We start from the raw sequence: 144179 nt of genomic DNA, 5'->3' as shown, positions 1-144179 counted from the left end.
TAATTTGTTCCTTTTTATTGCTGAGTAGTATTCAATTGTGTGAATGTGACACGTTTTCTCTATTTCTCAGTTGAAGGACACTTAGGTTGTTTCCAATTTTGGTAAATGATAAAAAGAAATAATTATGTGATGTGATAGAGGTGTTAGCTAATGCTATGGTGGGAATCATATTGCAGTACATAAGTGTATCAAGCCAGCACATTATACACCTTACACTTATACAATGTTGTATGTCAATTATACCTCAGTAAAAATGAATTTTTAAAAAATAAAGTACTTTTTTTCTTCAAAAATATCCTCTTGGTATTTTCATTAGGATTACAATAAACTGATTGCTCTTTTTAGGGGGAAATGACATTTCTTTGCTGTTGAAAATTCCCATTCAATAGTCTTTTCATTTATTTAAATTCTGTGTATATTTGTCCCTTAGAAGGAATTTAGAGTTTTTTCAATATTCATTAATTCAACAAATATTTAGTGAGAGCCAATTCTGTGCCTTCTAGTACTGGGTTTGGAGATTTAAATTCGGAAGTTGTAGATATCACTAAGAAAGAAACTTAGCATGTCCCAAGTTCATACACTAAGAAAGTGTATGTAGAAAAGAGATGCAAAGAATGTGATCCGTAGTATAAGACACAAGTAACCAGAAAAGAAGCTGAAAAAGATCGCCCAGTAAGGTAGAGAAAAACCAACAGACTATGATATGATGAAAGTCAAAAGAGAGGGGTGGGAGGGAGAGAGAGAGAGAGATCAGTCATGACAAATGGATAATAAACTATTGAACGTATGGCAATTGAATCATTAGTCCACATTAATCCACAGAGAAAGGTTGGCAGGCCCATCTTCATTTCTTAAATATTTGGTCATTTTGTTCAATGCCACTTAAAAAAAAAATCCATTCTTTCTCCATGATTCAATTAGCTGTCACTATTATGTCTTAAACTATCCTTGAGTCTATTTTTTTTTAAAGATTTTATTTATTTGAGAGAAAGAAAGAGCACAAGAGGGGGGACAGTCAGGGGGAGAAGCAGACTCCCTGCTGAGTGGGAAGCCTGATGCAGAGCTCAATCCTGGAACTTCAGGATCATGACCTGAGCCAAAGGCAGGCACTTAACTGACTGACCCACCCAGGCACCCCTCTTTGGGTCTATTTATGTGTTTTCTACCACAATGACCATCTATTTATCTACTAAAACTAGACTGTTATTAGTCATAAATATATACCTATGTTATAAGACCTAGTGAGAAAGATCCTGCTCATAGTTCTTATTTTTCTAAATTTTCTTGCTTGATTTCAATTCAAGAATGTATTCTTTTGGATAAACTTTAAATCAATCTTCATTAGAACATAGATTAATTTAGATGGATTTGGAAGTAGTTGACATTTCTTTTTATTATTATGTTCAATTAGCCAACATACAATACAGCATTAGTTTTTTTATATAGTGTTCAACGATTCATCACTTGGGTGTAACACCCAGTGCGCATCACCACACGTGCCCTCCTTAATACCCATCACCCGGTTACCCCATTCCCCCACCCCCCCTCCCTTCTGTAACCCTCAGTTTGGTTCCTGGAGTCCAGAGTCTCTCATGGTTTGTCTCCCTCTCTGATTTCTTCCCAGTTTTCCCTCCCTTCACCTGTGATCCTCTGTGCTATTCCTTATGTTCCACATGTAAGTGAAGCCATATGATAATTGTCTTTCTCTGCTTGACTTATTTCACTTAGCATAATCTCCTCCAGCTCCATTTCTACAGTGTCAATTTATCCCATATAAAGATATGATTTAGCCCTCTATCAATTCAAATTTTATTTTGTACTTATCAATAAAATTTTAGATCTTTAGTATGACCTGAACACTTTATATTAAGTCTAGCAGACATGGCAGGCATAAAATCCAGTTGTAAAATGAGCCAACAGGTAAATTAAAATGCTTAAGTTCAACCATTAGGCCAGAGAAGAGCCAGAACTCAAGCCTCCGGCCTCTTAGCCTGTCGTAAGTTCAACACCCTCAATATGACCTTACTGTGCTTTCCTGGTCCAGGACTGTGGAGAGATGTCGCCTGCTATACTACTTCTTTTGTGAGCCATACTCACTGGAGCCCAACACTGCTCCAGTCTCTAGGAAATAAAGGTAAAACCTAGTCCTTGCCCTGTAGCTTCATCAGTAGCCTAGTAATAAATACAGTTGCCGATTGGATACTTTTGGAAGTGGACTCAGAGGATTCATGACACTTGCCACAGGGGACACATCTTGCAAGTAAGATTTAAGAGCCTGAGCTCCCCGTGACAGCAGCATTCCCTCTGGGTTAGTCTCTTCCACCCACTCCCTTTCTCCCTTCTTCCTGTGCCAAGATCCCATGGGGGTCCTGGTTCCACTGGCAGAACTCAAGAACAGCAGTGGAACTGCGTGTTTCAGCAGAAAAGTTGGCCTACTCAGAAGACATCCGCCTAAGCATGAAAGGGCGGATGCCACTGGCAGACAGAGAGGACTTGTGATAAGCCCAGTCAGGTTATCGCTTGAGTCCACCCTGCAATGACCAGGGTGACATTTCAGGGCCTAAAGGCTCTGCAAGGAGGCAAACGCCAGAGGCAGCAATAGGCTATGTGGACATTTTTATCCATCCAGAGTGGTGAATCCTGGGGTTACATATATGTTATTTAATTTAATCCTCACACACAATCCCCATTTTACAGATGAGAGACTAGCCTGAGAAAGACGAAACCGCTCGCACCTGCTCCTGATTCGGCCTGACTCCAGTCCCCACGCTCCCAATGACCACACATGTCACCCCCTTTGCTGTGTCCCGGGACCTCCTGCGAGGCCCACAAGTTCTCCGCAGAGCACACAGACACGGGCACACTGAGCTAAGCTGCAGCTATTTTATTAACAACCAGCCTGACAGAGACTGAAGGAGGCGAGGACAGGTGTCGGGATTCCAGCTTCAGGTGTGAAGAACAGAGCAGGAGGACAGAGCGCAGATCGGGCATTGGGGCAAAGATTCATCTCCTCAAAGTGGCCACAGCACTCTTCTATGGGGCCACTGCTTCAGAGAGGCATTGCTTGCTGGTGGTGATGGTAGCCTGGGAGACAGTAAGACGACGAGAGACGGAAGACGTGAGCGCGAGGCTAGAAGCTTCCTCAGGGGCCCCAGGCACCAAAGCGACAGAGCGCAACTTCTGGCTTTAGCCACTGAGACGATCCAGATGGAAGTGGGGCTCTGAGCCAAAGAAGAGCCATCAAAGTGGGCAGTAAAACAGGCCGAAAACCAGAAGCCTCACAAGGCCAGGGAGTCCCTTCCTGAGAAGAGAGTCTGAGGGCAGGTGACAGGTTTCAACATTCCTACAACAGAGCTGACTGCGCTCCTACACTGGCAGGAGCCGCATTAAGGACTCTTTCTTTCCTGCCGAAGGTTGAAATTCTACTCCTGCAATGCTGGCTCTCCTAACATAGAAAAAAAAATCGCATGAGTCAACACATTTTCTGTGTCACACCAGTATTAGTCCCGTTTTCCAGCTGTGTGTAAACTGGCACGAAAGGGACATGTGCGGTAGAAGAGGCTGCTTGTGCATGCGGCTGCACGTTCTCTGTGCCTAAGACGGAGCGAAGTTTATGTGTGTGATTGTTTATGGCTCTTACCTGTCGTGGAGCCCCTGACTGCGCGGTCTGTTTGTATGTGCAATCTTACAATATGCTGCATGTGTGTCCTCAGGGTGGGGATGAGGGGAAAGGATAGAAATTACCATGACATCCAGATCCAAGACCTTGGCTTTGAGTCCCTTCTCATTGTAGCAATCCTGGATTTTTTCAAGGGCTTCTTTTTCCGGTTTAGTAGCATTGACTAGACCAAGGTTGAAGTCCAGCTGTGACTTACTTCCACCGGCCACGGAACCAAAGACGGTATAAAAAATGGGGCAAGATTTCACTGAAGACACAAACAGAAAACACCTCAAAAAAGAATCACCAGGGTCGGAGGCTCCTGTTTCCCCAGCACTGGAAAGTAATTCACATATCCAGGGTGTTCCGACTCACCTTCCACAGAGACCTGCCCATTCCCAGGATGGCTTACATCCCAGAGAGAGAAAACATTTTCTCTGAGACACTCTCAGCAGAAGGGAACAGCGTGAGGGGCCTCTGACTGCTGCCTCGAGACAGACCAGCCTGCCTGCTTCTGACCTTCCATTAAGCCCCACTACCCCCAACGAACTCTCCCCTACTGTGTACCCAACTAATGACCACCCCCCCATCTCCAAACCTCTCCCTCCAGTCCATGACTGGAAACCTCAGGGGCTTATGCAGGACTCCTGGGGAATGATCTCCCAGCTGCCCCCTAACTTTGTCCCTAGAAGCTATTTGGAGTTCACCATGGGGGATGAGGGAGTGAGCTAGAACAGGGCAAAGATCAAGAAGGCCATCTGTCCCTCTTTTCTACCCTTACCCATCTCGATGCCCAGCTCTTGGGTCACCAGCAAGGCCAGCACAAACAGTGTCCCCTTCATGGTGTTAACTACCAGAATGTTCTGCTCAGGGCAGTGTTTCTGCTGCTTTATAAACTACTACTCCCTGAGCCTCACCCACACCCCTCCTAGGAGCTCCAAAGGCCTGTGGGGAGGGACCTGGCACATGTGGCTCCCTCACTCCTTGGGCTGAAAGCCTCTTGGAGAGGATGTGGTTTTTCCTTTGCCAAAGACCGACTGGAGCTGACATTTCTAAGTGACTCCATCCTGAGCCAACAGCTCTGTTGTCCCAACTGTGACCCCTGTTTTCTGCTACTCCTTCCCCCAAGCTATCCTGGCTCCAAGTCAGTACTCTCCCAATCACAGAAAGGGTCAAGGACAAGTCTATACCACTGCAGGTTGACAAAAGATCATCCAGTCTTTCCTGCGCCTAAGTTTAAGTCCTGGAGATAAGTAGGGGGAGCCGGGCCCAATTGGAGCCTCTTGAACACCGTAACTGCTGCAAGTCTCTGGATCGAGCCCCAAGGGTGGGTGGACACCATTCTTGGGCTCTGAAGCACTCCCTACCAGGGAAATCTCAGGACTCCTGGGCACGTGGGCTTCCTCAAGAGCTCATAATGCTCCAGTGCAGGATCATGTCACCTGCTTCCTTCTCACCCTTAAAAGACCAAATTGCTGGACACCTTCTGGACTCCCAGTGGGTCCAGCCTTGGCCCTGGCTCGCCCCCTTCCATCAGTGAACCTGGTCCCCAGAGGAGCTTGGACTCAATAGCGCATCCAGAAACATCAGTGAGTAGTTGTGGAGTTGTACAGTTTGTCACCCGTGTCCAGTGTGAGCTGGAGCTCTGCAGACCAGAGTGCAAGGTCAACCAGAGATGGCACTCCATCTGCTTAAACTCCCTCAAGAGTTAAACTCAACCTTCGGGGCGCCTGGGTGGCACAGCGGTTAAGCGTCTGCCTTCGGCTCAGGGCGTGATCCCGGCGATCTGGGATCGAGCCCCACATCAGGCTCTTCTGCTATGAGCCTGCTTCTTCCTCTCCCACTCCCCCTGCTTGTGTTCCCTCTCTCGCTGGCTGTCTCTATCTCTGTCGGATAAATAAATAAAATCTTTTAAAAAAAAAGAGTTAAACTCAACCTTCTACTCTAGGAAAGTGGTTTATTGGCACAAACAAGATGAGATAGTCCATGAAAATTCTAGAAGGAAGCTTCCAGTGGCCAAATCTGTAAGAATTTAAGCAACAAAAGAAATGACATAGTATTAGATGACAACCCAAAGTATAAAATTATATCTGTGGGTCCATACTGATGTAAATAAATGATTTAATAAAAGTAAATGAAGAGAGAAGAGAGAGATATTCCTCACAGAAGCATTCCAGATAATACACACAGATATTCTCTCTTCAGGAAATGGAGCTTCTTGCCCTGTCCTCCTTGTGAGTGGGCTAGACTTAGTAACTCACTTCCAAAGAGTAAGGAAAGGGGAAAATCATGAAAAAACCTAGCAAACCCAACCAACCAGTGGTAAGACATATTGATGTCACGTATTGCCACGACATGATGTGACAACATGGTACTTCACCGCTTTGGTGTCTCCCCCAAAACCCAAGGTCTGAACCCCAGTCTAAATTATGAGAAACACAGCAGACAAAATCAGTGTGATGGACATTCTGTAATACCTGGCCAGTCTTCAAGACCATCAAGGCCATGACAAACAAGGAAAGACTGAGAAATTGTCACAGATCAGAAGACACTGGGGAGACATGACAACTAATGCTGACTTTAGGATGTGGATTGGATTCTAGAACACAAAGCAGACATCAGTGGACAAACTGGTGAAATCCAAACAAAGTTTGGAGTTTAGTTAGTAGTAGTATGCCAATGTCAGTTTCTTGGTCTTGACAAATCTTTGCAACTTTTCTGTAAGTCTAGAATTACCTCAAATAAAAATGTATTAAAAAACACACTTGCATTAGTAAAGAACTGCATATACTTCAAGACCTTGTCCAGAAGCCCCCCTGACCTCAGCAAATGTCCCCACATCCGGAGACATCGCAGATGGTTTTGTGGCACCCAATGGGGCTGGACGGACATCAGTGTCCTGTGTCACTCTAGCACCCCAAACTCTGGCTTCACCGTCTCACAGAGCTGGGGAGAACTTGAAGGAAGTGCCTAGTGAAGGACAGCAGACATACGGTCCTTGCCCAGGTGCCCCCACCACACTGAAATTCCATCCCAGTACAGAAAGGGCAAGCATGTCCAATCTGGGGCATAGGGTGCTCACGTTCCCAGCCTGGGTCATCTGTAGGGGCCTCGGCCTGGCATGAGATGACCTCACAGGCATGGCCTCTGGTCATCAAGACTGGAGTGACCCCACAGTAGCCACGTGACAGCTGGAGCTCAGGATTCAGTGCCTCTTCGCCAAGAGCAGTTACCGGATGTGAATCCTGTTTGGCGTGACACTCTGATTGGGTTCAAAAAACTTTGAACTCTGGGCTTCTGCAAACCTGTTCTGTCTCAGGTGACTCAGAGCAAAGGCCAGGCAGGTACCTCCAGCAAGCAAGCATAAGGGAAAATGTTCCTGGTTATCAACACCACAGAAAGAGGTTATTCCTTTCGTCCGTCTCACAAACGTTTGTGAAGCACCTGCTATGTGTCCTTGTCCGGGGGATGCGGTGGCACCCACAGCAGAGCCCTCATTCTCCCAGAGCGCATTACACAGCTAACAGGAAGTGGAAGACAACCAACGGATGGCAAGGACAGCCATGGAGGGAGATGAAGTGGGGGAGAGCTGCGGGTGCTGCAGGGCAGGGGGCTTTGTATAAGGGGTCAAGCCTGTGGGAAAGTCTCTCTTATCAGGTGACGTTTGAAGAGACCTGAGCAGTCAGGCCACGAATCATGTGGCTGGAGGAAGAACATTCCAGGTAGTGGGGGCAGCTCATGCCAAGGCCCTGCTTTGGGAGTATAATCGGGAACACAAAACACTCGACTACTAGCATGGTCAAGAAGCAGAAAGGAGACCAGGGAGGGAGGAGAGAATGGCAGGGAAAAATTCAGAGAGGCAGCAGGCCTTCGGTAGGGCACCGGGTGTACAAAGCACACAGGGATTGTAGGCCATAGAAGCAGCTTGGCTTTTCCTCAGATTGTATCTCTGGAGAGAGAACGGTGTGAACCATATAGAGAAACTCGAGAGAAGAGGCTGGTGGGGGAAAATGCAATTTCTGAGTCAGACTGAAGTATTGCCAGAGTACCCAGGTGACAGGACTTGGTCAGCATGGAAGGGAGGATTCAGGACTCCAGAAACAGACCCAAAGGACTGGCTCAAGGGAGGCCACTGAGCAGGTCAAGGACAGAGATGATGATGAAGGCAGGGCAGGAGCCACCAGAGAGGGGCCTTCCTTTGGCACTTACTAGCTGTGAGACCATTAGCTGAGCACTGGGTTTCCTGAAAAATCCCTCAGCTGAGACCAAACTGTCTTCAAGGCCACAGGTAACTATAGGCTGACATTGGCCATCATTCAGGAGGCCTGATTTGGAAGACTTTTGGCCCCTTTTTCCAGTCCACCTATGAAATTTCAGTTTTTAAGCTCTGGTGACAGCTAACACTTGGACAGAGCCCTCAAATGGGGAAGGGAGGCCAAGTTAGTGTCCTGTGTTGACTCACGGACTTAGGATCTTACCACACATATGTCTCCTCCCTCCATGGCCCCCGGGGCAATTCCAAGCTGCAGCCAGAGAGGCCTGGCAGTGCTTCCTGAAAAGGGATGTGTCAGACACAGGCCCCTCCTGCCCCACTGCAGGCTGGCAGCAGGCATAAAAGTGTTCCAGGCCGGGGAGGGAGCACCTGCCGCTCGCATCATGAAGCCAGCTGGTGCTCTCGTGCTTCTCTGGGCTGCCTTGCTCCTGATCTCGGGCGGAGGTGGGCACCTAGGGGGGTTCTCCGGGGGTTCTCCGGGGGTTCTGACAACTTCCTAGGGCAGTTCTGAGCCTGTCGGGAGGAGGAAAGGAGGAGTGTGTCCTGATGGAGGTTTTTCGAGGGAGTGTCAGCTTGTCTTTGTGTTCCAGATTGTAAAATCTGCTCAGCGGTGCATAAGGATGTCACCCTGTTCCTGACGGGCACCACTGAAGAATATGCCCAAGAAGTGGCACAATACCGAAACGAACCCGTAATACTAGAAAATGCCAAAAGCCTGAAGGAGTGCATTGATGGGAAAATGACAGAAGACGACAAGAAGAATGCTGTCAATGTGCTGGTGGGTCCAGCTCTATGTGTCCATGCTGCTGGCGCCTGTTTGGGGGTCTGTTCAGGGCAGGGCACATGGGGGCGGTGGAGCCCATTTTTCTTCTCCACCACGGCCCTTCTCCACCATGCCCCATGGGGAAGTAGAGAGAATGGTGTGGGAAAGACTCAGCCCAGCCCTGGAGCTGCTCAATACTGCCCAGCCACCAGCCTGGGAGTCTGCAGGCCCTCCTGTGTCCTTGGCATCACCTGGCCTCGGTGTCAGGCCCTCAGCTCTGGCCTCTCAGACTCCAGCCTCGCCAGCTGGTGAGCCTGGACATTTAAACTGTTAGCACTGGGTCCTTCCTATCTCCAAACATGGGTTCCTTTACCTTAACTCCTCAAGTTCCCTATTCCATCCTCCCTAAAACCCTCATTTGTCCTCATTCCCTGGGTCCCCAAGGAAAGCAAGGGAAGGGAGGGGAGAGGAGGAGAGAAGGCCCCTTCCAAAACCCCCCCTCCGGCCTTCTCAGGCCTGAGATGCCCCAAGTGGAAAATCACAGTGAATCCTCTCTCTCTGCTGTCCCAAGAGTGGGAACAAGCTACTGCTTCAAGCAGCAAGTGTCCAAGGGGCAGAAGGAGGAAGCAGACTGGGCCAGCTCATTCCTAGGGACTCCCAGGTGCCCACGGGGGCCTCTGCAGCCCTGCCAGGACCTTCTCAGCAGCCTCCTTCCATTCTACCCAAGAATGCCCCCCATCCCCACAGTGACGCCTCTTCTTCACTCTGCTCCACTGGAGGAAGCTTCTACGCCTACCTGGGATTCTCTTGTGGTCCAGGAGATTGGGAGAAATCCACTTTTGCCTGCTCAGATCCAGAAGCCATCCTCCAGACAAACCCGCAGGCTCCTCTCCAGGAGGTGTCCACAGACCGTTCAGTAGAGCTTGATGTCTCTCGTACCCCCTGAGGTCTCACCAGGTTTCCTTTCTCTTCGCAGAATAAAATATATGCAAGTCCTTTGTGTTGACGGAGCCATCTCTGCCAGGAGCCCCAGGGATGTCACTTGACTGATCACTAAGTAGTTTCTGCAGCCTGCCATGTCCAGGTGTCTGATTAGAGGATTCCAGCAATAAAAGCTTTGCAATTCAAGGACACTGCTTGCTCCTTTGGCTGGGTTTTGGGGGCGGAGGGGAGTCGCAGCAGGGACCTCCAGTGTGCCTTCCAACGGCGGCTAGATGTGAATGCCGCCAGATGGTTCTTCCTCCATTGAATTCCACAGGTGGGAGGAGGGGTGGTGATAATTAGAACAGCCAGAGTGTCTGAGCACTTCTGGGCACCAGGACCCACAGGGGGCACAGGCCACCTGGCCCAGAGTGACACCTGGCTCTCGGCCTATGGCCCACCGCTCTGACCCCCAGGGTCTGGCCCTGTGATGGCAAGGGGCATGTAGGGAGCATAAGCAGGTTGGGGGTCAGAGACTCTTCTTCTCACCCTCGCACAGGTGCCCCAGTATGTATATTCCACCGCTCCCCCGTTCTACATATTTAAAAGCTCTTGGGCGGGGCGCCTGGGTGGCACAGCGGTTAAAGCGTCTGCCTTCGGCTCAGGGCGTGATCCCGGCGTTACGGGATCGAGCCCCACATCAGGCTCCTCTGCTATGAGCCTGTTTCTTCCTCTCCCACACCCCCTGCTTGTGTTCTCTCTCTCGCTGGCTGTCTCTATCTCTGTCAAATAAATAAATAAAATCTTAAAAAAAAAATAAAAGCTCTTGGGTTTTCGTAAGGAGAGCAGGGCTCCGAGAGAGATGAGCTGGATGGGTTTCCAATGTCATGGATGAAGACTCACCCTCGTCTGCGGCGAGTGCAGGGAGTGAGGGGCGTCTCATCCAAAGGTGAGAAGGTGATGAGACATCTTCGGTCCTCAAACACCCTCACCTTCCTTCACTGCTCGCTGGCTTTCCCCACCACTCAGGAGCTTGCTGAACCACTCAGGCTCACCCTGAGAGTGTGAAGGCGTTTATGCCCACAGGGCAACCCTCAAACAATACGGACCCCAGCCTCCTTGACTTCTGGTGGGTCAGTTCCAGGTGAATTCCACCTGTCTTTGATAAGGTGCCCGGTGGTCTTGAGTCCCCGTTGCCCACCCCTGTGGCTTTTCTCACTTTCCTGTTTCACTCCCCTTAGTCCCTCACTTGAGCACCCTAAGGTCACCTCTCAAATAAACTGCCTGCCCCCAATTCCTTGTGTCTGGGTCTCCTGTGGTGGGTACACAAACTGACACAGTGACCCACATCCATCTTCCTGACCAAGAAGGAAAGGCAACCAAGTAGAAGAGAAGAAGGTGTTTGGTGAAGGCAGCAAGAGGAAAGGACTAGAAAAGCCTGAGGAGCACCTTCCATACTGAGGCTGTGAGGGGCTAGCCCATACCACATTCTTTCAAGAGAGACACAGAAGGCATAAGAATAAATCAGAAGGATATCTAACCCATTTTGGCCCAGTTGCCAAATAAATAAATTTGGAAAAAATTTTCCAAAAATAAAGCAAGGCCTGAGATTATTGGGGGAAGCCCCAGACTAAGAGAGACCCTGAAAGGAGGCCAGGAGGAATAAGGCAACACAGGCTGCAGGCTGATCATTAAAGTCCAGGGAGACTGTGTACAACTGTCCAATGTGGGTTCCAGTGCGCTCACTGCATAAGCACAGGCTTACAAAACACCCCACCTCTCAGAAAATGCCATGAAGTGGGAAAAAACAGTGAAAAATAAACTTCTGTTTCTCTTTTTCTTCTCAAAGTCCCATGAAAAAGATAGTAAAAGAATTTAAAAGTATAAGCCCACATGGACAAAAGGAACAGCACAGGGGTTATCACCAGGTGGTTAAATACAACATGTTTTCAGAGAATCTGGTGCCTGGGTGGCTCAGTCGGTTAAGCGTCTGACTCTTGATTTTGGCTCAGGTTGTGATCTTAGGGTCCTGAGATTGAGCCCATGTCAGGCTCCATGCGAAGCATAGAGCCTGCTTAAGATTCTCTCTTTCCCTCTCCCTCTTCCCCTCCCCCCTCCAAGTGCTCTCTTTCTCACAAAAATAAATAAATAAATAAATAAATAAATAAATAAATAAATAAATAACATGTTTTCCAAGAATAGAAAGCAGAGAAAGATGTGCTAACTCCAGGCAGACAAAGTCACATCTAATAAGTAAGGGAAAAACCAATTTTTTCTACAGAATTCCAAAGAGGTTTGGGCTTCCAAGGCACTGGGCAGTACAGTGGATAAGAGTAAATAAATCTGTAAAGCCAAAAAAAGGCAATGGATGGGAAATTTCTATGTGGAACCACTGAAATCTCTAATCTCACTTCCCTATCCCTTTTATCCCCAGAACACCTGCATCCAGGTACACAGCCGCCAAGAAGGAAACTGGAGAGGCAGTATGATGTAATGGCTAAGAGCATGTACCCTGGAGCCACACTTCGCAGGTTCAAAATTGTTTGCATTCAAAAAATCAATGATTCGAATAGCACCTCTGTAAGCTAGAACATCAAAAAGGAGAGTCTTCAAAATTTAAAAGGAGATATCATTCTAGAAAGGAAAAAAAATGGATCAATAAGTTGCTTTAGTGTGTATAACCATAGAAACAAGAGTTTTCTTTTTCTCTTGAAAAGTTTGGAGATAATTCAGTAATATGCAGACAATATATGTATGTAATAATAAAGGATGAGCAAGCCTAATCTAACAATGTACAAAAATATATGTTTTGGGGGGCGCCCGGGTGGCACAGTCGTTGACTGTCTGCCTTCGGCTCAGGGTGTGATCCCGGTGTTCTGGGATCAAGCCCCACATCAGGCTCCTCTGCTATGAGCCTGCTTCTTCCTCTCCCACTCCCCCTGCTTGTGTTCCCTCTCTCGCTGGCTGTCTCTGTCAAATAAATAAATAAAATCTTAAAAAAAAAAAAATATATATATATATATATATATATATATATATATGTTTTGGGGACACCTGGGTGGCTCAGTTGACTAAGCATCTGCCTTCGGCTCAGGTTATGATCCCAGGGTCCTGGGATCAAGTCCCGCATCAGGCTCCTTGCTCAGTGGAGAGCCTGCTTCTCCCTCTGCCCCTCCCCCTGCTTGTGCATTCTCTCTCTCTCTCTCTGACAAATAAATAAATAAATAAAATCTTTAAAATATATACTTTCCGTCTGCAAAAACACCTACAACTATCATAAACTTAATGGGGAAGGAGTCAATGTTTTCCTCCTAAAATCAAGAACAAGGCAATGATGACCACTTTCACTGTTTCTTTTAAACACTATACTGGAGGTTCTGACCAGTGAAATAAAGGAATAAAAAAGGAATACATACTGGAAAGGGAGAAGTAAAGTAATGGATGAATGGATAAAGAAAATGTGGTATGGGGGCGTCTGGGTGGCTCAGTCGGTTGAGCGCCGGACTCTTGGTTTCAGCTTGGGCCGTGATCTTATAGGTCACGGAATTGAGCACCACCTTGCACTAGCGCTCAGTGCAGTCTGCTTGGGATTCCCTCTGCTCCTACCCCTGCTTGTGCACTCTCTCACTCTCTCTCTCAAATAAATAAATCTTAAAAAAAAAGAAAAGAAAAGAAAATGTAGTCAACCTTTAAAAAGAAGGAAATCTTACTATATGCAACAACATGGATAAACCTTAAGGACATTATGTCAAATGAAATAAGCTAGTCGCAGAAAGACAAATACTGCATGATTCCCCTTATATGAGGTATCTAAAGTAGTTAAACCCATAGAGGCAGAAAGTAGAATTGTAGTTGCTAGGGGCTGAGGGGAGGAGGAAACTGGAAGATGTTGTTCATTGGGTATAAAATTTCAATTATGCAAGATGCAAAAGTTCTAGATGTTTACTACATAATATGGTGCTTATAGTTAACAATACTGTATTCCAAATTTTGTTAAGAATGTAGATTTCATGTGTTTCCCATGACAATAAAAAAAAGATAAAATGAACTTGTGGGACTTCATCAAGATAAAAAGCTTCTGCACAGCCAAGGAAACAGTCAAAAAAACAAAGAGGCAGCCCACAGAATGGGAGAATATATTTGCAAATGACACTACAGAAAAAAGACTGGTATCCAAGATCTACAAAGAACTTCTCAAACTCAATACACAAGAAACAAATAAACAAATCATAAAATGGGCAGAAGATATGAACAGACACTTTTCCAATGATGACAAACAAATGGCTAACAGACACATGAAAAAATGTTCAAAATCATTAGCCATCAGGGAAATTCAAATCAAAATCACATTGAGATACCACCTTACACCAGTTAGAAAGGCAAAAATGGACAAGGCAAGAAACAACAAATGTTGGAGAGGATGTGGAGAAAGGGGAACCCTCTTATACTGTTGGTGGGAATGCAAGTTGGTACAGCCACGTTGGAAAACAGTGTGGAGATTCCTCAAAAAGTTAAAAATAAAGCTACCCTATGATCCAGCAATTGCACCACTGGTTATTTACCCCAAAGATACAGACGTAGTGAAGAGAAGGGCCATATGCACCCCAATATTCATAGCAGCATTGTCCACAATAGCTAAATCATGAAAGGAGCCGAGATGCCCTTCAACAGATGACTGGATTAAGAAGATGTGGTCCATATATACAATGGAATATTACTCAGCTATCAAAAAGAACAATTTCTCAACATTTGCTGCAACATGGACGGCACTGGAGGAGATAATGCTAAGTGAAATAAGTCAAGCAGAGAAAGACAATTATCATATGGTTTCTCTCATCTATGGAACATAAGAACTAGGAAGATTGGTAGGAGAAGAAAGGGATAAAGAAAGAGGGTAATCAGAAGGGGGAATGAAGCATGAGAGACTATGGACTCTGAGAAACAAACTGAGGGCTTCAGAGGGGAGGAGGGTGGGGGAATGGGATAGGCTGGTGATGGGTATTAAGGAGGGCACATATTGCATGGTGCACTGGGTGTTATACGCAACTAATGAATCATCGAACTTTACATCAAACACCAGGGATGTACTGTATGGTGACTAACATAATATAATAAAAAATCATTAAAAAAAAAAAAGAAGGGGGAATGAAGCATGAGAGACTATGGACTCTGAGAAACAAACTGAGGGCTTCAGAGGGGAGGAGGGTGGGGGAATGGGATAGGCTGGTGATGGGTATTAAGGAGGGCACGTATTGCATGGTGCACTGGGTGTTATACACAAGTAATAAATCATGGAACTTTACATCAAAAACCAGGGATGTACTGTATGGTGACTAATATAATATAATAAAAAATATTTTTATAAAAAAAAACCATAATTCTGAAAAAGTAATTTTCCATCAACATGCAATTGGATTAAAAAATTGGGGCATATCAATATAATGAAATACTATTTGGCAAAATTTTGAATTATTATTGCACACAACATACCTAGATATAAAAGACCATATCCTGCATGATTCCATTTATATGGGGGAGATAATGGAAATGTTTAATATCTTGATTGTATATGTTTATCAGTATAAAAATCAAAATTCATCAAAATGTAAACTAAAATTGGGTACTTCTTATTGTAAATTAATTATATCTGAATAAATTGTTTTGAAGTAACTCAACAGTCCTATTACAAAAACAAAACAAAAAACAAAACAAAGAAGTGCCCACAGCTGCCCAAAATCATCCATAAAGAGGGAGAAATGCAAAGAGATGCAATTTTAACTGTTTAAAATACCTTGTTTTAAAAAGTCTTAAATATATGAAAATGTAAACACATTACTATGTCCCTTTCTACCAATTGGAAGTGTCCATGAAAATGAGGAGTTCTAAAGCTCATTCTTTGTTACGTTCATGGTTAAAATGCATCTGTTTGGGAGGCTAAAAAAAGAATGGGAAAAACTGGGGACAAAAAAATGAGGTAGGATGAGAATCAATATAAAAGTTTTAAAAGATGCCTCACAAACAATTAACTTATAGATAAAGAAATTACAAAATAGGTAGGCAGATTAATTTGCCTCAACTGAGGCATCTAGTAAAAGGTGGGTTGGTGATGTGAAAGTCATTTTCTCAATGCAGAAGTGAGGCATTTAATATATACGCTATTGTTCCAAATGGAGTTGTGTATGAGAGTATGTTCTGAAATAAAAATCAAAGTATTCTCTCCTTCATCCATTGTTGAGGAGAAATGTGAAGTAAGCTGAGATCACATATCATGAATGTATAGAGGAGGCATTCATTCCAATTTTCTGATTTTCTCTAACAATGCTCAACTGGAATGGTAGCATTCATCCAGAAATGAGGTTGTCCAGGCAAGCGTAGTGAGTGTATAAAGAATAGGTCCTCACGAGCTTATCGTTGCCAGAGGGTACTGGCTGATTAAGGTATAAATTATGTCATGAAGGAATGATCGAGTGTAAATATAGTGATGGGTTACTGAGAGAGCTGACTTTCAGCTGGTTCGTTCCAGCATACCTTTTAGTTCTCAAAATGTTGAAATATTTGCACCTTTTGACCAATGGTTGCTGTTCCAAGCCTTCCGAGAGTCTCCCCACCACCACCATCTCAGGCAGGCCAGCCCTACGGCTTCAGTATCTGCCAAGCCAACCGTTGACCCATCAACCAAACTTCAACAATGGGAACTCTAGGGGGTTTCAAGGACTAGGTGACAGGCTTACTGTAGATCTAATTTATTGCTGCTTGGGTACACCTGTATTGATGAGCACTGAGAAATGTACAGAATTGTTGGACCATTATATTGTACATCTGAAACTTTTTTAATACTTTCCAGTTATCTGCTGAAATTATCCATCTTGCCATTTAATTTCTGTAACTTATTAATCACATTTATTTTAAATTTCATGACTGATCATTTCAATGTTTGAATTTCCTGTGAATCTGCTTTATTTGTATTTTTTTCTCTTGATTTTTGAAGCCATTGTTGTTGTATTTTTGCATGCTTGCTTATTTTTTAATCATTTGCAAGACACTGTGAATGATAAATGACAAAGATACCTTCAGGCCACGGAGGATATTACATTCATCTAGAGAGGGAATGACTTCTACCCCTGGTGTGCTATTAGGGTAGGGTACAAACACTGTCATTCAATCTAGGTTTGAATTTGTGAAATAATTTTTAAAAAAATACCATACCAGGGAAGACCAAGAAGAAGATTCTGAGAGAGCACTGGAACAGTAGGCTAAATGCATAGCTAAGGCGCCAGCTCAGAGGTGATAGGTGATAAAAATGGAAGAATACGTGGATCTGGGAAACAATGATGGAAGCAGAAATGGTCCCATTTGCCATCACTCCTAGTTGGTTCACTTGGGGAATATTTGCTTCCTGTCCCCAGGCTGTAGGCTCTGCACGGTTAAGAGGTCCTAGTCTCCAAACGGAAAACACTTGTGCCAGGGGACACAGAAAGAGTCCAATTAAACTAAAGGCTATGGCTGAATTGCTTTTCAGCCTTCTGGCTAAGACCAAGGATAAAAGCTATGGATGCTGCCAGGATAATTGGGGTTCCTATGTCGAGGGACCACCAGCAAGAAGAGTCACCTCCTTCACAGGGATAATTGACTCTGATTATTTGGACCTACATTGGAGCTTGGCTTCTCTCTCCATCAATTCCTACATCCTTCACCCTAACTTGCACAGTGCTGATCCCAAGGGTATTCTTTCCTGAATAAACAACCTGGATACTCAATGCCTTCTCAGAGTCTGCTAGCTGGAAATCCAGACCGATAGCAGCTTCACTGATCTTGTGATTAACCCAACAAACATAAAAGATGGGAGTGGATTCTGTTAGAGTTAGGGAAACAATTTTTTCCACATTATGTGAACTGTACGCTTAGAAATAAATGGAAATTATAGTAGAAATTATTAAAAATTGTATGAAATTCCTTGGACTATATGATATCATATAGAACAATGGTTCTCCAAGTATATTACACAGTCCTTGAAGATCCCAAAGGCCCTTTCAGGGGGCCATAAGGTCAAAACTATTTGAATAATGGGACGCCTGGGTGGCACAGCGGTTAAGCGTCTGCCTTCGGCTCAGGGCGTGATCCCGGTGTTATGGGATCGAGCCCCACATCAGGCTCCTCTGCTATGAGCCTGCTTCTTCCTCTCCCACTCCCCCTGCTTGTGTTCCCTCTCTCACTGGCTGTCTCTATCTCTGTCAAATAAATAAATAAAATCTTTAAAAAAATGTTAAAAAAAACTATTTAAATAATAACACTAAGATAAACTTTACCTTTCTCAACTATACATTTGGCATAATAGTGATGATGGCTAAAACCATGGGTGCCATCACATGCATCAAGGTAGTGACACCAAACTGTACCAGTAGTCGTTATAGTTTTCACTGCCACTTACTCGCACCAAAAAAAAAAAAAAAGCTAGTTTAACTTGAGAATATGCCTGATAATTTTTACTGTTTAATGTACAAGTTATTAATTGTATTAAATCTTGACCCTTGAGTACAAGTCTGTGTGATGTTCTGTGTGATGAAATGGAATGTGTGCATTAAGGACTTCTGCAAACCTGCATAGGTTGGTTGTCTGCAGGAAAACCATTTCTGTGATTGTTGGAATTGTGAGTCGAACTAGCTACCTTGTTCATGGAACACCCTTGGCACTTGGCCAGGAGAGAAACAATGATATTTCATCCCTGGGTACTTAGCATACCTGTCACTTTGAGAAAAACATTTGCTAACATTTGTGGCCAGCGAAAATATTGAGCTATCAGGTAAAAATTAGAATTTTGAAAAACTTGTATCCACCTCCATGAATATGACAGCTGCCCAATACTTAAAGATTTTTTGATGACATAGGTGATTATATTAATTAATGTGATCCTTTTGACGCTATATAATAAAATGTGTTAACATTTGAAAAACCTGTATAATTCAAGGAATCAATATTTTCAAACGACCAATGCATGATCTATTCAAAGGGCAAGGTATACCAAAATATTTTAATGTAACAGAGTATGGAAAGTTCATTGATAATGATTTCAAAATCCACACAGCAACTAATTTTTAAGAATTTACTACTTGAAAAAAAAAATTACTGCTTGTTCAGTTTCAGTGCACCACCTAAGAACACCCAAAGTTATCTTTAAAAATACTACTAAAATGCTCCTCCCTATCATTTCCAAAGGAGGCCACATTTCTTCATATACTTGGATCAAAACAGCACATGACAACAGATTACAACAGAAACACGTAAGAGAACCCAGCTTTCTTCTGTTAAGCCAGGAATTAAAAAGACTTGAAAGCCAGGGATTAAAGAAACTTGAAAAATATAGGATGGGGGCAACTGGGTGGCTCAGATGGTTAAGCGTCTGCCTTCGGCTTGGGTCATGATCCTGGAGTCCCAGGATCGAGCCCCGCATTGGGTTCCCTGCTCAGTGGGGAGTCTGCCTCTCCTTCTGCCCTTCACCCCACTCGTGCTCTCTCACCCTGCCCGTGCTTGGGCTCTCTGGCTCTCACTCTCTCTAAAATAAATAAATAAAATCTTAAAAAAAAAAAAAGAGCAAATAAGGAGTGAATGATTTCTCCTGCTTGTTGACTATGACCTGAATTATGGCAACTGCTTCTTGCCTTCAGGCTCAACTCCCTACATCCGCTCACCAGAGCTGCTAGAGTGACTCTTCAACTCACATCTGAGCAACCCCTCGGGGATGCCTGATCACCCTTGCTCAGGATGAAATGCAGACTCTGAAGATCATTCAAGACCTACCCGCTTCTGGCCACTTTTTTCATCCATCGCCCAAACCGTCCACAGTGTTTGGAATATGACCAAGAGTTTCATGCCTCTAGGCCACAGCACATTTTGTCCCTTTCCTACAACTCCCTCCTTTACCTGACCTGCCTGGCAAAGCCCGGCCCATCCTGCCAGTTCATGCTTCTTCTCCATTCCCTCCAGCTTACTGTGGGGCATGTCTCTCTCCACATCTCCTCTGGATCATGAGAACCAGTTCTCCTCTGGTTCTCTGGGCCTGGCAAAACAGCAGGGAAAGCTGAGGGGGGTTTTAGTGATTTGGTTGCAACTGAGGCTCCCTCAGACCTCCCATGCCATCCAGCAGCCTCCTAGGAGCTCTGGGCTAAACCTTTGCCAGGATCCTTGCCAGCTCAGAGCTGGCCCCGTACCCTCTCAATGACCCACTCTGTGGCTTTACCCAGCACTCCCAACACCTCCCTCAAGGCTCACCCCCATCCTACACATCCTACTTAAGACTCAACCTCCTGGCCCCAACACCCACGTTACGGAGGTTATTTCCCCTCAAATGTTTGGGACTCCTAAGTGCTGACCTTGGCACTAGCATCTTTCTGGGATATGGCATCCTTCCTCCAGACTCATCCATTAAGCCCCCTGCCCAGGACAACCAGAAGTGACCACCCAGAATTCAAATCTCATCATGTTACCACCAACCCCTCAAAACCTCAGACTCAGAGATCTAGGCTATGGGGGGAAAAAACTGGCAAGAAGACCCCAAGAAGTGCTGATGTGCCTCCTCCAGTGAGCTGATTGGTTATTCACACATTGGTTCTGATTTAGAACACACATTGTATCCTGGAGGACATTATCCCAGCCCCGCAAGATGTCACTGCCAGCACACCTGAGCCTTCAAAAGGCCATGCAGTCGACTATCAAACCAACTGCTTCTGGTTGAGGGGGAACATAGCAAGACCAGTGACTTCAGTGAACATGAAACAGCTGGCATGCTTCATTTGCCGTAAAATGATGGTAAGCAAGGTATTTCCTAAGTCTAGAGATCATCTAATTTTTTACAGATTTGGTAGTCCCAGCAGTGGCCAGAGTGACAGGTGAGGCTGATATGATTCAGAGTGGTGCACGAGTGATGTTTGGTACCCACCCCTTTCTCTTTCCTCTTACTCTCCATCCCCACATCGTCTCATGGATATTCTTAAATTAAAACACCATCTTTACGGCATTAACTCTCAATTTTATAACTCCACTCCAGATCGGAGTTTCCAACTCATAGCTAACTGCCTACTTGAAATCACCTATTAGATGCTCTCAAATATCTGTCCAAAGTCTAAAATGTAATTCCAAATTCCCCCCAAAATACCCTCTATCCTCCTAACCATGGGAATTCTTCCCAATTGCAGTAAATGATACCCCCCGAACCCCTTTCCCTCACAATTTACAACAAATCCACCAGATCTGCTATCAAATCTATCTCTAAAACATACTGTGTCTGTATTGTCTTCTCTCAGTATATTCTACCATTACCTTGGTGGAGAAATCTCTCCCCAGATGAGGTCAAGGCCATACCCATCTGATAACCACAGGCCAGCATGGATGTGGGAATGAAAGCCAAGTGGTAAAAGGTGAGATGTGGAAGTGGAGACCGACAGACTAGCCTAGTCTTACAGGAATTTTTGCTGTGAAGGGGAACAGGGTCAGTGTAATTGCCTCCCATCCTCTGGGAGGGAGTAAGGGAGTCAGGGTCAACCTTTGGTCCTAAGGTTGCTAAAACTATCCCCGGAGTTCGCCCTCCGCCTCATCATCCCCCATGTACAAAGCCCTCAATCATACCATCTGCCCCAACCTGAGGGAGCCCTCCTCCCGAGGGTTAGTGTGAGTCCTCCACCCAAGGACCAGAGAACAGGTGAAGTAGATGTATAGGGGGTAAAGCTAAGCAAAGCAGGGGCACAGAGAAACTGTGAGCAGAGCAGTGGAGGGACGGTTTCTGAATTGGCAATTTCCATGCCTGTGTCTGGCTTCAGGGATAACAGTCCCAGTCTGAGACCCACACAACTGAGGAATCTAGCCAGCACTGAGAATCAGAGGGAGTCTGGCTGAGAGTGCTGGAAATCTTCATTGATTCTTGGCTCAACTCAAAGGTTACCACATCCCATAAAGTGGAGTTAAAGGCAGATAGTCTCAAGCAGGGTGACTTCTCTTGCTTCCAGCCACGACCACCATCAGGGACCTCAGAGCTGAAGGTACAAACCCTAACCCTGGCCCAGGAACTGTCACAGAAAAGTGTGTCATCAAACTATGTCATGCAAGTGAAGCAGCCTGTGTGGCAGTTAACTTCAGGCAAGTATGAAATGGTCCGTGAGGCAGTCATGTGACCAGGCCTGTGGCAGGTGTGTGATGGATGTGCATGACGTGGGCAGTTGTAGACAAGCGTGTGTACTGGGTGTGGGCTGATGGGACATACATGAGCACTTGGGCAGACAGTTGAGTGTTTGACAGGTACACAAACACCAGCCTCTGAGGTGTGTCAGGACCACAGTTCCCCCAGCCTTGGGAGGCCCAGAGGGGCCTCATGTCCTCAGGCAGCACCCCAGCCATCCTGCAGAATGACCCTCCTGCCACAGAGGACCCTCCAGCGGTCACTGCTCCCTCAGCTTCAGGAGGGCAGCCCAGCGGTGCTCTCTGGGCCAGAGAAGGAAGGCAGACAGAAGGGGAAAAGCAAAGATCCAGCTCCCTGGGCCTGTGCTCATGGGCCTGGCCCACCTGGCAGTCCTCCCTGAGCCCACATTGATCTGCTACAGTCTTCCTTGTGTTTCTGTCACAAAGATGAAATCTTCCCAGCCCGTGCTCTTCCCTCAGATCTGCCCTCAGACCTTGGCCTCTTATCCTTACAGTCTGTTTGCAGTGCATTTCCCCCTTTGCAAGTCACTCAGACCATGTCCTATCAAGAAGAGTCTCCTACCCCTATCCTGCAGCCCCCACACCATTCAGCCCCACACCAGACCTCTCCCTCAGACACTCACAGAGCACAGTCAGCCAGACATCCCATCACAACCCCACAATTACATTTGTGAGATCAACAGCCAAAACCAGAGACTGACAGTGAAGACTGGACTTGACCTTTCTCTGTGCCCTTCCCACTACAGCCAGGAGAAGAGCAAACACCCCTCCATCCCCACTATTGTTTGCTTTTTTTAAAGATTTTATTTATTTATTTGAGAGAGAGACAGAGACAGAGCACAAGCAGAAGTAGCAGGCACAGGGAGAAGCAGGCTCCCCGCTGAGCGGGGAGCCCAATGCAGGACTCGATCCAAAGACCCTGAGATCATGACCTGAGCCGAAGGCAGATGCTTAACCGACTGAGCCACCCAGGCATCCCCATCCCCACTATTGTTTATCAACATTCTGGAATTTGGACCAATGAAACAGAGCCAGAAAAAGAAAGTGAGGCATAGTAAGATCCTAATCCATAAAGCATTACTGATATACAATAGGTTTCATTACTGGAAAAATATGTAATTATGCCCAAAATAATCTAGAATTTGAAACCATTTCAAGTCAAAATTCTACCACATATTTATTCTCTTTTGTTATGTGATGAACTGATTCTAAAAGTTCTTTGAGAATAAACGTTTCAGGACATTCAAACCCTACACTAAAACTGAAGAAAGGGGCATAAATAGGAAAATCACAGGAAAGAGAGGCACATGGACATCACATAGAAAAGATGTTCATCCTCACAAATAATCAAAAAATGCAAAATAAGGGGCGCCTGGGTGGCTCGGTCGGTTAAGCATCTGACTTCGGCTCAGGTCATGATCTCGGGGTCTTGGGATCGACCCTGCGTCGGGTTCCCCGCTCAGTGGGGAGCCTGATTCTCCCTCTTCCTCTGCCCCTCCCCCGTTCATGCTCTCTCTCTCTCTCTCTCTCAAATAAAGAAATGAAATCTTTAAAAAATGCAAAACAAAACATTTTCACCAAAATAGAACAGGCTTTTTTTTAAACTGGCAATTCCCAGGGATAATAAGGTTGTTAGAAAGCAAGTATTTTAATGTCATTGACAGGAATGTCAGTGGGCACAAATTGATGGCATTCTATATCGGAAAACCCCTCAAACTATCATTTTCACTTTTGGGGCTTGCAGACACAACATCTTTTATCACCACATGACTTACAAGAGCAATGTCTTAAATATCCACTGGGGAGGGGGCACTTGGGTGGCTCACTTGGTTAAGTGTCTGCCTTGGGCTCAGGTCATGATCCCAGGGTCCTAGGAGCCCCCTCTCCTCAGGCTCCCTGCTCAGTGGAGAGCCTGCTTCTCCCTCTCCCTCTGCCCTTCCTCCTGCTCATGCTCTCTCATTCATTATCTCAAATAAATAAATAAAATCTTTAAAAATCTGCTAGGAAAAGAGATGACATTTTATAAGAAATAGATTATTTAAATTTTCCTAATCGGCTACAATGCATACACAGTGCTTTGCCGAAAGACAATTTTAAAGGGAAGCCATATTTACTTTTTTTCAAGTGGATGGTGAGGTTCTTACACAGAGAGTGTTTGGAAACCACCACCAGAGTGTTGGCTTGGCTGGAAGCATCTCCTGGGGCAGTTAATACTCCCTATCCAGTTCAGACCTTCAAGACCCCTGGGAACTGCAGGTCCTGGAATACACATTGAGGGGGGGCAATCGCAAGGTGAAGGCAGATATCTGCTTGCTGTTTCACAGGCCAAGCCCCCTCATCTCTCCAAAATGCCAGTCAATACCTCCTCAGAGTTAGCTATCCTGGCCTCATCTTCAGGGTCCTGGCCACACTGAGCCAACAGGATGACAGCCCAAAGCAGAAACATGTCCATGCAAAAGAACACATGACACCATATCAACACGCCACTAGTAATAAAACCAGTTACAGAGAGTGGGCTAGACATCTTCACTCATGTCTTCTCCCACCAGTGACCAAACTAAATGGGGGATAAAGAAATATTAAGACTGAGCACCTCACATACCAAAGAGAATTAGAAGGGGCTTGTTAGAGGATTTGAGATTTCAACAAAATGGTGGAGAAGGAGAATAGTGGGAAGAGACTGAAGGGGTGCTTCACAGGACTCAAAGATATAGTGCTCCAAAAAGGGGTAATCACAGGGACACAGCTGATTTGTTCCCACAGACTGCCACAGGGGCTGGCTGGGTGCGTTGTAAATGGGGGAATAGGTCCCCCCTGTCAGGTCTTCAAGGATTACTTCAATATGACTGTGGAAATTATACTCAAAGAGGCGACTGTGGAAATTATACTCAAAGAGGCATAGGAATTAAAAGATTTATTATAGTCACAGGGGACCAAATGGGAAAGCACCAACGGAACAGCTCCACCAAGCAAGTGATGAGTCAAGAGACACTGAGGACTCTTGGCAAGAGCCTTTGAATGGCTTTGAATGATTTCAAACTACTACAAATTACAGTAATAAAAACAATATGGTCCTGGCACAAAAGCAGAATACAGAGCTCAGAAATAAACCCATGTTCATGTGGTCATAACCTACAGAAAGGAGGCAAGAACATACAGTGTGGAAAAGACAGTTTCTTCAACAAATGGTGCTGGGAAAACTGGACGACTACATGTAATAGACTGAAACCAGACTGCTTTCTTACCCCATACACAAAAATAAACTAAAAATGGATTAAAGACTTAAATATAATACCTGAAACCATAAAATTCCTAGAAGAAATAATAGGCAGTAAGCTTTTTTTTTTTTTAAGATTTTATTTATTTGACAGAGAGAAACACAGCGAGAGAGGGAACATCAGCAGGGGGAGTTGGAGAGGGAGAAGCAGGCTTCCCACTGAGCAGGGAGCCTGATGCAGGGCTCGATCCCAGGACCCTGGGATCACAACCTGACCCGAAAGCAGATGCTTAATGATTGAGCCAGCCAGGCGCCCTGGCAGTAAGCTTTTTGACATCAGTCTTAGTAATATTTTGAGGGGAGTTGTCTCCTCAGGTAACAACAAAAGCAAAAATAAACAAATAGGACCGACTGAAATTTAAAAGTTTTTGCACAGTGAAGGAAACCACCACCAACAACAAAAAGGCAACCTAGTGAATGGGAAAAAATACTTGTAAACGATATATCCAATAAACGATTAACATCCAAAATACATAAATAACTCATACAGGTAAGATGGTGGCATAGTAGGAGGGTCCTAGGCTTGCCTCGTCCCTCAAACACAGCTAGATAACTATCAAATCATTCTGAATACTCAAGAAATCAATCTGAGGACAAACTACACAACTAGAGGGAGAGAAGAGATCACCTCGAGGAAGGTAGGAAGTACAGAGATGCAGTTTGGGGGAGAAATGGATCTGGGGTGCTGTGGAGGGGAGGGAGCCCTAGTTGCAGAGAAAGTCATAGAAAAGAGCACGCAAGGATACACACAAGGAGAACACTTCCCCAAAGTCATTGGCTTTGAAAAGGAGAGGGGTTGAATTTCCTCTGTTTTTGCAACCAGTGGGGCTCAAAAGCTAGAGTTTCAGAGGTCCCTGGGCTTGGCTGTGTTAGGCAACTGAGGACGCTGCCCTATTCCTGAGCAGAGGCAGGCAAGACCCTGGGGCAGACGGCACAAACTAAGGATTACCTAAGGGGCATGGGAAGAAACCGTACTTTTTGGAGAGCATCTGTGAGAGGTGGCATTGCCTCTCTGGTGACAGAAGACCTAGCAGGTGCCGTTTCCCTCCCCCATCCTTCAGCATTGGTGAAGAGACACCTGCTGATGGCAACTAACCAGGACACTGGTGGTTTAGCCTGCTTGCTAAATTTCACATCCCTGCATTTGGCATGACTGCCCTTCTGGGTCAAACCTGCATCAGTCCTGGTGCAGAGAGTCCCTTTCCCAGAGGACTAGTGTAGGTCCCTGCCACACCAGGTCCCAGACATTTAGAACTTTAAAAGGCAGCAGGCCTGGCTCATGTAGAGCCCAAGTCGTGCTGTGCTGCTCCAGGCAGGCAAGCAACCCAGAGCCAGACGGTGTGAATTCAGTGATCCGAAAAATGCCTGTGATGCATAAGGGGAAATTATTTGCTTTTCTGAAAGTGCTTCCCTGAGAGAGGCTGGCACAGACTCTTCTCTCCAGGGACAAAGGAGCGGGCTGGCACCATTTACTTCCTCCACCCCTTAGCATAGATCAACTTCAGTAAATAGCACAGCGCCAACACTGGCTGCCTAACCTGCTTTACCAAGCTCTTCACCCCCATGTTCTGCTAGGACTGGTTTCCTCTGGCAAGTGTGCCTGAGAACCAGAACAACAGGCCCCTTCCCCAGAAAAAGAGCATGAACTTCTAAAGGCACCACGTCTACTGACCATAGAGTGCTGAAAGCTTCAGTTCTAGTGGAAATAGCATCAGATCTCTTTTAGCAAGCTGTCCAGAGCACACATAGTTAAAACTTGCCATACTCCGGCCAAGGTCCAAACATTCCCCACTAGAGGCAAGAAGAAACTCTCTAGAGGACTGACCTGAGCCGTAACATCTGCTGGGTACATACCACACACACCAGAGACACTGCCTGAAGTGCCAGGCCCTGGAAAGTATATGACCTCTTCTTTGTAGAGCCATTACTGTCAGAAGCGGAAACTTAATAGGCTTTTCTAACACAGAGAACAAAACAGAGACCTAGACAAAATGCCAAGATGGAGGAATTCATCCCAAAAGAGAGAACAAGAAAAGGTCATGGCCAGGATCTAATTGAAACAGGTATAAGTAATATGCCTGATCCAGAATTTAAAGCAACAATCATAAGGAGCCTAGCTGGGCTTGAGAAAAGCATAGATGACATCGGGGAAACCCTTACCACAGAGATAAAAGCGTAAAACCAATGAGGCTGAAATGAAAAATACAATAACTGAAATTCAACACTGACTGAATATAATGACCATAAGGGTGGAAGAAGCAGAGGAACGAATAAGTGACATAGAAGAAAGAATTATGGAAAATAATGAAGCTGCACAAAAGAGAGGGGAAAAAAACACTTGGATCACAAAAGTAGACTTAGGGAAATCAGTAACTCCATCAAATGTAATAACATTTGTATCATAGGAGTCCTTGAAGAAGAGAGCGATAGAGGGGCAGAAGGTTTATTTGAGGAAATTATAGCTGAAAACTTGCCTAATCTGGGGAAGGAATCAGACATCCAAATCTAGGAGGCATAAAGAACTCCCATCAAAATAAACAAAAGCAGGCCAACACCAAAATATATTGTAGCTAAATTTGCAAAAAGAAGACAGAAAGAAAAAATCCTAAAAGCAGCAAGACAAAAGAAGTCCCTAATTTACAAGGGAAGACCAATAAGGTTAGCAGCACATGTCTCCACAGAAATTTGGCAAGCCAGGAGAATGGCATGGTATACTCAAAGTGCTAAATGGTAAAAATCTGTAGCCAAGAATACTCTCTCCAGTAACACTGTCATTTAGAATAGGAGAGATAGAGTTTCCCAGACAAACAAAAGCTAAAGGAGTTCATGACCACTAAACCAGCCCTGCAAGAAATATTAAAGAGGACTCTTTGAGTGAGAAAGAAAGACCAAAAGTGACAAAGATAGAAAAGAACAGAGAAAATCTCCAGAAACAACAAAACAAGTAATAAAATATCACTAAATACATATCTATCAATAATCACTCTGAATGTAAATGGAGTAAATATTCCAATCAAAAGACACAGTGTGTCAGAATGGATTAAAAAAAAAAGACTCATCTATATGCTGCCTTCAAGAGACTCATTTGAGACCTAAAAACACCTGCGTATTGAAAGTGAGTGGATGGAGAACCATTTACCATCCCAATGGATGTCAAAAGAAAGCCAGAGTAGCATACTTATATCAGATAAACTAGATTTTAAACCAAAGACTAACAAGAGATGAAGAAGGGCACTATCCAACATGAAGATCTAACAGTTGTAAATATTTATGGCCCAACTTGGGAGCAACCAATATATAAGTCAATTAATAACAAACATAAAGAAACTCATTGATAATAATACAATGATAGTAGCGGACTTTAAGACCCCCACTTACAGCAATGGACAGATCATCTAAGTAGAAAATCAACAAGGAAACAATGGCTTTGAATGACACACTGAACCAGATGGATTTAACAGATATATTCAGAGCATTTCATCCTAAAGCAGCAGAATACATATTATTTTCAAGTGCACATGGGACATTCTCCAGAATAGGTCACATAGTGGGTCACAAATCAGGCCTCAAGAAGTATAAAAAGACTGAGATCATATCATGCATATTTTCTAACCACAATGCTATGAAACTTGAAGTCAACCACAAGAAAAAATTTGGAAAGACCACAAATACATGGAGGCTAAAGGATATCCTACTAAAGAATAAATGGGTCAACCAGGAAATCAAAGAAGAAATTAAAAAGTATATGGAAACGAACAAAAATGAAAACAACATTCCAAAACCTTTGGGATGCAGCAAAAGCAGTCCTAAGAGGGAAATATATAGCAATACAGGCCTACCTCAAGAAGCAAGAAAAATCTCAAATAAACAACCCAACCTTACACCTAAAGGAGCTAGAAAAAGAACAACAAATGAAGCATAAAGCCAGCAGAAGAAAGGAAATAATAAATATTAGAACAGAAATAAATGATATGGAAACAAACAAACAAAACCCAGTAGAACAGATCAATGAAACCAGGAGCTGGTTCTCTGAAAAAAATGAATAAAATTGATAAACCCCTAGCCAGACTTACCAAAAAGAAAAGAGAAAGGACCCACATAGATAAAATCACAAATGAGAGAGGAAAAATGACAACCAATACCACAGATATACAATTATAAGATAATATAATGAAAAATTATATGCCAACAAATTGGACAACATAGAGGAAATAGATAAATTCCTAGAAACATATAAACTACCAAAACTGAAACAGGAAGAAAAAGAAAACTTCAGCAGACCAATAAAAAGAAAAGAAATTGAATCAGGAATCAAAAATCTCCCAACAAACAGAAGTCCCGGGCCAGATGGCTTCACAGGGTAACTTTACCAATCATTTAAAGAGTTAATACCTACAGCACCTGAGTGGCTCGGTTGGTTAAGCATCCAATTCTTGGTCTCAGCTCAGGTCTTGATTCCAGGGTCATGAGTTCAAGCCTCGCGTTGAGCCTACTTATAAATAAATGAATGAATGAATAAGAGTTAATACCCATTCTTCTCAAACTATTCCAAAAAATAGAAGTGGAAGGAAAACTTCCAAATTCATTTTATGAGGCCAGCATTACCCTGATTTCAAAATCAAAGACTCCACAAAAAAGGGTACAGCCCAATATCCCTGATGAACGTGGATGCAGAAATTCTCAACAGAATACTAGCAAATTGAATCCAACAATACATTAAAAGAATCATTCGCCATGATCAAGTGGGATTTATTCCCGGATTGCAAGGGTGGTTCAATTTTCACAAATCAATCAACATCATATACCACATTAATAAAAGAAAGGACAAGAACCATATGATCCTCTCAATAGATGCAGAAAAAACATTTGACAAAGTACAGTATCTATTCTTGATAAAAACCCTCAACTAAGTATGGTACTGGCACAAAAACAGACATATAGATCAATGGAACAGAAGAGAAAACTCAGAAATGGACCCACAACTACACGGTAAACTAACCTCTGACAAAGCAGGAAAGAATATCCAATGGAAGAAAGAGTCTCGTCAACAAATGGTGTTGGGAAAACTGGACAGCAACATGCGAAAGAATGAAACTAGACCACTTTCTTACATTATGCACAAAAATAAATTCAAAATGGATGAAAGACCTAAATGTGAGACTTGAAACCATCAAAATCTTAGAGGAGAACACAGGCAGCAGCCCCTTGGAATATTAGCCATCACAATTTCTTACTAGATCTGTCTGCTGAGGCAAGGGAAACAAAAGCAAAAATAAACTATTGGGACTTCATCAAGATAAAAAGCTTCTGCACAGCAAAGGAAACAATCAACAAAACTAGAAGGCAACCAACAGAATGGGAGAAGATATTTGCAAATGACAACTGCTTAGTATCCAAAAGCTATAAAGAACTTAAAAAACTCAACACCCAAAAAACAAATAATCCAGTTTAAAAATGGGCAAAAGACATGAATAGACATTTTTCTAAAGAAGTCATACAGATGGCTAACAGACATGAAAAGATGCTCAACATCAGTCAGCCTCAGGGAAATACAAATCAAAACTACAATGAGACATCACCTCACCCTGTCAGAATCGCTAATATTAACACCACAGGAAACAGATGTTGGCAAGGATGCAGAGAAAGGGGAGCCCTTTTAAATTCCAGTTAGTTAACATACCATGTGATATTGATGGGAATGCAAACTGGTGCAGCCACTCTGGGGAAAAAGTATAGAGGTTCCTCAAAAAGTTAAAACTAGAACTACCCAACAATCCAGCAATTATACTATTAGGTATTTACCCAAAGGGTATAGAAATACTAATTCGAAGGGATACATGCACCCCGATGTTTACAGCAGCATTATCCTTAACAGCCAAATTATGGAAAGAGTCTAAATGTACATCGACTAAGGAATGGATAAAGAATATGTGGTATATGGGGCACCTGGGTGGCTCAGATGGTTAAGCGTCTGCCTTCGGCTCAGGTCATGATCCCAGGGTCCTGGGATCGAGTCCCGCATCGGGCTCCCTGCTTAGCAGGGAGTCTGCTTCTCTGTCTCCCTCAGCCTCCCTCACCCTCCCCCACTTGTGCATGCTCTCTCTCTCTCAAGTAAATAAATAAAATCTTTAAAAAAAAAAAACCACAGTGAGACATCACCTCATATCTCTCAGAATGGCCAGTATCCAAAAGACAAAAAATAGTAACTGTTGGCAAGGATGTGGCGAAAAGGGACCCTCATGCACTGTTGGTGGCATGTAAATTGATGCAGCCACTACAGAAAGCAGTATGGAGGTTCCTCAAAAATTAAAAATAGAACTACCATACAATCCAGCAATTCCTCTTGTAGATATTTACCCAAAGAAAACAAAAACACTAATCCAAAAAAACATATGCATCTCTATGTTCACTGCAGCATTATTTATAATAGCCAAGTTATGGTACCAACTTAAATGTCCATCATTAGACGAATAAAGATGTGGTGTGTGTGTGTGTGTATAGAATATACAACAGAACATTAGTCATCCATTAAAAAAAAGGGAAATCTTGCCATTTGTGATAACATGAATGGACTTACAGGGTACTATGCTAAGTAAAATAAGTCAGAAAGAGAAAGACGCTGTAATGATTTCACTTATACATGGAATCTAAAAAACAAAACAAAAACCAAACAAATAGACTTACAGACACGGAGAAGAAACTGATGGTTACCAGAGGGCAGAGGGTTGGGAGGATGGATGAAATAGGTGAAGGGGGTTAAGAGGTACAATCTTACAGTTATAAAATAAATAAGACATGGGGATATAATGTACAGCATAGAGAATATAGTCAATAATACTGTAACAACTTTGTATGGTGACAGAGTAACTAGATTTATTGTGGTGGCCACTTTGTAATGTATATCAACACCAAATCACTACACCTGCAAGTAATACAATATTGTATGGCAATTATTCTTCAATTAAAAAACGGAGCACAATAAAAGGACAGATTTTCATGTGTGATCAAAATTAAGTTGTTATCAGTTTGAAACAGACTCTTATGTCATTAAGAAGTTTTTATGTAAGCCTCATGGGAACCACAAAGCAAAAACCTACCATAGTTACACAAATGAAAAAGAGAAAGGGATCAAAGCATACCACTGTGGAAAATCATCAATTCACACAGGAAGACTGCGAAAGAGGAAGAAAGGAAAGGAACAAAGAACTACAAAACAGACAAGAACAACTAGTAAGGAGCGCCTGGGTGGCTCAGTCGGTTAAGTGTCTGACTCTTGGTTTCGGCTCAGGTCATGGTCTCATGGGTCCTGAGAGGGAGCCCTGCAGCAGATTCCACACTCAGCCGGGAGTCTGCCTGAGATTCTCTCCCTCTGCCTCTCCACCCACTTGTGCGTGTGCACACACACAGCTCTCTCTCTCTAAAACAAAATAAATCTTTAAAAAAAAAACAATTAGATGGCATTAGTAAGTCCGTACTTACTCATAATTACTTCAAATGTAAGTAAATTAAATTCTCCAATCAAAAGGCATGGAGTGGCTGAATGCATTTTTTTTTTAAAGATACAACTAGAGGAGCGCCTGGGTGGCTCAGTAGGTTAAGCGTCTGCCTTTGGCTCAGGTCATGATCCTGAGGTCCTGGGATCGAGCCTCAAGTCGGGGCGGGGGGGGGTGCTGCTCAGCGGGGAGTCTGCTTCTCCCTCTGCCCCTGCCCCCGCTGGTGCACAAGCACGCACACACTCTCTCTCTCTCTAATAAATAAATAAAATCTTGTTTTATTTTTTAGAGATTTTATTTATTTGAGAGAGAGAGCGAGATTGAGAGAATGAAATGGTGGAAAAGGAGGGGCAGAGAGAGAAGCAGACTCCATGCGGAACAGGGAGCTCAACATGGGACTCGATCCCAGGACCCTGGGATGATGACCTGAGCTGAAGGCAGATGCTTAAACCAACGGAGCCACCCAGGCGCCCTAAATAAATAAAATCTTAAAAAAGAAAGATTCCAAACAATGTACCTTTACACCTAAAGGAACTAGAAAAAGAACTAAGTCCAAAGATAGCAGAAGGAGGGAAATAAAGATCGGAGCAGAAATAAATGAAATAGAAACCACAAATAAACAAATCAATGAAATTAAGAAGCTGGATTTTTGAAACAATAAACAAAACTGACAAACCTTTAGCTAGAGCAGGACCAGTCTCCTATGTTGGACTAGTGCACAGACCAGGTTGAAGCTGAGCCCAGCCAATCAGGATGATCACAGAAAGGTAGCTGGCCAGCTTGGCCACCATGCAGGGATTGTTGTTCTTCCTGCTTATCTTTCTTTATCGCTAGATGGCCATCAACAATCCTAAGAAGTAGGAATGAAGGTGGCTCTTTCTCCACTCCAGGGTTCCATAACACAATCTGAAACAAGATGGAGGGTGTAAGGGGTCTTCACACTTCACTTCATCCCTTCTACTCATAACAACATCCAAAGCACCTATACCTGGATTTTTCCAAACAACTTTTATTTCCACAAAGTCTTTCTTAATGCTACAGAAAAAAAAAGTTCCCACTGAGTAGGGCCCAGTATAGGGGCTGTTTTCTTTCCTACTCCCTCTCCCCCAAAATAAAAATAAAGATATATTTTAAACCTTTAGCTAGAGTAAAAAAGAAAAAAAAAAAAGAGAAAGACTCAAAATCAGAAATGAAAGAAACAAACCCCTAACATCATACTCAACCGTGAAAAGCTAAAAGCTTTTCACTAAAATGCCTACTCCTGTCACTTTTACTCAACATAGTATTTAAGGTCCCAGCCAGAGCAATCAGGCAAGAAAAGGAAATAATAGGCATCCAGATAAGAAAGAAGTAAAACTGTCACTATTTGCTGATGACATACTATATACAGAAAACCCTATACACTGCACCAAAACACAAAACCGATCAACAAACTCAGTAAAGTTGAAGGATACAAAAGAAATGTACCAAATCTGTTGTGTTTCTATATACTAAGAAACAATCAGAAAGAGAAATTAAGAAATCCATTTATAATTGTATCAAAAGGAAGAAAATTCCTAGGAATAAATTTAACCAAAGTAATGAAAGACCTGCACACTGAAAACTAAAAGAAATGGAAGAAAACACAAATAAATGGAAAGATACCCTGTGTTCATGGTTCAGAAGAACAGTGTTAAAATGTCTCTACTACCCAAAGCTGTCTGTATAAATTCAGTCCTGCTCTGGCGGCAGCAGCATGGCCTCAGGGGCTGCTCAGGCAAGAGGTCCTGGAGGAGGTTGGCTCAGCCTGGCATTGTGAGGAGCTGCTGTACCTCAGAGCCAAGTCCCCCCTTGGGTTTTATTTTCAGGGACCACAGGCTCCACGCGGTCCCCAGATGAACAACATAATGGCAGAGTTAGCCAAAGAACACCCCCAAGTGTGCTCTGTAAAGTTGAAAGCTAAAGCTGTTCCTATCTAAAAAACATGAAATTAGTTCCCACCTTCCGGTTTTTCCAGAATTCTCAGAAAACTGACCGATCAGATGATGTGCATACCCCAGAGTTGGCCAAAAAAGTTCAGGGACATGCATCTAGGTGGTTCCTTTTTTTTTTTTCTTTTAAGATTTTATTTGACAGAGAGTGTAAGCAGGGGGAGCAGCAGGCAGAGGGAGAATCAGACTCTACCCTGAGCAGGGAGCTCGATGCAGGGCTCGATCCCAGGACCCTGGGATCATGACTGAGCTGAAGTCAAAGGCTTAACCAACTGAGCCACCCAGGCACCCCTATGTGCTTCCTTTCCACCCAGTGGTAATGAGCATCCTAAAGATCTCAACCTAGGCCTGAAGAAATTCACACTTGCTGTCTCTTGCATGTTGTTATGAAAGGAACTGTCTAGGAACCATGCTGCGATTTCAGCAAGCAGATGGCAGAAATTCTTAACAAACATAATTTTTGGTCTAGCAGTTTTGATATCCTCTCGGATGAAGAAGTTCATCAGGACCTCAAAACTTATTCCAGTCGGCCCACCTGCCCCCAGCTCTGTTTCTGGAGAGCTCATAGGAGGACTTGATTGAATTAAGAAGCTAGAGACATCTGAAGAACCAGATACAATTTGCCCCAAAGCTCCCAAATTAGAGGAAAGGCTCAAAGTACTGACAAATAAAGCTTCTGTAATGCTCTTTATGAAAAGCAAGAGGAAGCAAAATGTGGATGCAGCTAACAAATTCTGGAGCTACTAAATACTACTGGCGTTGAATAGGAGATATTTGATAGATCGGAGGATGAAGAATTTCGACAACAGTTAAAAGCTCACTCGAATTGGCCCCCATACCCTCAGCTGTAGGTGAAAGGGGAGCTTGATGAACATCTGCATATTGTGAAGAAGCTGAAAGAAAATGGTGCTTTGCTGCCTAAACTGAAAGGAGAAAATTAATGAATGTTAAACTTGGCACCCAACTGTTGCAAAAAATATTTAATTACAGTGGAACAGTTCATAATGCACAGAGATATGCTCGCTTATAAAAGCTATCAAGCACAGAAGCAATAGCTCCTATAACAGAGCATATAACGACCCAAATTAGCCATCAACAGTATCATGGTTACATCACTTGTGCTGTGTTCATCAATGGAAGGTTACCCAGCAATCGCAATGAATGACTCCAGCCACACACGAACACGTCTTTAAATCTTTAAAATGTAACACTGAGCAGAAGTAAGCACAGAAGAAAACATACAGGGTGATTCGAGTAATAGAAGACAGTCCGGAAGCATTCAAAACTAAACAATAAATTGTTTGAGGACACCTGGGGGCAAAACGATATAGAAAAGTGCAGGGGTAATGAACACATGACTCGGCAGGATGGTTATGACTGACGGGGGAGCCACAGGGGGACGTGCCTGGAGCAGGGCCCATGCAGGATTCAGCTTGTAGTCTATTTCTCAAGCTAGGAAGTACGTCCTCTGGCATGTTCTTTTCTTTAAATTGTACATATATGTTTTCTAGCCTCAGTATACATGTTTCTCAATATAAAATGAAAAAAGAGAAAGAAAACCATGGCCCCAAGTTGAACTTTGAGAGCAGCACAGAACTAGGGAGACTGTCAAACATGCTTGAACATCGGGCGATCTTGAACATGCTTCTGAGCCACTCTTCTGGTGACAGTGGCAAGGAGACATGAACTACTGCAGACCAGCGAGTTTCTGTTTAAGAAGGAGAGAACATGGGACCACATTTCTTCTTGATGAAGACATAGGGAAGGGTCTTGCCCCAGGCCTGAGCAGGGTGGAGAAGGGAGACAATCAGGACCAGCCAGCCAAAGGGGGCTCAAAACAGCACCGAGGGGTGAAGGAGCCCCTGAGGCTCAAGAGGAAGGGTAGAGATGCAGAATGGCCATAAGACCCAGGGATGGACTTGCACAGAGGGCTGCTCAGAGGCCCCTGGCTCTGGAGATCCACCTCGCACATGGATATGGTCCTGGCGGCGAGGTGCAGGTCTGCAGCTGGCTCAGTGGTCCCTTCTGAGGAGGGAGCTGACCTGAGTCAGGGACGCTGATGTGACCTCAGAGCCAGACGAATGTGCTTGAAACTACAAAAACAGGAGCCTAGAGGTCTTCACGCATCCTGCCCTGTCTCCAGGTCTCTGGGTCGTGTGTCCTCTCCCCAGCCGCTGGTCCCAGGGATGCAGGGACAGGTCTCAAGGACACATTGCTGAAGTGACACAGACACCGTCCCACATAGAGACCCGTACAAACTGCAGACATGCCTTATCCTACGTTCGCTCGCCTAAGCGGTAACAGTAACTCATTTTTTTTTCAGGCTGCAGCAAACCTTTTATTACGAATAATCAAACCTCTCCACGATGTCTCAAACAGTAACAAACACCATTTCGTGTCTCCAAAAGAGCAGGCTGGGCAGGACTACACGGCTGGCCACAGCAGGTTGTACCTCCAGAAACAATCCTACGCAATTTTAAAATGAAGTGGCTCTTGTTTTTCTTCTCTGGTATTGTAAATATACGCTGTTTGATAACATCTGTATGGGATTCAAAACATTTATTTTTGCAAACAGGACATAAAGCTTCTGAGGCGAGCATCTAAGGAGAGAAAGGAAGTCTTGTTACGAAACTATGCCCAAGCCAGACTGCACTGAAAACCCGCCAGCATGAACTGGAGAACTTCAGGTCACTGTTCCTTGGGGTTAAACTGGAGTTTGATGGGATGGAAGCCACACTGACTCCTGGGTCTTTAATCTTGCCTTCCTGTGAGGAAGACGAAAGTGGGTCTTCTCTCCCTTTCTCAACCTCCCTCTTCGACCTGCTGCATGCCGCCCCAGAAAGCCACCATCACGTGGTCCAACTGGTTCCAGAACAGGACAGTCGCAGCTCCTGAGACTGGTCTGTCCGAGGCTCCAGATAGGAAGGCTTTCCCCAGGAAGCAAGGCGGTAGTCCTGAAACTTCAGACCCATCTGCCTGGCCAGGGTGTGGAGCAATGCCTTCCTGCCCGAAGTAGCATTAAGTTCGTTCCGTGCCCCTGGAGCACTGCACAGGGGACCCAGTCTGAAGGTCCTGATTGTACCAAATTGTCCTCTGTGCCAGATGTGAAAGTTTGCCCTGAAGAGGCTGGGCGTCCTCCGTTGGCCCGGCTGCACCCGGGCATGGTGCATTAAGTTTCTCCACCCCTCGGCTCATCGTCCAGTTGCGGCTATTGTCGTTTGTACGCGCTGTGCTCCCTCGGGCCCGGAGCTTCCCCCGGATCCAGTCTCTCAGGGCCGCCCGGGCACGCACCAGCTCTTCCACCAGGCTGGCTCCTTTAGCCCTGCCCACAGCTGCTCGGTCATGCTCGTCTGTGTGCTTGAAGATCTCCAACAGCGTCTGCAGTCCTGACACGCATCTTCTGTGACTTTAGCTGGTCTAAAAGGGAATCTGTGCATTCCTTACACAGTGGTGATCCGCATCTCTCTGGCCCAATGGGGGGGGGGTCAGAAAGGACCCGCGGTGACCTGTCTTTGGCTCACGTTCTCCATGGTGCCACCACTGGACGTCTCCGCAAACAGTGCAAAGCTGTTGGCACCCTGCGTACGCGTCATGGTGGCTGGGAGATGAGGACTCTGCGGGACATACCATCCTGGGGAGGTTCAGTACATGGCTTCTCCCCTTAGTTAGCCCCTTCCTCCGGGGCCTCTCCTGGTTTCACCTGGGCTGGAGCACGTCATGGAGCTGGGAGCACCTGGGTGGTGATGCGATCCATTTCGGGGCCTGGCTGCAGCACTGACAGCCAGAGCGGGTCTGCACGGCGCTGCTAGGCCCCTGCAACCCCTCCATCCTTTGAGACCTGGAGCCACCATCCTCCTCCAGTCTACCCCGGGGGAGCCGTGGCCTCTAGAACTGCAGCCACCCCGTCTTCAGCTACTTCCCCATCCGCCAGACAACAGGAACTCACTTTCACTGAGCATTTATTATGCACCTGTTAGTGTTCTCAGTGCTTTATATGCACTGACCCATTCACTTCGCCAACATCCACCAGCATGTTAGGAGCCAGATGCTGGACAAGGGGCTGGCCCCAGCTGTGGTAACTGCAGTCCCAGACCCTGTTGCTTTGGAGAGTGGGGTTTGGTGGGCAAGACAACCCTGGGAATGCCCATGGCGGGGGGTGGGGGGAGGATGTTCTTATAGACAGGGGCAGGGAGCTTCAGACGGGCCTCTGCATACTAAAAGAACTCTCCCTGGCCCAAGCCCCCTTCACCTGCAACACCTCTTCCCAATACACTTGAAAGAGCTGGCTATTCTTGATGCTTCCTCTTCCTTCCCTCCCCCCAGCTCAAGGGGCTCTGACCTACTTGTGCCTCACTGCTGCCCTGCAACAGCTTTATTCAGGTCACGGTGATCCCCACCTTCCCAGAGCCCCTGCTGCAGACCCTGCCCTTTTTCTGCAAGGCTTCTCTGATGTCACCTTAATCCACCCTCCCTACCCCGCCAGCCCACCTCACTAGCCACCCCTGCTCCATCCCCCTTGCCAAGAGTGAGATGTTGGGCCCCTTCCCTTTTCCGTCTCACCCTCCTTCCCTGTGATCTCAGCCATGATCTCCAACCCCCCTCGATCTCCAGCTCGGACTTCCTCCCTGAGCTCCAAACTTCAATACCCAACTGCTTGCTCCATGCGACAGACACAGTGGTGTCTGTCCTCTGCCTCCATATGGCAAAGCAGAGTACTCCATTTACAGTCCCCCACAGAACCTGTTCTGCCACGTCTCCCCCTCCAGGGAAGGGGTAACACATCCACCCACGCGCTCAGTCTAAAAGCCAGTGAATCGGGGCGCCTGGGTGGCGCAGTCGTTAAGCGTCTGCCTTCGGCTCAGGGCGTGATCCCGGCGTTCCAGGATCGAGTCCCACATCAGGCTCCTCCGCAGAAGTCTGCTTCTTCCTCTCCCACTCCCCCTGCTTGTGTTCTCTCTCACTGACTGTCTGTCTCTGTCAAATAAATAAATAAAATCTTAAAAAAAAAAAAAAAGCCAGTGAATTATTTTTTTCCCCAATCGGACCAAACATAAGTCTTTAAATCATTGTTTTTGGGGGCACCTGAGTGGCTCAAGTAGGTTGAGCGGCTGTCTTCGGCTCAGGTCATGATCCCAGGGTCCCGGGATCGGTCCTGGGATTCAGCCCCACGTAGGGCTCCCTGCTCACCGGGGAGGAGTCTGCTTCTCCCTCTCCCTCTGTCTTCTGGCTCGTGCTCTCACTCTCACTCTATTTCAAATAAATGAATAAATAAAGTCTTTTTTTTTTTTTTTTAAGAAAAGAGAGGGGCGCCTGGCTGGCTCAGTCAGGAGAGCATGCAACTCTTGATCTCTCAGGGTCGTGAGTTCGAGCCCCATGTTGGGTGTGGAGATTACTTAAAAATAAAATCTTTAAAAATAAATAAATAAATAAGAAGAGAGAGAAGGAAAAAAGAAGGGGACAGGGAGGAAGGGAGGAAAGGTGGGCCCCCCTCACAGTTAAATGCAAACTTACCCCCCCGACCTCTAACAGTGAGACCCTGCCACCCCCACCCAGGGGTCCTGTGGTCTTCCCCTAGGACCCTGGGGCCTCTCACCCACGAGTGGCTCCTGACCCCCATATGTTAAAAGGGGGGCCCCCTCTCTGCCTCCCAGTCCACATGGTACTGGCCTGGTCAGTCTGTCTCCTCACAGACACAGCCGTCTCTGCTCCCTGACAGCACCCCCACAAGACCTGTTCCCCACTTTGAAGGAAGGGCCGCTCCCCAGGGTCATGGTTAGGGTTAGGGTTAGGGTGGTGGGGGTGGCAGGAGAGAGCCAAGCTGAGCTGGGCAGGCCGAGACTCGAAGCCCCCATGTATCTGCAAGAACAGCGGAGTGTGGCTGAAATCCACCCCACGCAGAGGGCCCAGCGGAAGAGGCTTGGTGATCCTCATAGCGCCGCGGGCTCAGGTGGAAGAGTGTGTTTCCCAAACAAGCTGGGATTGAAGGAGGCTGAGTAAACACTGGGCCTGGTGAACTGCCCCTCCTGGGCTCGAGCCCCACCCTCAGGGTCTGCAAGGCTGGCAGAGGCCCAGACACTGTCACAAAGAAGTGAGCCAGCTGGGTCACACAGGTGCCTGGTGGCTTCAGGCTCGGAAGGTGCAGTCTGTGAGAGAGTTACACACCCCTGTGGGCAGGGCAGGTGTGTGTGGCACATGGGTGCACCTGCACAGCAGGTGTGGAGAGATGTGCATTGGCGTGGGACAACATGAGTGACAGGTGAGCATGTGACAGGCACACCAGCACCACTGCTGGCCACGTCCTTGCCAAGTATAGACGTTTCAGGACCACAGTCCCTCCAGCCCAGGGAGGCCCAGGGGGGCCCCATGTCCTCTGCAGGACAGGAAAAGGCTAACCTGTGACAAACGCCATGCCCAGGCTCCAGGAGGGCAGCCCAGCAGCGGGCTCATAGCCAGAGAACAAAGATGGAACGGGAGAAGGCACCCTGCCACTCCAGCTGTGTCCTTCTCAGGTTCTCCAGGTTCCCCCAGGACCCCACACCCTCCCTGGGCTCTGCCTCCAGGAACCAGGCAATCCTGCTACCCCAGGAGACACTGTCACATAGAATCTCTCCCTGGATGGCTCTGGAGGAGCCTACCCACCTCCATCCAGGCCACACCGGCCCCTCCCTTCTCTGAGTCCCCCACCTCAGCCAGAGCATGCACCCCTCTCCCAGCCAGGGACCCCCAACGCCCACTCAGGGTGCACAGAGACCCATTGCCCACACACCATGCAGGGCCAGGTCCTCCAGCGCGGCACTGGGTGGGAGGTCACCAGCAAACGTGGGTGACTCCCCCACTCCCGGATCTGCAGGCTGAGCTTCCTCCTACCTCACAGCTGCCACAGCCCTCACCCCTCCCAGGGAGCATCTGCTAACTAGAGGTGAGATGGGGGTTGGGGTGGGAGAAGCTGGTGGTGAGCAGAGCCCCACTCGTCACTGCTTCACCCGGTAGCACCACAGACTGGCCAACTGACCCCAAGTCATTATGTGGCCCACGTTGCTCTCCAGAATTCTGCTTCTGTGGGTTTCCATGCCCTGCCCCTCCCAGGTCCCGTGAGCACTGCCCCAACTGCCCACCCCTTCTAGCCCCTCCAGAGCAAGCCCACAGAAGGCACTCAAGTTCATCTGCAGCTCAGCATGCTCTCATCTTTGTTCCCTGGCCAAAGAGCAACAGGATGCACTGACCAGGAGGGGTCAGCACCATCCCCTGCTACCCAAGGACTGTGAAGGCACCCCAAGCCCATGACCCACTCCCAGAACCCTCCAAGAGCCCACCATTACATAGACAGACACACACACACACACACACACACACACACACACACATCCCGTAGCCTACAGTCAAATACAGGATTTAGGCCTCCACAGGGTCTCTGAGGCTGAGGACCTGTCCAAATCACCTGGGTCTGGGGGCACCCCACTTTACAGGGAAGGGTGGGGAAAGGGCACCAGCTCTTCTTGGCCTCATTCAATTAATTCAACCTCCCTCCCTTTCTCTCCCCCTCTTGCTCATTGTTTCTCAATATCCTTCTCAATCTCTCTCCCCACCATTCTCTCGCTCAATCTGTCATACAATGTCTCTCTCTCTCTCACACCATCTCTCCTGATCAATCTCTCATGCTCTCAAACTTTCACTTGCGTGCACACACACACACACACACACACACACACACACACAGCAGGGGACCCAGCACTCAAAGGTCTGTGCCTCTAGGCATGAGTACTGAACCGGGACCCCAGCACAAAGGCACACCTGGGAGTGTACTGCCTGAGACACCCCTGCACACACCTGATGTGCAGTGTGAAAAGTATCTGTGCAAACCCCTATTCTTGGGTCTTTACATCCCACCTGTGGCTCCTACATTGGGCAACTAAGGCTGCACTTGGACTTGCAATGGGGTAGTGGGGTCCTGAGTTGAGACCCTAAAGACCACGGCAGCATGGAGACAAGAGTGAACAGCCCAGACAGATCCCAGCCTGGAGAGCTCACCATCGAGCGAGGAGACAGTCATCAGTATGACACATCAAAGTACAGCAGTGATCAAAGGCACGGTTAGTGCCACCAGGTGCCAACATCCAGGAAGATATCCTAGGGGCAGGTGGGTTTGGCACCCAGTGTTGGAGGGTCATGGGAAATCTACCTGGCTCAGAGTCTGGCTCTCATACTGCTCCCTCAGTCTCATAAACCCTCAGGTCAGCATAACTCCTGAAAGCAGACTGGAAGATGATGATTTTGGAAAATGAGCTTGCAGACCAGGCCTCAAATTCTGGGTTTTCAGTGACGTGTAATACCTGGAAGCCTGATTTATTCCTGTAGCTGAGAGCTGAAGGATTTAACCAGGAAGGAAAGCATTGTGCAGGAAGTGGATCCAGGCAGAGGGAACAGCCTGTGCAAAGAGTCTGTGCTAAGAGGAACAGTGGCAGTCACCAGTAGTGATTGAGGCGATACAGAGCCTTGGAGCCCAGAGAAAGAGTCAAGTGTGGCCAGAGACGAGGCCACTGCCCCCCAGGGTCACACATTCCCTTGCCCCTGACTTTCAACAAACCATGGCCCATGAACTCGGAGTGGTGCTCTGCACCATGATGACTCAGTCCAGCTGGATAAGGGGCTGGAGCACCCTGTGGGAAACAATGGTGACCTCCATGGCTGGGAGGTCAGGGGCCACCTCCACAGCACACACAGGACAAGAAAAGAGAACGGCTGAATTTGCAGCAAGGAGAAACCAAGGGCAAAGCAGCTTTGACGTCAGATGCAAACAAGAGGGCAACTAGAAGAAAGCTTTGCAGTAACTGGCTAGAAAGCAACATAGCCCAGCTCAAGAGTAAGAGAACGCCAGAAACAGCCTCCTGTTCCTGAAATGTACTCTCTCTCGCCCCGTTGAGATCACCTCCTCTGAGAAGCCACCCTGATCTCGTCCAAGTCCCCTTCTCAGAAAACACACACTTCCCCCATGCCAGGACAACCTCTACGTTTAAATAAATCCTTGGTTAACACTAAACTACCCGTGCACTTGCTTCCTCGGTCCACCAGGGGGCCCCCCAGCTCCAGGCCTCAGCCCAGCTGGCCCCCAACGGCCACTGCTTCCTCTCCAATGAATCCCAAAAGGCAATCTGGGGCAACGTTCTGATTCCTACAGGCTTCCTTCCCCGGCTGTGATCCTACAAGCAACGAGACCACACCTAATAGGGGAGGGCAAGAGCAGTAGCCAGGAGGAGGTGGTTCACATTCTCACCTGAACCTCAGTGGTGGTTCAGGCAGAAATGTACGTAAGTCAAAATATCCCACTGATGGTTTATCATGATTAGGGGTCTCTTGCCACAGGGGCCAACCACAGCTGCATATCTAACATAAGCCATCGCTGAGAAGTCCCAGCTTCCCAATGCTTATGTGTCTTTCGGAGAAAGAAAATTAATCCACATTTCCCCAAACCACATTTATTAGGTCACTGCTCTTCAAACACAGACACAAACAAAACCCCACATTATTCCGAAGTCTGAAAAGCAAACACATATTTTGAGGTTTTAGAGGAATTTATACAAAAATAGTTAAAATACAACATTTTTACCACCTGAAAACTAGCCACATGATCTCCAAAGAGGACATTTGTGAGTTTCTCGTAATTTTTCTAAGAAATAACAACCGTGGGCCAAGTTTTTAGAAGAAAACTATATTCTCTTAAAGAAAATGAAAATATTCTCAAAGGAAAAACTTAATTTAAGTCAAATCATACGCTTTTGTCGTGGAGCCTAATACACAGAGCTTTCCTGCAACAGGTGTTCGCCCTGCCACACGAACAGGGCGCCCCCTTGTGGTTTCTCTTGATCGAGAGCCCTGTGGCTAGAATTTGCGTGAGAAGGTTCTTTTCCCAAGGCTGAAGGATGGAGAGTGGAGGGGGCTGAAGGGAGGGGCGGTACCCAAGCCAGGAGCCAGGGATGGGGAGACCTGGGCGGGACGGTGGCTGAAAACACCCATCACAATCCCGGGGACCCAATCTCACTGTGGCCAAAGGCAGGGCTCCCTTGCAGGCCCTCCACTTCCCAAGGGTATCATTCTTCACCCCCTCCTGTGACCCCACCCGCACAGGACACCCTTCCCACCCACCAAAGGCTCTTATGAGACACGCAAACCCGCGCGCCCTCTGCCAACCCCCGCCTGCTAGACCACCCCTGCCCCCCAGGAGCGGCCTGAGACGGGGCCCCTTCTGAATCGGGAAACTGGGGGCCAGTGGGAGGAAGGGGGAAGGTAGCCCTGCACCCCGCGCCCCTGCACGCAATCTGGGAGCCGGCCCGAGGCCGCGGGGCGCAGGGGCCCGGGAACGAAAGGCCGGCGTGGGGGTGGGAGGGACGGGGTCCGGGCAGGGCCCGGAAGGAAGGAGGCGGCCGGAGGAGGCACAGACGGTAAATAAATAGAAGCAGCTCCGCCGCGGGGCCGGCCCCTCGGACGGCAGCTCGGTGGCACTGGGGGAGGGGGCGGTGCGGAAGCACGGCAGCCGCGCTCCGGGACACGGAGCTCCGACACTGACCTAGTCACCCATCCCACACGGGCGCGCTCTCTCACACACGCTCGCGCACACACGCACGCACGCGCTGCCCCACTGGGGCCCCCCTTCCCCGCTCAGAGCTCGGTGACGTGCACGGCAGGTGAGGGAAGGGGGCCGGGCCTGAGGCGCCGCAGGTGGCAGCGGCGGCACAGCAGGTGGCCCTCCAGGGGGTAGCATCGGCGTCCGTCCTCCCCGCTCAGCTGCAGCCCGCAGTCCTAGGGAAGAACACAGCCCCGGTCCCCGAGTAAGCAAGGGGGCTCGGGAGGGCACCGGAGAGTAATGGGGTGGGGCGGATCTGTGGGCCCCCCCCCCCCCCCGTGCAGCTTGCAAAGGACTTTGGCTTTGATTGGGGGCGGGGGATCTGGAGCCCAGTATCGGTCACAGCCAACTGGAGATAACTCTTAGACTCCCAAAGGAAGCAGCCAGGAGGGGGTAGCAGGACACCAGCCTGGAATCTGCGGGGAGGGCTGGGCGGTCCACGGGGGGGGGGGGGGGGGCTCAACACAGAAATCTGATGGCTTTTAACAACGAACAACCGATTGGGGCACTGGGCTGGCTCAGTCGGTTGAGCCTCCCACTCTTGATTTTGGCTGAGGTCATGATCTCAGAGTGGTGAGATCGAGCCCCACATCCAGCATGGTGGAGTCTGCTTGTCCCTCTCCCTCTGCTCCTTTCCCTGCTCACTCTCTTTCTCTCTAAAATAAATAAAATCTTAAAAACAACAACAACCGGTTATGTCTCCCGGGGAGAGCAGATAACTAGAAAAGAGAAGCGGACCCACAGCTGAGCCGTAGAGGTTCCCACATGAAGCAGAAAGAAGAGGAAGACCTGAGCCAGAGGGATTTGAGGGGAAAACAAAAATTCGGAAAACCAAAAATGGATGGTCCTAAGGGGACAGTGAAGAGAGTCATGGACAGAGGGTCCACATGCAAAAAGCCACGGAGAGGTCAGGACAATGACCAGTGAGGACTGTCTCCCAGATCCCACCACACAGCGGTGACTGGGGGGGGGGGGAGTAGGTCAGACACCTGACCCCAGCACCTTAAGAGATGGAGGAGAAAAATCGGGAGACATCCAGTAAACAAGGAGTTGTGTTTTCTGTCCCGTACCTTACCACTTTCCCACTGCAGTATACCTTATAAGCGAATTGTCTCTGTTTAACAAGTTGTGTGATTCTTCTGGGACCTCAGTAAATGACTGGCAGGAAGCAGGAAGGGCAGCGTGGAGGGTGTGCTGTCAGGACTGGGGCAAGGCGAACTGCCCAGCTTCTTCCTTCCTCTGCCCCCAGCCCAAGGAGACCCCTTTGGTCACGCTCTGACCACATCCAGGGCTAACCTGCTTTCACACTTGCTCCTCAAAGGCCCTGAGACCAACACCTGCCCTGCTCCACACAAGTCATGTCCTGGGAATCTCCCTGTCCTGCCACCGGCCCCTGACCAGGCCCTGCTGTGAACCACCACGCATGAGAAGGAGCCGAGCAAGAGGGCCTGGAGACACCTGCTCCTAGCCAAGGGTCTCCCTGGGGACAGCAGCCCTGAGGCTCTGGCTGTGCACCACCTGAAGGCGCCCTTGTTGGTTGGTTATCAGCATCAACCTTCCCTGTGCTTAGCGGTCCCCAAGGGACATCACAGTCCTCAGGACAGCAGACAGGGTGCCCTGTTATCGTCAGAGGGGACACCGTGGCCCTTTTGTTGGCCACGCCTGCTCCTGCTCATCCTTCCCTGGTCCCCCAGCAGGACTCCAGTTCCCACTGGGCCACCTGCCCCAACCAAGGCCACCTGGTTCCAAGCAGACCCTTGACTGCTGCTGAAAATTTCTCATGGCCACTCCCTCCTGCTTTTCACTGGAGCCCTAAACCCAAAGTGCTTTTCTCGGTTTTTCTCCTACCTCCATTCACTCATTCTTGGCTTCCCCGCATGGCTGCTTTGCCTCCATGCACCCCCTAAACGATGGTGTTCCTTGGGCTATCCTGAGCCTCTGCTCCTGACTTCACGGCTCTCCCTGGAAGACTTCATTCATTCCCCCGGCTTCACCTACATGCTCATGATCGGCCTCAGGCTTCCAGCCGTGAACAAAGACTGAATCTCCCAGCCTACCTTTAACAATGAGAAAACAGGTAAATGTTATGAAACACTGATTCTCAGACCCTGGACGACAGACAAGGCAGGTCAGTGATGTCTGAGGGAAGGGAGATTCGTGAGGTGAGCCCTACAAGTGCCCCAAGTTACTACCTGGAGAGACTGTCCAGGCTGCCCAAAGAGGGCCCATTGGTCTCCCTGCATTGAGAATTTGGGGAGGCCAAGGCAATGAGAAACCACAGGGCAGAGTATCAGAGAGGAGAGAGCTATGAGTGCCCACAACTCCCGAATTCCTACACCTGCAGCCAGAGTCTTTGAACCAAAGCATGTCTAAGCTGCCCCAAGGACATCTCCATCAGGTGTCCCCAGTGTCCCAAATGAGAGCATCTCTCCCTTCTACCTCTCACCCCCGCTCTCTGCTGGGGTCCTAATGAACACCCCAAATTGCCATGTCCAGTCATGGCCCAAGGCCAGTCCCTTTTAACTGCCTGACCATCACACAGCTCAGTGTCCTACCCTGAACCCAGAACCACAACATTGACTCCACCAGCCTCCTCAGGGAATCCCAGCCCCACTCCCTCTTCCTCTATTCATTCTCTGCAGGGCAAAGAGCACCCTTTCCAAAACGCTCATGCCATCGTGTCATCCTTCTCGATCATTCCCACCTCGGGGTAAGTCCACACGCCTCAGCTCGTATAGCCTTATGTCTCCAGCTCCTGCCAACTTCTCGTGACTCAAAACGACACAGTCACCTTCACGCCTACGCACATTCTGCTTCCGCTGCCTGGAAACGCCTTTCTTAGGGCCTCCTTGGATAGAGCATTCATTTTGCAAATCTTAGCTTGGGTGTCACTTTCTCCAGAAAGCCTCCCCTGACTCTCCGAGGCCTCCTGCGGACTCTGACAAGTCACCTTGGTAGCAATACCGACCCTATACAGATCCTGCCCAAGCACTTATCGCTGCCGTAAGAGTGGGGGCTATTTTTATTCTCCGTACATCCCCAGCACCCCACACGCTATAAATCCTAAGTAAATGTGTGACTGTGAGTGGGAAACGGGCTGAGAACATACGCTGGGGCGAAGGGAGAAGGCTCCCTGGGGAGGGCGGGGCGAATGGGGCAGAACCATAAAGGAGGAGGAAGGCCGACAGAACCCGAGCGAAAAGGAGCTCCCCGCGAAGGGGCGCTGCTCCAGCCACCAGCATCCCCGCGGGGGCCGGGCTCACCTCACAGTGGTAACACTCCACGTGGTAGTCTCTGTCCATGGACACCACACGGATGGTGGTCTCACAGCCCTGGAGGACGACACGGGGTTGCACCCCATCAGCACTCCGGCGTCGGAGGCGACCTGCGTGCGGTGCACACACCTACACGACACGGTCTTGCCACGGCAGACGTGCGTTCGCGCCCACGTGAGCACGGACTCTGGCGCTTCCGTAGGCGGAAGAGGCGTCAGCGGGGGACACGTGCGCTGACGTCGTCCCACAGCTCCCCCCCCAACAGCGCGCATGCCCGGCCACGAGAGCCGTCACGTGGACGTCAGTGTGCGTACACTCGTTCTTTTCCGTTCTTTGCAGTCACCTAAGACCGTTGCCAGGCCTGCTTCCCCAGGCACGCCAGCCTGGGACAGAACCAGCGATGCCGAGAGTGTTGCCCCACCCAAGGACGTCGCCCCACACCACCCGCACCGCTATCAGACCCGGGGGCGATCCTTCCGTTCACGTGCAGTGGAGCCCACGGCCACCATTTCTCCCTAACTCCTGCAGGGACTTGTGCCTGTGGGCACAGCACAACCCTCGGCCCTGAGGGATATGGGGCAGGAGCATCTGCTCACCCCTCCCAAGACCTAGGGCCAACCTGAGCAGAACCAGGCCGAGGCCGGGCTGGGCCAGGCACCTGATCACCTCCAAGTGAGTGCTTCCTACCTGTGCAGGGAGGATAGGACGGGCACAGGAGGCACATTTTGGTGCAAAAACCCTGGAGAAATAAAGGAAACCAGAAGTGACCAGCTGAGTGGCCAGAGGCCAAGGGCACCGAGGCAGACCCACCCACAGCAGCCCCTTGACATGGCCCAAACATCAGGACCCCTTTCCTTGTGTGGACACACTGGGCAGGATGCAGCCTCTATAGTGCCATCTTGGCCTTTTATCTGGCTCCCCGATTCACATCCACCCCATCACCTCCTCCAGGATGGCTTCAGGTTCTCTCTACCCTCTCCCTCATGCTCCCTGTGAGTTCCCTCTCCCCTAATGTCCGGGTTTGGGCCTCTCCTCGCTGAGACCCCTGCAAAGCCTGGCTCCACACTGAGTCCCAGGGATCTGTGCAGGGCACCCACACCATGCAAGGCAGTAGCACCGGACCAGAGCTCTGAGGGCTGGGCCTGGAGCCACAGCAGGGGAGAATGGATTGGCTGCTCACATGGATACCAGACAGGCAGGGAAAGGATGCCGCAGAGACCAAGCCCCCACCGGGGGCAGAAGAGGCCTAGCCCACCCCTGGAAGCAGAGAGACAGATGTGGGAGGGGCAGCCAGGAGAGTTCCCCACCCCCCTCCCCCAGGAGGAGGGGGAACATGAAGGCAAAGGCAGGGAGAGGAAAGAGACAGCAGGTGGCTAAATCATCCAAGAGAGGGCTCAAGGAAGAGATCCATGCCTTGCCCCAGCCACTAAGTGCACAAGGGGTCACTGGAAGTGGCAAGGCCAACAATGGAGAGAACACAGACAGGCAGGTTGGAAAACTGCTTCCGGGCAAGGCAGGAGAAATGGCAGGAGTCCCACCTGAGGCCCTCCAGCACTGGCTACTCACGTGTGATAGTCTCTGACACAGTAGATGTTGTTCTCCACATCCACAGTGAAGGGCACCCCGTCCAGGCACTCGTTGCACACTGAGCACCGGAAACAGCCTGGGTGGTAGGACTTTCCAAGGGCCTGCAGGATCTGGGGGTGGGAGGCACTGAAGGGTCAGTGCAGACGGAAGGCTCAGCATAGCCCCCAGAAGAGGCTCTGGCTCTGAGCCCTTGGCAGGTCTGCCATAGGTGAAAGGGTGGGTCCTAAGACCACCCGTTGCAGAGGGGCTCCAGGAGGCTGGGGGAGGTTCTCACCATCTCCATGATGAGGTGTCCGCACACGCTACACTTGTCAGCTGTTTGCTGGAACCCGGAGTACTGAGAGGGGACAGAGGATCCAGAATGTCATGTGACAAAGGGGCCCTTGCTGCCCAGCCAGCACCTGCCTCCTGGCCCCAGGTCTCCATGTGAAGCAGGAGGGTCGCCTCCCCTGCTCCCACCCTTGGCGCTAGCCGAGACCCAGCTCTGACTCACCAGGAAGTCCTCCTGGCAGTAGACTTTCTCACCCACGTTGTAGAACGCCTTCCCACGAAGTCGTCTGCCTGCAAGGATGGGGATCGAGAAGGGGGTCCTTGGGCCGCTGGAACCTGGGGATGGGGCCCCTGCTTCCATTTCTCAGGACTCTCCTCCAACAGATGAGAAGCAGATTACGGGCAAATTTTAACATTTCCCTTTAATATCAGATTATTACTGTTCTAACAAATATTTTTTAAAAATTAAACACATTGACAGATTGCTGTAAGAGGCTGTCAAAGCAAATATATGAAGGAGTGTTTTGCAATGTAAACTGCTGTTCTGGTTAATTTTTAAAAATACATTTGCTTCAGGGATGCCCGGGTGGTGCGGTTGGTGGACTCTTCGTTTCGGCTTAGGTCATGATCTCAAGGTCATGAGATCAAGCCCCACATCAGGCTCTGTGCTCAGCGGAGTTTGCTTGAGATTCTCTCTGCCCTTTCCTCCCGGTCTCTGTCTCTGTCTCCATGTCTCTCTCTCTCAAATAAATCTTTTTCAAAATGTTAAAAAAAATACATTCACTTCAGTGGAGCTCAGAGCAGACGTTTCAGAATGAATTGTCATAATCTGTGAATATCGGAAGTACAACTCTCACCAGGTAAGAAGGCCCTAGTGAAAGAGGTGTCCTTGTCGAAACAGGAGCCCCAGCAGACCTGGCACCGCCATTAGAGGCATCCCATCAGAGAAGGACCACAGCGCCTGACCAGGAACAGCAGGGAGCCTCCTCCCCCTGCTAAAGGGCACCTGCGAAAAGCCGTCAGCTGACACCAGACATCAGGGGCAACGTGAGATGCTTTTCCCCTGAGCATTCAGCATTGGACTAGAGGCCCAGGCAGTGCAATAAAGCAGGGGAAAAATGTAAAAAGTTGGAAAGTAAAAAGTAAAACTATCTTTAATCAGGGTGATATGATTGTGTTATGTAGAAAATCGTAAGAATCTACCCAAAAAAAAAACAAAACCCTACTAGAACTAATAATTGAGTTCACCACGGTTGTAGGATAGGTGGTCAGAAGGCGAAAACCAAACATCTTTGCATATTCTGCATCCAAAAAACCCTGCAAGATACCGAAGGATACATTTAATAATAGCTGTGTGTCAGCCTCACTCTGCCACACCAGACTTGGCTGAGAGAAATTTCGAAAGACCTCCGTGAACAGAGCGATGTCCCGCCGCTGGAAGACAGCTCTCTGCTGGCGCTCTCACGTTTCTGCACATCTTACAGGCGACCGGCAGCGTTCATTCTGAATTCCCTCCCCGAGGACATGTGTGAAACACACTGCTTAGACAACGGAGATAGCTTATCGCCCTCTGACGTAGAAAGCAGGTTTGTCTGCTGGCCAGTATAATACAGATAACATGTTCCTCAGAAACAAGGAGCAGAGAGCTTCGCTGACTGCCCATTTTAAAACACCAGGGTTCCCTAAGTTCAGGGTTCCCTAACCTTGACGTAGACCCACTGCATGTGCAACATCCACCCGGGACCTTCTGCATCACCCCTGTGGGCATCGAGGCAGAATGATTTAAACGTGAAGCTCATCCTGCCTGCGGGGCTGTGAGCTGCGGCCCCAGGAGGCTCGTGTCTTCAGTCAGCATCGGCAAAACCACGGCAGATGAACATGTCGGCTTCCAAGTGGGGGAAGAGAATCTCAGTCCTTGACAATCCTCTCCGTGGCTTCAAATGTTCTGATATCAATTCTCCCCAAACTGATCTAGACGTTCAGGGCCACACAATTAAGATCCCAGCACTCTTATTTTTTTGTGGAAACTGACATGCCAATTCTCTTTTGTTTTTCTTCTTTCAAACCCTTGTGTTGAGGGCCCACTTCCATTTCTAAAATTTATATAAAAATACAAAGAACCTAGAATAGCCAAATAATCTTTCAAAAAGATCAACAATGCTGGAAGACTTACACTACCTATCTTAAGACTTCAAGTAATCTGGGGCACCTGGGTGGCTCAGTCATTAAGCGTCTGCCTTTGGCTCAGGTCATGATCCCAGCGTTCTGGGATCGAGCCCCACATCGGGCTCCCTGCTCAGCGGGAAGCCTGCTTCTCCCTCTCCCATTCCCCCTGCTTGTGTTCCCTCTCTCGCTGCCTCTCTCTGTCAAATAAAATCTTTAAAAAAAAAAAAAAAAGACTTCAAGTAATCAAGACAGTGTAACACTGGGGTAAGGAAAGACAAAAAGATCAGAACAGAGTGCAAAAATAGGCCCATAAATATTTCAAAAAAACACACAAGTGGGAAAGCAAAGTCTTTTCAGCACATGGTGCTGTGACAACTGGAGAAAAAAAATGAAATACAGAACAAAAATGAAATTCAATTCCTCACCTCACACTATACAAAAAAGTATATTATGAGGGGCGCCTGGTGGCTCAGTCAGGTAAGCGTCTGACTTCGGCTCAGGTCATGATCTCGGGGTCCTGAGGATGAGCCCCATGTTGGGCTCCCTGCTCAGCGGGAAGTCTGCTTGTCCCTCTCCCTCTGTCACATTCCCCCCCCACCCCGCTTGTGCTCTCTCTTGCACTTTCTTTTGCTCTCAAATGAATAAAAATATTTTTAAAAAAGTATAATATGAAGTGGGTTATCAACCTAAACATAAAAATGAGAAACCTAAGAGGCACCTGGCTGGCTCAGTCAGTGGAACATGTGACTTTTGATCTCTGGGTTGTGAGTTCAAGCCCCACGTTGGGTATAGAGATTACTAAAAAAAATAAGTAAACTTAAAAAAAATATAGATAGATAGATATAGATATCATTAAACATATTTTTAAATTATACTATAAGAAAATAGGGGTGGGATGCCTGGGAGGCTCAGTCAGTTAAGCATCTGCCTTCAGCTCAGGTCATGATCCCAGGGTCCTGGCTCCTTGCTCAGTGAGGAGCCTACTTCTCCCTCTGCCTGCTGCTCCCCCTGCTTGTGCTCTCTCCCTCTGACAAATGAATAAATAAAATCGGGGAGGGGAGGGAAGGGAAGGGAAGGGAAGGGAAGGGAAGGGAAGGGAAGGGAAGGGAAGGGAAGGGAAGGGAAGGGAAGGGAAGGGAAGGGAAGGGAAGGGAAGGGAAGGGAAGGGAGGCGCCTGGGTGGCTCAGTCATTAAGCGTCTGCCTTCGGCTCAGGGCGTGATCCCAGGGTCCTGGGATCCAGCCCCGCATCAGGCTCCCTGCTCTGCTGGGAGCCTGCTTCTTCCGCTCCCACTCCCCCCTGTTTGTGTTCCCTCTCTCGCTGGCTGTCTCTCTCTCTGTCAAATAAATAAATAAAACCTTTAAGAGAGAAAGAGAGAGAGAGGGAGAGAAGAAAGAAAGAAAGAAAGAAAGAAAGAAAGAAAGAAAGAAAGAAAGAAAAGAATAGAAAAGAAAAGAAAAAAGAGAAGAGAGAAGAAAGAAGAAAGAGAGCCAGGGAGAGAGAGAGGGAGGGAGGGAGGAAGGGGGGAGGAGGGAGGGAGGAAGGAGGAAGACAATAGGGGCGCCTGGGTGGCTCAGTTGGTTAAGTGTCAGACTCTTGATCTCAGCTCAGGTCTTGACCTCAGGATCATGAGTTCAAGCCCCACACTGGGCTCTATGCTGGGCTTGGAGCCTACTTAAAAAAAAAAAACTACTACGAGAAAATATTCACAAAACATACATCTGAAAAGAACTTGTACTCAGAATATATATATTCTTACAACTAAATAATAAAAGACTTACAGTAACTCTCAATTCAAAAGCTGAGCCAAAGACCTGAAGAGATTCCATAGAAGAAGATGTTAATGGCCAAGAAGAAGACAAAAAGCAGCTCAACCTTACTAGTCGTCAGGGACATGCAAATTAAAACCGCAAGATACCATTTCACATCCATTAGAATGGCTAAAATTAAAAAGATGGAAATACCAATTGTTGGCAAACATGCAGAATAACCCAACTCTCTAACATTTCTAGTGGGAGTATGAAAATGGCACAACCCCTTTGGAAAAGTCTGGCAGTCTCTCATGAAGTTAAACATACACTTAGCCTATGACCCAGAAATTCCACTCCTTGGAATTTACCCGAGAGAGAAATGAAAACATTTGTGCACAAATGACCTGTACGAGGTTGTTCACAGCACCATCTATCAGTGTGTGACCATACCACAAGTTGTGGTATATTCATACAAGAAAATCCTATTCAGCGATAAAAAGGAGCGAGCTACTAATATGTGGATTAGGGGAGCCTAGCTGGCAACTCTTGATCTCAGGGTTGTAAGTTTGAGCCCCACACTGGGTGTACAGATTACTTTAAAATAAAATCTTTAGGGGCGCCTGGGTGCCTCAGTCGTTAAGCGTCTGCCTTCAGTTCAGGTCATGATCCAGGGTCCTGGGACTGAGCCCCTCATTGAGCAGGGATCCTGCTTCTCCCTCTCCCTCTGCCTGCTGCTCCCCCTACTTGTGCTCTCTCTGTCAAATAAATAAATAAAATCTTTAAAAATATATAAATAAAATCTTTTAAAAAAGACACAGGGATTTAAGAAAAATAACGTTTAGCCAAAAAAAAAATCAGCCACAAAATATTATATAATCTATGACTTCATTTATATGAAGTTCTAGAAGAGACAAAAGTAATCTATGGTGGTAGAAATCAGAACACTGATTGGGCAGGTGTGATGGGAAACACTGGGCATCAACTAAAAAGGGGCAAGATTAGAGTTTCTAGGGTGTTTAAATTTTTCTGTATCCTTGTTATGGGTGTGAGATGTATAAACACATGTATCCGAAGTCTCTGAACTACATACTTAAGATCGGTTTGCGGCACCATCTGTAAATTGAACTCAGTTACACACGAAAAGCAAAGATCAACCTGAAAAATCTTGTGCCACAGTAAAGAAGTGCTCAAAGACCGATGGAGACTTGCCAAAAGGACACAGAGACCAACTCGAAGGGACCTCGTCAGGCCAAATTTGTGCATCAAAAAGATTATAAGGACTGTATTGCAAAACATGGTATGAATAAAAGTCCATGAGTAAAAATACTCATAAAAGAAAAACAATTTTGCTCCCTATTCAAGTTTAAAACTTTCCTTACTCAAGTTTTAAAATACTCGCTGGGGAAATCCCCCGCCACACAGACCTCACCCAATTCCCACAGACAGACCTCCACAATCAAAAATGCTAAAAACATGTGAAGAAACAAGGTATCATGACCAAGAGTGAGGAGAAACAATAAACAATTGAAGTAGGACTTCAAAGACATCAGATATTGGGATTATTAGATACAGAATACGAGTATTTAATATGCTTACAAAATAAAAACAGATGTCCGAACCCTGAGACTACAAAGACTTCTTGGATGTTAAAAGCAATAACTGAAAACAAACAAAGATAAATTGGACTTCACTAGGAATTTCTCTTCATCAGAAGACATCATTAAGAAGGTAATGAACCAAGAATAGGTTAGGAAAAGAATTTACGACACATATATCCACGGCAGAACTCGGCATCCAAGATGCATACAGAACTCCTACAAATCAATAAAAGTCAAACAACCCAATTTAGAAATGGGCAAAAGACTTCAACAGTCATTTTACAAACACAGGCATACAAATGGCCAACAGACTTAAAAAGGTATATGAGTCTTCACTACTCATCAGAGAAATTCCCATTAACATCTCACTAATATACCACACCACCCCCACTGGAACGGCTGAAGACTGACAATGCTACATGCTGGCGGGATTGAAGAAAAACCGGAATTCTAATACATTGCCAATGGGATAATAAATTGCTTCATCTACTATGGTAAACTGCTTAGCAACATATATTAAAGAGACGTCAGGAACCGGAAACTCTATTGCTAAAAAATAAGTATAGGAAGGCCTGGCTGGCTCAGTCAGTAGAGCACAGACTCTTGATCTTAGGGTTGTGAGTTCGAGCCCCATGCTGGGTGTAGATATAGCTTAAAAATGGAAAGAAAGGAAAGAAGGGGAAAAAAGGAAGGAAGGAAGGAAGGAAGGAAGGAAGGAAGGAAGGAAGGAAGGAAGGGAGAGAGGGGGGAGGGAGGGAAGGAGGAAGGAAGGAAAAGTATAGAGATTCGTCCATGGACATAGACACAATACTCACAACAGTTTTATTTCTAATCACCAAATTATGGAAACAGCTTAAAAGTCATCTACTGACGACTGGAAGGGGCATAAGGTAATCTTCTGGGGTGACAGAAATGTTCTACACCTTGATCTGAATGGTGATTACATGCGCACATAGACAGGCACAAATGTATCAAGCTGTAATACACTCGAGATTAGTGTGTTTTACATTCTTCATGTATTTTCAATCTTGATAAAAAGCAAGACACTATCAAAAATGTTGAGGCAGATTTGAAAAAAGGACTAAAGAGAACTTCTAGAAATAAAAGAAAAAAAATCCAGTCAATGAAATGAAAAAATGAAAGAGTTCAAAAGGAGATTAAACACAGCTGAAGAGAAAAAATGAGTGATCTGGATTCTAGCTTCTGGAAGACAGATCTGAGGAAATTAAACAGAACAGGAGACAGAGAAATGGATAATATGAGGAAGAGATTAAGAGGCAGAATACAGGGTGCCTGGTGGCTCAGTCCGTTAAGTGTCTATCTTCAGCTCAGGTCATGATTCCAGGGTACTAGGATGGAGCCCTGCCTCTCCCTCTCCCTCTGCTCCGCCTCATGCTCTCCCTAATAAATAAATAAAACCTTTTTTTTAAAAAAGGCACAATAGAATGAGAAAGTCTAATATTCCTAATTTGAATTCTGGAAATAAATAATAGAGAGAATGGGAGAGAAGCAATTTTTGAAAATGAAATCGCTGAGATCTTCCCCATTGATAAAAGACCTGAATCTTCAGGGGCTCCTGGGTGGCTCAGTCAGTTAAGCCTCTGCCTTCGCCTCAGGTCATAATCTCAGGGTCCTGGGATCGAGCCCCAAGTCAGGCTCCCTGCTCAGTGAGGAGTCTGCTTCTCCCTCTCCTTCTGCTGCTCTCTCTCTGTCCACCTCCCCCACTCGTGCCCCAAATACATACATACATACATACATACATACATACATACGTACCTGAATCTTCAGATCTGGAAGTCAAAATGAATCCCAAATAGGAAAAATAAAAGAAAACCCACACTTACACACATCAAACTATAAAAGAACACTTTAAATTATCAGTACTTTTTTTCTAATTGATATGTGAAAGTATTTTAAATATTCTGGAAAATAATCCTTGGAAGGTATACATGTTTCACCACGTGCTTCATGGTGCCTTTTAATGAACAGGGTATTTAATTCTGATTTGGTCAAATTTGTTAATCCCTTCCTTTATATTTGGTTCTTTTTCTATGAAAAAACAAAACAAAACTTCCTTACCAGAAGACTGGTAAAGATATGCTTCTATATTTATTCTTAAAATTGTCAAGTTTTTCTTTATACATTTAAGTCTTTGACCCACCTGGATTTGATCTGATTTTTCATATGGATAACCAACTTTCCCAAAACCATCTACAATGCCATCTATATCACCTATCAAGTGTTCACACAGACATGGGTCTGTTTCTGGACTCTCCATTCAGTTCCACTAGTCTCTCTAGCCCTGCACCAATACCATATGAAATTAATCAGTGTAACTATACAATACATATTGACACCTGATAGTGGAAGTTCCCCCGACTTGCTCTTTTTCAAAATCATCTTGACTATTCTTAGCCTTTTTGGTCTTCTATTCCTAGTTTGCTAAGGATTCTCATCATGAATCAATGTTGAATTTTACCAATTGCTTTTTCTATACCTATTGAGATGACATTTCATTTTTCTCCCTTAATTAATTAACGAGGTGAATTACATTAATGAACTTTTTTTAAGTAGGCTCCACACCCAATGTGGGACTTGAACTCATAACCCTGAGATCAAGAGTCACATGCTTGGGGTGCCTGAGTGGTTCAGTTGATTAGGCGTCTGCCTTCAGCTCAGGTCATAATCCCAGGGTCCTGGTATCAAGCCCCGCATTGGGCTCCCTGCTCCGCAGGGGAGTCTGCTTCTCCCTCCCCCTCCCCTTGCTCATGCTCTTTCTCGCTTGCTCTCTCAAATAATTAAATATTTTTTTTAAAAAAGCATCACATGCTCTATCGACTGAGCCAGCCAGGCGCTCCTACATTAATGAATTTTTTCATGTGAATCCACCCTAGTATTCTTCAAATAAACTCGGACATAATGTATTATCTTGATTATACACTTGTAAATTCAATTCTGGAGGAAAAAAGAGAGGAATAAATAAATAGTACCAAAAAAATTTTCCCCCCGAACTGAGGGGGCAAATCTCCAGTCTAATAGGGCTCTGTGTGTGCCCAGCACAACCACAATGGTTAAAAGCCTATACCAAACGTAAATAAAATATCCTAAATAAGGAGTACCACTGTGTTATAGCTACGTAAATGGTGCCACCTGGAACTGTGCAGTACACGGCCATCTTCAGAGGCCATTATAGCCAGGATTTATGCAACAGGACAGTCCTCCTCCAAGAGCTCCCCAAAGGAAAACCGGGATCACACACACACAAACGTGAATCAGGGTGGCATCGGAATGTCGCAGCAACGGTGGCTGCTGGAAGATAAAACCATTACTTCAAAATGCTGACTGAGGGGTGCCTGGCTGGCTTAGTCCTTGGGGAGTATGACTCTTGGTCTCAGGGTTGCAGGTTCAAGCCCCATGTTGGATGTAGAGATTACTTAAAAATAAAATTAAAAAACAAACAATGCTGAGTGAAAATTGTTTCAAATTTGGAAATCTATTCCCAAACTATAAAGTATGATGGTAGAACACAGGCATTTTAGACATAGCAGAATTCAGAACGCTGACCTCCCACGTGCCCTTTCTTAGATAACGATAGCAAAATGTTGTAGGCAATGCTTCACAGCCTTGTTTCCTTCCTTCTCCTCCAAGTCGTTCAGTATCTAACCTTACCTCAGACAACCTGGTTCAATCTAGGGAAACCTGGAATCCAATCCCATTATCCATGGATGGGCTTGATGAGCATAAAGACAACTCCTCTTCCCTTATTATGGGATCATCCAGGGACTCAGGCGAGTCAGTCAGTCAATCATAGTCCTCCCCACCACCCAAGAAATTGGCTCAGGAATGGATGTGTGAGATGCTCTGGTCAATGACATACAAGGAGATACCTGCTAGGTGCTTTCTGGAAAAGAAGTTTCCAAAAACGTGACCAGAAGAGAGGCCCCCTCTTCCTCTAGACTAGTGGGGTGCCAAAGGAAGTCTCAAGCTGCCTCAGACATTTCACCACCATAAGAGAAGTTGCCCTAAGGAAAAAGCCAAACCCAACAGAAACCCAGCCAAACTACTCATAGGGCCTGAGCCGCTAGATCAATCCCAACCTGAAACCAGCCCTATTGAGCCAAAAAATATTCTTTGAGTTTAAGCCTCCTCATCAGCTTCTCCATCATCCCCAGCTAAAAGCTTCCAGGAAACAGTGGAGTCAACGCAGGGGGTCTACACGGGAAGACACAGAATGGGCACTCCACAGGGGTCCAGAGAGCAACCAACTCAGATTGAGAAGCCTCCGCTGGAAACTCAGTGGGATGCCTTATATAATGGAGCCTGGGGAGGGGGGTAGTGAAGATACGATGAAACAAGCCAATACGAGGGGAAAAAAGGTTAAAAAAGAGAAAAACTCCAGGAAAAGCAAAAGACTATTGGGCGGGGGGAAGGGATGTAATCACAGTATAATCCTTGGCTCTGCAGTGAATTTTTGAACAGTCAAAGCAACATAAACCAGGTTTACTGACTTAACCACAATTGATGATGGGAAGACGCTGAGAAAATGGAAGGAAGAGAAACGGGCAGTGTAAGAACCTGTTCCTTGTCCGTCATAGCAAAAGTCAGTCTAAAACTAACACATCCCTGCTTGCGCTAAATACATACAAACATATATACATACATACATACATACAATCTTAAAAAAAAGAAAAGAAAAAAAACACAGCAGTGTACGCTTGTTACAGATATGGAACTGTCTACTAGATTCTAGAAATTGTTTAAAAAAAATACCAAGTGGTTGCCTCTGGGGAACTGGGACCAGGAGTGGAAAGATGAGTAGTTTTTTGCTCTTGCAAAAATAGCTTCTCAGGACTGACTTAACACTGCATGTGTTCCACTTCTATAAAATAAAATATTGAAAAGCTTAGTGTAAATAAACAAAAGATATTCGCTTAGAGGCAAAGCCTGAAGGAACAGTAGTGGAAGTAAGAGCACAGATTTATGAGGTTGGTTGCATAATAGCTACTTCTTCTTTTTAGAACTTTGTTCAGGGGCGCCTGGGTGGCACAGCGGTTAAGTGTCTGCCTTTGGCTCAGGGCGTGATCCCGGTGTTATGGGGTCGAGCCCCACATCAGGCTCTTCCGCTATGAGCCTGCTTCTTCCTCTCCCGCTCCCCCTGCTTGTGTTCCCTCTCTCACTGGCTGTCTCTATCTCTGTCGAATAAATAAATAAAAATCTTTAAAAAAAATAAAAAACTACAAAAAAAAAAAAAAGAACTTTGTCCAGGGTAAATTTTAACATTTATAGTTAATACTGTGTGTAAGATTGGGGGGAAAAATACATTGCAGGGAAAAGAAATATCAGCCTCACACCCAGGAGACATCAGTAGCCTGCACAGGACGGAGGCCCAAAGCCGAGGCTCCCTGGGGTCAGCCTCTCCCTGTGGCCAGCAAAAGGCTCTCCTCCATGGTTCCACACCTCCCTCCCTGCAGCCCAGCAGATCTCCCAGGGGCCTGGGCCTCCCAAAGAGGCCAGGTCTGCAAGGAAAGGGGCTACAACTCAGTCTCCTCCACACTCCACCTGGGCCAGAGCTGGGTAGTCCATCTGCTTGGGACTTGAGTACAAGGGGGTCCGTGGTGTAAGAGGGCAAGGAAGGGGTCACCTACCACAGGAGTCACAGGTGAAGCAATCCGTGTGATACAGGCTCCCCATTGCCTGGCATGCCTGCCTTGCTCCGTAGATGCCAAGCCCACACTTGATGCAAATGCCTATGGGAGGGAGACAGGAGAGAGCCGAGGTTAGCACCATGACTGTCCTGATGCCGCCCGACCTTGGGCGAATGAACTTCCCAAGGCGACTGTCACTCAGTCACTAATGGCTAATGTGGGAACCGTAAGGGTATCCTGGGGTTTGTGCCTGTGGTTGGTTGAAGATTCAAAGACGTAAGCAGAGAAGCTGGCCCAGAGTCAGGGCTCGCCAACACTGTCCTTGCATCAAAATATTAATGACATGCCAGGCGCCTGGGTGGCTCAGTCAGTTAAGTGCCTGACTCTTGGTTTTCGCTCAGGTCGTGATGTCAGGGTGGTGAGATCAAGCCCCACGTCAGGCTCCATGCTCAACAGAGTCTCCTTGAGATTCTCTCTCCCTCTGCTCCAGCCCCTGTGCTCATGCTCTTTCTCTCTCTCAGTAAATAATTTTTAAAATTTATTAATGACATGTTTTTTTATAAACATATTTTATTTATTTGAGAGAGAGGGAGAGAGGGAGCACAAGCGGGGAGGGGGGAGTGGGGCAGAGGGAGAGAGAGAAGCAAACTCCCCGCTGAGCGGGGAGCCTGATGTGGGGCTCAAACCCAGCACCACGGGTTCATGACCTGAGCCGAAGGCAGATGCTCAACCAACTGAGCCACCCAGGCGCCCCTATTAATGATGTGTTTATAACAGAAAGTCATTCACCACTGACCTGTTCTTGGATGGACAGGAAATCCTTTCTGCTATCTCTGAGCCAGAAAGAATAAAGAAACGGGAAGGGAAGGGAAGGGAAGGGAAGGGAGGGAAGGGAAGGGAAGGGAAGGGAAGGGAAGGGAAGGGAAGGGAAGGGAAGGGAAGGGAAGGGAAGGGAAGGGAAGGGAAGGGAAGGGAAGGGAAGGGAAGGGAAGGGAAGGGAAGGGAAGGGAAGGGAAGGGAAGGGAAGGGAAGGGAAGGGAAGGGAAGGGAAGGGAAGGGAAGGGAAGGGAAGGGAAGGGAAGGGAAGGGAAGGGAAGGGAAGGGAAGGGAAGGGAAGGGAAGGGAAGGGAAGGGAAGGGAAGGGAAGGGAAGGGAAGGGAAGGGAAGGGAAGGGAAGGGAAGGGAAGGGAAGGGAAGGGAAGGGAAGGGAAGGGAAGGGAAGGGAAGGGAAGGGAAGGGAAGGGAAGGGAAGGGAAGGGAAGGGAAGGGAAGGGAAGGGAAGGGAAGGGAAGGGAAGGGAAGGGAAGGGAAGGGAAGGGAAGGGAAGGGAAGGGAAGGGAAGGGAAGGGAAGGGAAGGGAAGGGAAGGGAAGGGAAGGGAAGGGAAGGGAAGGGAAGGGAAGGGAAGGGAAGGGAAGGGAAGGGAAGGGAAGGGAAGGGAAGGGAAGGGAAGGGAAGGGAAGGGAAGGGAAGGGAAGGGAAGGGAAGGGAAGGGAAGGGAAGGGAAGGGAAGGGAAGGGAAGGGAAGGGAAGGGAAGGGAAGGGAAGGGAGAGCAAGCTGAGGCTTCCCAGCCATGCTTTCCTCATCTGTAGCAGGTGAATCTATTCTCTTGTTTAACCAGCACGTCAACATTGCTAGGCTGCCACATGCCCCACAGTTTAGGTGCCAGCGATTCTGCCATGCACCAAGTCCCCAGCCTCGAGGAGCCTCTGCACCCATGGAGGGGACAGATGGTAACAGGTAAATAAGTCTTACGGAGGAAAATAAGGCTGACTAAGTATCTATCTGAGTGTGTGAGTTTTAAACAGGATGACGAAGGAGAAGGCCCCGGGGGGCAGGGTGACGTTTGAGCTAAGGTCTAGAAGAAATCAAGGAGGAAGGGGCCAGGCAGGCATCTGGGATTACTGGGTGGAATCCGGGGCCACCCCTAGCAGCACAGTGCCCAGCAGGCAGGGAAGGGGAGGTAAGGAAAAGGGTGACTAGCAATGCCAGGGACCCAGAACGTGGGCGGCCAGCCCAGAAGCCCCCTTCAGCTACCCAGGGTCTCCCATACCCCCCAGGGCATGAAAATGGGCTCCACTGGCCCTTTAGACTCTAAGTCGGCTGGCTGCTCCAGGACATGCTGCTCTCACATTCCCCCTCCTGCTTTCTCCCAGATCTCTCGTTAGCCTTTAACCACGGCTGAGCCTCTCCCCCCATCGGTGCCACCCAAGTCAGAAGAGCTCAGCGCACACTCAGCCCTCTCCTGACTGTGCAGACCTCCGGGCTTCCCATCTAATCCTGCTACAGAGGTCGATCAGCTCCTCTTTTTCCGTGTCCAGGATCTGACCCACACTTAGCTTTCTGGTTCTTCCCCCATCCCAGCCCTAGTGGGAGCTCCCTGCACAACCTGGGCCTCCCATGCCTCGGCCTCCCCAGGGGAAGGAGGGCCAGCTCAGATGCCCTCAAAACCAGGCAGGCACGCAAAGGTGGCCGATGGGGACCCAGGTGAATGGAGAACAAACAGAGCCTCGACTGTGGATGGCGACTGGGTGGGAACACAGGCCCACAGTTACTAGAGTCAACATTTTCAAAAGAAGCTAGAAATCTAGATTTGTGTGTGAAATCTTTCCATGCTGAAATGAATTACTACCTTAAATGTCTTGAAAATGCAGACACCAAACACACCAGGCCTGCAGGTCTCCCGTGCAGCTGTTCCCGGGCTCCCCAGTGTCCCACCCACAGCAACACCTCACCGCTGTCGAGGGCTCCGGGCGCTCTGCCCCAGCCCAGCCCGCTCTCCTGAGTCACACAGATCCACCTCCCAGCTGGCCCAGACCACTGCAGGTCCGGAAGAGAGCTCTGGATTCCCCACTCAGGAAACAGCCCTGGCACATAGCTCAGTTTCAGGGAGCACCCAAGTCTACTGTCTCTTTGTCACCTCCAACTCTGAATCTCAGCTCCTCTGTTCCCTAATTTCCACTTCATTCCCTCCCCTCACTCCCATTGGCCTGATTCAACGTCATCAATTCCCATCCCGAAGGCCATTTCAAGAGTATCCTCAAGGCCTGGCCCCCAACAGTCCATCCCGCAAACTGCTGCTAGCTCATCTTTCTAAAGGGAAAATGACCCACTGCCTCCCCTTACTCTTATCCGTCAACTCTGAACACCTAACCTTGTCACTTTCCTAAGTTACCAGGATCCTCGGTGAAGAGTGAAAGTCAGTAGCCCGTGGGAAGCAGGACGGGAGGCGGGGCAAGAGGAGAGGCTATGACTTTGTATGATTGATTTTTGCTTCCGTTTGCTTTTTTTCCCTAAATATGTGCTGGCATCACTTTAATAAAAAGATACTGAAGAAAGAGAACCAGGAGCATGGAGTCCACACAAAATTCAGGGAGGACAGCATTCTGGAGAGAGGGGACTCCAACAGTGAGACCAGACCACCGAGGCCTGGCAAACACCAGCGGGGCTGGGGCGTCACCAGCGTCCTGGCTCAGTCCTGCGAGGGGAGACAGACAGCTGAGGGGAGACTGCAGGCGGGAGAGCGAAGGCAATGCCAAGCAGACGCTGGGATGGGAAGAGGTGAGCATGCCAGAGAGACTTTGCGGCCATACAAGTGTACGTTTGCTTTTTCCTTGCCTTTTTTCTTTTCTTTTCTTTTCTTTTTAACGGAAGACCATTGTACATACTTACAACCAAACAAAAAGGGCCAGTGGAAAGAGGAAAGCCGAAGATGGAGGAGGCGGGGGTTGGAGGTGATGTGACTGTGGTCCTCAGATCTGGACGTGGACTTGACACCCTGAGAGTAACAGGCAGCCTGCGACTGCTGACTTCGATTTTCTCAGCGAAGTCGAAAGCAAGGGCAGGAGCCAGAGGGCCAGGAAGATTGATGAGGGAATAAAAGGGGAAAAGGACCAAGGCTCAGGGCGAGGGGTGGTGCCCAGAAGATCACAGGGGTTCAAGACCGTAACCCCACCCCCCGGTAAAGCAGCAAAAAAGGGTGCTGTTGTAGCACTGACTCAGAGTCAGGGGTCTGCAGGCAGAGGGGATTAGAGGAATCGAGTTCGAGTAAGACCTGGTGGCAGTCAGAACTGAAGACTGCCTAAGTGAACCAAAAACAGGGTGTGGCCCTGGGGGGAGGTGGCTCCAGAGAAGGGAGGGAGGTCACTAAAGTTAGAGGTTCTGGAAAAAAAAAAAAAGTTCTGGAAGCCTGAGGCTGTTGGCTGGCTAAGGGTGGCAGAACTTGGTGAGGAGAGATGGGAATGTTCCAAAGATGTCAATGAACAGAGAGAGGGACCAGGAGGTCAGGGCCAAGGAGAAGGGCGGATGGCACAGAGAGGAAGAAACACACTGAGGGTGTGGAATATCAGACATCCCTTTGAGCTCATGCTACCTGCAGACTTCCTTTTGCAGAACTATGCATTATTCAAGCTGAACTGTATGAAACTGCCACTTTTTATAGCTCCAAAAACTCAAATATCAGCACTAAGTTATCAGCAATCCAAGCAGATCGTTGCCCATATTTTTATAAATTAGGAAAATAATCTGGCTTCTCTTGGGGGGAAAAAAGATCTACCACCCCTTGCCTCCCACTCCTCAGTGGCTCCCATGGGCGATTTAGAGAGGTCGACCCATCAGCTTCAGCCCTGCACTCTCCCACTACCTGCTTGGGTCTGGCCACCTCCGCTTCGCACAAAGACCCATGAGCAGCTGCGGAGGCTCACAGAACCCACCCGGCCCTGGGCCCTGCAGTGCACGGAACAGGAGACCAGCAGTCCCGCCGGGAGAGAGCATGGGAGTCGTTCTCTTCAGAAGACCACCGCAGCTTCGGCTCCTGGCTCCTGCCCGTCATGAGAGGCAACGGCTTCCTAACCCATCTCTGCACTTTCAGGCCACCCCACGGCAGCCGCAAGACGGACCAAACCACACATTCTCACCCCAACGCTCCCAGATGAGCCTGAAACCCTTCCCGGCGAGCACCGCCTGCAAAGGCAGACGACCCTGTGGCCCAGACACTCCCTTGAACACCTGAGCCCTGCCAGGCGGCAACCCTGGGCGCGGAGTGGAACAATGCACATCCTTACTTGCCTCCCTGGGCCCACATTCTTCCTTCTGCCTGGAATGCCCCCATCTAGCTTGTCACATAGAGCCTCCTCCTCCCTCAAGATCCAGTTCAGGGCGGTCCTGAGCTGCTGGCTGCAATGAATGCACGAAAGATACAAACCCCGGGACAGCCTCCGTCCTGCTGGGCAGGATGGCCGCTCCCGCCCCCATCCCCTCAAAGCCAGGTGCCTCCGCCTTCCTGCGTATTTATCAGCACGGGAGGAAGGGACCTCACGCCTAAGAGTCCTACGAGTTATCCAAAGACCTAGGGATGGGGAGGCCATGGTCAGACTGGGAAATGAAGGCTGTCAGAGACTGGTGGACTTGCAAATGCTGCGAAGCAGGATTCCCTTTGGAAACAGCCCAGATACGCAGCACAAAAGCCTAGAGTGAGGACAGCCCAGTAACACCGGCTTGGCCCCCTTACACCTCAGGGTGGGCTTCCCCTTCCTCACACACTCTGGCCCCCGTCACTGTCATTACCAAAGCTTCGGGTCAGGAGGGTCCGGTGGTACCTGGCCCACGCCACCTCCCTGCTCCTGTCCACTCCCCACACTGCTGGGAGTTACGGGAACACCAGCACGGCGGGGTCCTACACTGCCGGGGTGACCGGCCGATCACAAAGCACAGTGTAGATGGACAGAGGCAGGCGCTAAGGATGAAGAAGAAATGATCCGAAAACGGCTTTTGCCGCCTGCTGACATGACTTACTCTTCAAGTTAAGTGAGTTTATCAACTCACTTTGCCAGAACCCCTTCCTCGGCCGGAGGCTCACAGGCGGAGTCGCTGCTCCAAATCAAGCTCGGACCCTGCGGGTCGCACTCACACCCCCTCTGCCCAGCCCCACGAGACACACGCTTTTCTCCGCCGGGCCCACCCAGACGGCGGCTGGGGGCTCGCGCCGCGCGCGGAGGGCCGCGCGGCCGAGCTCGCTCACCGAAGTAGTCCCGCGCCGTGCGCGCCTCCAGCGCCCGCTCCAGCTCCCGAGTCAGCGCCTCCAGCCGCCGCTCCGCCGCGCTCGGTCCGCCCTCTCGACCCGCGGGCAGCTGCAGCGAAGGCAGAGGGAAGGGGGCCGGCCCCGCAGGCTCCGGGGAGCGAGCCGGCGCGGGGCCGGCGCCCGGCAGGAGCAGGTCGGCGTAGGCGCCAGCCGAGCCGCGAGAGCCGAGACTGGACACGCTGGAGCGGGCGCTGCCCACCGACGGCGGCCCGGGGCCGGGGCGCGGGTCCGAGCGGCCGGAGCGCGGGCTGCCGTGGCGCTGGTCGTAGCCCAGGCTGATGCCGCTGGAGCGGGCGCTGCCGCTGCCGCCGCCGCCGCCGTCGGAGCCCGCCAGGCTGGCCCGCGGGCTGCCCGCAGGCTGCGCACTGAGCTCGGGGGCCGCCGCGCGCCGCGGGCCTCGCTCCCCACGGCTCAGTCCGTCCGCGCCGGCCTCGGGGCCGCCGCCGCCGCCGCCCTTCCCTCTGCGGCCCAGCGCCTGCGCCGCCTCGTCTCCCGGCCCGGGCCGCGGCCCCCGCCGACCCCGGCCTGGAGAGTCGCCGCCCGGCTCCGGCTCCCGCAGGGCCAGCCCGGCCAGGAGCAGGGCCGCCTCGTCCGCGGCCGCCCGGGAGCGCTGCATGGCCCGGCCCGCCGGCCCCGGCGCGTCACCTCCGCCTCCGCTTCCCGCCGCCGCTCCGGCCGCGCCGCCGCATCGTCCGCCCCAAGCCCGGAGCCCGCCCCGGGACCCCTGGGCGCGGGGCGGGGCGGGGCCGGCGCCGGGCCGGGGTCGCTCCGCCGGCCACGCGCGGTCCGGGGGCCGCGGCGCTCCGCTGAGTGGCGCGCGCGGCGGAGGAATGCGCGCTCCGAGGCGCCGGGCCGCGCCCCCTCCTCCCGGCGGCCGCGCGGGGGGCGGAGGGACTCCTTTGTGGGGGCAGGAATGCGAGGAAGGAGACGGCGCTGCGGCCTCTGGAATGTGGGGGGAGTGGCGGCGGCGGCGGAGCGGCGGTGGCCGCGCTTCGCCGGGAGCGTGGAGGGGCGCGGAGGCCAGGCCGGGCCGGGCAGCCGGGGCGTGTGGCGGGGAGCTGGCCTCGGGGGCCGAAGCGGCGGCTGTGGCGCCAAGGACAGAGGCGGGCGCTGCCGTGCGCCAGGGCCGTCGGGCCTCTGGAAAGGTCCCGGATTCCCGCGGGCTGAGCTGGAGGCGGCTCCCCCAGTCTGGCCGCAGTAAGAAATACGAGCAGTTGACAAACGGTTCCCACATCCTCCCATCTTACTAACCAGCGCCGCCACAGTTTCAGGCGCTGGGCCGGACTAGTTCAGCCCGGGGCTGAAGCGCGGCTCCCGCTCCGGGACCCAGGAAGACACTGTGCGTCTCGCGCAGATGCGCCCCCCACGACCTCGAGTGACCCCCTTGACCCCCAGCCCGTCGGGGAGCCATGTGGCTGCGCATCGGTGGGGGGGCGGGGGTCCCGACTGCTTGGTGGGGAGGGCGCCGAGTGGTGGGAGCTGGGGTTGGTAGGGGACTGGTCCTCCCGCCTGGTCGCTGTGCGCAGGCCCCCAAGGCCAGGCCAGGCCGGAAGCAGGCCTCAGGCTAAGCCAGTGGACCGGTGAGCCCCAGATGTGGCCACCACAGGCAGTCACAAAGAGCTGCGAGGACACCCCGTTTTTCCAGCACCTGCCTTCAGGGTCTTGGGTGAGGCACCACGGAGGCACGTGAAAGCACTTGCGCTGCCACAGGTACTGGGACCTGGTGGGGCCTTGGGGACCTCACTGGGAGGGAGGAGCGGTGAATGAGAGTTAACTAGGGCTTTGTCTCCAAAAACACAAGCTAGTCCTTGTCGTCGTCTTTTTTTTTTTTTTAAGATTGTATTTATTTATTTAACATAGCCAGCCAGCGAGAGAGAGAACACAAGCAGGGGGAGTGGGAGAGGAAGAAGCAGGCTCTGAGCAGAGCAGGGAGCCCGGTGCGGGTCTCGATTCCAAGACCCTGGGATCACACACTAGGCTGAAGGCAGACACTTAACGACTGAGCCACCGAGGCGCCCGTTTGTCACCTAAAAACAGGTTGTAGGGAAAAGCAAACCGTTATCTGTCATAACCTGATGGATTCAGGAAAACGACTTGAGTGGAAGAATTTTCTCTTTTGTAGGCACCCCCTTCTGCTCAGAGAATTTCAGGAAGTTGCCCACAGTGTTGCAGGGAGCAGGGATCCTGAATGCGGGATTGTGTTGGCGCAGCTTGACCAGGGAGGACCTCTGGCCTCAACATTGCTGAGGAGCCCGCAGTGGCCCATTGTCCCCAGTTGGCGTTTGAGCAGTGTCTCACCCAGCAACTCCCACCCAGTGCCTTTCAGGTCTTGCAGGACTCCAACCCACCCACCCAGCCAGCCAACCAAGCTCAGGGTGTGGGGGGCAGACACAGGTGGATGCAAGCGTTTGGGGGAGCAAATACCCAGAGGAGCCATCGCGGGAGAAATTATCTCCACTCTGAGAAAAGAAAAGCAAGGTAAAATCGACAGTGAAATACCACATTTCACTGACCACATTATCTAATATTTAAAAATGGAAACATTGGCAAGACTGTGGTGGAACTGGCACATATTTTCCTGGTATGCATGTAAGTTGGTACATGCTGTCAGGAAGAGCGTCATAAACAAACAAAAACACTCTTATACACAGTAATGCTTCAAGAATCTGTTCTAGAGGCGGAATCCAAACTGCAGATAATGATGCAAGCTGGAAGTGTTTATCGTATTACTTATGTAATCTATACAGTCCTAGGATATCCAGCCTCCTGAAAAGGATCTCTCTGCCCTCAAAGGTAGTCCTTAAATGACTGTTTCATCCCCACCTACCCAATTAGAGCTTTTTTTTTTTTTTAAAGATTTTATTTATTTATTTGACAGAGAGAGACAACCAGCGAGAGAGGGAACACAAGCAGGGGGAGTGGGAGAGGAAGAAGCAGGCTCCTAGCGGAGGAGCCTCATGTGGGGCTCGATCCCAGAACACCAGGATCACGCCCTGAGCCGAAGGCAGATGCTTAACGACTGTGCCCCCCAGGTGCCCCCCAATTAGAGCTTTGAAGAAGATTTTAACAGTCTTTTGGAGTCAGCTAAGTAACAATATATAGGGTCAGCTAAAACACATTGCTTACCCTAATGGTAAGTAATTAATAACAAAGACTCACAAATGGAAACAACCCAAAAGTTTTGCTTTCTCACTCCCCAGCCATGGCTGATGCCTTCTCCCTCCTCCCCTGATGGAGGGATGTTCTCGGTGTTCACCTCTCTCTTTAGCCTCTTTCTTCCTGGGTCCAGTGGCGTGCTGATAGGTGTTTGGCAACCAGTGCCCTTGGGGGAGAATTGTACTAATCAGGAGCCCTGATCTATAGCATTTACCAATCCCACCATGGTGAGTTTCAAACCACCAGCATGGTATTACTGCAGAGAGTGAAGAAGAAATGGGTATAACTAGCTCTCAGAAGCTAGTACGACCTGTCTCTAACTACCACTGCCTGGGTTCTGCTGTTGGAAGTTTCACAACAGAATTGTGGGGCCTCTAGTTCTATCATCCTCTCAGTCAGAATCTTCCCATTGTCTGGGGATGCAGACACACTCAGAAGGCCGGAACAGGACATGTTCAGTCTAGTCTCACACTGAATCCTAAACCATAGTCTTTTCCTTCTAATTCTCCGGAGGCCAATCCTACCCAGACTATCTATACTAATGGTGAGTTAAAGATTTCCCCTCCTCTCTCCTTGTAATCTGGTTTCCATCAGACCCCCTTGTCTGTCTGTGGTGTCTGTGTTGTTTAGACCCCAATTACGGACATAAGTCAGGGGTTTTCCCAGTCTTGGGACACACTCATGCCAATCAAGTGTGGCTCTTCAACTTGGGTTCCTAGGGAAGAAGGATGGCACACAGCCAAATGCCACATGGGGAAGTTTCTAGGATCCACTCGTCTTTCTCTCCCTCGGCCTGCAGCAGTCTTTACCCCTACAAAATAGTACTTTCTGGGGAGAGCAGCGGGAAGTCTTTCACCTGAAGCCCACTGGTGCCTCTCCCAGCTCAGCTCCTAAGGGCCAGTCTTTCCATACCCACCACCCCACCCGAGGTGTGTGTTCTCTCTGATGCTCCTCTACTGGCAGGACATCCACTGGGAGCTGTGCCCGAAAGGATTTTTCCATCCTCTCCTAGGAGGCCCAGCTCTTTCAACCAGATTGAGTCCACCAATTTCCCCTGGTCCTGGTATCCCCTTCTGCCTCTTCAGGGGCACAGAAGGGTCAAAGCATTGACAGCTAAAGCCATGGACAGGATTGGTTCCCCAGTCCAAGAATCAGGGTTAGGATCAGATAATTACAGCTTGCTTCCTCCATAAGGGTGGGACTGGCCACCTTGGAAGGAACTTCACTTTCTTGCCCTGAAACCTTATCCTGGAAAGAGAATTTATACACAAACTTTGTATGTGGCAAACACCCCAGCGACCTGCAGTTCCATGGCGTGGGACATTTGGGAATGCGGATTCCTACAGCTTTGTTACATTTTTTTTTTTTTAAAGATTTTTTATTTATTTGACAGAGATAGAGACAGCCAGCGAGAGAGGGAACACAAGCAGGGGGAGTGGGAGAGGAAGAAGCAGGCTCATAGCGGAAGAGCCCGATGTGGGGCTCGATCCCATAACGCCGGGATCACGCCCTGAGCCGAAGGCAGACGCTTAACCGCTGTGCCACCCAGGCGCCCCAGCTTTGTTACATTTTTGAGCAGAAGTTTGGTGTTCATGACTTTAGTGCTGTTGGAAGCTGACGCTGGGATCAACTGGGAAGCTGGGTGACACACAGGATCCCCATCCCACCACCTCTTGCTGCCATAGGTAAGTTTCTGTGAACACCAGCCCTTAATGTCTGTCTTACTGCTTTCAAAGGTTTCTACCCAGGCTGGCAAGGTTTTCTAAGAAGTATTAGCAGCATTGGGTGACCTGGGTGGCTAAGTCGTTAAGCATCTGCCTTTGGCTCAGGGCGAGATCCCGGCGTTCTGGGATCGAGCCCCACATCAGGCCCCTCTGCTAGGAGCCTGCTTCTTCCTCTCCCACTCCCCCTGCTTGTGTTCCCTCTCTCGCTGGCTGTCTCTGTGTCAAATAAGTAAATAAAATCTTAAAAAAAAAAAAAAAACCAAAGTATTAGCAGCATAGTGCAGAGTAGGGATGCAATACGTTTATAGAACACGTGAACAGCAGTGTGCACAATGCCTACATTCTTCTGAGATTGACCTGAGAAACAATGAGAATTGTTGGATTTTTTTTTTAAGACTTTATTTATTCATTTGAGAGGGAGAGACAGAGCACAAGCAGGGGGAGAGCTAGAGGGAGAGGGAGCAGAAGCCCTGCTGAGCTGGGAGCCCAACATGGGGCTCAATCCCATGACCTGGAGATCATTTCCTGAGCCGAAGGCAGATGCTCAACCATCTGAGCCACCCAGGTGCCCTGGTAGATTTCTAAAGAAAAAGCCTGAGGACTTTCTTGGAACATTTGTACATTCTAGTAAAATTTTTCTCAGTCTTTCCCTGTGTAAGTCATCACTTGTTGCAGATTTATTTTTTTAAAAATTTTAGTTATTTGAGAGAGAGAGAGAGAATGAGTAGGGGGGGAGGGGTAGAGGGAGAAGCAGACTCCCCGCTGAGCAGGGAGCCCGATATGGAGCTTGATCCCAGGACCCTGAAATCATGACCTGAGCTGAAAGCAGACGCTTAACTGAATGAGCCACCCAGGTGCCCACAAAGATTTAAAATCCGTAAAACTGAATCAGAGACATGTAGCAAAACCCTCAAAATGTTATTTTCCAATAAAACGTATCTTCGGTATATAGTCCAACTGCAGAGCATCTTAGTCTTGTAGTTCAACTCAGATGATCTTTTTATTGCGAACAGTTGAAAAATTTCTCAAACTTTTGGCTGGAATTTATTTTAAATTAGATGCAGGGGGAAAAAGTTCCCTGTGTGCAGAATGCAAATAACATATTCCCAGTATGAAAGGGTCTATAAAAATACTTCTCTAAATATATCCTCCTGCAAACGGTCAAATAGAGATTCCAGGAGGCCTTTACCCCCTCCCCAAGTCACGGTGACTAGAAACATGTCATCATTTTTTCTTCCCTGACTTCTTTGGGTTTCTTTTACTTACTAAGTTTCTATCTTCTGTACATTACAAAAGGCTAGTAGGAAGCTTAAATTTGCCAATGTTCCTTGGCCACAGAGCAAGTCCACTCAGACATGTGTGCCACCCATGGGCAATTTCCAGGACGAGAAACATCTATTATGAACCAAATGTTTTCTGGAACTTCTAAGAGAACCATTAATCTACTGGGAGCAACTTGGCTCTCTCCTTATTTCTCTGGAGGCTCAAATGAAAGAGAATTCTTCCTAAGTCACATCCTAGCAACAAAGATGAACAAAGTGGACTTCATCAATGTTGGACCCAGGAATCACTGCAACACTTTTTCATGCCAACTTGTATTTTTAATAATCTTTATTGCCTTTCTGATTTAAATCATAGGATATATTACAAAACTTGAAAGTCACATAGGCACAGAAGGAAAATACAGACTATATATATATATCTCCACTTTTATTACGAAAGTTTTCAGAGAAAAGTTTGATAGTACAATGAACAACATATAGGGTCCACCTAGATTCAATAAATGTTAATTGTCTTTTTCTTCCTGTATTTTTTGCTGAGCCATTTAAAAATCGTGTTATGAAGCTTCATCCCTAATATTCGAAGAATAAGGACACTGGCCTAAGTAAATACAAGGATATTATCATACCTAAGAAAATACTTCCATTATCGCTTTATCCCATTTCCAATTATCGCAAGAATTACTAAAGTCACGTATTTTGCACTTGAGTTCGAGAATGTCCCACATTCCGTACTTGTCTGTTTCCTCCTAATGTTGCTTGGCTTCTTCCTCTACCCCCCCTCTTTCCAGTCAGCTGGAAGCTGGGTCTAGCTGCTGCATCAGGTTCAGGTTAACGTGTTTTTTCTCAGTGCTGTCATAGTCTTCCTATCATCCCATTGGGAAGCACACGGCAAGTTGTCCCTGATGCCAGGTTTGAGTACGTGCTTACAGTGGTGACAGATCAGTGCATTATCAAAGGTTGATTTTTTTCTTCTTCTCCGAGTTATCTGTATAGCAACATTTGAGCACTGTAAAGATTCTGTTCAACAGCCTTTTACTGAAGGTTCTGGCATCCACTGATGTCTGCCTGATTGATTACGTAAGGGGTCAGGCTCTGTATTAAAACACTGAATCCTCTCGTACATGCCAAGTATGCAGACTCATCTTCGGGGCAAGCAACAGACTAGATAGGTAAACTTGAGTCAGCAGACTGTTCCCATTAAGGCTGGAAGATGGTTTGTCAGACTGTATTTCAGGGTAGAGCTGCTGGGGAAAGGCCCCCCGAAAAGCTCTGCGTCTCACCCCCCAACTGAGAAGACAACTCGCACGGGAAAACCACGAATACCAGGCCACATCTAAAGTGTATCCATGCTCCAGGGGCGTGCAGGCAGCTTGGATCTGCTTAGTCTACTTGGGCAAGACCCATGTGTTGGACCTGCCTTGCTGATAAACCCTGATTTTACAAAAACAGATAGAAAATGGACAGAACCTGCTGGAAAAGGTAGTTAATAGAATTGTTGCAGAGATAAAAACCACTGCTCTGCCAAAAGAGAAACCTACCTCTGCAGATCAAACTGGCACTTACTGCCATGTACGTATAAATGGGAAAAAATAAAAGAAATATACAAAATGCTGGAAACACATTGACAATTGAGTCTAAAAGGGCAGGGTAAGGTTTTAGGAATGGAATTTCAAAACTGAACCTGATCACCAGTGACCAGCCAGTTAGTTAACTGACACATTTCTGAGAGATGGAATTCCAGAATATTTCATTATTTTACACCGTTTTGTAATTTTGAGATTTTTTTTCTGGAGAAAATGGAACATCTAAAAATCTAAAGGCAAAGTGAACCTCACAGGCTCCTAAAGTTGCAGGTGGGGATTCAGCTTGCTCAGTGCGGTACTGAAGGCTGGCAGTCAGTCCATCCTGCAGGCATCAAGCGGTATGCTCCTGAGGGCTGAGTCTTGTTCAACATGATTTTGCTGAAGGCTTTGATTACACGCTGAATTTACAAATGATACAAAACAAGGAGCAAGAGTTAATAAGCCATATGGCAGAGTAAGAATTATACAAAGTGGAACAAAATAAGGAGTTAACAATTTGAAATTTAATTGACTGTAGCCAAAACCACCAAAGGGTGAGGTATAGAATGGGGGGGGGGAACAGCTTCGGGGGCTTCTGTTGTCTGAAAACTCAAGGCACGTCTGTGTGAGGAGGGTACCCTAAGGGCCAAGGCCCTCTGCAGTCCAAGGCGGAGACATGAGTGCTGATCCATCCAGGGCTGGTCTGCCCACATCTGTAGGCTGGAGTTGGGCCCTCAACAGTATGCTCAAGAAGGGACTCTGACGAATTGGGGGTAGGGGTGGGGAGGGGCAACTCAGAGAAGACTGCAGAATAAAGACTCTCCCTGCTCTGGAATCTCAAATCCAAGGTTCTAAGTTCCTGGGGCTGGGCAAAGATCACTTCATGTTCTCAACAGAAGGTCAGCTGTTTACAATCCAAACTTAAAAAGTAACATTGCCATTAAAAGTTTTATTTTAGAAAGTACTTATCTATGGCAAACAGTGGAGATCATTTAACCTTCACATTCATTTTGAGTTAACTCTTGAGAAGGGAAGGATTTCGCATGCCTGCAGTAATACATACACCCAGTAAGGCAGCAGAAACTGGGACTATGCAGGCCTGTGTAACAAGTATGCAGATGCCATTTATTTGGTCCGTAAGTACAGTATAGTCGCATCTGAGTTCTACAAAACATCAAATATAAATAACTTGAAACTGTAACAATACACAAAAATTGGCTTCTTACACAGACATACCAGGCAGTACAAGCTGAAAACTTGAGTAAATTAACATTGTTTTACATTAATATACATAGTGCCAGTTAACATTTAAAAACACGTTTCAATGCATAGCACTTGATACTTCTTTGAATCTATTTCAGTCAGTTAAGAGTATGAAAATGGTTAGATCTAGGCTAAAAATAATTCTTCTTCTAACCAAAAATAAAGGCATAATATTTATAACCAGGTATCAACTTTACTAAACCACAATATTTTAAAACTGTTAAATGATACCTAAGGGTATTTACATTAAAAAAGCAACATGCACTGTGTTGTTTCATCTCATGACTGGTTATGCACACACTTTGTTCAAAGGGCTTTAAAAACTATATTCCTACTTTCAATACAGCATACCGCAATGTTACTAATTGTTCTAGCAAAATGAATGCTTTCAAAGGGAGCAGAATCGTCTTCAAGTCACTGGTGTCAATTTTTTCCCTTTGGAACAAAGAACATAACAAATAACCTGGTTCTGCCCAGATGACCTACTGCAGTAAGAGGGTTCTGCTTAGAGGCATTTCTGTTCAATCTAATGCTATAACATCATCAAGCTCTTCTGTCTGTTCTGTGCGGGACCTCTTTGCACTGATATTCTCTTTCTCATCTAATTTCCTCTTGCGACTTCTCTCTTCTTCACTGATGTCAGCATTATTTGAAGGACCTTCTTCATCTGAATCAACTATGAGCACATCATCTTGCTCTTGTGCTTATTTCAGAAAAAAAGGAAAAAATGGTTAAAAGTGTGGGAGTTACTAGTGATTCACTAATATTTTATGAAAGTGAAAAGCTGGCATTTCTAATATATACCAAACTTAAGAATGGTAGGCTACCCTTAGGGAACTTTCACTTTATACATCACACGTTTCTGTACTGTTTTTAATGTTTTCTGTAACAAGCACCAATTTTCTAATCTAAACAAAAAATTGTAACAAGCATATGGAACTCAAATTATTATAGCTCCTCATTTCTATTTCTCCAACAGAAAAGGGGAGGGTGCATATCCTAATACTGGTAGTGGTGGTAATAATAAAACAACAACAACAACATATATATAGCACTTACAATGTGCCAGGAACTGTTCTGAGCACTTTGCATATAACAACTCATTTAATCATCACAACAACCCTATAAAGAAGATAACATTATTATCCGTTTTCCAGAAAAGGAAACTGATGTACAGAGATTGACTTGCCCAAGGTCACACAACAGCAAATAAGGCCAGGATTCAAAACCACAGTGGGCTCTACCGTGCAGGCTCTTAACCTTACACCACAGCTGGGTTCGTGTATCACCCCCAAGCCACCCTCCACCCCCACCAAAGCAAAGACAGAGTACCTACCTATCTTACTCATTGCTACAGTCTCCCAAACTGACCCACAGTAAGGGATCAATCAATGCACATTTCAAATTATGGTTTTTGAAAAACTACCATAGTCCCTTCCTCACAGAAGAATAAGACTTTTCTATTTTTGGAGGGGGAAAAAAGGTCATGAACCCATGGCTCATAGGTGGACCACACTAGCTAGTCTTGAAGTCCATCTTTAAAAATCTCAGAGAGAACCAAGAACCACCATATTCCAAAGAACACCAAAGATACAGGGTTAAAGAAACGGAAACAAGGAAGTAAAAACAGTTGGTAACTTTCAGTTTCCTGAGTAAAAAATGCAGGGAGGGGAGCCGTTATGGGATGTGGGTAGGGAGGAAACATCCAAAACTTAGCACACAGTAAAGCATCAAGCACTAGCACTGAAAACCCAGGGAAACAGAGCCTCTGATGCACTTTACCAAAGTCATAAGGGTTCTGAGAAAACTGTGAAATGCTAAAATCCTATACTTACAGCATCTGCTCACTCAAAATAGATGCATTGAATTTGTTTCCCCTAAATAAAACAGGCACCCAAAATCCAAAACTACTGCTACAAAGAATGAAGTGTTTTCATAACTAGTAAATTCATTGACATTTCCAGTTTTAAAAACCCACTAACAAAAAAGAACAGTTCCTATTTTCCGTAAGAATTTCCCCTAGTCTTAAATGTCATCGTCATGGTTCATATATTCAGAGCTCCATTAAAACAATCAATGCGAAATCAATACACACCTCTAATAGTCCTATAGGTTTCTATTTTATGGTCAAATTCATAAAATAATCACAGTTCGTTTCCATGTAATGGCTTGCTGGGTGGGTAATTAACAAAGTGCTGGCTGGCTGGGGCCATGACTCACCAGTGGATGTGGAAGGCTGAGCTCCATCATCACTGCCATTGGTTATGCTTTTGGCAGCATCTTCAGCTTGTTTGGGCCCCACTTTTTCTGGGGCATCACCAACAACTTCAAATTCAACATCCTTCCCTAGGTCCTCACTGTAAAAGAACAACACACTGTAAAACTGGACCACCATGACTACTTATATAACAGCAAAGGCACACCAGAGACACTGCTCCTCAAAGCTCTAAATGCATGTACTATGTACACACCAAATAGATCCTGATTTTCAAAGAACTAATAAAATTAAGACTGCACATAACAAATTTTTGTGGTAATTCAAATGGTCAATACCACTGCCCCTTCAAATCAAGGAAAAGGTCTTTAAAAAATATTACACGACTTTTACTGCTAGAGCAGAAAATGGAGTTCAAAACTCTGTGGCCCGATAAAGCTCTTACGTATTATTTCTTCAGCTACCATGTTTGAAGATTCTACACACTCTTCTCCGCTCCTGACCAGAGCCATTTGGTGTTTTAGGCATGGGGGGTTACATGGACTCTGGGTTTCCCCCCATCTTTACTGGCAGCACCCTGCTTCTGTAACGAGTTCCCAAAAACATGTATGAAAGTTTAATGCATGAAAGTCAAGCAAAAGACTTACATGTTATAAGGGGGGGTTCTGTTCCCAGAGAGCTAAAAAATATGATAAAAAAACCCTAATTATGCCTCCTCTTTAGACACCATCTGATATATTTCCATTTTATTGTACATGTCCTTCTGCTGTTTTTTCTTGTATTATTGAACACAAACACACCACTGGCATCCAACGGTGTCTGAGGCTAGAGATCACTCCCTCGCACCATCTATCTTTGACTCAACTGTCTAGCTTTGTGAAACTTGTACTAATTACTAGTAAACTCAGTCTTTCCTGTCATTTTATGCTTTTTATAAACCAAGTACATTAAATGTGATAATCTCCAAACAACTACACAAGCTTGAAGTTCATAGAGATGGCAATATTGGCAAAACAACTAGATGCAGACGGCAACCCCTTTCACATTTGTTAGATGGTACCAAGTCGAAAGTCAGGGTGTAGTTTAGGTGTATCAATGGGAGCATACACAAAAATGCACCATTCAACAGCTAACCATACCAAAGTGGAGGACCATCTGTATTCTAACTGTGTTATATATATGCATATATTCTGTAATATAAGCACAAGAATGCTTTTTATAAAACGAGCAGGACATTAAATCAAATAAAAAGAAAAATACAGGATTCAAAAATCCCTATAGGATAATTTTTAAACGTCGTTACTGTTATAGGTCACAAATGAAATATTTGTCTAACGGGAGAAAGATTACTTCCTTTTTCTAATGAATCATTAAAATAATTAAAGTTTTTATTTTAGTTCAATTATCAAAATGAATTCACCTCTCATTTTAACTATTCAAATGTCTGGATTTCTACCTTTTCTAGATCCTTCTGATCAGACACAGGATGACAGTTACCCTTAAATATTTTTTGCCTATCTCTCTTGTTTTTGAATTCCCAAATTCTTCTGTAGGTCAAGCCTGAGAGAACTTAGTAGCCAACTCAAGCAAATACACTGTGTGGTTTCAAATGAACAGTAGGGCTTAATGGTAAGAAAACATCTTTTCTCCACTTTAAGTTTTTATATTCAAATAATTTCTTACACTTAAAAATATTAATAGTTCCTACCTATGAAGGATGTTGATCAATAAAGTGTAGTCCTGAAGGAAGTCGTCTGCTTGAAGCCGGCTCCCATTTCTAATGCCAAATTCTGATAGCTTTTTGTGATTATTAGCTAAGAAATTAGAAAGGAATTTAGATACTTTAGTTATATATTCCACGGAGCAGTCATATTAGTTTAAAAAAGATAGAACCCCTACTACAAGCTGAATTGTGTCGCCCCCTCAAATTCGTATGTTGGAGCCCTAATCCCAGCATCTCAGAACATGACTGTATTTGGAAATAGTGCTTTTTAAAGAGGTGATTAAGTTATAATGAGGCTGTTACGGTGGGACCTAATCCAACCTAACCAGAATCCTTGTAAGAAGCCAAGGAGACCTCAAGAGAAACCAAACCTGTGGACACTTTGATCTTAACGATCTACAGCCTCCAGAATTATGAGAAAGTAAATTTGTTATTTAAGTCACCCTGTCTGTGGATTTTGGAATGGTGGCTCTACCAATCCACTAAAATATTAGGCACTTAGAAATTCAGCTCTGAATGAAGACTACTCAACTACTAAAATAACCGCTTAGAAAGAACCAAACTGTGAGTAGTTCTGAGAACATTCTCCCATTCACACCAAATTAATCTGGAATCCTGAAGGAGTCGAAGACAACTTTTAGATTGTTTAAAATATATTCTACTTGCAAAGAGGTTATCCGTGACAACTTCAACAAACTACTTTTCAGCAAACTGTATAATTCAGAAAATGAGAAAACTTTGATTTGAATGGATTTTTCATTTTTCAACATTTCTCAATGACGAGCCTATGGGACCTCCCAAAAATAATCATTCCAATCTAGTTTTAGCTTCCACGTGTTATTTCTGCTTCATGTAAACATTTCTGCTTCGTGCAGCACAGTGCCTAATACCCACTAGCAGTCAATAAACCTTTACTACATGGATTATAAATATTCCAATGAAGAACAACTCCTCCAACCAAACTTGTGATGTCACCACCTCCTACTCCCTAGTTGAGTCTTTCTGCCTTAATTATCCTTTCTCTCTTGCATGTTCAAATGCTCTTTTCTCTTGACCTGTAAAAACACAAGTATCACAAAACTGCTTCCTCACTTTGCTCCCAGTTTCACCCCCCTCTTCAAGACAGACTGTGCTTTATTGAATATTTGCTCCATGAAGGGCAGACTGTATAGAACCTGTCGACCTATGGAGTGTCTGGCACATACCAAGTAAACTGTATTTTAAATTCTAGTTATCATTAAATTTATGTGCTTTTTCTATATAATCTAATAATCTTTGTTGGTTTTTAGGATTTGTTACTTATAAGGAAAATGCTCAGAAAGGATGCTCCCTCCTTGAGCCTGAAACCCAGAAACTACTGACAGTTTCTAATTCTTTTACAGATTTCTTTTTTTTTTTTTTTAAGTAAACTCTATGACCATTGTGGGGCTCGAACTCATGACCCGGAAATTGAGAGTTGCATGCTCTACTGACTGAGCCAGAAGGATGGGATGCCCCTACAGATTTCTTATTTTAACTTTTTAACCTACCTGGAATGCCTTCAGAGAATGATAGTTCCTACCCAGACTTCCATCCTCAAGCCCTTTCACTTCTCCACTCACTACAAACTCCTCAGACCCAACATGTTTGAAAGAGAAATAGTTACTGTGCATTCATTCTATACTGGTCAATTAGCATCATCTCTGAAGCCAGAGTCCTGGTGACAGTCCTGTATTAGCCTAACAATGCTGCTTCTCCTCACCTGGCCACTGAACTCTGACTGCAAATCTCAACTATGTTATCTGCTAATGCCTCAGAAAACATCCCTTACTACCTTCATTTTTTTCTCCCTAAATAGCTCCCTGCTTCCTCTTTCACATGCTTAACTCCCCCTCTGCAGACTATGCTAGAAGGTAATATATTACTTCCCTGCTTATAAACCCTGGTGGGAGCAGGGCACAGGGGAAGAGAACGACAAAAACATGTCACCCGTATGCCACAGAAAGCCCTCCAGCTGTACCGTCAACCCCGCAGCACCCCACTTTCCAGTGAAACAACTGGCCATTCCAAAAGCCTTTTATGTTTGTAAAGGCTGCTGTTTCTGTCCAAGTGCAGATGTTGCCTTCTCTGCACGGAGGGCCTTGACGATCTTCAAGAACTGGCCCAGAAGTCCTTTCTCCTGTGACCCTTCTCCTCTCTTCAGAAGACTCTAATTCCTACCTTATACACTCTGTTCCTATAGTTATTTCTTAGATTGTGTTAAATCCACTCCTTCCAGGCTCTAAAGTACTTCAAGACAGGGACCACTGCCTTATTCATTTTTGAATTACAACATCTAGGACTATACCTATGACACAGAAGGACTCTAAACATATTTGAATAAATGCTCACACCCTCAGTAGCACATGTATTTTGAGGAAAAGGGCCAGAGATTTAAGCCACAGAGATTCTTAGACCAGTTTCCATTTTTAAAATCCTAGCATTTGAAAGAGCTGGCCAGAACCACAGAACCAAGGGGGAGAATGTATAGTCGTGGATAAACTTTCTGTGTGCTTATGAAGACAGCTGGCTAAAATGGGGCTTAAATATTCAACTAGATTCTTTAAAACAGACTACTACCTATCCAAAACATGGCCTCGAATTACTCATGACCTAGTATCTCAAACAATTTCTTTACAAAAAACTACAGTCAAGAATCCGGACACTAGGTTTTAATGTAAAGGCTTGACATTTGAATAACCTCATCAGGATGTGGCAAAGTGTCCTGAAGAAAGAAGAGAGAGAGGGAGAGAGGGAGAGAGGAAAGAGAGGAAAGAACGAAAGAAAGGAAAAAAAAAATCACGTATTTGGGGAAAACAATGTCCCCAGATTTTGAAAGTAATGGTACACTGACAAAATTAGGGATGTGGAGAATCAACTAAAATGGAAGCCCAAAGAGATGAGCTGCCAAAGTGGCCAAAGAGGTATGGGAACGTCTAAGTCTAATCAGACTGACTATTGCAGTCTGAAGGGGACATAACCATAACCAACTCTAAGAAAGCTTAAAAAGAATTAAATGCATCATACTTTGTATAACAAATGCATTAACAAAAGGGATGACCTGCTTGAACTTTTTTTTAGAAGATCTATTTATTTTAGAGAGTGTGCACACAGGTGGGAGGGGCAGAGGGAGAGAGAATCCCAAGCAGACTCTGTGCTGAGCACACAGACATGGAGCTCAATCCCACAACCCCGAGATCATGACCTGACCCCAAACCAAGAGTTGGACGCTTAACCAACTGTACCACCAAAATGCCCTGACCTGCTTGAACTTTTGAAAAGGAAAGCCTAAAAAGCCAACAGTGGGCACTGATTTTCAGCACTACTTTCTACTCTATAGCAGGCTATCAAGGCTTCTTTCTCTACTCTTAGACAAAACGCCTAATAGCCTTCAATCACCATTCCTCCCCTAACAGCCAGAGCAATCTTCCCATTACGAATTTAGCTTCCAGTATCCATGATACAGGCAAGGTGGTTCCTTGTTAGTGGACAAGAGCATCATGGTCACTGCAAACCTAACTATGTACTGGGTTCTTGAGAAACAGTCCCTGAGACACCCTGACAACACGGGACTCCCCAAACCTGGAACTGCATGATCCCAGCAAGGCAGTGCCACCTGGGGAGCACACTTGCATGACCAAATATTGCCCCGTCAGCTGTGATACTGAGTAACATGTACAGTAAATGGACGAACTAATGTTACTCCTTCATGTACATACAGTTTCCACCCAAATGAGGGGAGTGAATAAATGCAATGTAGGATACCTTCTGTCTCTCCCTCTTCTGAAGATATTAAGATTGTTCCTTTCCCATCTTCAATTTGGACATCTGGTGCTACCATAGCAAATTTTTCTTTCACTATCTGTAAGAAAAAAAAAGATTCGAAATATTAATATATATAGCTGAAGACAATAAAAAAACCTTAGACAAGGCTCTTAGTTTCTACCCTTCCATTGGAAAGGGGCAAAGCTGTTCTTAAAGATACCTCAGGGAATGCAGGAAAACACTGGAAATTCACCCAATTATAATCTCCATACCCATGTTGCCCATCTTCCACCCCCACGTTTGAGCACTGATGCAGTTCAGATAAAACTTCCTCTAAATGGGAGATTGCGAACTCTTGACTGGCTCTTAGTATTTTGTCCTTCGCTACAGAATAGGCACTGAGCTAGACACTTGGCATATTTCATCTTAGTCTCTATGCCAATCTTGTACTTGCAGATGTTTTATAGATGGAAAATTTATCATAAAACTGATTCTTGGATAGTCTTCCTCTTTCCAAGTTCCATTTCTCTTTAAATTCCAAGATGGATCAGGAGTGATAATAATCCATTAAATCCTAGCTGCTCTTAAAAATAACAGAGGAATTCTCTAAAGGTCTGATTATCCCACAAATAGTAGACTTGCCTTTAAGCTCAAGAATTGACTACATACCGACTATAATTATTTCCTAAGGGGGGGGGGGAATCACCCTCTGCTGGCCAGTATACCAAATCCCACGCTTCTCCATCAAAACATAAGCTCAAAACAATCTGCCCTATGCAATCAGTTCTGGGAGAAAGGCTACTCCCTCTCAAACAGTCTGGGCCACAAGGCTCTACTGCCCCCATGTCATATAAATATGAAACACGATGATGGGGATTATCAGAGAGCCAGAATCTAAAGCGTTCCAGAAGTGGGAAGTGGCACCCATTTGGGCCATTTATAGAGAAACTAATTAGCCAATTTAGAAGGAACCTAAGGACCAGACTACATTCCTAAACCTCCAGAGCTCTACTACTGGTGAATCCAGATACACAAATGCAGCATTTCATAAGACGCCAACTTAACACACCAGAATCAGGACCATCACCAGACCGTTTCAGGATATCGCCTATCAAGAAACACAGAATTTACACACTATTTGGGAACAAAGTGTCTCTTGGTTGCCAAGAAACCGTACCAGCTCTGTAGCACCTGTGGTGCACATTCCATCCAAATTCCTCTAGTCCCTTCTGGAATATGAAGCACATACTCTGGAACCACAGACCGAAAAACCAGTAGGAACCCAGATAGTAAAGCAACCTAGAATATCAGAGCAACGCACTTTAGTAGTCAGAATCTTTCGGAATAATTACGTGGCTTTTAGTCTGTTATCACACTAACACTATCAGGCAGAAGGCAACTTAGGTTTCCTGTTTTTAGAAAAGGAAAATCAACAAACCTTGTGGAAGAGAATGAGCACCTGCACTTACCTTATCCTGTAATGTGAGAACAGTCACTTTGTGGACGTTCAGCCGAACAGTCACCTCTGGCTTGCTGGCACATACGTAACAATTAGGGTTAGGACGATCCAGTGCACAAGGCACTAGAAGCTTCTTTCTTGGGTTTGGTTGTTTATTCAAAAAAATCTTTGGAGGAGAAAAAAATACAAGCAGAATCCACAAATCAGAGTTACAATTTTATATGCCACACAATCTGAAGTCCACCATCTTGTTTACTGTGGAGCCAATAAAAAAATGACTTAAATATTCCCTTCTAGATGGGGAAAAAACATAAGGAAAATCATGGCCTTTTAAATAAGAGCCTGATTTTTCAACTTTCTTTTCCAATTAGCTACCATGTGAAAGGCTGTGCTTACTGAAAAAAAATCTTGTACTGATGTCTCTAAACTATTCTGCAAATTAATTTAGCAAAAGGGCCTAGCTGTACTCATCCCTGATATCACTAAAACAGCTTTTGGGTGTCTTCCTAGTGGTTGTTCTTATCAAGTTTAAGCCAACTTCTCAATAGCAATACACTTATTTCTCCAATTAATGATAACGCTTTCACAGATGTATGGAACCAATGAATGTGCTGCCTTTCTTTTCAAGTTGTCTATGATGATTACAATATTAACATTTATATAATTACGAGAAAAAATAACGTACTTCAAACATTAGCACCCAATTACCATTTCCCTAGAACCCAAACAAAAAAATAAAAGCCAATGCAAATTTTTAAAATTGCACTAGAAAAAAAAAATGCACTGAAATTTAAAAAGGCCCCAACCTCATATTACTACAAAGTTTGGTAAATACTAGCAAGATTAATACAAACAAATGTCAGATAAACACCAGAAGCAGATATACAAATTCTCATTTCTTGATGACCATGTTAAGTGTGGCACCTGCTAAGATGACTTAACTCTGAAGAGGAACCCCATGGGTTCCCCAACTTTAATGAAGTAAATCCTGTGAGAGGCAGTAAGTGCTGGGAGGAGGGCTCCTGTAACAACAGTACTGCTAGCAGTGAGCCACTGTACTGGCATGGCCAGGGTTCAATGGAAGAACAGATTTGACTGATCTTAGGAGTCACTGGGAAGGTAACTGTGCTAAGGGAGATCAACAGTCAGGAAAACAAATACTAACACCATTAACACGCAGGCTAACACTATTACTCCATCCTAAAATTCACTTCATACATATGAACCAAAAAAAGCAGACATAAACACATTAACCCAAGAGAGTGCAAAGTTAAGTAAGCAAAAAAACAAGAAGGATGTTACAGGAAACAGTAGACATTTTAATAAATTCAACAATTAATATTGTTTGTGAACTCAAAAAGGGATACATACTGTAGCCACAGGACAAACTCAGGTTGCTATAAACCAGAAATAAAAATATGAAGTTTTGTTTTTCTTTTTAAGATTTTATTTGACAGAGAGAGGAAGAGCACAACCAGGGGGAGTGGGAGAGGGAGAACTGACTCCTTGCTGAGCAGGGAGCCGGACGTGGGTCTCGACCCTAGGACCCTGGAATCATGACTGGAGCTGAAGACAGAGGCTTAAACCCCCTGAGCCACCCAGGTAGCCCAAAAAATGAAGTTTAAAAAAAAAAATCTGACAGCCAAAAAAAATTTTAAATAACAAACCGAACCAAGATGATAGACTGGCAATGATTCCATAGTCCTTCACCCCAAAATTTCATGAAAATAAAAGGTTTTTTTTTTTAAAGTAGGCTTCACAACCAGCATGAAGCCCAATGTGGGGTTTGAACTCACGACCCTGAGATCAAGCCCTGAGCTGAGATCAAAAGTCAGACACTTAATCGAAGGAGCCACCCACAGGTGTCCCAACAAAAGGGTATTTAAGAGTGTATCAATAACGGCACTGAAAAGTACAAGTACCAGTGCAGAGGAGGTAGTTTTGTTTGTTTTTTAAAGATTTTATTTAGTTGAGATACAGTTTAGAAGCCGGGGGGGGGGGGGGAGGCAGCAGCGGTTGGGTGGGCAGAGAGAGAGGGAGAAGCAGACTTCCGCTGAGCAGGGAGCCTGACGTGGGGCTCAATCCCAGGACCCTGGGATCATGACCCGAGGCGAAGGCAGACGCTTAAATGACTGAGCCACCCAGGCGCCCCGCAGAGGAGGTAGTTTTTAGAAAATCCTAAAAATAAATTGGTCCTTTCATTTCAACATTACAGTATAAAGGAGAACCTAAACAAGAGCAAAAGTATTGGCTACAAGTTTTTTAAGGAAGTTTTCTAAATTGCCAAGCTGGTAAGAATGCAAACCATCTTCAGGCAAACTCAATAAAGTGAAAGCAGGAATCCAAAGAGAACATCCAAGTGGCTTCAGTTTTTAAAGATAAACCTACTCCAAACCTCATGCAACACAGGAATTCTTTAACAGGAGACTCTTGAATGCAGCAAGGACCTGGAAGGGCAGGTGAATGAAGAAGAATATCTTTCCCACAAAAACAGCAAGAAAAATTACCTTGGCCTCGGTGCTCAGGGGATGTGAGGGGGGACAACGACACGTATCTTCTTTCATATTTCATTACAGTAGGACAGGGCTCGTGCGGATTTACTGTCAGACATAGGAGTTGAAAAACTAAAGCTAGGAATTTAGAAGTAGTTCTGAATTGATAAGATGCCAGGCACCCAGCTCAAATCCTCTTTGAAGAAGTACACCTTCAGTAAGTCCTTCAGAATGACCAGACATAGGGGTGCCTAGGCGGCTTAGTGGGTTGAGCGTCTGCCTTTGACTCAGGTCATGATCTCAGGGTTCTGGGATTAAGCCCCGCGTTGGGCTCCCTGTTCAGTGGGGAGTCTGCTTCTCCCTTTCCCTCTGCCCCTTCCCTGCACCATGCTCTCGCTCTCTCAAATAAATAAAATCTTAAAAAAAAAAAAATTACCAGACACTGTTTTAACAAACCCTAATTCGGTTAAAAAAAACAACAACAAAAAAAAACAGATCCTACACCACAAGCCAACAAAAATACTATGAGATCTAGCAGAAATGACAGTAGACTCACCCATAGAGTTCAGACATTGACATTATCAAACAACATAAACTCAGTTTAAAACAAAAAAGGAGACTAAAAAGCATGAACAAGGGAGAGGACTGTAAAATGACAAAGCAAAATTTAAAAACCATAGAGAACTTTTAGAATTGAAAAACAATTGAAAAAACGTTAAAAGAAGGAACCACAATGAGTCCTTCTAAGAATTCAGTAAAAATGCAACTGTTAGAAACAAACTAGCTTCTGCTTCTATTTCAGACAAAAATAAGAGAAGCAAATGTTTTTCTTTTTGCTGTAATTACTTACACATAAACTTACAAGATAAGTGGAACAATGGTTTTTCCACTGCTTTAATCAATTTTATTATTTTAATTTTTTAAATGATTTGTTTAATGTGCTTTTTATAAGTTACTTTTTCCCCGCTGAAGTATACACTACTATTAAAAACAGGTTGGACAGGGGTGCCTGGCTGGCTCAGGTGGAAGAGCATGTTGACTCTTGACCTCAGGGTCGAGAGTTCAAGCCCCAATTTGAGCACAGAGCTTACTTGGAAAAAAAAAAAGAAGGTTGCATAAAAATGCAAATAGAAATACTCACTGTTCTACACTGGTCTATTTTTCCTGATAATATCTTCAATCCTTCCAATACTATTAACCCAGCAATCACTGCATTAGTAGTAGCGATAGCAGGAATAATGTTCCCTGCCATTGCTGAAAAACAAAGACGAATATGTTTAACTGTTAAAAAAGAGTAACTTAGAATTTTAGGCAATACAACTAAAGTATAAAACAACTTACATTTTATATCAAATCTGCTCTTCATATTCATACTGAAAATATGCATCCTAAGGTTCGCTGCAGAGGTGACAAAATCCATTGCAGATGGGTCATCCTGCCAAAAATTTAAACAACTTAACAAGTCTTCCCACAAACTTACTAATTTGGTTATTACCACCTTCAAAACAGTACTTTCACATGTTTTATAACACTGTAGACAGTCAACTAGAACAAGAGATGGCCTTGAGGAAGAAGCCAGGGTCTCATTATCAGCTTCTTGGATCCAGGAATGTAGCCTGACAAGAACACCAAGACACACCAGGCTTCTAGGAACTCACTCCTGCTTAAACAAATGCAGTGGACACTAAGTGTATAGACTGGACACCAATTCCATCCATTGACAGTAGCCACCCTCTCCTGGGTCCATCTGTCCATAATGAAAGGTTGTTTGGTAACAAGCAAAGACATAAAGGCTTTTTAGAGAAAAGGGCTTCATTAAAGACTCAAACATTTGGACTACACCTTTCGGTTTTCCTTCTCCAAATTCCCTTCAGATGTACCACTCTCCTGGATTTGCAGTTTCTTTTCACCTATGGCAATACAACAAAAGTTTTCCCTTGACAATTTATATTCTCCCGGAGATTGTATCTTGGTCGCTTCAGACTTCAGCAAGGTTTCCTGCTTCACTGAGAACATACTATTCTAGCCTGTAATTCGGAAGCACCAAAGTATAGAAGAGAAACGACCGATAGGATTGAGTTCTCTATATACTTGCTGGCTGGCTAACGTCTGGCAAATGAAATTCCTCAAATCCATTACTCCTTAAGTATTAAGTAGGGAAAATTATATAAATATTTTATAAGGTTGTGATGAGGATTAAGTATGAATATTTAACAGTACCCAACATAGTATACATCAAGTTACTTCGCTAGGCAACTGTTCACCATGTCTATTAGGTATAGATTTCAATAAGGGTAACAACTCCCAGTTTCAGTTTCATTATCTAGCCCCTGTGTACGGATGAAAATGTCCCAAATCACTATTATAACAGTAACAGTGAAAATATGTATTTATTAAGTAGTTAATCTTTATACAACATAATACCAACTTACTAGCTCTATTTTAGATATCTAATTCAATCACAGCTTCAAAATTTGCACAAAATTATCATCTTAGCTTAGTAAAACTGACCAAACTTTTCCCCTTACAACTCACAGCAAATCTCTATATAGCATCATAGAAACATATAAACTTTATCAAAGATAAATCACTTGTAGCCATAGAAAACATTGATTACAATTAAAAATAAGTAAGATTAACTCATTAAATTTCAAAATATGACATCTAACCACATAATACTATTATATATCATTTTAACTTGTAAGAATAATTACATTTAATTTTTGTATTTAGAGGTCTCAGACCTTTCACTATTTCAATAGAAAGGCAATTTTATTACTTTCAAGGTTAAATTAGGCCCATGAGCTGTTGTCTCCAAAAGGATTTTATGACTTCTATTAACAAATCTGTATTACACAAGAAAGTTTTTAAGTCAGTGAAACATTTTACTCGAATAAATTCACATTATTTCTCCAGTCCAATTATGTTCTCCAAACATAATTATAAACCACAAATTCATAACCAGAATCTAAAAGAAAGTTCTATGATATTACTTGAACTCACGTACAGAAAATTCATAGTTTAATGTAGTAATTAGAAATGAAAACATTCTAGCAAAATCAACATTATGTCCTCAAATTCTGGTAGAATAAATGATATCCAAAAAATTATTAGCTTCTGGTTACAGTTCAAGAACAAAAATATGCATGTGATATAGAACTGCCACATATTTTCAAAACGAACCTTGTCCCATATGAGCTCAGCTCCATCCCCCTTTTCTGCTAAATGAACTCTCAAAGTCTCAATGCTCTTTGAAAAAAGACAAGCATAGCTCTTTACATCTAGAACTTGCTGGTCTTTCAGACCTAACTGCGGTTCATTTTGTTGATCTGATGCATTGGTTTCTTCTCCTAAGGGAAAAAATATTAGAAATTTCACTATTAAACGCCATTCCTCTAGTTAATTTAAAAATTCAAAGCTTGACCAATAAGAAAATCAAAATGAAACAAATTCCATGAAAATAATTATCAGGATGCAACAAATACCTGTGCAAGAAAATTGCTAATAGTGAGGAACCTCACAAAAATCAATGGAGAATTCAAAGATACAATGTCAGTAAAATGGGAAGCATTATGCCCAGCTTACAGTTAGCAACCAGTAAGTGGAAGCTATTAGCGAACTTAGTCCTTAAAGTTAAATATTCATTACTGTAGAGAATTGCTCCAAACTGACACCCCAAATCTCCTGGGACCCTTTAAGTTTCAATGTGCTGACCACTGCTGTGCATATGTTAATATAACGTAGATAAAGCACAGATACAATGTGTGGAAGGGGCAGCAGGATAAGGAAGAAGTCACTACTACAATAGTTTTTCTCACATTTAAAATTATAAGTATGTCCCTAAATTAAATCCTACAGAGATAATCACACAAAGGTACAAAGATGTGTGTGTATTCTTATCACAACACTATTTGAGGGAAAATATGAAACAAACAAAAGTTAACCAATAAGAGACTAGTTAAATAATACTGACTGGAAAGAGCAAGTATATATAAATAGTATGATTCCATTTATGTAAAGCGCATAAACAACTGCCCTTTGTTTCTGAGCATAGAGCTGACTACCAAGACATTCCCTAAATGCTAATAGTGACTGTATCTCTAGGTGACAAGATTTCCAGCAATCTTTCTTCATGTTTCTAAACTGTCTGAATTTCTTACCATGAAATTCAGGGTTAAAGATTTTAGGTGAGAGAATTTCCAATTTAGGTAGATATCCCAAAGACTAAAATGTATTTAAGTTTATTTATTTAAGTAATCTCTAACCTAACATGGGGCTTGAACTCACAACCTGAGGTCAAGAACGACATGCTCTTCCAACAAAGTCAGCCAGGCACCCCATAAAATGTATTCTTTACCTTGACTTTGCACTTCGGCCCAGTCCAACGGAACTGGAGGTTTCCTTTTCCGCCACAATTTGTCCATTGTCAACAGATACCGGATATCATCTTTAAAAAGCTTAAAAAAATAAAAAAAATAATAAAGATAAAAATCCCACAAATCCTACCATCCCTATGCTGATAAAATGTAACAAAATTTCATTGATGATTTACAATAAATATTACACCATAAAACCTTCTGATTTAAAGACATGTCCTATACCAGATAAACAATTTCCAAAAGAAAAACCCACAAAACATAAACCTTTTATAAAAAGAAATTTTACACAGAACGTCTGCCTTTGAAACAGTGAAAGCAGAAATGCTGAGAAAAAGAGTAAAGGAACTCTGAATAGTGCTCATGGCCCCTGACCTCCTAAGTCACCTCCCCAAAGCACACCTAAAGTTCCAAAGATGAATCTGAAGCAAAATCATGCCAATCCAGAAGCTAAACAAACATACACCATTTCCGTAAGAATTGAATAAAATCACTGAGCCTAGAGATACCAGTCAGCAATATCTCCAAGGTCATGGGTATAGCAATAAAGCATACACATTTTTACTTTTTAAAGATTTTATTTATTTATCTGAGAGAGACACAGAGCATGACAGAGAGAGAGTATGAGCAGAGACAAGCGGCAGAGGGAGAAGCAGACTTCCCCATTGAGCAGGGAGCCCGACTCTGGGCTCAATTCCAGGACTCTGGGATCACGACCTGAGCTGAAGGTAGATGCTTAACAAACTGAGCCACCCAGGAACCCCGAGCACACACAGTTTAAAAGTACAGCGCTCAAAACCAGAATTCAACCACCTGTAACATCTTTGAAATATAGCCTGCCCCCCCAAAAAGCCCCAAACCAAAACAACTTCTTTTCTGTAATTTTATTTATTTGTCAAAGAGAGACAGTGAGAGAGGGAACACAAGCGGGAGGAATGGCAGAGGGAGAAGCAGGGCCCCCGCTGAGCAGGGAACCCAACGTGGGGCTCAATCCCAGGACCCTGGGATCACGAACCCGAGCCAAAGGCAGATGCTTAACAACTGAGCCACCCAGGTGCCTCCAAAACAATTTCTTTTTCAAAAACGTTATGGGGCGCCTGGGTGGCTCAGTCAGTTAAGTGTCTGACTCTTGATTTCAGCTCAGGTCATTATCTCAGGGTCATGAGATCAAGCCGAGTCAAGCTCTGCGCTGGGCACTCCTGGAGCCTGCTTAAGATTCCCTCTCTCTCTCTCCTCCCTCTTGAATGCATGCTTTCTCTCAAAAACAAAAACAAAACATGTTATTAGCATTATTATATGTAGCCCGAGACACTGTCACATGAATGGCACTATCCTGTTGTAGAATTTCAGATGATTGTAGTATATTTACTTTTTCCTCAGCTGTATTTTCTATTGTCAGTTGATTTAGTTAATACACTTACTTTATGTATCAGCTATGAACTTAAAACTGGCTTAATAAAAAAAAATTCAGAAACATTTCTGTTTTAAAAAGATTTTATTTATTTTAGGGGCGCCTGGGTGGCTCAGTCATTAAGTGTCTGCCTTCGGCTAAGGGCGTGATCCCAGAGTCCTGGGATCGAGCCCCACACCAGGCTCCTCCGCTGGGAGCCTGCTTCTTCCTCTCCCACTTCCCCTGCCTGTATTCCCTCTCTCACTGGCTGTCTCTCCCTCTGTCAAATATATAAAATCTTATAAAAAAAAAAAAGATTTTATTTATTTTAGAGAGAGCAAGCTAGAGTGAGCGTGAGTGGGGGGAGGGGCAGAGGAAGAGGGAGAGAGATAATCTCAAGCAGATTCCCTGATGAGTGCAATGCCCAACACAGGGCTCAATCCATGACCTGAGACAAAATCAAGAGTCAGACGCTCAACCGACTGAGCCACCCAGGCACCCCAAAAAGTCAGAACTATTTCTATCAAAACATATTCAATTCAATCAATATTTATGAAGCATCCTTAAATCTTTGGAAAACCAGCCAAATACACAAATAGTTAGAATACAAATTTAGTGTGAAAATCACATAGCTTTGAGTACTAGCAGAATTTTGTTCTGAGGAATAAGGAAAGAGTTCAAGGAGATGGTAACATTTGAAATGGGTGCATAGGCAAGGAAATGAGTTCAGTATGATTTGGGTAACAAATGTGGTTAGACACATTTTATAGAGGACCTTAAGCACTAGGCTGAAAACCCTCCCAGGCAATGGGGAATTAGCCTAGTTTTCCATGCACAAGCTCCACATCCTTTATCCAATTATTAAATACTAGGGATGCCTCAGAGTTCTGTACTAAGCCAACTTCATGCTTTTTTCTCACAGGCCTACAAATCCCAGTCTAAACCTCTCTGCTTGCCTTTAGAATTACTTGTCCTTACTCTAATATTCCACAGGAATCTCAAATTGATTCTATCATCTTATTCTATCCTCTAACCAACACAAAACACACCTGCTTCCCACCTTACCCACCCCAGAGAATGGTACCCTGTTCATGCTGCTGCACAGCAGGAAACCAGGTATCATTTCTGATTCTTAATTGTTCCTCACCTTAAACATCCTAAGTCTTTTTTTTTTTTAAGATTTTATTTACTTATTTCAGAAAGAGGGAGAGAGAAAGCAAGCGAGCAGGAGTGAGGGGGGGAATCTTAAGCACACTCCCTGCAGAGCATGGAACCCAATGTGGGGCTCAACCTCATAACCCTGAGATCATGGCCTGAGCCAAAATCAAGAGTTGGACACTTGGGGCACACGGGGGGCTCAGTTCGTTAAGCGGCTGCCTTCAGCCCAGGTCATTATTACAGGGTCCTGGGATCGAGCCCTGCATCGGGCTCCTTGCTCAGTGGGAGCCTGCTTCTCCCTAGGCCAGCAGCTACCCTTGCTTGTTTTCTGTCAAATAAATAAATAAAATCTTAAAAAAAAAAAAGTTGGACAATCAACTGAGCTACCCAGGTGCCCTAAACATCCCAAGTCTTATTGAATCTACTTTTTCCCCACCCTCTACTGGGAATGCAGATAGGTTGTACTTCAGATTATTCTAGCATTGCACAACTTCAGAAGGCACTGTCCCATATTGATTACAATAGGAATATCAGGTCCTAGAATGGTGCACGGCATACCCTCTATATCCGATTCTACAGACCACCTTTTAATGGATTCCCATTGCCTTGGTCTAGCATCCTTCTTATGACTTGCATGATGTAGCCTCAGCTTATGTTTCCAGTCCTCTTTCCACTCTCCCCTTTAACAGGAATTATTTCAGTTTTCCAACCTGAGACCTTCTTTGTATATGTAGCATTCTTATCCACACCCCAATTCTTTAAAGTCTTGGGTTAAAATGTCACTTCCTTTGGAAAGCTTCTTTTGAACCCCCACACTAGGTCTAATAACAATGTCTAATAACACGGTCTAATAACAATGTTGAGCCTACTTAGTATTAAAGGTTCCAATGCATCTGATCTTAATGTCATAACACTCTGAATTTGATATTACTTGCTCAATGTTTGATTTTCCCTCTAAAGTGTGAATTACCTACAAAGAGCTGGGACCCTATTTTTTTTTAAATGTCTTTTTATTATATTATGTTAGTCCCTATTTTTAATCTTATTCACCACTTTACCTCCTATCAGAGTGGTAACCAGCACACAGCAGATGCTTAGTTACCTACTGAACAGACTGGAGATGTACTTTAGATTCTGTTGGCATCCAACTGTTGCTCAAACTGTAATGGTAATAGGTATGTGGACACGAGACTGGAAAATACTGTCACTATCCATAACAGAATTAAGTACATTTTAAGTATAACCAAAATCCATTTTCTAAAGAAAAGGCTATAATGAGGAAATAAATGCAACAGGTTTAAGAGTCAACCTCTAACATCTCTTACACCGAGGAAAAGAGAGGAAACGTAAACTGGAGGGAGTAGTAGGCTATTTGCTTAGGACAGTGGGACATATGCATGTTGGAAAGCAGACAGAGGAGCCAGGAAAAATCAAGATGCAGGGCAGAGAGAAAATACTGTTTGAAAACTAAGGTACAAAATTAAATTGGCAAAATATGGTGATAAAGAAAAAATTTTAAATGCAGCAAGACAAAACAAGACATTAACTTACAAGGGAAACCCCTTAAGGCTAGTAGGACATTTTTCAGCAGAAACTTTTCAAGCCAGAAGGGAGTGACATGATATATTCCAAGTGCTGAATGGGAAAAACCTGTGGCCAAGAATACTTTACCTGGCAAAGCTATTATTCTGAATAGGAGATAAAGATTTTCCCAAACAAAAAAGAAGTTCATGACCATTAAACCAGCCCTGCAAGAAATATTAAAGGTGACTTCCTTGAGTGGAAAGGAGAGACCAAAAGTGGCAGTATGAAAGTAGGAGGGGCGCCTGGGTGGCGCAGTCGTTAAGCATCTGCCTTCGGCTCAGGGTGTGATCCCAGCATTCTGGGATCGAGCCCCACATCAGGCTCCTCCGCTGGGAGCCTGCTTCTTCCTCTCCCACTCCCCCTGCTTGTGTTCCCTCTCTCACTGGCTGTCTCTGTCAAATAAATAAAATAAAATCTTAAAAAAAAAAAAAGTAGGAAACACAAAAGCAGCAAGAATGAATATTTCTGTAAAAAGTCAGTCAAGGAGCTCACAAAATATAAAGGATGTAAAATATAACATGTATCTAAAAGGTGTGGAGAAGAGGCATAAAGAAGATGTTTAAACTTAAACAACCATCAACTTAACTGCTATATGCAGAAGAGGTTATATACAAATCATATGGCAAAAACCACTAATAAATATGCAAGAAACAAACAAGAAAGAAATCCAAATGTATTACTAAAGAAAATCAGCAAGCCATTAAAGAGACAATGACAAAAAATGATCAGAGAAAATCTTCAGGAAAGACCACAAAAAATGAGAAACACTTGATGGAATGAACAGCAGGATGGAAGAAGCAGAGGAACGAATTAGTGACCTAGAAGACAGAGTAATGGAAAGTAATCAAGCTGAACAAAAGAGAAAAAAGAATTTGCAAAAATGAGGATAGCCTTAGGGAACTCAGTGACTCCACCAAACATAATTAACATTTGTATTATAGGAGTCCCAGAAGGAGGAGAAAGTGGGACAGAAAATTTATTTGAAGTAATAGCTGAAAACTTCCCTGAGGAAGGAAACATCTTCAGATCCAGGGGGCACAGAGAACTCCCACCAAAATCAACAAAAGCAGACCCACACCAAAACATACTGCAATTGAGCTAGCAAAATACAGTGATAAAGAAAAAATTTTAAAAGGTACAGGGGGCACCTGGCTGGTTCAGTCAGTAGACCATGTGACTCTCAATCTCAGTTTTGAGTTCAAGCCCCACATTCAGCATGGAGCCTACTAAAAAAAAATAAAAATAAAAAAAGACTAAGGTACAAGTGGAAAGAAAAAGTAGAAGAATTAACCTTTACTTAAAGAGATTTCTCTCAAATAGCTGGGGGGGGGGGGTCTGCACAAAGTGTGACTTTCCCTTGATAGGTCCATTTTGTCCAATGGCTTCAAACCTGTTAATAAACCCTTAAGGTCATCTGTTCAATAAGGATGGTAGGAATGTATTAGGAAGTTCAAGATAAGCTGAGAAACCTTCAAGTATCTACTATGATAAACTTGCAAGGGAGTAAAGGCAAAAGAACTAAAAAGACTTCTAAAAACAGATGTGAAGATCTAGCTGGACTATAATTAGAGCCAATTAAAACAATCTTGTAGATTTCTCTAGAAATATTCAGCAGGCAAATAATATATACTAATGAAGAGGGATTCGGCCAAGAATGAGAGGATTAGGGATACAAGAGTAATTCAGTACATGTCAAACTCCCAAAAATTTGAGCAGGAAAGGGATATAAGGGAAGATGAGAAACAGCAAGAACCAAAGGTCAGGTATAAGGAAAATCAATAAGTTCAGTGTAAGTGAGGGAAGGCAACCAAGAGTATATAAGTGAGTCTCTATTTTAATTCCTATGAAGATGCTATATTGATTTAGCATGAGTGCTAAAACTCTAAAGCGCAGGGACGCCTGCACGGCTCAGCTGGTTAAGCTACTGTCTTCAGGTGAGGTCATGATCCCAGGGTCCTGGGATCCAGCCCCATATCAGGCTCCCCGCTCAGCAGGGGAGTCTGCTTCTCCCCTTCCCCCTGGCTCATGCTCTCTCACTCACTCACTCTCTTTCAAATAAATAAATATAATCTTTAAAATTCCAAAACCTGCTTATCCTGATGACATCAATCAACTTATTAAGACAGCATTAGGCATAAAAAGCATATATTTCATGTACTATTTTAAAAACAAACAGAATAATAAACTATCCATAATTATAAAGAAAGTAAATCTAACCTTGGTAAAAAGTTTAACCGGATCATATCCAGTTGATTTAGCCCATTCCTTAGTGGAAATACGTTTAATGTCCCCATCTTCATTAGATGCTCTGGCTCTGGCCTCAGCTTCCATTGGTTCCCCTACAAAACAAACACCATTTTATTCTCAGCTATGATAAATGTAGAACTAAGCTCTCATCTACCTTTGGGGGGAAAAAAGAGTCATTCGTGGAAGTCACCTGCCCATGACACATTCTGAGTTCAAAGAGAAAGAAAAATAGTATGCTCATTGGCATCTTCTACCTCCGTTTCTGAAGGCCACATGTAGAACAGTTCAAAATATGGACCTGTAATCAGATCTGGAAACAACTCTCTGCTCTATTTACTACATTTGTGAAATTTCTGCACCTTGTCTTCACCAGTAAATGGGATGACGCATTTTTTAAACTACTGTTTTAAAGATTAAATAATCCACCTTAAACACATAATATACTAACACAAAACAGCAATTATTTTTTTCTCCTCTTATGCTATCAATATTCAGTTAGCAAAATAAAGGCAGTCCTCATCAAATAAGAGAACATATCCCAATCTACTCACAGGAAGCTTCAGGGTCAGCTCTGTCAGGGGATACTTCTTGATCAGCATCTTCTTCCCCAAACAACTGGCTACAATAAGAGCAGTAAGTATTTATGTTCAACAAAATATTCTGAACAAACGTTTACTTTTCCTACTTCCCCTCAAAACAACTAACCTGGAATCTTCCAAATCTTTGGGAGGAATGAGGAATAAACAATTGGCAGGCTAAATTTTAGTAGACCTGTATTTATTCCTATCATCTAGGCTCTGCAAACTCCTACGTTAAAATCTTTCAAGACACAGGTGAGCAGCTTTTACATTTTACTTGGGTAACATTCTAATGCCAGAATAATTGTGAAGTACACCTGCAGCTATCTAAACATTATTACACTTCTGCTACATGCTGGGCACCGATCTAGGTGTAAGAATAAGCAGTGAGTAAGACTATTTTTTCAGGGTAGTATATCTCTTTACTACTAAAACGCCTTCGGAAACAATATATTAACCAAGAATTCTCTTCTGTTAATCCAGTTATCCTAAAAACTATTTAATAATACTTACAAGAATATAATATTCCACCTTTCCTCAATACTAGACTTACAAGAAAGCTATCTTTTCAAAGGAATACTTTGCAGTTAAAAAAAAAAAATGAAAAGCTATCATCTCAAAGCTTCTCAAAACCCCTGATATACTTTACAAGAAAATGCCCACTTGTTTCCCAAGTCACTGTACCAATTTTCACCCCCACAACAGCATGTAAGAGTTCCTACCTATTCACCACTTCTCCAGACTTAACGTTTTGCCAAACTACTGAGTATAAAATAGTTATCTTGTGATTTTATTCTTAATTTTCCATGTTAGTCATGAAGTTAAACATATCTTCATTTGCTTATTGCCTATGTGGGTTTCCCTCTAAGTGAAAAAACGCCTGTTCATGTTATTTTGTCAGGTTGTCTATTTCTTGATTACAGGAATATATTCTAAGATCAGAATTTTTAGTTGACTTTGTTGCAAATATTTTCTCATACGCAATGTCTTTTGGCAAGAGATATTTAATTTGAATGAATCAACCCTTTCTTTTATGGTTAGCACTTTGTGCTATTGTTCCCTAAAGATTTTCCCCTATATTAGAAAGGTTTTTTCTGTTGACATCTAAATATTCAGTCCATCTGGACTTAATTTTTATATATTATTTAAAGTAGAGAATATAAGTTTCTTCCACATTGATAATGAATTCTCCTACCTTTTATTTAATCCCCTTTTTTATCTGGCATCTCTTATGCAACCTTGGTCATGAGCTCTGCATTGACCCAATGGTTTGTTTTTCTTTTCTTTTCTTTTTTTTTTTAAAGATTTTATTTATTTATTCGACAGATACAGAGACAGCCAGAGAGAGAGGGAACACAAGCAGGGGGAGTGGGAGAGGAAGAAGCAGGCTCACAGCAGAGGAGCCTGATGTGGGGCTCGATCCCACAACACCGGGATCACGCCCTGAGCCGAAGGCAGACGCTTAACCGCTATGCCACCCAGGCACCCCTGTTTTTCTATCTCTGTACCAGCAACACACTGTAAGTTACTTTTAGCTTATATTAAACCTTGACATCTATTAGCACACGTCACCTCAACCTACTCTTTTCCAGGAATGTTTAGGCCTTATTCTATAAATTTTATCATCAGCTGAACAAGTTCCAGCACAAACCCTGATGAGATTTTAATTGGAACTGCATTTGAATCTACAGATCAACTTGAAGACAAACGACACATACACAATTTTAAGACTTTCAATCCACAAACACATTCTTTCCTCTTATTTTATCCTTTTTATGTTCCAATGGTTACTATAATTTTCCATACTGGGTCTTATAAATCAAGATCAAGATTTATAAGTACCTGAGATATCAAGTACTTCATGTTTTTTGATGCTTTATAGTTATTTAATTACATGATTTTATAAGTGAGTTATCTATTTTTACACTTCCCAACTGTGTGATGCTGCATATAGAAATGCAATCTTTTAGTTGGCCATGCTGCTAAACTGTTATTATTTCTAATAATTTGTCTCTAGAGTCTCTGGAGCTTTTTATGCAGGTAACTATATTGTATGCAAACAACAGTTTTGTTTCTTCTTTTCTCAACTCTTCTCCTGTATTTCCTTTTTGTCTTATTGTGCAGGCTACCACTTCATTACAACACCAAGTAGAAGCAGCAACAATGGGCATCCTCATGCCAGCTCTGATTCCAAAGGGGACGATTTATAACTTTTGTCATTAAAAATAATGCTCCGTCTGGGTGGCTCATTCGATTGGACATCTGCCTTCGGCTTGGGTCGTGATCTCGGGGTCCTGGAATCAAGCCCTGCGTCAGGCTCAGCGGGGGTCTCCTCCTTCCTCTGCCCCTCCCCTCCATTCGTGTGCACGCTCTCTTTCAAATAAATTAAGGAATCTTTTAAAAAAATTTTAAAAATAATGCTTGTATTAAGTATATGAATGGCAAATAGAAGTCTCTAACTGTTGGGAGTAGGACTGTACAGATAGATAAGGGGAGGAAGCTAGCTGTAGTAATGGATTAGAGCTGCAGACACCAGCATGAATTCATGTTTAGCTTAATACACAGATGTGTTTATAAATTTGTGTATATATAAAGATTAGCATAGATATATTTTTTGCTCTGTTGGCTAAGAGGGCCTAAAAGATACAACACCTAACAGCATGCCAAACATTCAGATATTGGTTTCTAATGCCATTCTTCAATAAAAGGAACCAGGGCTCCACGGAGAAAGGTCTGATTCTACGGCAGGAAATAACATAATGAGCCTGGAACATCTAGTACCAAAACGCAAGGAACTGCTCCCCAAAACACCCCCACCCACATTGATGGCAGTGTGTCTAAGAGCAGAGAGCTAACAGAAGAGCTCCCAGTGGCCAAAGCTAGAACAATTTAAGCAAAAAATATACTACTGGACTTAACCCGAAGTATAAAATATATTCAATATGAATGCCTACTGATATAAACGGTGAATAAACCAACAGATGAGTGAGAAAAGGCAAACCTTCTAGACAGAAGAACTCTAATTTATGTAGATACTCTGCCCTCAAGGAAACACAGCTCCCATTCCTTAGGTGTGGGCTGCACAGAGTGACTTCCCTCCAAAGTGCATGGTACAATATAGAAGCGAGGGGTGGGGAGAGTAACTTTATAGTGGAGAAACCTGACAAACTACCTTAGTTACGTGATCCAACATTAACAGTTACAAAGCATGTCAATAACATATTTACTCTTCATATGATGTGATGAAAATGCCAACTTACCGACCTCTGTGATTTCCCTCCCAATAGCTCATAATGACAGTGTTAACATGAAAAAAAATTTCCCACAGGGCATCCTACAAAATACCTGACCAGCACTCCTCAAAATTATCAGGTCATCAAAAAGGAGGAAAGTCTGAGAAACTATCAGAGACAAAGGAGGCCTAAAGAGACATGACAACCAATGGTAATGTGGTATCACAGAACAGAAAAGGGACATTGAATAAAAACAAAGGACTCTCTGAATAAACTATGGACTTCAGTTAATAAACAAGGTTTTAATAGTGGTTCATTAGTTACTACATATGTCTCATACTAACGAACGATGTTAACAGAGCAAACTGGGCGGGAACTGTAATATCTTCAGTATTTCTGTAAATATGAAACTGTTCTAAAAAGTGAAATCTGTTAAAAAGAAAAATGTTTGCCAAATAATGCTTACAAAGTATATTTTTTTATGAATTTCATTGTTATACCATTATATGTATACTTTTCTGAGTGCATATACATTATAACTTAATAAAAAAATAAAGAAAACCAATGTTAGCTGTAGGTTTGTAAAAGGTTTTACCAGGTTAATAAAATGTTATTTTATTAAGAATTTTTGTCATGGGGGCGCCTGGATGGCTCAGATGGTTAAATGTCTGCCTTCGGTTTGGGTCATGATCTCCAGGTCTGGGATCGAGCCCCACGTAGGGCTCCTGGCTCAGTGGGGAGTCTGCTTCTCCCTCTCCCTCTGTCTCCCCCTTACCCCGTGCTCATGCTGTGTCTCTCTGTCTCAAATGAATAAATACATTCTTAAAATTTTTTTTTTTTTTTTTGTCATGAGGGGCGCCTGCATGGCTCAGTCAGTTAAGCGTCCAACTCTTGATTTCAGCTCAGGGTCGTAATCTCAGAGTCATGAGACTGAGCCCCACGTCGGGCTCTGCCTACCACTGCACACCATGGAGAATCTGCTACTCTCCCTCTGCCCCTCCCCCATGCTCTCACACGGCTGAGCATGCATGTGCTCTCTCTCAAATAAATCAATCTAAAAAAAAGTCTTGAAATTCTCCTTTTATTCCATAATGGCCTTAAGTGGTTTTGTTATCAAAGACATGATAGCCCCATAATGCAAACTAACAAGTATTCAAGTTTTTAAAAAATGCCTCCAGGACAATTTACTTGACATAATGATATCGTACTTTCAAATTCAGTGGAAATCACCAGTAAATTCACATAGGTTTGATGCATTATTCAGAATTCAAACCACTTACTAATTCCCCTAAGGTATAGTACTGTTCAGGCTTTTGATTTCTTTTTGAGTTTTTTTCCCCTAAGTTTTTTTCAATGAATGTATCCAGAAGCGCCCAGGTGGCACAGTCAGTTAAGGATCTGACTCTTGGGTTTCATTCAGTTCAGGTCCTGATTTCATGAGTCATGAGATCGAGCCCCTTATCTGGCTCCACACTCATCTGGCTCCACACTCAGTATGAAGTCTGCTTGAGATTCTCCCCCTTTCCCTGTGCCCCTCCCCTCTGTGCTAGCTCTCTAAAATAAAAAATAATAATAAAAAAAGAATTTACCCAGATCATTAAAAATTTCTGTTTACAGGCATGGTCTTTTTATTACCATCCTTCTGTTCTTTACTATCATTTAAATCTGTGCTGAGATTACATTCCCCATTTAGTTATTTATCTCTCCTTTTCATGACTGAACTCAAAGTATTTTTTCTTCTTATTTCAATTACATCCTTCTCACTAATTTCCTTGGAGTTTATCCTTTTTCGAACTTAATTTGGGTCCTTAGCTCATTAACGTTCATCTTTCTTCGTGTGTGTAAGCCTAGAACTTTTCTTCCAGCTGCCACATTCAATGTATCCAAGTTTCACACACAGTATTTTCATTATCATTACAAAGTACTTTTAACTTCCATTATTTCTTTTTTAACCAATGAATTACTTCTAAGTATGTTTTTTTTAATTCCAAATACACAGATTTGTATTCAATTAGTTCTATGTCTGTCTCCAAAATCAAGCTTCCTAAATAGTCCATGGTATATAACAGAAATGCATGAAATGTTGGCTCAATTTAGCATCAAGAAATATCACAAGAAAGTTACTGGAGCATCTCTGCCATATTTAAAAGAATATTCCTCATAAGTACAATCTCTCCAAGATATATAAATAAAAATGACCCCATTTCCCATTGTCCGTACTGAAAATACACCCAGAAATATGTATACTCTTACTTGAACAAATACTTTGCCCAAACGATGCAATGAATAGGTTCAGAAGGTGTGTTACGAATTGTACAGCCAGGAAAAGTTCTCTGGGTAGGTTTGGGATGACATTCATAACACTCAGTTACACCCTGCAAAATCAGAATAGGAGAAAAGTATTTACCCCATGATGGTGGTTTCTCAACATTTACAAAGTAGTATCATCATAAACATTCATTCATCTACATTCTAACTGGGTTTTATACTGTCAAAGAAATTTGACAATATCAGGGACTCCAAAATCCTTACTTTACAAACGAGGAATTGTAACAAATATGAATTCAATCAATCACGGTCACAACTAAGTCTAAGCCCATTCCTCGGACTTCTGGCCCAGTAAACACTTACAACAAGCCAAAAACAAAACAAAACACCACAATGCACCTGAATATCAAACATAAGTTTACCTCAATCACACTAAACAAAAGAAAAACCACTAGAAAGACAAACACCAGCTTTCTAACCAACTATCTCTCAAAGGTGTGGACCTCAAGTATTTAAGTATTATTCACAGCTTTACCTTATAATCTCCTAAAAATTAAGAAAACTCCAAGTAATTATTATTTTCAAGAACCACCTAGATACACAGAAAAATCCTAGACATTACCAAACAAAATACTCTTCGTTTTGTTGAGCTAGGGTTATATTTTTAATTTGCAATGTAAGGAATCCTTGAGAGAAGTCTATGGCACCTAAGACAATTTTTCAAAACCATCGAATGAACATTCCTCATTTCGGCAATTATCAAACTCAGTCTTAATACAAACCAGTACCTTAGGATCAGGTTAACGAGCAATGTCTTTCTAATAATGGTTCAAAGTACCAAAACCTGCAAACATCGTTTTAATATAAATGGCAGCAGATCCAGGATTTTCTCCATATCATTTCTGGTGTCCTTTCAATAAACCTTCCTGGGGGCAGCCATATGACAAGCAGTCATCCCTCAAATCACAGTGGAAAAGAGAACTACTGCTGTGACCTATGAAGAGACTCTGAAGGACTCCACTGATTTAACTAAATTTAATACACATTGATATTTACAACAGTCTTTGCAAAAGGATACTAAATAAGCTTCCAAGAGTAGCATTTATCAGCTAAAACAAAGAAGCAGAGCCACAATTTCCAACATGGGTAAACAGCCAAATAATGGACAAAAGTAGCAAATTTTAAGTGGAGTGTAATTCGACTTTTGGTTTCAAAACCGAGAAAATGACTCTTCAAATGTATCTATGTTTAATTTCCTAAAAGAACTAAAAGAAAAAAGATCACAATGCTGAATTTAATAAACTGGGTTATGAGTCCACAGGCATTTACTTGCTCTATTGTTTTCTAGTTTTCTCTAAACGTTTGAAATACTTCACAAATACACGAAAAATTTTCAAAGTACTCTTCAAATCTATTAAGTCCAACTTCAGAAAAAAAGTAACATTGCAGGAGGCTGTTTCATCATATATCAACTATCGCATAACATGTAGTTTCATAGCTACAAAGAATTTTAAAAGGCAATGTCATTATGCTTATCAGTCTAATAATTTTAACATATAAGCTACAGAAGCAAAGTAGCACAGAGCTAAAAAAAAACCTCTGCCTATATTCTTTGTATTACCTTTACAGTATCTAAGTTTTATCAGAGCACAAAAATCCCTACATCTTGGATGCTGACCAGCCCACATCACATAAACCCAAAGTTTACTTCTCCCCTCCTTAAGGTCCCAAATAAATATTTGCGAAGTAAAAAAACTTACTTTACCTTTTTGATGGTAGTTACTTGCCCAAGGTAACCAGCAGTTCCACTCTCAATAAGAGGAACATCAGCTGCCAGACACATCCTATTAACATGGTTGCGGGCAGCTGGAAGAAAAATACTAGTCAGCAGGAGTTTACGGGGAAGAAAAAAATCAGTTACTTTTAATTAGGATAACATTTACCCAAACTGTTTTTTAAAAATTTTTATGCAATTTTCTTATAGCTATGACCAGAGTAATAAAACTGTTACACTTAAGAGACATTCACTAGCGAAGTGCCAAACATAAGGAATTTATATCACAAATTTACCCTTATAAGTAATTTTTCTAAAGTGTCACCTTTCTCTTCTGTTGCTGTGCTTACACTCTATTAATCTTGGCTAAAACACTTTCAATGTATTCTGAGTCCTCACTATCATTCTAATAAAATTATCAGGTACCACATGAAGTGAATGGAGAATGTGGAATATCAACTTGGAACTATTAAGGCAGTCTAAGGCAAGGGGAATAAAGACAAGTCTAGTTAATTAAAAAGTCATTCTGGGATGCCTGGGTGGCTTAGCCGGTTGAGTACCCGAATCTTGATTTCGGTCAGATGATGACCTCAGGGTCATGGGATTAGGCTGTGTCGGGCTCCATGCTCAGCACAAGGTCAGCTTGACTATCTCTCTCTCTCTCTGCCCTCCCCTCTCACTCACGCATGCACTCTCTCTCTCTCAAATAAATAAATAAAATCTTTTAAAAAAACCCTTCCTCATGCTACTTTGTGTTTTTTCTTTGGTATTTCTTTTTTTTTTTAAAGATTTTATTTATTTATTTGACAGAAATAGCGACAGCCAGCGAGAGAGGGAATACAAGCAGGGGGAGTAGGAGAGGAAGAGCAGGCTCCCAGCAGAGAAGCCCGATGTGGGGCTCGATCCCAGAACTCCGGGATCACGCCCTGAGCCGAAGGCAGGCGCTTAACCGCTGTGCCACCCAGGCGCCCCTTTCTTTGGTATTTCTGCATCAAAATGGTTACAAGCCACTCCACAAATGTTGTTTTACATGTAGAACAATGACTGGCTATACAACACTTGATTATAAGAAACATTACCCCCTACTGTGGAAAGCTTAAATGGTCTAAAATGTGTACATCTAAATAGAATCTGGTCTGTTATCTTCCGGCACCGCCTGTACCTAAAATAATTCAAGATCCATGGCATCTATACTAACTTTGATATCCTCTTGCCCCATTCTTAAAACAGTGGTTTACAGCCCTGATCGCACTTAAGAATCGTGTGGGAAATTCTGAAAAAATATGATGTTCAGGCGCCATTCAGAGAGTCTGACTTAACTGGTCTTGAGACGAGATGAGATGTGAGACACAGGCACTGATATTTCTTAGATCTCCAAGTAAATGAAGGAAGTCACACTGTGCTTAAGTGATGGGATACTCTGAAACAAGCACACACCCACATACCATATGTAGTCACCCCCTTTAGAGATTTTAACAACTTCTATATTCACGTTTTGGTAGAACAGAGGAGTATATGATAGCTAAATTCCTGCCTGAAACCAGTTCTAGTTAAAATTACAATCAACTGGCAAATTTTAAACCTAACCTCTAGATGTAACTCATTAGGAAATACTTTAAACAGTCTTGTTATGGGGGAAGGGAAACACTTAGAAATTAAATGTATTAAAATAATCTCACCTCTGTTATCTAAAGCATTCATAACCAATATAAATTGCCGAAAAAATTCCACATTATAGTCAGGGCTACAAAACAAAACAAAACAAAACAAAAGTCACCAAAATGACTGACCTTACACCTGATCTTCACAGCAGAATACACGGTCCTAAAGAGCATACTAGCGTAACAGTACAAAAATAATTGGTATTAGGGGTATCATATTATAGGCTTGACTTTCTCGAAACACCATGGCAGATTTCAAAGAAATAATTTCCCCTTAATCCCTGTGACTAGATATCCTTTTTGGTCAGCAATCTAGAGCCCAAGAGCAGGATCTCAAACTGGCAGAAAGATGGCATGACTTCACCAGTCCCACCAGGCCTTCTCTGGGCAGCCTGGGAACATACAAAGAACACATTCCCAGGATCTGCCTGGCCTCTGGCTTCACCTCACATGGTCAGGATCAGGCAGGGTTCAGGCCTCTAGGGTCCCCGCTTTTAGCAGCACTAGGAAAGCAACACAGTTGGTAAGGGGGTTATAGAGCTATAGGAAGATTTGCAGAGCAAACATCCAGAAATAAAAAAAACTGGACATACAAATTTCCTGAGAAAGTATAAGACTTTCTCTAATTCCAGACTCAAACAAGAAGTCATTGTTTCTAATGCCATGTACTTGTAAGTTAGACAACAACTATAAAGGATAATTTAGACCCAGGGTTCCTTTGTTCTAACACTTCCAAAATTACATATTTACTGTATCTTTACTGAGATCAGAGCATGTTTATGTACTTTGAAAACTATGGCCCCGTCACAATTCCTAGTGTTATATTACAGAAGTCACAGTCCAAATAAACAAATTATTTTGGGAAGGAACCTTTTAAACTGAAAAAGACCACAGCTGAAATCAATCAGAAGAGCAATATATTTAGAAGTCTGAATCATCACATATAAGGATTTTTCATAGTTTATCTTTAAAACAAAAATATAAGGCACTTTATAAGTTTCCAAATAACTTACTTAAAGTATTAAAATATCTTACCTCTTATCTAACTCATTTAAACCATATACATAAACTGTTAATAAAACTCAACTTATTATATGGGCACAAGGCTACCACATTTTAATTTTTGTAGAAAAATCATTTTTTCTTTTCTAAGTTTTTATTTAAATTTCAGTTAGTTAACATACAATATAATAGTTATTTAGTGATTCAACACTTATATACAACTCCTGGTGTTCATCACAAGTGCCCTCCTTAATCTCATCACATATTTTACCCATCCCCCACCAACCTCCCCTCTGGTAACCATCAGTTTGTTCTCTACAGTTAGGATAGAAAAATCATTTTTAAAAAGCAGAATGACTTCAAACTCCTGTATCTGACTAATAAAAATACCTAATGCTTTCAAAGTTTAATTCACAACAAACACAATTTTGCAACATAATAATCAGAACATACTTCATGATGCTGTCATGGTAGGCTATGATATTAGCTTTTGGGTAAAACTGCAGTACACTTTCTTTGGCAACCTGGAAAAACAAACAACACCAAATTACTAATTTACTAAATAGCTACAACATTTCCCTCTGTAAGTTCCCTTCAAGTTTATTTATGGCACACAACACTGCCGTTTCACCTACTTATACACATCCTATTTATATTAAAAACTAAAGAAATATAAAAATGTGACAAAATTTCATTAAGATTAAACTATACACATATTTATAAAATAACAGGAGAGCTGGCCCCTTCCCTTGTAGACCTCTACATGAATGGCAAGCTTCAACAAAAATAGAAAAAGCAGTAACTAAGTGTAATTCATTCATTCGTTCAACACTTACTGAGTTCTTCTATGCACCAGGATCTGCACGAAGCACTTGGTAAGCCAAGTGACATTAATCGATACAGATAAACAGAACTACAAACTAATATAAATGATACACAGAAAAAGTACAAGCTATAGGGGCATGCTACTCTTGATCTCAGGGTTGTGAGTTTGAGCCCCACGTTGGGTGTAGAGATTACTTAAATAAGTAAAAAAATTTTAAAGAGAAAGAAAAGAAAAAATAGAACTTGTTATGAGAGGAAGGTCCGACTTAGTCTACGAGGTTTATTCAGAGTGTGTCCCTAGAGAAGAAAGCCAAAATTTGAAAACTAAAAAGGAGAAGAGTGGGAGTTTGCCAAAAAGGTTGGGAGACCAAAGTAAAAAGATGTTTTAAGACCCTGAATCAAGATGGAACATTCAAGGAACTAAAGAAAAGATCAAGGTGGCTACAATCTCCGGGAAAGCCACCCTTTTAGAAAAAGAGCAACAAGAGCAGAGGCTGTAGCTTCTCTTGCCCTCAGATACAGTAGTCAACCTCTAAGAAACACAACAACGCTCATCCTAAGCAAACACATCAGAAATTTAAATATGAAGGGGACACCATTTACAGGATTGAGTAGCGCACATCTATTTCCTCAGCATACCAAAACAGGAGCATGTAGTCTTTAATCCTTTACATCTTTATTCTTCACAATCTCTCAAGTAAAAAGTGGTGGCTTCCCCCATATTCTCCCTCCTACTGAAGAGTCCCAGTTAATCTGATATCATAAAGAGAAGGTCCACCAAAGTGCAGAAATATTAATGAATAAACAGAAATAGTATAAGAAAAATAAAGTTACCTGGGCCTTTGATCTTCCAACATGTTTCTTTTGAAACAAAAACTGCCTGTTGAGGTTGCTGACATCGATAGTATCCAGATCAATCTACAAGTGCATAAACCCCAGATAAATCACACACTTTCTGGTATGTCTGTGCGACATCACTATCCTCAGCATCCATAACCCAAAACATTTGCTATTTGTTACATTAGCAGAGAAAACGGTTTTCATTTTCAACCAGTAACACCAAAATTAATATTAAACTGATAAAAATAATTTAACACATATTTTTAAAAACTCAGGATTTAATTTCAGATAACTTTCTCAAAAATATTCTAGAAAAGATGCATTTTTTTTGTTTAATCATCCTGGCAAGTACGTTTGGAAATTCCCTAAATGGCATAGAAGTATATGTGTCTATTGAAAATACATATATAATTCATTTATCTACCAATCTAATTAATTACTCCTTCAAATCCAATATATTAGATTTAACTGTGACTTGTTTTTCTTAAATGATACTTTGCAGAGTTACTGAATTTTTGCTGCTTTAGTTCAAGTCTTCATCTACACACAACTCCATTTACAATTATTATTACCTAAGGGCTGTTAAAGGAAATGTCTACACGAGGTTAAAAAAGTGTCACATTTTAAGTTTTATCTAATTGCTGCTTAAAAATAAACATAAAAGAATGACTAAAGATTTTCATTCCATTTCAATAAATTTATATGAAGAGTAATCTCAAACGTTCTAATTGTGAAACATCTTAACAGTTTTGGTTATAATTTCTGGAAATCATTATATAACCACCTAAACATTTTCTATTTGTACTTTACACATTTATTACAAAAATTAAATCAAATAAAAAAGAATCAGCATTTATTTTTCAGGTGCCCAATCCACTGTCTTGTCTATTACAAAAACGGTTCTTTTAAACATGCACTAGTAGTTACCACCTAAGGCACAATCCTATCTGGATCTGCAGTACAGAACTGGATGGGAAGACTAACCTTTTAACAGCCAAAGAAAAACGTGTAAATTCTTTTCCCTCCAGTCACTCATTTATTAGTTCAGTCCGCCACTTCCACTTTTCTTTTCCATTCTATGCTTCCACTACACCTTAAGACAATTTAAACTCACATCCAAATTCCTAACATTAAAAAGTTTAATAGAAATAATTTTAAATTACAGCCACTGTACATGAGTGCCAAAGTTAAAATCTTTAACGACATAAGTGAGTGTATCTACGGAGATAACACTGACAGTCACGCAAACTGTACCCACAGAGGAGCGCGAGCCCCAAAGGAGTCCTACCACTTGCTTCGTGACCCAAGTAAGTTACTAAAACCCCTCTAAATTTCACTTTCCTTCTCATCTGTTAAAAAAGTGGGATGAAAATGGCGTTTGCAACCTTACGGTGGTAGCGAAGATTAGATGCGTTAATGCAAGTTAACCGCTCAGAACTGCGCCGGGCTCGGGACAAGCGCTCAGTATGTATTGGCTCCTATTACCGCCACCCTCTGCTCTGGACCAGTATTTCTGAGTTAAGAGAGACCGCCGAAATGAAGTCACAACATCCACGAGACTCAAACAATCATCTCCTGCCTCCCACTACAGCTGGGGAACTGCTCGGAAGCGTAAAGACACGAGGCCGCTTCCACAGCCTAGAGCCGCCACAAATTGGCGCTGCCAGGGAGGCTGGGGGCGGCCGCGCAGCGCGACGCCCTGAAGACCCCGGCCCGCGGCCTCTCTGGCGTCCCGAGCGGACCGGGCGTGCAGCGAGGCCCGCTCCGACCCCGCCGAAGAGCGCCCTCTCCGCAGGCAGCCACGACCCCGGGGCTTCCAGGCCTGCTGCCGCCGCCCCCGCCACCTCAACTCTGGTCCCGACCTCCGGAGCCCGAGCCCCCGGCCCCGGCAATACGGCCCGCCATTCAGCCCGCGCGCACGCCTGGCCCTCACCAGGTCGATGTGGGAGAAGCCGGTGAGCACGAGGTTCTTGAGGAGCTCGCAGCCGATGCCGCCCGCGCCCACCACCAGCACCCGGCCCCCGGCCACGGCGTCGGCCAGCTCCCGGGGTAGTCCCCGCGACAGTGCCATGGCGGGACGACCACGAGCCGCGGCGGAGGCGGAGGCGCGAGAACTGAGCCGCGGCCGGAAGCAGGTGGGGGAAGGGCGGCCCAGCTTCCGTTCCTGCGCACTGCGGCCGCCAGTTGGCGCCGAGCGGGCGACGCCCGGGACCTGTGAAGTGGAACTCCTGGGTCCAGGCTGGGCTTTGCGCGAAGGAGCTCCCACACCTCCCGCTGTACTCTAGCCCAGTCGTGTTTTTCACAGACGCGCAAAGAACCGCAGTGTGGCGTTAGAAAACCTTAGGGCCACCTTTTAGCCTGGGGTTTGAACTCCCAGCCGGGGCTTACAGGTTAAAAACTAGATGCGCCTGTATGTAAAGAGCTCTTACGACTTAACAAGAAAACAAATGTCACCCAAACAACAGAGGCCAAGGATGTGAACAGGCACTCACAAAGAAAATGAACAATAGGATCAATAAACAAAATTCAATCAAAGAAATGTAAAATAGTACTTAAATCATTTTCACTTAAGCCAGCAAAAGAAACAGTGTAACATTCCGTGTGGTCAAGAGATAAACAAGCATTCCCACTGCTGTAAGGATTCTAAAGCAAAGCTTTTCTAGAGGATGTTAAAAGATAAACTGAGGCATATTTAAAAATTTTTGTTTATTTGAGCAAAACTCGATTCAAATTGGGCAGCATTCCAGCTAGGAGATTAAAAAAAAAAAAAAAAGCTCTGAGGAGCTGTACAAAATGAAAAGCTTTCATGGCTAGAAGGGAGAAGGAGCAAAGAAATTATACAAAAGTGGGGTGGTTATTGCAAGGTTACTTACCTTTTTAAATTTTTAAATATTTATTTAAGTAACCTCTACACACAATGTGGGTCTCAAACTCACATCCTGAGATCAAAAGTCACATACTCTTTTGACTGAGCCAGCCAGGCACCCCTGATCAGGCAATTCCTGATTGACTGGTTTAAGATTCCATTTCTGCAAAAGCCCTAACCGTAATTAAGTCTCTGCTTGGTGATGTGAGGCTTAGCCTAACCAACTCCATTTTGGGCTTGTCTTTTTTTTTTTTTTTTTAAACGAGGGTAATTTGGAAATATGATTAAAAAATCCTCACAATATGTTAAATAAAAGATACAAAACTATTTGTATGATTAAATTTTGTAAAAACAAAAATATATTAAAAAGTAGGAAGAAAACCACAGTTCATATTTTTGTGTATCTGTGTGTGATGGAATCGTGATAATTTTTTTTTCTTCTTTAGCCTTTTCTGTATTTCCAGATGATCATGCTCCTCAAAGAAAATGCTAATTCTAAAATCAGAAAAAATGATCCCAAACACTAAAAAGAAAGATAATTATGTAATGTGATAGAGGTCCTTAAAGAAGAAACAAAAGGCTAAAAATGGAGTCACTTGTGCTAAACCAAGAGTTAATACCTAACCTAACTGCAGTTTCATCTTTTCCCAGGAGTGGAATTTTAAACCAATCTGTCTGGAATTTCCTGGTCAGCACTAGTGATTTAATCTGCCTGATAAGACCCTTGTAAGGTTAGATAACCTTGCCTGAAATAATCTACTCTTCTAACTTCCTGTCCCACCATCCTTCTGCCAAAAAACACCTCCCATTTTGAACACCTCAGAACTCTTTTCTACTTGCTAGATGGGATGCTGTCAGACTCATGCATCATTGAATAAAGCCAGTTAGACCTTCAAACTCAATCAGTTGAATTTTGGTTTTTGACATGCTAAATATTGCTACAACAGCAATCATATTAAAATATGTAAATATATGAAGGTAATATATTGCACACTTTAAATTTACACAATGTTATGTGTCAAATATATTCAGTAAGAAAAAGGTATTTAAAGAGAAAAGGTAAAGAGAGAAAACGGAGGAAAATGCTTTTGACTTCTGTCATCTTTCTCATCAGCTGCTTGGTTCACCAACCACACACCAAACTGGTCTGGTCTATGAAAAAATACTCAGGCTGCTGTCCTGAGGCATGAGTGCAGGAAGAGCCAGAGTGCTCCCTTGGGGGGGAGAGGGCACCCCTGTACAGTGGGCTGCTGATGTCCCTTCCCTACATAGGGCTGGCTTTTACAAAGACCCCATCCAGGCAGTTAGTTAAATCTAAAGGAGGCCCTTCCCAGGATGCTGATCTTAGTTATCCCTCTGGACACTTAGTGCATGGGAGCCACCTTTCTTGGCTTCTCTCCTGCCTCCCTTCTCTTCCTCTAGGCCGGGCTGGGCTACGTAATTCTGAAGGCCTTTGCTTTTCTTGGTGGATTTGTGTGTATGAGTGTGAGTATAAAGTGTAAAATGCTTGTCCACCTTAACAAATTCAAATAAGATACAAGTGCAGGAAGTGAAAGCTCAAAGTCCCACCCATACCTAATCCTACTCCTCCAGGACCCTTGATGGCCTTTGTCTTTTTATTTTTTTAAGTAATCTCTACACCCAAAGAGGGGCTCAAACTCACAACCGAGAGATAAAGACTCACACACCCAGGTGCCCCCCCTTGTCCTTCTTGATCTATGTCTCCTACATAACAATATGCAGTTTTTCATTCATTCATGCATTCAATTCCTTTGGTTTTATTTATTTAAATAATCTCTACACCCAACGTGGGGTGGGGCTAGAACTCAAGAATCCCATGCTCTTCTGACTGAGCCAGTCAGGTACCCCTGCAGTTTTACATTTAAATGGGTTCACACTGGACTTATTTTCTCATTATCTTGTTTCCCCTACGATAGATGATATATAACAACCTTACCCTTATTTGCTGTGCTTTGCTTGGTAACTTCCTGTGACTGGTTCTGTGCACCCCACAACATCTTTACCTTCTGCTGAAGGTGGTATTTGAGGTAATAGCGTGGGCCATTTCAAGGAGTTACTCAGTTTTGCTGGGTATCTCCCATCTGGATAGGAGGTATACATATACTTGTTTTTCTCCTGTTAATCTGTCCTTTCTTACAGGGGGGTCTCAGCTAAGTGCCTAGGAGGGTAAAGAGAAAATTCTTCCTCCTTCCCTACATGCCTAAAGCCTCACTGACTAGCAAGTTCAGTTTGTACACAGCCAGCCACTTTCCCTCCGGTGCCCAGGGAGGCAGGATCAGGTGTGTTCCCACCAGTCACATGCTGCGTTATTTGCCAGAGTAGCAAATGGAACTGTTTATAGCTGTTTCCTCATCTATGCAGGCAAATAGCAAGTCTGTACACAGCTGGCGGGCATGTTTTCATGCTGCCGTCAAAGTGTAGCAGAATGGAAAGGGTTAACAGAAAAAACTGAAAGGAGAAAGGTGAGACTGGAAAAGTGAACACCTGGAAGGAGGGACAAGGTCCAGAATAGAGAAAGGGCCCCTTTGCTGTGATACTGCAGGGGCAGAAGGTGGGACGGGGTGAAAGAGGGGGATCGGGGTAGGGGGAACACGGGGCAGGTCTAAACAGCTAGTGTCGCAGGGTGGGAGCCTCAAAAAGCTGGGGTGGGTCGAGTGGTTCAATCAGCATCCAGGGACTGCAACATGAGTATAGAAGCAGCAGAGGTGGTAAGAGGCTGACCACTGCCCCTGGTTCTTCAGCAGCTCTCCCTCCTACAAAGCCCACTAGGTTGCCTGTACAGGGAACACCCGCCCTCTGGGCAGGAGAGGAGCCACATCCAGAACTGTCACTCTGGAGACAAGCTAACTGACCCCGGGAGGATAGACCAGCCCACAGCCAGAAGGTTTTAAATCTCACTGCAGCCCCAGCACAGGTGCCAGAAAGCAAAAAAGACAGCACTTACAAAAGAGTTAATAATCTGTGAGTCAAAATGAAGTAAAAATACACAAATCTGGACATCAAAATTTGTTTTAATTTATATAAATAAAAGGAAATGTTCTACTTAAATAATGATTCATCGGGGTCTTCTTGTATAATACAAAGTTCTTCCATGGGAGTCTGATGATTTTGAGGCCAGCAACTCTTCTCACATGTGTAAATTAGAATCGTTCCAAATTCTACAGAAAGACCTGAAAGATACAACATATTCAGGATTCTAACAAAGAGGACGTGTTAGGAGATATACTCAGTATTTGAAGTTTGCTTAGTGGATAGAGCCCAGACTCTGGAGCAAGACTTCCTGAGTTCAAATCCCAGTTTTACCACCTGAGTAAGGGACTTCACCACTCTGTAATAATGACCCTACTTATCATGATGATACAATTGTTGTGAGGAGGAGTGCCCGGGTGGCTCAGTTAAACATCTGCCTTTGGCTCAGATCATGATCCCAGGGTCCTGCAATCAAGGCCCTTGTGGGGCTCCCTGCTCACTGGGGAATCTGCTTCTCCCTCTCCCTTTCAAATAAATAAATAAAATCTTAAAAAAAAAAAAAAGATTGTTGTAAGGAGGAGTAAATAAACTAGTGCGTGTAAGATACTTACAACAGAGCTTGGCCTATCTTAAGTGCTCAATGTAAAACAAAGAGGTTAACGAGAAGATAATAGAAGGAAGGAGAACGATGACGCAATATCAGGGTAGCTGCTGTTGCTACAGAAGTGATTTTACCCGATAAGCTGAAAAAATAATTAGGAACAGCAAAACCAGTATTCAGTGTAGCTTTCATCCACACTCTTCCCCACAGTAAGTGACCACTGATGATGAAAAGCAGATTTAACATGAAAATATACTTTAAAGTCTTTATTATAACTGTCTAGGATACTGGACACTGGAAATAAGCTTTTTTATAGATTTTATTTATTTGACAGAGAGAGAGCACAAGCAGGGGGAGCGGCAGGCAGAGGGAGAAGGAGAAACAGGCTCCCCATTGAGCAGGGAGCCTGATGCGGCGCTCGATCCCAGGACCCTGGGATCAGGACCTGAGCTGAAGGCAGATGCTTGCTTAACTGACTTAGCCGCCTAGATGCCCCTCACTGAAAATCATTTAAAAATATGTCATGGGGCTGGGGGGCCACCTGGGTGACTCAGTTGGTTAAGCATCTGGCTCTTGATACCAGTTCAGGTCTTGATTTCAGAGTCATGAGTTCAAGCCCCTTGTTGGGATTGATGCTGGGCATTGAGCCTACTTAAAAAAAAATTGAGGAGTGCTTGGGTGACTCAGTCAGTTAAGCGTCCAACTCTTGATTTTGGCTCAGGCCATGATGTCAGGGTCCTGAGATGGAGCCCTGCGTCAGGCCCCATGCTCAGCATGGAGGCTGCTTGAGGTTCTCTCCTTCTCCCTCTGCCCATCCCCCTGCTCACACACTCTCCCCCCCCCCCAAATAAATAAATAAATAAAATCTTTTAAAAAACCCCACAAAACTTCATGGGGCTCCTGGCTGGCTCAATCAGTGGGTAGAGCATGTGACTCTTGATTTCGGGGTCGTGAGTTCAAGCCCCAAGCTGGGTGTATAGATTACTTACTTACTTGCTTAGTTATATACACACATACATAAATACATACATAAATGTCACACTAAGAGAACACACTATCTCCAAAAAAGGATTCACACACACACACACACACACACACACACACACACACACACAATCCTAAGGGCTTACAGAAATTTATCAGTGGACAGAACTGTGAAGAATAACACCAAGAAAACATGATCAACAAGAACTCCTGCTGATACCAGAACAGGAAAACAGGAGTCAACAGGAGGAGCTGGACAAGTGGTTTGGAGCAGCAAAGGAAAACATGTTGAAAGGAAAATGCAGGCAGGGACAACGGAAAGAAAAGCACTGAAGACAGAACTAACAAGGCCAAAATAGAGCTGATTTGGGAGAAATGACCTGGTGAATTTGAGATAATTTCCAACCAGAATGGGCACCACGTACTTTGCAGAGGGCATAAGAAAGCTGGAATCTGAGAACTGGTAGCCACCAGGGTAAGAAAGAAGGAGGGGCAAGAAATCAGATGGAGCAAAATACCAAATAGCAGAGTACCATACATGAGGCCTGAGCCCAGGGGCCTGGCACAGCAGAAGGGCCAGGGAGGGGTAGGAGAAAGAGGAAACTATGTGGAGGTCAAAACAGCTGCAATACACATCTAATGAAAAACATCAGAAGCTGCAAGGAACAGAAAAGACAGGTGAACCCTAACTACAGGTAGAAAGAAAGGCTTGAGAGAATCTCAGCGAATGCAGAGGGAAAGAAGAAAGATGTGAGCACAGGAGAGGAGAGAGGTGAGCAACGCAACTGCTACTGTTTCAGGAGAAAAGCTACAAATGCGACAGAAAAAAATATTCAGAAATTTAAAAAATTGAAAGAAAGAAAAACTAAAGGCAGGCCCGAAAATCCACCTTGTCCCAGGATGAGAGGATTATGGAACAATGCAACAGCAAGACACGTTAGTTCAGAGACTGGACTTCACAAATAAAGAAAAATCTACAGGGGCTAGCATAAATGTTAGTTACAAAGCAGGGGGAAATCAGACCACCCTCAGACTTCACTCAAAGCCTAAAGATATCAATATAAAAGATCTTAGGGATTTGGAGAAAAATGTACTTTTCCATGAGACAGGGCCGCGGGAGAGGCCAGGAGAGCCAGAAGGGCTGTCACTCTGAGGACATGATAGCACCGGCTCTACCACCGTTCGGAAGAAAAAGTGGGACCTCAGGATTTTATACACAGTTTGTCCTTCAATACAAAGGCAGACATTCTGAAGTAAGAGTAACAGCTCTATGTCCTCCTTGAGACTAGCACTTGATAGAATGTAGCTACCAGAGAAGAACCAAAATAAAAGATGCAGGGGGATGGAAAAGCTCACTGAAAAGAATGGTGTGAGCACGCAAACCACTGAAACACTTGAGAACAAAAGCTTATTAGCTGTAACAATCATGGTGACAGGGTACAGATTTATAAACCTCAATGAGGTACAAATAATACTAAAATGGGTGGCTGGCTCAGCTGGGGGAGCATGGGACTCCTGATCTCGGGGTTTTAAGTTCAAGCCCCCACAATGGGTGCAGAGATTACTTGAAGAAATAAAAAAATCTTTTAAAAAAATACTAAAATATTTGGAGGTGGAACAGGGCATAAATTTCCTTATTATAGTAAAAAGCCAAATTCATACAATCTAAAATTGAAAAATGGAATGAATGTAATTCTCTGAGCTTCAGAAGCATCTTTTAGCAACTAGGTAAAAAAACCCACTGCCTACGGTCCAGCAACTGCCTCACATACACTTACTTTTCCTTATGTTGAATTTGCACACGTTTATTCCAATATTCTTAATCAGTATGTACTGAATTTTCCTGTCTTTAGAAATTTTTTTTTCTAGCCATCTATCTACCTAAACTTTCTATCTGTATTAATGTCAAGAACGATGACTAGAATGATGTTGACCAATGTTGTTAGTGATGGTGATTTCCAAGGTTCACCAGACATTTACAGAAAATCTCCAACATAACATTCGGGGATCAGAAAAATTACAGGAAGGGCGCCTGTCTGGCTCAGTCTGTGGAGTACGCAACTCTTTTTTTTTTTTTTTTTTTAAGATTTTTAAAATTTATTTATGTGACAGAGAGACAGCCAGCGAGACAGGGAACACAGCAGGGGGAGTGGGAGAGGAAGAAGCAGGCTCCCAGCGGAGGAGCCCGATGTGGGACTTGATCCCAGAACGCCGGGATCACGCCCTGAGCCAAAGGCAGATGCTTAACGACTGCGCTACCCAGGCGCCCCGGAGTACGCAACTCTTGATCTCAGAGTTATAGGTTCAAGTCCCACTTTGGGTGTAAAGATTACTTAAAAATATCTTTTAAAAAACTGCAGAAAATAGACAACATGAGTAACAACTGAAAACTTAAAACAGACCACTTCTTTTTTTTTTTTTTAGTGGGTTCCACGCTGGGCTCCACATGGGACTTGAACTCACGACCCTGAGATCAAGACCTGAGCTAAGATCAAGAGTAGGATGTTTGACTGAGCCACCCAGGTGCCCCTAGACTTTTTTTTTTTTTTTAAGATTTTTATTTATTTATTTGACAGAGAGAGACAGCCAGCGAGAGAGGGAACACAAGCAGGGGGAGTGGGAGAGGAAGAAGCAGGCTCCCAGCGGAGGAGCCTGATGTGGGGCTCGATCCCAGAACGCTGGGATCATGCCCTGAGCCGAAGGCAGACGCTTAACGACTGAGCCACCCAGGCACCCCCCCCTACTTCTTAACGATATAAAAGAATTCATCAAACAAAACAAAACAAAAAGGTGATATGAAAAAGTTTCAGAGAACAAGAAAAAGCTTTTGAAAAATAAAAATAGAACAGCCAAACTAAATTCAAAAGAAGGGTTAGAAGATAGAGCTAACAAAGACATAAAGTTAAACAGAAGCACTCAGGCCCAAAAGTCATACACCATATGACTGCATTTGTGTGAAGTTCCAGAACAGGCAAATTCTTAAGGGCACAGGGAGAGTGATAACCCTAGAGGGGGAAGGAGGCCCAAGGGAGCTTTCTGGGTCACTGCAAACACTCCCCATCTTACTCTGGGAGGTGACTACAAGAGAGTATTTATGTAAAAATTCACCAAGCTGTAGGCTTAAGATTGGGGTACTTTACTGTGTGCTTCCTTTTTAAAAAGGAAGTACATGGCAAGGATTTCCTGAATATGCAACCAAAAGCACAGGCAACAGAAGTAAAAATAGATGAATTGGACTACATCGAAATTAAGAACTTAGGTGCACCAAAGGACACAATTAACAATGAAAAGGCAACCTACAAAATGGAGGAAAAGATTTGCAAAAATCACACCTGATAAGGGGTTCATATCTAGAATATAAAAAGAACTCTTACAACTCAGCAACAAAAAGTCAAATAACCTGACTACAACAAACAGTAAGACTTGAGTAGACATTTCTCCTAAAATGATATGTAAATGGCTAACAATTCATTCATATGAAAAGATGCTCAACGTCATTAATCATTAGGGAAATACAAATTGTAACCACAATAGATACCATGGCACATCCATTAGGATGGTTACTATAAAAAAAATTAAAAAATAAAAAAAAAGGAAAACAAGTGTTGGTGAGGATGTGGAGAAACTGAAATTCTTGTGCACTGTTCATTGGGAATATAAAATGGTGCAGCCACTATGGAAAATGTTATGGTGGTTCCTCAAAGAATTAAAAATGGAATTACCATATGATCTAGCAATTCCGCTTCTGGTATATATATCCAAAAGAACTGAACGCAGGATCTTGAAGAGAGATTTGTACGCCCACGATCATAGCAACAATATTCACAATAGCCAAGAAGCAGAAGCAACCCGAGTGCTCAACAAATGAACAGATGAACAAAATGTGGTAGATCCATACGACAGAGTATTATTCAGCTTTAAAAAGGAAGGAAATTCTGACACACAGTACGACATGGATGAACTTCAAAGACCTTATACTAAGTGAAATAAGGCAGTCTCAAAGGACAAATACTATGATTCCACTTATACGAGGTATCTAAAGTAGTCAAATTCACAGAAATAGGAAGTAGAATGGTGGTCGCCAGGGGCCGAGGAGAGGGGGAAATGGGGAGTTGTTAACAGTGATAGCGTTGTAGTTTTTCGAGAGGAAAAAGTTCTGGAGAATGGCTGCACAACCATGTGAATAAGCTTAACATTACTAAATTGCACTTAGAAATGGTTAAGATGTTAAATTTTCTGTTATATATTTTTTACGACAACTAAAAAGAAGAATAAAGTACAAAGTTGAAGAAAACTCCTGGAAAGTGAAACAAAAATCAGAACAAAAGAGAAGAGAATCAAAACAGAAGTTCCCATAAAGGCACAACAAGAAAAATGGAAGAGAATCATCAAAGAAGCTGAAGACATGAGTTTCTGAACTGAAAACACCTACCACGTACTCCGCACAATATACACAATTTCAGAATAACAAGGATAAAGTGAAGATTCTAAAAGTGACGTGGAAGCAAGAGAGTTCCCATTCAAAGGACTAACAGTCAGAATGGGACTGCTTTCTATAGCAACACAGGATGCTAAAAGAATGAGGTTATATCGGGGCATCTGGCTGGCTTAGTAGGTAGAGCATGTGACTTTTTGATCCTGGGGTTGTAAGTTCGAGCCCTATGCTGGGTGTAGAGAGTACTTACAAATAAAAAAAGGGGGTGCCTGGGTGGCTCAGTCGGTTGAGCATCAGGTCATGATCCTGGAGTCACGGGATTGAGCCCAGCTCAGTGGGAAGTTTGCTTCTCCCTCTCCCTCTGCCCCTCCCTTCCGCTTGTACGTTCTCTCTCTTTCTCAAATAAATAAATAAAATCTTGAAAAAAAGAAAAAAAAGAATTATCACTTCCAGGGGCACGTGGCTGGCTCAGTCAGTGGAGCATGCACCTCTTGATCTGGGGGTCATGAGTTCAAGCCCCACGTTGGAAGTAGAGATGACTTAAATAAACAAATATTTTAAAAATAAAAAATAAAAGATAAAAAATATTTTTAAAAGATATCAACACAGGAGCGCCTGGCTGGCTCAGCTGGTGGAGTGTGTGACTCTTAATCTTGGGGTTGTGGGTTTGAGCCCCACGCTGGGTGTAGAGATTACTTAAAAATAAAAAAATTTTTTTTAAATTATCAAAAGCAAAAGAAAAAAGTCAACAAAATGAAAAGACAACCTACAGAATAGGAAAAAATATGTGCAAATCATATATCTTTTAAGGGGTTAATATCCAAAATATATGGAGAACGCATACAATTTACCAGCAAAATAATACAAACAATCCAATTTAAAAATGGACAAAGGACATGAATAGATATTTTTCCAAAGACGATATGTGAATGGTCAACAGATGCAGGAAAAGGTACTCAACATCACTAATCACTAGGTAAGTGAAAAATCAAAACCACAATGAGATACCACCTCATGCCTGTTAGAATGGCCATCAACAAAAACTCAAGAAATAACAAGCGCTGGCAAGAATGTGGAGAAAAGGGAACCCTTGCATCCTGTTATGGGAATGTAAATTGGTATTGCCACAGTGGGAAAATAGTACGGAAGTTCCTTAAAAAACGAAAAATGGAAATACCACATAATCCAGCAATTCTATTACTGGGTATATAGAAAATGAAATCATTATGTCAAGGAGATACCTGCACCATGTTCACTGCAGCATTATTTAAAATAGCCAAAACATGGAGCGCCTGGGTGGCTCAGTTGGTTGAGAGTCTGACTCTTGATTTTGGCTCAGGTCATGATCTCTCAGGTTGTGGGATCAAGCCCTGAGTTGGGCTCCGTGCTCAGCATGTGGCGCCTGCTTGTCCCTCGCTCTCTGCTCCTCCCTTTGCTCACGTTCTCTCTCTCTCTCTCAAATAAATAAATAGCCAAAACATGGAAACAACCTCAGTGTCCAGTGACAGATGAATGGATAAAAGGTGTGATACACACACACACACACACACACACACACACACACACACACTGGAATACTATTTAGCCACATAAAGAAGAGAATCTTGCCATTTGCAACAACATGGATGGATCTTGAGAAAATTGTCCTACGTGAAATAAGAAGAGGAAGACAGGGGCGCCTGGGTGGCACAGCGTCTGCCTTTGGCTCAGGGCGTGATCCCAGCGTTGTAGGATCGAGCCCCACATCAAGCTCCTCCACTAGGAGCCTGCTTCTTCCTCTCCCACTCCCCCTGCTTGTGTTCCCTCTCTCACTGGCTGTCTCTCTCTCTGTCAAACAAATAAATAAAATCTTAAAAAAAAAAAAAAAAAAAAAGAGGAAGACAATACTGTATGATCACACTTGTAATTAAAGGAAAAAAAAAAAAAAAGGACCCAAAACTCATAGAAAAAAGATCAGATTTGGGGTTATAGAGGTAGGGGGTAGGAAGAAACAGAACTGGATGAAAGTGGTCAAAAGGTACAAATTTCCAGTTATAAGATAAATAAGTATTAGAGATGTACATTTGGAAAGTTTTTAAGAGGACAGATCCTAAGAGTTCTCACCATAAGGTAAAAAAACAATTTTTTTCTTTCATATCTGTATGATTGGTATTAATTAAACTTATTGTGGTAATCATTTTAGAATATATGTAAATCAAATTAGTATGATGTACAAACAGTGCCTAAGAGTTCAATATTTTGAATTTGCACCAAACAGGGAAGAAACAAAACAAATACTTCACTAAGAAAAATACGAAGACATCAAAAAATAAGGGCTCAAAGGATTGGCCTTTATAATACACTCACTGAAATCCTGGTTAAAAATATGTATAACAGGGGCGCCTGGGTGGCTCAGTCGGTTACGCATCTGCCTTCGGCTCAGGTCATGATTTCAGGGTCCTGGGATGGAGCCCTGCATTGGGCTCCCTGCTCAGCAGGGTGCCTTCTTCTCCCTCTCCCCTCCCTCCCCGCTTGTGCCCTCTCTGTCAAATAAATAAATAAATAAATAAATAAATAAATAAATAAATAAATAAATAAAATCTTTAAAAAAACAATATGTATAACAAAAATTTTCAACTATATGCTATTAATACACAAAAGGGCAAAATAAAACTAACATTTTTTTCTAAAGAACGAATGAACCCTCTTTTAAGTTGGCTTAATTATCTCCACTAAACATAATTGTTGTAATTATTGCTTTGCTATTATATTTGCTTTTCCTGGTGTCTTTGTAAGGATCACCAAAGGCATTATGAGTTTATGTAGCTGCTCACATGGTGTTTTTCTTAATTGAAATATAATTCACATGCCATAAAATTCACCATTTTAATTTTATTTATTTATTTATTTTTAAAGTAGGCTCCATACCCAGTGTGGAGCCAACATGGGGCCTGAACTCACAACCCCAAAATCAAGACCTGAGCTGAGATCAAAGGCAGAGTGTCTACATACTATTGAAAAAGGTTGGTATTATTCAACTAGATTGTTAAGATGTTAATTGTAATCCCCAAAGTAACTACTAAATGAGTAACTCAAAAAAAGAAAGGGAATCTAAATGAATGTTATATTACTGAAAAAAAAATCACCTAAATACAAAGAAAGAAAGAAGGAAAACAGTCAGTCATGGAAGAATTAATTAAAAAACAAAAATACTGTAAGACATACAGAAAATAAATAGCTAAATGGCAGAAGTAAATCCTTCTTTATCACTAATGACATTAAATGTAAATGGATTAAGCTCCATTAAAAAAAGGAACTGGCAGATTGGATATAACAAAAATAAAACAAGATCCATCTATACACTATAAGAGACTCTCTAGATACAGGGACACAAAGAGAATGAAAGCAAAAGGATAGAAAAATATATTCTAAGCAAACAGTAACTAAAATAGAGCAGGGGTGGCTGTATTATCATTAGATAAAGTACACTTCAAATCAAAAAATGGTTACAAGAGACAAAGAGGGACCTTATATGTCGATAAAAGTTTCAACAAGGTAAGAAGATGTAACAATTATAAACATATACACTTTCATATGCAGAGGCCCAAAATGTATGAAGCAAAAACCGACAGAACTGAAGGGAGAAACAGACAGTACTACAATAAAAGTTGACTTCAAAACCCCACTTATAGTCACGGATGAAACAACCAAACATAAGATCAATAAGGAAACAAAGGATCTGACGAGGCTATATATCAATTAGCACCAACAGGTACATACAAATAAATAGATAAATAAATAAATAACAGGCGCGCACAGAACACTCCACTTAACTACAGCAGTAAACACACTCTTTCAAATGCACATAGACTATTCTCCAGGATATACCATATGTTAGGCCACAAAGTAAGTCTCAATAAATTAGAAAGATTGAAGTCATACAAAGTTATCTTTTCCAATCACAATGATATGAAACTGAAATAAGTAACAAGGAAAACTGGAAAATTCACAAATATGTGGAAATTAAACACTTTTAAATAACCAATAGGTCAAAGAAGAAATCATTAAGGGCAATTAGACAATATATGGGACAAATGAAAACAAAAACACAAAATAGCAAATCTTACGAGATGTAGTAAAAGCAGTGCTAAGTGGAAAATTGACAACTGCAAACATGTACATTAAGAACAAAGAGGGGCACCTGGGTAGCTCAGCTGGTTAAGCTGCCTACTCTTGATTTCAGCTCAGGGTCCTGGGATCAAGCCCCGTGTGTGAGGGTGTGTGTGTGGGTGGGGGAGGTTCCACGCTCAGCAGGAAGTCTGCTTCAGGATTCTCACGCTCCCTCTGCTCCCCCCCTTAGTCTCTCTCTCAAATTAACAAATAAAACTAAAAAAAAAAAAAAAAAAAAAAAAAAGGACAAAGAAAGTTCTCAAATCAATGACCTAACCGTATTCCTTGAGGAACTAGAAAAAGACCACCAACCAACCAAAGCTAGCAGAAGAAAAAATAAAAGATAGAGTGGAGATTTAAAAAATGGACACTATAAAACAATAGAGAAAAATCTAGAAAGTCAACAAATCTTTATCTGGAATGAGTAAGAAAAAAAGAGAGAAGACTCAAGTTACCAAAATAAAAAATAAAGTAGGGACATTACTACTAATTTTACAGAAAAAAAGGATTATAAGAGAATACTATGAACAGTTGTCTAGCAACAAATCAGATAACCTAAATGAAATGGACAAACTACTAGAAACATGCAATCTACCAAAACTGACTCAAGAAATAGAAAACATGAATAGACCTGTAATTAGTAAGGAGATTAAACCAGTAATCAAAAACCACCCAACAACAAAAAAGCCAAGAACTAGACGGTTAACTAGTGAATATGACAAAACACTCAAAGAATACCAATCCTTCTTAAACTCTGCCAAAAAACTAAAGAGAAGGGAATGATTACTAACCCATTCTACAAGGCATTTTTTTTTTTTTAAGCAGGCATCTATGCCCAACATGGGGCTCAAATTCACAACCCCGAGATCGAGAGTTATATGTGGGGTGCCTAGGTGGCTCAGGTGGTTGAGTGTCCAACTCTTGATCTCAGCTCAGGTTTTGAGCTCATGGTCATGAGTTCAAGCCCCACCATTGGGCTCTGTGCTGCACATGGAGCCTGCTTTAAAAAAAAAAAAAAAGTAAATAAATAAATAAAGAGTTGCATGATCCATCAAATGGGCCACCCAGGTGCCCCAAGGAAAGCATTACTTAATACCAAGTCTAGACTAAGACACTACAAGAAAATTATAGACCAATATTCCTTATCAATATAAGATACGAGGATGCCTGGCTGGCTCAGTGGGTAAAGCATGTGGCTCTTAATCTCAGGGCTGTGAGTTCAAGCCCCACGATGATATAGAGATTGCTTAAATAATCTTAAAAAAAAAAGAAAATAAATGTAAGATACAAAAATCCTCAACAAAATATTAGCGAACAAAATTCAAGAGCTTATTAAAAAGACTTATACACCAGGGTGCCTGGCTGGTTTAGTCAGTAGAGCAGGTGACTCTTGATCTCAGGGTTCTGAGCTTGAGTTCCATGTTGGGTGTAGAGATTACTTAAAAATAAAATCTTAAAAAAAAAAAAAGATTTATACACCATGATACAGTAAGATTTATCCCAACATGCAAAGGTGGTTAAATATACAAAAATCAATGTAATACACATTAAGAAAATGAACAGAATTGCATGATCACCCCAACTGATGCAGAAAAGGCATCTGACAAAAATCAACACCCTGAGTGATAAAAGTATCTCCATAAACAGAAGGGAAATTCCTCAGTCAGGAACAAGATTAGGATGCCCACTTTTGCTACTTCTAATCAACACAGAGGTTTTAGAGGAATAAAGCAAAAAAGAAAAAAAAAAATAAAAGGCAAAATTGGAAAGGAAGGCATAAAATGACCTACTGCAGATCATTTCATTTTATATGCAGAAAACCCGAACTATCCACGCGAAAACACGGGGTTTCATATATTTTTCCTATTGTGTCTATATTCTCCTTTGAAATCTCTGCCTTAGCCTTTATTTCTTCCTTTCTTTTGCTAGCTTTGGTTGGTTGGTGTTCTTTTTCAAGTTCCTTGCAGTATATGTTAGGTCACTGATTTGAGATCTTTCTTTGTTTTTAACATATGTGTTTTCAGCTCTTTTCTTTCAGCACTACTTTCATTGCCTCTCATAAATAAAATCAGCAAAGCTGCAGGATAAACAATCAACACCCCAAAATTAGTTGTATTTCTATACACTTGCAATGAACAATCCAAAAAGGAAATTAAAAAAATGAAATACTTAAGAATAAATTTAACCAAGGAGGCAAAACACTTGTACACTGAAAACTGTAAAACACTATTGAAGGAAATTAAAGACATAAATAAATGGAAAGATATCCAGGTTGATGAACTGGAATAATTAATATTAATATAACAGCTCAGTCAGAAGAGCATGCAACTCTATCTCAGGATTATGAGTTCGAGCCCTACACTGGGGGAGGGATTACTAAAAATAAATAAATAAACTTAAGGGCGCCTGGGTGGCTCAGTTGGTTGAGCATCCAACTCTTGATTTCAGCTCAGGTCATGATCTCAGGGTTGCGAGATCGAGCCCTGCTTTACGCCCAGTGTGGGGCTTGAACTCACGACAGAGCCAGCCAGGTGCCCCTATTACTTTTATTATAAAAACTTTTAGGGGCGCCTGGGTGGCTCAGTCGTTACGCGTCTGCCTTTGGCTCAAGGCGTGATCCCGGCGTTCTGGGATCGAGCCCCACGTCAGGCTCTTCTGCTGGGAGCCTGCTTCTTCCTCTCCCTCTTCCTCTCCACTCCAGGAATACCTCCCCCTGCTTGTGTTCCCTCTCTCGCTGGCTGTCTCTCTCTGTCGAATAAATAAATAATCTTTAACCAAAAAAAAAAAACTTTTAATTTTTGTTTAAAAAGACCATATGATGATGGTAAAATAATAACTATAATCATGCAAGTTATTTAAAAAAAATTTAAGAGATTTTTTTATTTGAGAGAGAGAGAGAGCATGCGAGCACGAGCAGGGGGAACAGCAAAGGGACAAGCAGTCTCCCCACTGAGCACAGAGCCCAACTCGAGGCTCAATCCCAGGACCCTGATATCATGCCCAGAGCAAGTCAGACGCTTAATGAACTGAGCCAGCCAGACATCCCATAAAAGGTATTTTTTAAATTTTTAAGTAAGCTCTATGCCCAACATGGGGCTTAAACTCACAACTTCAAGATCAAGAGTCACTTGCTTTTCCAACTGAGCCAGCCAGGTGTCCTAAGTTATTTTTTTAAAACATTATTTATATTTTTTATTTTTTAAGGTTAAAGAAAATTTTTTTTTTTTTAGTATCTCTATACCCAACGTGGGTCTCAAACTCATGACCTTAAAACTGAGTCACATGCTCTTCCAACTGAGCCAGCCAGGTGCCCCTGTGATAGTTATTCCCCCTCTCCCTGCTCCCAGTATTTTCTTTAAATAATAATAAATTTTGGGGGCGCCTGGGTGGCTCAGTCGTTGGGCATCTGCCTTCGGCTCAGGCCACGACCCCAGAGCCCTGGGATCAAGCCCTGTGTTGGACTCCTCCACTGGGAGCCTGCTTCCTCCTCTCCCACTCCCCCTGCTTGTGTTCCCTCTCTCGCTATCTGTCTCTTTGTCAAATAAACAAACAGAATCTTTAAAAAATAAATAAATAAATAATAAATTTTGACTATAACATTTAAGTTTTTGGGTTTTTTTGTTTTGTTTTTTAAGTAAACTCTACCCTCAATGTGGGCCTTGAACCCACAACCCTGAGATCAATAGTCACATGCTCCACCAACCTAGCCAGCCAGGGGTTCCTGATACGAAATCTGAAGGATAGAAAATAGCTCGGCCTTAAACCAACCAAATGGTATCAGTGTTAGTGTTGGATTATAAATTTCCCAAATTTTTGTAACATGCTTATATTTTATAAGTAAACAAAAATGAAATGATAGCCTTTCCTTTTAAAATAATTCCATATTAGTGCAATAAATCCACAAACTCAAATTAATAAAAGGGCTTATTACCTAAATTAGTGCTTCTGAGCATGCTGACCAGTGCTGGCATAAGCTGAAACTCAAATATCCTTCGGACTCCACAGTGGCTGCAGGCTGGGAGCTCAGTGACTTCTGATGTAGGGCAGGTCAAAAAGAGTGGTTCTCCACTCCAGGAATACCTACAGCAAGGAAATAAAGAATCCTGAAGGACCATACACAAGTCACATTCCAACATCAGAGACAATGCTTTGCAAACTTGGCCTCCTTCTTGAAGAATACCAGGAGCAAAACCAGAGAGCAAAGAAAATCCAAAGACCCAAACCTACTAGCAAGCCTGTGGAGCTCAGCGAGATACCTGACATCTTGTCAAGGCACCAAAGCCAATGCTGAACTGAGTCGAACTACGACTACAACAAAGTCCAGACTGAGCTCAACCACAGAGTAAGCAGATTGGACTTCCAACCTACTACCTTACAGGAAAAGGGGCACGCCCTTCTAAGGAATAAGTATTTACTTCAGTACCTACCATTCTTCAACATACGATCTCTGGTAAATAATAAAAAGAAATTAGGGGGCGCCTGGGTGGCACAGCGGTTAAGCGTCTGCCTTTGGCTCAGGGCGTGATCCCGGTGTTATGGGATGGAGCCCCACATCAGGCTCCTCCGCTATGAGCCTGCTTCTTTCTCTCCCACTCCCCCTGCTTGTGTTCCCTCTCTCGCTGGCTGTCTCTATCTCTGTCCAATAAATAAATAAAATCTTTAAAAAAATAAAAATAAAAATAAAAAGAAATTAGATATACAAAACAGCAGAAAATTTATTTATTTATTGGAGAGAGAGTGTGTGCGTAAGCTGGAGGGATGGTGGGCAGAGGAAGAGGGAGAGAGAGAACCAGAACCCTAAGCAGGCGCCACACTCAGCACAGAGCCCAATGCAGGGCTCGGTCTCATGACCAGAGCCCAAATCAAGAGTCACACACTTAACTGAGCCACCCAGGTGCCCCAAGAGCAGCAGAAAAATTTAACCCACAAAGAAAGTTAATACAAGAATACCCACAGGGGCGCCTGGGTGGCTTAGTGGGTTAAGCATCTGCTTCAGCTCAGGTTATGATCTCAGGATCCTGGTATCGAGCCCCTCCTTGGGCTCCCTACTCAGCGGGGAGTCTGCATCCCCCTCTGCCTGCCGCTCCCCTGCTTGTACGCATACTCTCTCTCCAAGAAAGAAAATCTTAAAAAAAAAAAAAGTATACCCACAGACAAGATCATGGAGTTATCAGAAAAAGACTTTAAAATAAGATCTTAAACAAACAATAAAATATCAATAATAAACATATAAAAGAATCTAGCAGAAAAGGTAGACATGCATAAACAGACGAAGTTAGCACAGAAGTAGAAACTAAAAGACATTGAAAGAGGAATGCTAGCAATGAAAAATGCTGTAGCAGAGTAAAGAACTTCATTCAGGGGCACTGGGTGGCTCAGTTGGTTAAGCGTCTGCCTTCAGCTCAGGTCATGATCCCAAGGTGCTGGGATCGAGCCCCACATCAGGCTCTCTGCTCCGCGGGAAGCCTGCTTCTCCCTCTCCCTCTGTCTACGACTCTGCCTACTTGTGCTCTCCCTCTCTGTTGAATAAATAAATAAAATCTTTAAAAAGAAAAAACACACAAAACTTCATTCAATAAAGGTTAACAGCAGGTAGGAAACAACAACAACAAAAAATCTGTGAATCTGAGGAAAATAGAAATATCCAAAATGAAACAAAAAGTGAAAATAATTTAAAAAAAGAAACAGGGTCTTGAGGTGCCTGGGTGGCTCAGTCGTTAAACGTCTGCCTTTGCTCAGGGCGTGATCCCGGAGTTCTGGGATCGAGCCCCGCATTGGGCTCCTCCGCTGGGAGCCTGCTTCTTCCCCTCCCACTTTCCCTGCTTGTGTTCCCTCTCTCACTGGCTGTCTCTCTCTCTGTCAAATAAATAAATAAAATCTTTAAAAAAAGAAACAGGGTCTTTAAAAACCATGGGACAATTTCAATTTGTCTAAACATACAAGAAACTGGAGTCCTAGAAAAAGGCAAGAGAACCAAAGAAATATTTGAAGAGATAATGGCCAAAATTTTCCAAAATTCATGAACAGACATCAATGCAAAAATCCAAGAAGCTCAGCAAATCCCAAGCAGGATATATTAAAACATACAGTCACTAAAGTACATAATAGTTTAATTACATAAATACAACAAACAGAAGAAAAACAGTAAGAATTACAGCTAATTTCTAACAAACACTAAAGGCAACAAGTCAATGGAACAAAATCTTTCTAGTGTTGAATGGAAGACAAGTAAAAAATAAACTGTATATCCAATAAAATGTCTATCAAAAGAAATACAAATAAATACATTCATAGACAAAACCTGTGTGGCTATCTCCAACAAACCCACATTTTATTTTTATTTTACTTAGTTACTTATTTATTTTTAAGTAGGCTCCACGCCCAATGCGGGGGTTGAACTCACAACCCTGAGATCAAGACCTGAGATCAACAGCTGGACACTCAACTGACTGAACCACCCACGTGCCCCTAAACTTGCATTGTAAAAAAAAAAAAAAAAAAAATCAGAAGTCCTTCAGACTTAAAGGAAATGCCAGATGGAAGCTCAGCATGAAGGAAGGTAGAGCACCGAAAGGGTAAATGGGTGGATAAATATAAAAGACCTTCTTTATTTTTTTTAAGATTTTATTTATTTATTTGTCAGAGGGAGAGAGACAGAGCACAAGCAGGGGGAGAGGCAGGCAGAGGGAGAAGCGGGCTCCCTACTGAGCAAGGAGCCCGATGCAGGACTCAATCCCAGGACCCCAGAATCATGACCCGAGCCAAAGGCAGCTGCTTAATCAACTGAGCCACCTAGGGGTCCCATGTAAAAGACCTTCCGATCATTATTTTTATTATTTTTTAGAAGATTTTATTTTTTGTTTTAAGTAATCTCTACACCCACGTAGGGCCTGAACTCACAACCCTGAGATCAAGAGCCGCACACTCTACCAACTGAGCCAGGCGCCCCCAAACATTATTTTTAATTTTATTGTATATATATATTATCCTTAAAAACTATTGATTATTTCAAGCAAAAATAATAACGTATTATTGGATACAGAGAAGTGAACATGTGAAAACAAGATCACAAAGGGCAGGGGAAAGGTAAACAGAATTCGGTGCTACGGTTCTCAGTTCAGAAAGCAGCAAACTACTGTGTGAAGGCAGACTAGTCAGCCACAGATGCACACTACCATCACTAAAGCAAACACTGTTTATGGCAACAGAAAAGACATAAAATCATCAACTAAAAGTATTCAATTCACTGAAAAGAAGGTTAAACAAAAGGGAAAAGAGGGACAAAAAAACTAAAAAGGAAAACAGCCAATACCAGAATGACAAAAGTAACCCACCACCACCAATAATTACATTAAATGGACTCAAGAACCTATGTAAAAAGCAAATAATCTGGATAAAATAAAGGCAAGACACATACATATATATAAGCTGTTTACAAAGTATACTTTAGATCTCACCTCACACTTGTCAGAACGGCAATTATCAAAAAGACAAGAAATAACAAGCGTTGGCGAGGATGTGGAGAAAAGGGAACCCATGGGTACTGTTCGTGGGAATGTAAATTGGTGCAGCCACTGTGGAAAACAGTATGGAGGTCCCGCGAAAAATTAGAAAGAGCACGACCATATGATCCATTTCTGGGTATTTATTCAAAGCAGACAAAAGCACTAACTCAAAAAAGATACCTACCCTCATGTTCACTGCAGCAGTATTTAAATGGCCAAGACACGTAAGTAACCCGTGTCCCTCGACAGATAAATGGATAAAGAAACTGTGGCGTGTGTGTGTGTTGTATGTATATATACATGTAAGCACAGATATATACATACAACACACAACAGAAGGAAATCTTGACGTTTGCCAACGGCATGGATGGGCCTCAAGGGCATAATGCTAAGTGAAATAAGTCAGACAGAGAAAGAAATCACTTACATGCAGGACCTAAAAAAACCAAAAAAAAAAAAAAAAAACAACCCCAAACTCATAGAGAAGAAATTGGTGGTTTCCAGAGACGAGGGATCAGGGGTAGGAGAAATAAGTAAACTGTTTGTTGTTTTTTTTTTACTTTTTTAGTTTAAATAAATTAAAAAAAAAAATCACTCTATATCTAAAGGAAGAGGCTGAAAGTAAAGAGTGTAAAAAATATCAACCATACAAAGATTAAACAAAAAAAAGTCAGTGTGGCTATATTGACATGAGATCAAATACAATCCAAAGAAGGAATATCATCAGAAATGAATAGGAACATTTATTTATAATTATCACAGGATCGATTCATCAGATAAATATAACAATCCTCCAAGTGCATATATCTTAAAACAGTACCAAAATGCATGAGACGAACTTTGACAGAATTAAAAGGAGAAGACATATCCGTAATCATAGTGGAAAGTTTTGACACTTTTCTCTCTGTAGCTGATAAGCAAGACAAAAGTGATCAGTAACAGAAACTGGTGTTGCAACAATTGGATATTCATACAAAAAAGAACATTGAACCTCATACATTATATACAAAAATTAACTCAAAACGGATCACAGACCTAAATGTAAGAACTAAAATCAAAAACTCCTACAAGAAAACACAGGAAATCAAACACAACAAATTCTGTTACCTTTGGTTAGACAGAAATTTCTGAGGAAATAAAAAGTTGAGGGTACCTGGGTGGCTCAGTCGTTAAGCGTCTGCCTTCAGCTCAGGGCGTGATCCCAGGGTCCTGGGATCGAGCCCCACATCTGGCTCCCTGCGCAGCGGGGAGTCTGCTTCTCCCTCTGCCCCTCCCCATCCCACTGCTCAGACTCACGTGGGCACGCATTCTCCCCCCCAAATAAATAAATAAAATCTTTTTTAAAAAAAGTCAAAGTTCTCAACATACTGAAAAGATACTGTAGAGATTACTTTAAAAAAAAATCTTATTAGGGGCACTTGGGTGGCTCAGTTGGTCACTCGTCTGCCTTCAGCTTAGGTCATGATCTCAGAGTCCTGGGATTGAGCCCTGCACTGGGCTCCCTACTCAGCAGGGAGCCTGTTTCTCCCTTTCCCTCTGCCGCTCCCCCTGCTTGTGCTCTCTCCCCCTCTCTCTGTCAAATAAATAAATAAAATCTTTAAAAAAAAAATCACACTACATGATCCAAATTATGGGGTCTTTTTTGTTTTTTAAGTAATCTCTATACTCAACATGGGGCTCAAACTCACAATCCCGAGATCAAGTGTTGCATGCCCCACTGATTGAGGAGCCAGGTGCCCCCCAAATTTTGTTTTTTAAAAACACACAACTCCCGAGGCACCTGGGTCGCACAGCTGGTTAAGTGCCCAACTCTTGGTTTCGGGTCAGGTCGTGATCTTAGAGTCATGAGATTAACCCTGCATTGGGCTCAGTGTTCAGCATGGAGTCTACTTGAGATTCTTTCTCCCTCTCCCTCTGCCCCTCCTGCTCATGTTCTCTCCCTCTCTCTCTAAAATAAATAAATCTTTAAAAAAAACAAACAAAAACCCCACACAAGTGGAGTGCATACGTCCATACACATAAAAAAATAAGTGAACAGAATACACTAAAATCTTAGCCTCTCGGTTTGTGGAATATTAGAATTTGGTTTTCTCATTGTATTTCCCAGTATTTTCCAAATTAACATGTATTGCTTTTATAATCAAGAAAAACAATAAAAGAAAATATGCCTTTACCTCAAAATCTGCTCCTGACAAGCAGCAATTCTCTTCATGAATTTGTAAAATATCTTATCTCCACTTTTAATTATGGTCTTCTCATATTTTTCATCACCATCACTAGAAAGACTAAAAGAAGAAAAGCAGAAAACACTTTTTCGTGTCTATATCCAGAGAACTACAATTTTTAAAAGAGCAAACAAAATAATGCACATAATTTAAAAATTATAAATTTAAGCGGTGCCTGGGTGGTGCAGTCAGTTAAGTGTCACACTCTTGGTTTCGGCTCAGGTCGTGGTCTCAGGGCTGTGGGATTGAGCCCCAGGTCAGCTCCGAGCTCAGCGCGGAGTCTGCTTGGGATTCTCTCTCTCCTTCTGCCCCTTCCTGTCTCACCTCGCTCACTCTAAACTAAAGAAATCTTTTTAAAAAATCATAAATTTAATACCTTGTAATATCTAACAGTAATCCCCTACCCACCTTTCTCCCAAGCCCTGCTCCCTAGCCATTTTCAACTCTGGGATAATTATGTGCAATTTTAAAAGTTCTTATGCCCATTGACTATCTCCATTTTTTTCCCCATTATGGATTATTTTTAAACACCAACCGGTCTGCAAGCACTCCAACATTATTCTGAAAAGCTTACAAAGGAAATGGCTCTGGTAAAGAACCAGGTCATCTCTCCAAATATCCTATTATAATTCTATTATAATAGCAAAAACGATCATTCTTATTTTTTTTTTTTTAAGATTTTATTTATTTATTTGATGGAGAGATAGACAGCCAGCGAGAGAGGGAACACAAGCAGGGGGAGTGGGAGAGGAAGAAGCAGGCTCCCAGCAGAAGAGCCAGATGCAGGGCTCGATCCCAGGACTCTGGGATCACGCCCTGAGCGAAGGCAGACGCTTAACGACTGAGCCACCCAGGCGCCCCCATTCTTATTTCTTTATGGGGCTTTGGTTTATAAAGCCTTTCAGGACCTATTGTCTCATGTGACTCCTAAAACCATATGATGAGAGAGACAACAGAGATATCAACACGACTCCCATTTCACTGGTGAGAGCTCGGGGCGGGTGTCTGACTCCTAGGCCAGGTCTGAAGCCATAGTCTACAGTCAAAACACAAATGGCATTTTTCTAACTTACCTGTCTGAGCCAATCGTTTAAAAACAGAAAATAAGGTTAAAGAGATAGTAAACACATGTTCTTCTGTAGCAGTTGTCACCCCTAACTCCTTTGCTCAGCTTCTTGAGGGTACTTAGAAACAGAGCAGTGTATTCAAGCTAACTCAAGGGTGGCTGGTAAGATTGCCTTGTCTCTATCTCCTTTCTCATCCAAGAGAAGCAAAGCAGAAAGGTCCTACACATACAAGTTCTGCCTGAAAAAGTCTCCCCAAGTACTAGAATCAAACCAAAGGGTACCTACTGTGGCAGCTTCCTGATCAAGTCCCCTCTCAGGCTCAGCACACATTCTCACCTTCGGGAAAGCAGCTGTTCCATATCCAATCCTTCTTTCTGTTGATATTCCCTCAGAAGGCTATGAGCGTGATCTAGACTGACAAAATCCCTGTAATCCTCCTCATCTACAACACCGATGTAGTAGGGCAGGAACTGTGGTACCACAGAAGGCAAGGCCATCTCTTCCCCAGGAGAAACAGGAGGAGCAGCGCCCAGAACGGTATCCTGCAGGTGGAGATCTTGGAGCTGGGCAGTACAGTCTATGTCTCTGGCATTGCTGGAATCATTTCCAAAATCCAAGGTAAGCTGTGGTGGTGGCACCTCCTCACTGCCACTTCCCCAGTCATCTGCACCTTCGCACCAATCCTCAGCTGCAAGGCCATTTTCCTGTTTCTAGAAGAATATCCAGTGAATGAAGCCAAGCACACTTGGATGATCTCACCTCTTTCCTAGGCTTGAGCTACCCATTCCTTCACCGTCCCAAGGAAGCCTTCACACTGGACCTTCCCCTCTTGCACACTCTGATTCAACCTCCGGAACCCCATACACTCAAAAGCATGTTGGAGGTAACAAAAATTCTCTTCCCTTTCCAGAGGCAGGGTGGCAAATGCAGTACAGTGGTTTCTTCAACCATCTACTCCAAACTCTCTCAGTTGTGCTGAAGGAGAGAACTACATTTCCCAGACTCCTTAGCACCTAGGGTTTCACATATGATCAAGGGCCCGCTAATCAGGTCCATTAGGGAGACACAAAGTTGAAACAGAATGAGGTGGAAAGAGAGGCCATGAAGCAAAATTCTGTAGATGGATATAAAGCAAGGACCTGGAGCCAAAAGATCTCACAAGGGCAGCTTCCAGTTCACCAGACCACATCTCAGCTTTCTGATTGCAGGTGTGGTAGGTGGTATAACAGCTCCTTGACAGGCCACTTCTGAGGTATGGTTCTGGAGGTCATTCCTGGAGTGGCCCCCTCCAACCTACCCAGTGTTAGTAAAAACCTAATTCTAAGTCTGTCTCGGTTTTAAAAAGTCAGTGTTTTTCTATTATCTGCAACCCAACCCTGACAAATATAGGTAGACACCACGGTCTTCATCTTTTCATTCCTGGTACTGCTGGTACCCTGCGCAGCACACATTTAGAACTCAGTGTATACATAAGCAGACATTCACAGGCAGAATGAGACTGAATTTTGTTCTGCAGCTACCAACTTGCCCAACTTTTTGATTCAATAAATTCAGACTTTCTTCTTGTTTGTTATATACATGTACACATATCACAGGAACTGTTTACTATAAACCCATATATATGTATTACACACAACCACATATATGCATACATCCATACTTTTTCCCCAAACAGAAACATCAGCGAGTTATGTGCCTCGAGGCCTTCAGTGTATATTAAAAGAAAAAAACGAACAAAATCTTAAAGAGATCGTACTTCACAGTTCAGAAAAGTGCAAAAACCATTCCAACGTACTTCAAAAGTGCACGGCTGAAAGTTTATCTTAAACGATATTCGGGGAAATACCCTCAAACTACAGCAAGTCATAATATGCTGATCACAACCTGTTTACCTGAGCGTCCTGCGCCTCTCTCTCTCGGATCTGCAGGCACTGGGAACGGAACACTTTCCAGCTTCGGGGTAAAAAATAAATGGCAATGAGGCTGCAACGCTGACCACCAGCCAGGTGACGGGCCCTACCCGGAGTGGGCGGTGCCCCCCAGCTCCCGCCCACTCGGCATAAAACCCCGAGGCAGCTCGAAACCTCCCCGCCTACCTGCGCGTCCCGCCGCTGCCGCACGCGGGGAGGGGGCAAGCGAACACGTGCAGGAGCCGGTGAAACGGGGAGCCTTCCAGAGGGCAGTACACCTGAACGACCAGGGCAAGAGGCTGCCTGCAACGTTCACACACTGGCCTCGGCGCTGCTACCGCCGGCAGGGCGTCCTGAGGGCAGGGGAAGAGCTAAGACTCCGGCTCTGCTCCGGGACCTCTCCCACTCCCTCACCACGTAGCCCTCATCAGCACCCGCCGACCCCAGCTCCGGCGCTCCACCTCACCGGAAGGCCGCCCAGCTTGCTAGCAGTCCAGGCGCCCGGCCCCGTGGGGCGGCCGTGCACCGCAGTGTCTCGAAGCCCGAGCAGCACCAGCTTCCGAAAAGCCGCCATGACGACGAGGCACCCACGTGGAAAGGCGAACTACGGCAGCCGAGACAGTGGGCCTCTCCGCGCACGCGCACCGGCTACACCTGCGAGACGGCCCCGCCCCCTTATGATCCTTAGGAGGATTAGGTGCCCTGAGCTGCGCAGGCTACTGCCGGTGTTGTGGGCTCAAAATCCGGGAGCCCCAGACATTATGTGCGTCCGAATGCGCTGAGGTAGGAAATACGTATCATCTGGTATGAAGTAGTCTTGCCAAAAGATTTTACCTGAAGTGGAATAATAGTACTATCGTTAAGACAAAAAAAAGTTTAATTTTTACAGGTACACGTCAAAATTTTTACAGAGGAAATTATGGAGCGGGCCATGAGTTGACAACTGTTGAAATTTGGCGTCAGACACATAGAGATCTGTTACACAACTTGACTTTTTTATGTTTGGCATTTTCCGTAAGGGAAATTTTTTTTAATGCTGTGGCACAACCTAGGTGAATTTTGAAAACATGCTAAGTGAAAGAAGCCAGACACAGAAGGCCAAGTTCTGGAAAAGGTGAACTTCAAAGAAAGAAATCAGATCAATTGTTGCCAGGGTTTGGGTTCAGGCTGTAGGGATTGACCTCAAAGGGATGCCAGGAATCTACCTTTTCAGGTGATGAAAATGCTATAGATCTCAACTGTGGTGGTTATGTGACTTATACATTTGTCAAAACTCAAAACCGCACCCCAAAAGAAGGTGCGTTTTTCTGTATGTATATTACACCTCAATAAACCGGATTAAAAAAAAAACCAACATGTTGCAAAAGCACTATGCAGTCTTCATACTATAGTGTGCAGAGGAAATGTGGACTTTCAAGGACTGACACCTTCAAGCAGGGTATAAATGCCTCATGTTTGGCTCCAGCCCCAGCACAGACCTGGAAAGGAAACCAGTCAGCTACTGGTTTATTATCACTGCCAATCTGCTTTAAAAGCTTTAGAAGACACTCTGAAGTCTGACCTTGGTGTTCATTTCAGGTCTAGCCAAAGAGGCTGGATGACTTGACAGATACTTGTTATTTCAAGTGAGTTTTCCAGGATATATATTTTGCTTATGGCAAAAAGAAACAAACTTCAAAACTGGTATTCTTGCTATACCACAGCAAGACATCTTCCAGCAGTTACTGAGCTTTCTCCATCATCAGTCACCTGTTTACGTAACACTGCTGACTACAAACCTTCGATCAAAGTGTGATCATAGGGGGCGCCTGGGTAGCGCAGTCGTTAAGCGTCTGCCTTCAGCTCAGGGCGTGATCCCGGCGTTCTGGGATGAGTCCCACATCAGGCTCCTCCGCTGGGAGCCTGCTTCTTCCTCTCCCACTCCCCTGCTGTGTTCCCTCTCTCGCTGGCTGTCTCTCTGTCACATAAATAAATAAATAAATAATCTTAAAAAAAAAAAAAGTGTGATCATAGCATGAACCCTTATTACTTAAGATGAATTTTTGGGCGCCTGGGTGGCTCAGTTGGTTAAGTGTCTGCCTTTGGCTCAGGTCATGATCCCAGGGTCCTGGGATCAAGCCCCACATTGGGCTCCCTGCTCAGCGGGCATTGTGCTTCTCCCTCTCCCACTCCCCCTGCTTGTCCTGTCAAATGGATAAATAAAATCTTTTTTTGTTTTAAATGAATTTTCAAGATGTTAATTGCTGCCCCATTCTGGAATTCCAGAGGCAATTTAATTATCAAATTTGAAACTGACGTTATTGTGGGGTCCTTGGAACAGTGTTAACAAAAGGGTACTTGGGTGTGTGATTTGAAGCATTCCACTTAATGATTTTATAGGGTTTGGACTTCCCTGACAGACTCACACAAATCAAGTTGATAGTATTTATTTATGTGTATGTATGTAATCTCTGCCGACGTGGGGCTCGAATTCATGACCCAGAGATCAAAGGTCCCCATGCTTCACTGACTGAGCCCACAAGGCGCTCCTGGTTTGTATTTATTTGAGGAAGTGCAGAATGAAGACGTTGAAGTCCACTTGAATCTCACACTGAAGAGCTGTTCATGATGGTTAATTTTATGTACCAACTGGGCTAGGAGGTGCCCAGACAGCTGGTAAAACGTTACGTCTGGCATTGTCTGTGAGGCTGTTTCCAGAAAAGAATAGCATTTGCATCAGTAGACTGAGTAAAGAAGATCTGCCCTCACCAGCATGGGTGGGCCTCACCCAGTCTGTTGAGGGCCCTAAGAGAACAAAAAAGCAGAGGAAGGGTGAATTCTCTTTCTTCTTGAGCTGGGACATTGATCTTCTCCTGCCCTCAGACATCAGATCCTGGTTCTCAGGCCTTCGGACTCAGACTGAAAACCTATACCTGCCCCGGTTTTCCTGGTTCTCCAGCTTGTGGTAAACAGCATATTGTGGGACTTGTCACTTCCATCATCACATTTGCCAATTCCCATAATACATCTCACCTCGCATATATCTACATCCTACTGGATATATTTCTCTGGAGAACCCTAAATAATACACAGTTCAAGAACTCACAACCACTGGCAGCCATAGGACAAGGCAAAGCCACAAGGGAGGGTAGTGGTGGCGATGTGGGGAGGAGAGCAAGACAGGGCCCAGGGACATGTGGCCATTTGACATGTGCAAGTTCTTCCTGCATAAAGCAAGACAGGGGACATGGCAGCTGGCCTAGAGGAGCAGTGGTCCCACTCCTAAGAGATCCTTCATGTGAAGCCAGGTTAGCCTGAGGGGTTCTGCCACCTAGAATTTTTCTCTCTACAGCCTTTTTTTGTGCTTGCTCTTTTGTAATAGAGGAGGTACCTCTGATGGGAAAAGACCTTCACTTTTCATCAGCTACATTAAGAAAGCAGGTGGGCTGGGATGCCTGAGTGGCGCAATCAGCGTCCGCCTCTTGGTTTCGGCTCAGGTTGTGATCTCAGGGTCATGAGATCGAGCCCTGCGTTGGGCTCCGTGAGCATGGAGTCTGCTTGAGTTTCTCTCTCCCCCTTTCCCTCTGCCCCTCCTGCTCTCTAAAATAAATAAATCTTTATAAAAAAATAAATAGATGTAGTAAAGAAAGAAGGTGGGTTAGCAAGAGCCTCAACAGAGCCTGACTGTCTAAAAGCATCTTTGTATCACCTCTACCAAAGTGAGAAGTGGGCATTCACTTTTGGAATTAAAAACAAACAACAGAGAAGGGCTAACAATTTCTGAGTATTATTTTAAGCAGACATTTGCACCTGTATGATCACTTTCTGTAATTAGGACATTTCTTCCTTTGAACTTCCATGGGTGCATTTTGCCTTCTCCTTATGGGAGTAAAAATACAAATCCCGGCTTTCCTTGTCTTGAGGAAGGCACATGACCGAGTCAGAGTACTACCCACAAGTGGGCGACCCAGGAGAGAATGGGGTGAAGGCTGCTGTGATGAAAGGGTCGGGGGCAGCAGGGCTTTGTAAAAGGGCAGCAGTCTTCCTATCCAGATTCTGTGTCATGACCTAGGGTGTAGATCCTGGAAACTCAGCCTCTAGTCTGCCCGTCAATTCTGCTCGACTTTTTTTAAATAAAATTCACTTTCTGCCTAGTTGGCCAAAAATATTACTTAGTATATTGAACAGAAGCTAAAAGGGCGGTTTGTTCAAAATCCTTTTTCCCCCAGTGTCTGTCTTATAAAAGGAGAGAATTACCTGAGCATCTGGCCAGAAGACAATCGTCACCCTTGATCCAAACTCGGTATTCACCCAAAACAGACATAATCTGCAGCTTTTTAGA

General features: G+C 44.2%; 4 protein-coding genes and 1 pseudogene across 7 annotated transcripts; 2 read left to right on the top strand and 3 right to left on the bottom strand.

The window, feature by feature from the left end:
• Window positions 1–8314: 8314 nt before the first annotated feature.
• LOC123791439 (major allergen I polypeptide chain 1-like) lies at window positions 8315–9818 on the top strand. The gene is made up of 3 exons (XM_045796239.2): window positions 8315–8375; window positions 8522–8709; window positions 9671–9818. Exons 1-3 carry the CDS (start codon window positions 8315–8317, stop codon window positions 9698–9700), a joined length of 279 nt encoding a protein of 92 aa, XP_045652195.1. The 3' UTR covers window positions 9701–9818.
• A 24488-nt stretch (window positions 9819–34306) lies between these two features.
• Window positions 34307–35482, top strand: LOC123791408 (glutaredoxin-3-like; annotated as a pseudogene).
• An 8516-nt stretch (window positions 35483–43998) lies between these two features.
• Window positions 43999–68355, bottom strand: WTIP (WT1 interacting protein). 4 transcript variants are annotated; one of them, XM_045796199.2, is made up of 8 exons: window positions 67470–68330; window positions 61451–61552; window positions 50515–50582; window positions 50296–50358; window positions 50001–50131; window positions 49122–49173; window positions 48423–48491; window positions 43999–45335 (listed from the first exon to the last, which is right to left on the bottom strand). In XM_045796199.2, exons 1-8 carry the CDS (start codon window positions 68143–68145, stop codon window positions 45195–45197), a joined length of 1302 nt encoding a protein of 433 aa, XP_045652155.1. In that variant the 5' UTR covers window positions 68146–68330; the 3' UTR covers window positions 43999–45194. The 4 variants fall into 4 exon arrangements, 3 of the variants coding, with proteins under 3 accessions (XP_045652155.1, XP_045652156.1, XP_045652157.1); XR_006779372.2 differs by having other exon boundaries at window positions 45256–45335; window positions 50001–50147; window positions 67470–68347; XM_045796200.2 differs by lacking the exon at window positions 49122–49173 and having other exon boundaries at window positions 50001–50147; window positions 67470–68355.
• Window positions 68356–75756: 7401 nt separating this feature from the next.
• UBA2 (ubiquitin like modifier activating enzyme 2) lies at window positions 75757–113263 on the bottom strand. Its single transcript, XM_045796198.2, has 17 exons — window positions 113059–113263; window positions 111120–111203; window positions 109914–109984; window positions 108477–108541; window positions 106789–106889; window positions 105009–105130; window positions 99496–99563; window positions 98915–99036; window positions 92547–92646; window positions 91373–91539; window positions 89531–89624; window positions 89331–89443; window positions 85708–85863; window positions 84239–84335; window positions 80441–80546; window positions 78738–78874; window positions 75757–77220 (listed from the first exon to the last, which is right to left on the bottom strand). Exons 1-17 carry the CDS (start codon window positions 113194–113196, stop codon window positions 77039–77041), a joined length of 1923 nt encoding a protein of 640 aa, XP_045652154.1. The 5' UTR covers window positions 113197–113263; the 3' UTR covers window positions 75757–77038.
• A 3742-nt stretch (window positions 113264–117005) lies between these two features.
• Window positions 117006–141773, bottom strand: PDCD2L (programmed cell death 2 like). Its single transcript, XM_045796197.2, has 8 exons — window positions 141637–141773; window positions 140325–140692; window positions 140045–140211; window positions 139841–139901; window positions 138285–138658; window positions 136831–136941; window positions 131083–131231; window positions 117006–117182 (listed from the first exon to the last, which is right to left on the bottom strand). The coding sequence occupies exons 2-8, from the start codon at window positions 140430–140432 to the stop codon at window positions 117052–117054; spliced, it is 1101 nt and encodes a 366-aa protein (XP_045652153.1). The 5' UTR covers window positions 140433–140692; window positions 141637–141773; the 3' UTR covers window positions 117006–117051.
• Window positions 141774–144179: the final 2406 nt, after the last annotated feature.

This window comes from Ursus americanus, chromosome 21, assembly GCF_024610735.1.
Source record: "Ursus americanus isolate L20-20 chromosome 21, mUrsAme1.1.p, whole genome shotgun sequence".
NCBI lineage: Eukaryota > Metazoa > Chordata > Mammalia > Carnivora > Ursidae > Ursus > Ursus americanus.
The sequence above is the reverse complement of the archived record's forward strand: the minus strand, read 5'-3'. Positions and strand labels throughout refer to the sequence as shown.

Coding starts and splice junctions, on each gene's coding strand:
- UBA2 (XM_045796198.2), bottom strand. CDS start 113,196: ATGGCACTGTCGCGGGGACTACCCCGGGAGCTGGCCGACGCCGTGGCC. Junction 105,131..106,788: donor AAGTAACTACCATCAAAAAG/GTAAAGTAAGTT, acceptor CTGATTTTGCAG/GGTGTAACTGAGTGTTATGA. Junction 80,547..84,238: donor AGAAGAGGGAGAGACAGAAG/GTATCCTACATT, acceptor CTAATTTCTTAG/CTAATAATCACAAAAAGCTA.
- PDCD2L (XM_045796197.2), bottom strand. CDS start 140,432: ATGGCGGCTTTTCGGAAGCTGGTGCTGCTCGGGCTTCGAGACACTGCG. Junction 136,942..138,284: donor GAACAGCTGCTTTCCCGAAG/GTGAGAATGTGT, acceptor TTCTTCTTTTAG/TCTTTCTAGTGATGGTGATG. Junction 131,232..136,830: donor TGTCAGGAGCAGATTTTGAG/GTAAAGGCATAT, acceptor TCCTTGCTGTAG/GTATTCCTGGAGTGGAGAAC.
- WTIP (XM_045796199.2), bottom strand. CDS start 68,145: ATGCAGCGCTCCCGGGCGGCCGCGGACGAGGCGGCCCTGCTCCTGGCC. Junction 61,553..67,469: donor CACGGCGCGGGACTACTTCG/GTGAGCGAGCTC, acceptor TCCCTCCCATAG/GCATTTGCATCAAGTGTGGG. Junction 45,336..48,422: donor TGGAGTGTTACCACTGTGAG/GTGAGCCCGGCC, acceptor GTTCTTCCCTAG/GACTGCGGGCTGCAGCTGAG.
- LOC123791439 (XM_045796239.2), top strand. CDS start 8,315: ATGAAGCCAGCTGGTGCTCTCGTGCTTCTCTGGGCTGCCTTGCTCCTG. Junction 8,376..8,521: donor GCTCCTGATCTCGGGCGGAG/GTGGGCACCTAG, acceptor TTTGTGTTCCAG/ATTGTAAAATCTGCTCAGCG. Junction 8,710..9,670: donor AGAATGCTGTCAATGTGCTG/GTGGGTCCAGCT, acceptor TTCTCTTCGCAG/AATAAAATATATGCAAGTCC.